The sequence below is a fragment of the Marmota flaviventris genome, chromosome 7, assembly GCF_047511675.1.
Source record: "Marmota flaviventris isolate mMarFla1 chromosome 7, mMarFla1.hap1, whole genome shotgun sequence".
Taxonomy (NCBI): domain Eukaryota; kingdom Metazoa; phylum Chordata; class Mammalia; order Rodentia; family Sciuridae; genus Marmota; species Marmota flaviventris.
The window spans coordinates 71,579,955-71,724,133 of record NC_092504.1 but is presented as its reverse complement, the minus strand read 5'-3'; the positions used below and the strand labels follow the sequence as shown (position 1 = coordinate 71,724,133).

Sequence of the window (144,179 nt, the reverse complement as noted above, 5' to 3'; positions counted from 1 at the left end):
ACCTCAGACATCGTGCTGACACTTTTTGATATGAGTTTGGTAGCAGTTGAAGACATTACCAGGGAGGAAGGTTTACCCAGTGTTAAGAATGAACCATATACTGTGGGGTAGATAGTTAGGATTGAAATGTTTTAATGAAAATTAAAGAGCCCAAATGGCCTCCTTACCTGAATCTATAGGTTCTATAGACCTATGAGAACCTCATATGTTCTTTAAAATAATCAATGCTGAGTTCACATCAGAATGTGAACCAAAAGTTGATAGTCTAGTTGATTTGGTCCTCATAAATTTTTTCCTTTTCAATAATGTATTGTATAATTTTATTCTCATACCACATATCTCTGCTACTTAAAGTACACTTCTGTGGTTATCAATATATATTGACATTAATATTAATATATATTCAAAGCTATTCATGCATCATGATCCCACAAAATCCATACTGATGAGTACTCATTCTCCCTATTCACTAGGAAGCTGAGAAGAATGAATACCTCATTTAAGTCATACATTTGGTTGATTCAGTGTCATCTTATTTAAAGTCAGTAGTGTAGCAGTTGTTTAAGAGAGGAAAGGGTGATAAATACAGAGAAAAATTGCTATCCAACCTTCTGTTCCCATCCTGGTGTCTATGAATAAGTTTGTTTTCAGAAGAAGAAAATCAACTCTGTACTTGGCTGGAAACCCTGCTGAACCAATATTCCTATATTTACTGATCGCTACCTTAATATCTTTTGTTTGTGACTGGAAAGGCCTTGATGCTATTTAGAGCACGGTCTTGCTGGAATTTAGTTCTTAGATCCAGCTAGCATTAGGTAATCCACTTCAATTTATCCAGAGGGTGAATTTGAAGTTTCTTTTTTTAAAAAAATTTATTTTTAGTTTTTTTTTTTTTTTTTTAAATCCACAACAACAGTGGAATGCATACAATCCTTATTACACATATAGAACACAATTTTCATATCTCTGTATATAAAGTATGTTCACCTCAATTTATGTCATTATATATTTACTTTTCTAGAAGGTAACGAGTCTGTGATCTTTGCCTGAAGCCACTGGAGGTGAGTTTTATAAAGTTGTACAAAGCACCACTGAGAGGTGCCGAGTTTATCTACCCTCTCACAGAAGGTCTAAATGGGGTGTCAGTAGGGTGGGGTCAGCTTGATGCAGAGAGGAGACAAAGGGTAAGGACTTCTCATCTGCCAGTGTTGCCCCCCTGACTCCCACAGACACCCCTCCCCCAAGACTTGTTACCTACTTCTCTTATTTAAATTCACAGGAGTTTCTCAGTAGAATCTCTCTTAAATTTACATGAGTTCTTCTCTAGTTTCAAAGGGGTATATTGTCAACCATTATTATGTATTGTACTCTTTTTATTCACCTGATTGGTCATTGGTTGGGAGAGGCAGGACTCTGGGATGGTTTGGAAGAAGTTCATAAAGAACATTTAGAAATCCTCTGTTTGGTTGTCCCTTTTTAGGACCCCTTAATTTGGAAATAAGACATCTAATTGGAGTGCAGGTATTTTAATTTGTATCCACCTCTCATTATAGGTTTTCCAGTTGTTCTTATCACAGTAATGTGGGCTGTTCTTTGGAAAGGAACCTACTCATTGCAGCACAGTTTAAAAAAAGATTGGTTTAAATGTGTTCATGTTTTGTTATCTCGTGTTTAAAAATTTCATTTACCTGGACTGTCAACTTACTATTGCTTTTCCCTCTACAGAAAAACAGAACTCTCCAAATGTCTTCCAACAATGACCTGATTTTAAACTCTGATGTCCTCCCTGGGACAAGCTCCAGGGACCAGAAAGGGCCTGTGCTAAGTTTTCACAACATCTGTTATCATGTAAAAGAGAAGAGAGGCTTTCTATTTAACCGAAAAACAACTGAGAAAAAGAAACTATCAGATATCAAGTATGTGCATAAACCTTTGGAAGGATCACTTTATTGACTTACAATGAACTTCAGGTTTTAGCTATTACCAATAAACTGCTATGAATGTTTGCATTCAAATCTCTAATTAGACATATTGAGCATTTTTTTTTTTTTTTGCTAAATTAGGACTGAAATGATTGGATCACTTGTTAAGTGTATGTTTAGCTTTGAATGGAACTGAACTAAAATCCATTCATTAAAGTGATTGTATCATGTACATCAGTCTTTGAGAAAATGAACAATTAATGTGCAATTTAGTTTCCCTTATGTATGCCACATAGCGGAAATAGGCCTGGAGGTGTCATTCATTTCTTTCTTTCCTTCCTTCCTTCCTTCCTTCCTTCCTTCCTTCCTTCCTTCCTTCCTTCTTTCTTTCTTTCTTTCTTTGTTTCTTTTTTTCATACCAGCATTGAACCTATGGCTCTTAACCACTATGCCACATCTCCTACTCAGCGCTTTATTATGATTTATTTACAGACAGTTCTCCCTGTCTTGCTTAGGGCCTTACTAATTTGCTGAGGCTAACCTTGAACTCATGATCCTCCTGTTACATCCTCCTGGACTGATGGGATTACAAGCATGTGCCACCACACTGGCTACTTTATTGCTTTTTGATTGTGGGTATATAATTGATCTTTCCAAACTCTAAAACAGAATGTTGTTCAATTTCACTACTCGAACATGTTTTCTGAAACAGACAAGTTTTAGTTTTGGGTACCTTTGCAGTATATGTTCTTTTTATGTTCTAGAAGTAAATAGGTTGAAATGATAATATATTGTTAAAGTACTTTTCTTTTCAAATAGACCTGGTTTAAATGAATGGTCTATTTGTTGTTGTTCACAGTTTATAACAATTTACTCATTACTCACTCTAATAAAAACAGGTAGAACATATTTAAATATAAGATCCCTACAATTTAATTGAAGTTACATAATTTTTAATATACCTAATAATTGTGATTTTATTTTTATACTTTTCATCCAGCAACAAAATCAGAATTCAAAGTTCGGTGTTGAAGTGGGATCTAGAGTGGAAGGGAGATGAGTGTTTCTTTAGAACCTATCACTAAGAGGTACCTCCAGGAGTTCACAGAGGCTGGGCATTAGGAGTGTCAGTGTTTTTCTGATATTTTGTGAGCCTCTTTTTCCTTTTGATGGTGTCACAATGTAATTTGGCTTTGCTCAGATACTATGACCTATGAGTTCTGTTTGAGTAATAAGGGAAATAATCATTCCTAGAAAAAGCAAGCACCTTCTCCTGGTTCTCCAAGGCTGGAGAGTGGTTATAAAAGAATCTTTTGACTCAGTGTGGCTGAAGGTCTATACAGAATTTGGTGTTTGTTGTATTTCCTTGATATTTTTCAAGCAACTCTCTACTTTTCCATTAATGCTAGCCAACTCCCATTATAAATCAAGAAAGTGACAAGATAGCATAGAAATGTTGAGGCACAGGCTGAAGAGAAATAGCAAGGAACTGAGGGCTGCTGGGCTGAGGTCAGAGCTTCTGTGTGGATTGGAATTCTGTCCATGCATCAAAACCTGCTGCCTTGCCTACTTCTTCTCTCTTCTGTTGGTTAAGAAATCCTGACTAGGAAAATAAGGAAAAGAATGGTGGATGGAAGGCTTTGATTTTTTGCTACATGATTAGAAAGATTTGACTTATGAAAAGCTGACAAGTCTTTTGTGAAATACACAATAATTAAGAAATTGTTGTCCTTACATATTTTGTGATGAAAGAGGTAGAAAGTACCATGCTTTGAATATGAGCAAGTTGAATATATATATAATGCATACATTGCATAGAGGTTCATTTACCTCACTTATCCTTTCCAGCTAATCAACTAGGGATTCAATACACTAAAGTGGAGATTCACTTATTCAAAAAAATATGGGTTTCTAGTAGGTGTCTGGTGTTGTGCAAGATGCTGGTGACAGAGATAAATCCTCTTTTAGTCTGGATGAATCAGAAAACTAAACCATTTTCCCTCATTCTTGTGGTGATTGACAGAAGTATTCAAAGACAGAACAAAAGCTCCTCACCCTGCATTGAGGGCCAGGTGCACAGAGATTGAATTTGTGATAAGTGTGTGTATTGGGGGAGAGGTTGACCATGCCCCAAGAATGACATTTAGATCCTTTGCCCATAAAGAGAACAAGACCAAAGGTTGTATCATTATCTACTAAAGTGCAATAGAACCAACAGGAATCCTTCAGGTGACTTTCATCTTTTGTACTCAGTTCTCGGGATTCAGTGTGCGGTGGGTAATAGGGAAAGGAAGGAGGGAGAAGTGGTTACAGTAAGACACAGGCTGGTCGTGCAGATTTTACAGTATGAAAAAAGAGGGCCTCTGCAGACACATGCTATAAAGTGGAAAATGAAGGGGGAATGGCTTGTGAGGGGTCAGAGAATGGTGGAGGGAGGGTGGGGAAACCAGGAAATAGTGGACCATAGTTGATGGACATAACTGTCTTGGTGGAATGAAAGTAGCTCTAGACTCTACTTAAACCAATGAGCAAGACTCTGTCAAATCACAGTGTTTGTGAAAACAGGGGGCTGATCCCTGGGCTAGAATGTGAACTCCAGGGTGCTAGGAATTTGTTTTTCCATTTGTTTATCTACTTGATTTGTTCTCATCTGTGTCCCATCTCCTAGAAGAGTATGTTGTACACACATAGTAGACACGTCATAATTGTATTGCCTGATGAATTGTGGAACAGTCACTGCTCCACATAGGAACGGTTGGATTTGCAATTCTACAGTACTGCTGTTTTCTGTAACACTGGGGTTTAGTGTCAGAGAAAGCCAAATAGCAGGATCTGTGAAATTCTTTGCCTTAACATTCACATTTGGTTCCTGGTTGAATCATTCAGAATGGCTTGATCATTCCTTGAGAAAGTATCTTAAAGCTTGGGGGAGTTTTTCAAGTAATGAAGACTTAGGGAATAAGGTTTTCCTGGTCATTTTAGAAGCACTTGCTAGGTAGATATTAATAAGGGAGATGTATTAAGGACTGTAGAGAAATGAGCTTTGAGAATTTACCCAGACATTGTGCATTTGGGGGATGGCTAATGATTGAACTCAAGACTTCATGAATGCTAAACACCCATACTAGCACTGACCTATACCGCCAGACCTACCCAGTCATTTGTGTGTCTTTACACTGGGGGAGGAAGGATATCAAATGAATTAAGAGTTTTCTGAGTCACAGCTGGCTCTTGCTTTACCACACTCTCATTACACTAGTCCAGTGATTTAGAATTTCTTCAGTCAATGAACAAAGTGAAAGGTACATTTCACCCCAGCCACTAGCAACCCTAGTTTCATTGGGATAGATCAGGTGTTACAGGCCAAGAAAGGTGAGATCATTCTGGATGTGAGTGCTGTGGGGCAGTTGTGTGGGGACTTTCATATTTTATAACAGCTGTACACTCATAGGGTATCAGTATGTGAGGACACATAGCTGTTGGCTTGGATCCTACACTTGGAATAGATACTGATTCCACTGTAGAACACATCTTGATGTGCCTAGCAATTCTAAAGAGAGACTGGCATAGACACCAGAGTTCTGAATGTATGAAGCCAGACTGCTGTGTGCACTCCTGTGCCCCTGCAGTAGCCCTGCCCTTAGTTCTCTTCCTCCATTTCATTCTTCTTAGTAGTTTCACCTCTTATATTTAGGACAGCATTGAGCCTATTTGACTTCTTGGGCCTTAGCACAGTCAATAGTGCCCTAATTACCCCTTCTGCGCTGATTTTTCACTGCCCTCAGGCATACACTTGATTTGATTGAATCATAGTGGCATCCATTTTCTGAGAGAAAATGGTTTCTTATATTCTGGAGTGCTTTATTCCACTCTTGAATTTCTACTGAAGACACATTAATTTTTGTTCTGATGAGATTCTAAAAATGAGAACACTGCTGCTTATAAAGTCTCCAAATCAGTGGTTCATTCATTGTGTCTGACTTGACTGAGAAGCAGGTGAGGGGATTTGAAGAGGCTGATCATCAAACATTATTCAGAAGTTGTTTTAAGAGGCGTAAGAGTAATACAGATAATTGACAAGAATTTACTATTCATTTTGTGATCTGTGAACACAAATGGAAATATGTCATTTCCCAAACAGCATTAATGGTTTCAAGATATTTTGGGAAATGTGAGGGATTTTTCTTAATTCCTGACTATTGGATGATATCCTATGTATGCTAGACTTCTATTAAGAATGACTTATTTTCTTTAAGTTTCGGTGCTTGTTATCTGTCTGGAATTTCATCAACTAAACATATTCAATGCAGCCTCTAAAACTATAGAACACTTTAAAAACTGAAATACTAAATCAGTATATTTTTGTGTTTACAGTGGGATCATGAAACCTGGCCTTAATGCTATCATGGGACCCTCAGGTGGAGGCAAAACTTTGTGAGTACAAGAGAATGTATAATTCAAAGTCCTTTTGGAGCTGTTTCAATGTTCTTTGAAAAATCACAGGCATTTGATGGACATTCCTGGTCTGGTCCTAAGTAGTGTATATCACTTGCTTTTAGACTAGCTTGTGGTTTTAATCATAGGACCAGAAAGTCTTATTAAATTTCAGTATGAGTAACACAACATGATAAGGTGATAAGTCATAGCAGCTGGCCGTGTTATCAGCAAATGAGGAAGGAAGATAAGGGAATACTATTAAAATGGAGAGAAGGAGCTGAAGTTCTCAATGAGCACATGCATCTGAGATAAAAAGATCCTACTTCCTGGGTTGGGATCATCAAGGTAAGGGTCATTGGGACTCTATACTGGATAAGCCAATCATCTCTTGCTTTAATGTGTTTGGGATTTTGTATAGTACATGATGTAAAGGAAGGTAAGAATTTCTGTATGTGTGTGTGTGTGTGTGTGTGTGTGTGAGAGAGAGAGAGAGAGAGAGAGAGAGAGAGAGAGAGAGAGAGGTAGAGAGAGAGTGTGTGTGTATGTGTGAGTACAGACCATATGTTAAACCATAGAATTTTTTGATTAGTTCATTTTTAACATGAACAAAATTTGGATTCTGTGTATGTGAGAGTTGTAGCCTTTGTAGGAAGGAAAAATCTCACAATATATGTGTCCTTTTATAGGTTGTTAGATATCTTAGCTGCAAGGAAAGATCCAAGTGGTTTATCTGGAGATGTCTGGGTACATGGAGTACCTGAGGATTCCAATTTCCCACATAATACAGGTTATGTGGTACAGGTAAGTATTAGTGATTTTGCCTTTTAGGTTTACCCTGTTCCTGGGCAAGAGCCTTGGCTTATAGTTTAGTGTGCTTCCAATTGAACATGCTCAGAACCAACTTTATTTACACCACATTTATAAAAATTGAGGGAGGGATCAAAAGGAGAGACAGAAAGAACCTGGAATATTAACTTTTAGGCAGTGGTATCAATTCTAGCTCTCCTATCATTTCCAAAAGGATCTATTGTTGTCTTTTTTGCCCTACATTCACCTCTCTTCTTCTCCTAAAGGATGACTTTAGCAATTCCTCATTGAAAGATTTGTAAGTGTCTAGAAGACATAATTTTGTGTGCTCCACCTGGGTATGCAAATAGGGAGTGAAAATGCTTCTCTTGGGCTCTGAAGCTGTGTGTGTAGAGTTACTGAAATCCTTAGAGTTGAATGTTCACAATAGCTAGAACTTTCCTTTGGGTTTGTTATTTTCATATATTAAATTACATACACTGAATTGATAGTCTTAGAAAAGACGAACTGTTTCTTAAGGAAATCGCATTTGCCTTCAGGATGATGTTGTGACGGACACCCTGTCAGTGAGAGAAAATATATGGTTCTCAGCGGCTCTTCGGCTTCCAACAACTATGTCAAAACAGGAAAAAAATGAGAGGATCAACAAGGTCATTAAAGAATTAGATCTGGAGGAAGTGGCAGATTCCAAGGTAATATAAGAAACCTGGTAGAATCATAACCAGGAAGGAGGGGCTCCCACGTGGGCAATGTGACCAATCAGAAGTTTCCCAAAGTTTGTGTTGTCAAAATTGGTGGTTTTCTGTAGTGATGAGAAAAGTGATTATTTACATACTAAGAAGAGGGAAATTATGTGAATTTGAGCTTTGTGCAGTCTGAGAGATAGAACCTAAATTTCATTCTACTCTATATGGATTTCCAGTCCATCCCAGCACTATTTGTTGGAGAAGCTGTCTTTTTTTCAACATGATTTTGGCATCTTTTTCTAGTATGAGGTAACTGTATTTATGGGACTTTGTCTCTGTGTCTTCTACTCCATTCCATTAGACTTCATATCTATAGTGGTGCCAGTACCATGCTGTTTTTCTTTCTATAGCTCTGTAGTATAATTTGAGGTTCAATATTGTGATGCCTCCTGCTTTTCTCACTAGCAGTGAATCTGTACAGTGCTTTAGGTAGAATGGCCATTTTGACAATATTAATTCTGTCTATCCAAGAACAAGAGATGTCTTTTCATCTTCTGAAGTCTACTTCAATTTTTTTTAGTGTTCATTGTAGGTGATGCTTCACTTCCTTTGTTAGATTTATTATAAGGGTTTTTTTGATGCTATTGTGAATAAGATAGTCTTTCTAATTTCTTGTAGTGATAGTTCATTTTTCATCTTAAATTTTGTTTAAGTTATTTTATCTCTTTCTTTTAGTTAGTTTGGCTAAGAGTTTATCTATTTTGTTTACCTTTCAAAAAACCCACTTTTTTTCATTGATCTTTGGATCTTTTTTTCATTCTCAATTTCATTGGTTTCTGTTCTGATGTTGATTATTTCCTATCTTTTATTGATTTTGGTGTTGGTTTGTTCTTGTTTCTTAAGGCCTTGAGATGTAATTTTAGATTACATACTTGTTGCACTAGCTCAATGTTACAAACTTTCCTCTTAGAGCTGTCTTCGTACTGTCCAAGAGATTTTGATATGTTCTATCGCTATTCTCATTTATTTTTTATTTTTTTTTTTATTTCTCCCCTTATTTCTTCTGCTATCCATTCACCTTCAGAAGAGTATTATTTAATCTGCTGGTGTTAGAGTGATTTCTGTTTTTTATCTTTTATTTAATTTAAATTTTCATTTACTTTTTAATTTTTTATTATTATTTTTTTAATTTATATATGACAGTGGAATACTTTACAATTCATATTATACATATAGAGCACAATTTTTCGTATCTCTGGTTGTATACAAAGTATATTCACACCAATTCATGTCTTTATACATGTACTTTGGATAATAATGTCCATCACATTCCACCATCATTTCTAACCCCAACCCCCTCCCTTTCCCTCACACCCCTCCCTTTCTTTCCTACCCCTCTGCCCTATCTAGAGTTTGTCTATTCCTCCCATGCTCCCCTGCCTACCCCAGAGTGAATAAGCCTCATTATATCAGAAAAAACATTCAGCTTTTAGTTTTTTGGGATTGGCTAACTTCACTTAGCAAAATTATCTCCTCCAACTCCATTCATTTACCTGAAAATGCCATGATGTTATTCTCTTTTATTGGTGAGTAATATTCCATTGTGTATAAATTCTACATTTTTTTTATCCATTCATCTAGAAGGGCATCTAGGTTGGTTCCACAGTTTAGCTATTGTGAATTATGCTGCTCTAAACATTGATGTGGCTGTGTCCCTATAGTATGCTGTTTTTAACTCCTTTGGGTATAGACCAAGGATAGAGATAGCTGGGTCAAATAAATAATTCCCAGTTATCCAAGGAATCTCTGTATTGCTTTTCATATTGGCTGCACCAATTTGCAGTCCCACCAGCAATATATGAGTGTACCTTTTTCTCTACATCCTCACCAACACTTATTATTAATTGTCTTCATAATAGCTGCCATTCTAACTGGAGTGAGATGAAATATTAGAGTAGTTTTAATTTGCATTTCTCAAATTGCTAACGATGATGAACATTTTTTTATATATATTTGTTAACTGGATTGATTGTATATCCTCTTCTGAGTAGTGTCTGTTCAGGTCCTTGGCCCATTTGTTGATGGGGTTATTTGTTTTTGTTTTTTGTTTTTTTTTTTTTTTTTTTTTTTTTTTTTTTTTTTTTGGTGCTTAGTTTTTTGAGTTCTTTATATACCCTAGAGATTAGTGCTCTATCTGATGTGTGAGGGATAAATATTTGCTCCCAGGATGTAGGCTCTCTGTTCACCTCATAGATTGTTTATTTTTCTGAGAAGAAACTTTTTAGTTTGATTCCATTTCATTTATTGATTCTTGGTTTTAATTCTTGCACTATAGGAGTCTTATTAAGGAAGTTGGTGCCTAATCCCACATGATGGAGATTAGGACCTACTTTTTCTTCTATTAGGAGCAGAGTCTCTGGTTTAATTCCTAGGTCCTTGATCCACTTTGAGTTAAGTTTTTTGCATGGTGAGAGATAGGGGTTTAATTTCATTTTGTTACAGATGGATTTCTAGTTTTCCCAGCACCATTTGTTGAAGAGGCTATCTTTTCTCCAATGCATGTTTTGAGTGCCTTTGTCTAATATAAGATAATTGTAATTTTGTGGGTTAGTCTCTGTGTCCTCTGTTCTGTACCATTGGTCTACCAGTCTGTTTTGGTGCCAATACCATGCTGTTTTTGTTATTATTGCTCTGTAGTATAGTTTAAGGTCTGGTATAGTGATGCCACTGGCTTCACTGTTCCTGCCAGGATTGCTTTAGCTATGCTGGGTCTCTTATTTTTCCAGATGAATTTCATTACTGCCTTTTCTATTTATATGAGGAGTGCCATTGAGATTTTAATTGGAATTGCATTAAATCTGTACGTGCTTTTAAAAATCTTATTGTTGATTTCCAATTTCATTCCTGTATGTTATGATAAAATTCAAGATATTATCTCTGTTTTCCTATATTTGCAGTTATTTGTTTTGTGACTGAAAATATGGTTTGTTTCAGAAAATGTTCCATGTGCTATTGAAAGGAAAGTGAATTTAGGCATTGATGAATGAAGTATTCTATAAATGTCTCTTAGGTCTATGAATTAATTTAACTTTTTATTCTGTAGAATCTTTACTTAGTTTTGGTTTGGTTGATCTATCCAGTGTTGAGGGAGAAAATTTAAAGTCACCCAGTATCAATGTATTGTGGTCCATTTTATTCTTAATATTGATAAGGGTTTGTTTCATGTACATAGATGATCTGTTGGTTTAGGCATTGATTTTTGCCATCATTATCTTGTTGCTATATGATTTCCTTTAGCAGTATGAAGTGCCTTTCTTTCTCTCTTCTGATTAATTTTGGCTTGAAATGTACTTTATCTAATATGACAGTAGTTACACTTGATTGTTCATGATTCCTACTTTAATGATATATCTTTTCCCCTCCTTTCACCTTGAGTCTAAGGATGTCTTTGCCTGTGAGGTGAGTCTTTTGCAGACAACATACAGTTGGATGTTGTTCTTTATTCTGGTCTTCCATCCTATGTCTTTCGATTGATGATTTTAGACTATTTACATTCAATGTTGTTATTTAGAGATGGTTTATATTTCTAAACAGTTGAATTATTTCTAATGTTTAAAGAAGACTTGATTCCTCTTTAATTGATTATTCTTCTTGAGCACCTCATTCCTATGGTGCTCTTCATTTTCATTCATCATTTCTTCTTCATGAAAACTTTCATTGTGTATGTCTTGTAAGTGCATGCTTATTAGTTATGAATTATTTTGGTTTTCTTTTTTATGAAATGTTTTTTTTTTTTCAATTTTCAATTTTGAAGCCTAATTATGCTGGGTGTAGAAATTCTTAGTTGACATCCATTTTCTTTCAGAAGTTTATACATTATACCAAGTACTTCTAGCTTTTAGGGTCTAGCTTGAGAAATCAATTGAAATCTGTTTTGGTTTAGTTTTTTCACATCTTCATACATGTATTTTGTATAATGATGACTGTCTCCTTCCACCACCCTTGTTATTCCCCTTCTCTCTCCCTTTCCGTCCTACCCCTATTCCCTGTCTAGAAGTAATCTTCCTCCCATGCTCTCCCTCCCTAACCCACTTTGAGTCATCATCCTTATATCAGAAAAAAAAAATTGACATTTTTTTGGGGGGATTGGCTAACTTCACTCATTATAATCTTCTCTAATGCCATCCATTTCTCTGCAAATGTCATGATCTTATTCTTTTTTTAGTGATGAGTAATAATCTATGATGTATAAATGCCACATTTTTTAATCCATTCATCCACTGAAGGAAACCTAGATTGGCTCCACAGTTTAGATATTGTGAATGGTGCTGCTATAAACATTGATGTGGCTGTGTCCCTCTAGTATGCTGTTTTTAGGTCCTTTGGGTATAGTCCAAAAATGGGAATAACTGGGTCAATTGGTGGTTCCATTCCCAGCTTTCTTAGGAATCTCCATACTGCTTTCCAAAATGGCTGCACTAATTTGCAATCCCACCAGTAGTGTATGAGTGTACCTTTAACCCTGCATCCTCACCAACACTTGTTGTTGTTTGTCTTCATAATGACTGCCATTCTTACTGGAGTGAGATGGTATCTTACAGTAGTTTTTGTTTTTGTTTTTGTTTTTATGGGTTGTTCAAAACATTACAAAGCTCTTGACATATCATATTTCATGCATTTGATTCAAGTGGGTTATGAATTTTTACCCCGTATACAGATTGCAGAATCACATCGGTTACACATCCACGTTTTTACATATTGTCATACTAGTGACTGTTGTATTCTGCTATCTTTCCTATCCTCTACTATCCCCTGTCCCCTCCCCTCCCCTCCCATCTTCTATCTCTACCCCATCTACTGTAATTCATTTCTCTCCCTTGATTTTTTTCCTTTTCCCCTCACATCCTCTTATATGTAATTTTGTATAACAATGAGGGTCACCTTCCATTTCCATGCAATTTCCCTTCTCTCTCTCTTTCCCTCCCACCTCTCGTCCCTGTTTAATGTTAATCTTCTTCTCATGCTCTTCCTCCCTGCTCTGTTTTTAGTTGCTCTCCTTATATCAAAGAAGACATTTGGCATTTGTTTTTTTAGGGATTGGCTAGCTTCACTTAGCATAATCTGCTCTAATGCCACCCATTTCCCTGCAAATTCCATGATTTTGTCATTTTTTAGTGCTGCATAATACTCCATTGTGTATAAATGCCACATTTTTTTTTAATCCATTCATCTATTGAAGGGCATCTAAGTTGGTTTCACAGTCTAGCTATTGTGAATTGTGCTGCTATGAACATCGATGTAGCAGTATCCCTATAGTACGCTCTTTTAAGGACTTCAGGGAATAGTCCGAGAAGGGCAATAGCTGGGTCAAATGGTGGTTCCATTCCCAGCTTTCCCAGGAATCTCCAGATTGCTTTCCAAATTGGCCGCACCAATTTGCAGTCCCACCAGCAATGTACAAGTGTACCCTTTTCCCCACATCCTCACCAGTATTTGTTGTTGTTTGACTTCATAATGGCTGCCAATTTTACTGGAGTGAGATGGTATCATAGGGTGGTTTTGATTTGCATTTCTCTGAGTGCTAGAGATGGTGAGCATTTTTTCATGTACTTGTTGATTATTGCATATCCTCCTCTGAGAAGTGTCTGTTCAGGTCCTTGGCCCATTTGTTGATTGGGTTATTTGTTTTCTTATTGCTTAATTTTTTTTTAGTTCTTTGTATACTCTGGATATTAGGGCTCTATCTGAAGTGTGATTTGCATTTCTCTGACTGCTAAAGATGATGAGCATTTTTTCGTATATTTGTTGATTGATTGTATATTGTCTTCTGAGAAGTGTCTGTTCAAGTACCTGGCTCATTTATTGATTGGATTATTTGTTTTGTTTTTTTTTTTTTTGTTTGTTTGTTTGTTTGTTTTGGTGCATATCTTTTTAGCTTTTTATATACCCTAGAGATTAGAGCTCTGTTTGATGTGTGAGGGGTAAAATTTGTTCCCAGGATGTAGGCTCCCTGTTCACCTCACAGATTATTTCTTTTGTTGAGAAAAAAACTTTTTAGTTTGAATCCATCCCATTTGTTGATTCTTGGTTTTAATTCTTGTGCTATAGGCATCGTATTAAGGAAGTTGGGGCCTAGCCCCTCGTGATGAAGATTAGGGCCTACTTTTTTTTCTATTACATGCAGAGTCTCTGGTTTAATTCCTAGATCCTTGATCCATTTTGAGTTAACTTTTGTGCATGGTGAGAGATAGGGATTCAATCTCATTTTGTTGCATATGGATTTCTAGTTTTCCAAGCACCATTTGTTAAAGATGCTATCCATTCTCCAGTTCGTACTTTTGGCACCTTTGTCCAATATAAGATAGTTGTAATTTTGTGGGTTAGACTCTGTGTCCTGTATTCTGTACCATTGGTCTACCAGCCTGTTTTGGTGCCACTACCATGCTGTTTTTGTTACTATTGTCTGCAGCATAATTTAAGGTCTGGTATAGCGATACCACCTATTTCACTCTTTCTGCTTAGAATTGCTTTACCTATTCTGGGTCTCTTATTTTCCAGATGAATTTCATGATTGTTATTCTATTTCTATGAGGAATGCCATCAGGATTTTGATCAGAATTGCATTGAACCTTTATAGTGCTTTTGCTAGTACGTTCATTTTAATAATATTAATTCTGCCTATCCATGAGCAAGGTAGATCTTTCTATCTTCTAACGTCTTCTTCTGTTTCTCTCTTTAGGGTTCTATAGTTTTATTGTATAGATCTTTCACCTTTTTTGTTAAGTTGATTCCCAAGTATTTTATTGAGATGTTTTATTGAGATATTTATTTTTTGAGATATTGTGAATGGGGTAGTTTTCCTCATTTCCTTTTCAGAGGATTTTTCATTGATATACAGAAATGCCTTTGATTTATGGGTGTTGATTTTATATCCTGCCACTTTGCTGAGTTCATTTACTAGTTCTAGAAGTTTTCTGATGGAATTTTTTGGGTCTTCTATGTATAGAATCATATCGTCAGCAAATAGTGCTTCTTTAAGTTCTTCTTTCCTACAGTTATTCCTTTAATTTCTTTTGTCTGTCTAATTGCTCTGGCCAGTGTTTCAAGAACTTTGTTGAATAGAAGTGGTGAGAGAGGGCATCCTTGTCTTGTTCCAGATCTTAGAGGGAATGCCTTCAGTTTTTCTCGGTTTAGAATGACGTTGGCCTGAGGCTTAGCATAGATAGCCTTTACAATGTTGAGATGAGTTCCTGTTATCCCTAGTTTTTCTAGAGTTTTGAACATAAAGTGGTGCTGTATTTTGTCAAATGCTTTTTCTGCATCTATCAAGATGATTATATGGTTCTTGTCTTTAAGTCTATTGATGTGATGAATTACATTTATTGATTTCCGTATGTTGAACCAACCTTGCATCCTGGGGATGAATCCCACTTGATCATGGTACATGATATTTTTGATATGTTTTTGTATCCGATTTGCCAGAATTTTATTGAGGATTTTTGCATGTGTATTCATTAGAGATGTTAGTCTGAAGTTTTCTTTCTTTGAAGTGTCTTTGTCTGGTTTTAGAATCAGGGTGATATTGACCTTGTAGAATGAATTTGGAAGTACTACCTCTTTTTCTATTTCCTGAAATAGATTGTAGAAAATTGGTATTAGTTCTTTTTTAAAGATCTTGTAAAACTTGGCTGTATATCTGTTCAGTTCTGGGCTTTTCTTGTTTTGTAATATTTTGATGGCTTTTTCTATTTCCTCACTTGATATTGGTCTGTTTAAGTTGTGTATATCCTCCTGACTCAATCTGGGGAGGTCATATGACTTTAGGAATTTATCGATGCCTTCACTATATTCTAATTTATTAAAGTATAAGGTTTAAAAATAATTTCTAATTATCTTCTGTATTTTTGTAGTGTCTGTTGTGATATTGCCTTTTTCATCACATTTGCTAGTAATTTGGGTTCTCTATCTTCTTCTCTTTGTTAGCATAGCTAAGGGTCTGTCAATCTTATTTATTTTTTCAAAGAACCAACTTTTAGTTTTGTCAATTTTTTTGATTGTTTCTTTTGTTTTGATTTCAGCTCTGATTTTAATTATTTCTTGCCTTCTACTGCTTTTGCTGCTGGTTTGTTCTTCTTTTGCTAGGGCTTTGAGATGTAGTGTGAGTTCATTTATTTGTTGGCTTTTACTCTTTTAAGGAATGAACTCCATGCAATAAATTTTCCTCTTAGTACTGCTTTCATAGTGTCCCATAGATTTTGATGTGTTGTGTCTGTGTTCTCATTTACCTCAAATAATTTTTTAATTTCCTCCTTGATGTCTTCTGTAACCCATTCTTCATTGAGTAGCATATTGTTCATTCTCCATGTGATGTAGGAATTTTTCTTCCTTATTTTATTGTTGACTTCCATTTTAATTCCATTATGATCAGATAAAATTCATGGTAGTATTTCTTATCGTTTTTATTTGCCAAGAGTTGCCCTGTGGCACAATATATGGTCTATTTTTGAGAAGGTTCCATGTGCTGCTGAGAAAAAAGTGTATCTGCTTGATGTTGGATGATATTTTCTATATATGTTAATTAAGTCTAAGTTATTAATTGTGTTATTGAGTTCTATATTTTCTTTATTCAACTTGTGTTTGGAAGATCTATCTAGTGGTGAGAGAGGTGTGTTAAAGTCACCCATGATTTTTGTGTTGCAGACTATTTGACTCTTGAACTTGGGAAGTGTTTGTTTGATGAACATAACTGCACCATTGTTTGGGGCATATATATTAATAATTGTTATGTCTTGTTGTTGTATGGTTTCCTTGAGCCATATGTAGTGTCCTCATTTATCCCTTTTGATTAACTTTGGCTTGAAGTCTACTTTATTTGATATGAGTATGAATTCCCCTGCTTGCTTACAAGGTCCATGTGAGTGGTATGATTTTTCCCAAACTTTCACCTTCAGTCTGTGTATGTCTTTTCCTATCAAATGAGTCTCCTATAGGCAGCATATTTTTGGATATTTTTTAACCCAGTCTAGTAGCCTATGTCTTTTGAATGGTGAGTTTAAGCCATTAACATTTAGGATTACTATGAGATATGGTTTGTATTTCCAGCCATATTTGTGGTTTTTTTTTGTTTGTTTGTTTGTTATTTAACTTGACTTGATTTTCCTCTTTAATTAGTTTTTTTTCCTTTAGTGTTCTACCCACCCACTGTTGGTTTTTATTGTTATTTTTCATTTCTTCTTCAAGAAATGTTTTGCCAAGGATGTTTTGAAGCACTGGTTTTCTATTTGCAAATTCTTTTTAATTTCGTTTATCATGGAAGGTTTTTATTTCATCTTCATATCTGAAGCCTAATTTTGCTGGATACAAGATTCTTGGGTAAAACCCTTTATCTTTCAGCCTTTGAAATATGTTGTTCCAGGATCTTCTAGCTTTCAGGATCTGTGTGAAAAGATAAGCCATTAACCTAGTTGGTTTCCCCCTCTATGTAATCTGCTTCCTTTCTCTTGTGGCTTTTAAAATTTTCTCCTTGTTCTGTATGTTGGGCATTTTAATTGTAATGTGTCTTGGTTTGAATCTTTTATAATTTTACACATTCAGTGTCCTGTAGCCTTCTAGGATTTGGATTTCTGTTTCTTTCTTCATTTCTGGAAAGTTTTCTAATATTATTTCATTGAATAGATTGCTCATTCCTTTGGTTTGGACCTCAATACCTTCCTATATCCCTATAACTCTTAAATTTGGTCTCTTTATTCTATCCATATATCTTGAATGTTCTGCTTGTTGCTTCTTATCAGTCTCGCTGTGATGTATACATTCTTTTTGAGATGACATACTTTGTCTTCATTGATGTTCTTTGTTCTAAGTGTTCTACTCTGTTGATGATACTCTCATTTGAGTTTTTAATTTTAATTTGGTTTATCATTTCTTTCATTTCTAGGACTTTTTTTTTTTTTTTTTGTATAACATCTATCTTCCTGTAGAGGTGATCTTTTGCTTCCTGGATTTGTTTATGTAATTCATTGTTGAAGTGATATTTCATTGTCTGCACTTGTTGTCTAATGTCTTTCCTGAGACTCCAGAACATCTGAACCATGAATATCCTGAAATCTTTATCTAACTTTCTTTCTGCTGTAGATGTTACCTCTTTTAATGTTGTATTGTCTTGCATTGTTTGTGGTCCTTTCTTTCCTTGTCTTTTCATGCTTCTCATGTTTCTTTCCAGCTCTGTGAGTCTGTTGTGTTATTGTTTTTCCCCTATAGATTTATATTGCACTTGTATAGTTCCAAAATCTCTCCTTTGTGTGGAAAGACAATGTTAACAGTTCCCAATATCAACAATCCATCATCTATGAACAAGTTTTCATTATCAATACATTTATAGTTAGTCTCTATGCCTAGAGATGTTGGATTCAATCATTATTTAAAATATAGTCATTAGTTTCATAAAAGCCATACCATTTCTGATGGTGTACAGAGAACTGAAGGTCAGGCGTAGGACATTATGTTAAAGGGGAAAGGTGTGAGGGTATGGAGTTAATCTATCTTAGCAACTTTGGAGGAAAACTCTAGTGAATAGACAGGAGATAGTTTAGGGGAGATAGGTTAGGTAAGAATGCATAAAATCAAACACCTATATGTATTTAGAAAATTACCTGAAGTAAAAATAGTAAAAGTTAGGACATTGAAAATGGGAGAGAGGGTGTAAGAAAATTAAAAAGAAAAGAAAGAAAGAGAAAAAAGAGAGGGAGAAAGAAAATAAGAAAAAAAGGGCGGATTATGCAATTCCTCTATAATATATCATTCTGGTGACTCAGTTCTGAAAGTCCTATTTCATGCAAACTACTTGGTTTCACATATGTTGGGGTTGTAGGAACCAGTGGGGGAAGGGTAGAGGAGAATGGATGAGAAGAGAGAAAAAAAAAAACTCTTAGAATTCTGTTTTCTTTTCTTCCAGTAGGTCGCATTGTCTATTCCAAGCTTGTGTCTCTGCCCTCAGGTAACCAGTGTGAGAGGGCTTAGGCATCTTCCTGGAGCCTCCCTGCTCTTAGTCTCTCTTGAGTTGAAGTTGTACAGTTGCAGTTCCATGTTGATAGCCATGCCCCCCAACTCTCTGTACAGTTGCAGTTCCATGTTGATAGCCATGCCCCCAAAAAATTTTGAGAAAGGTTTTGAGTTATTACATCTGGGGGTGGGGCAATTGGAAACCATGTACCTGACTAGCTACAGAACTATGCTGGTAGCCATGCCCACCAAGAGATGGCGAGAAAGGTTTTCCAAGATGGATTCCATCTGTTTCCTGCGTCGGGTGTTTGGTGAGGTGGGGGGTGCTGGGGTGACCTTGTGCTGGGGCCAGAACTCAGTCTGGTGACCCACATGGGAGCGGAGCATAGTCTGGTGATCTACAGTTCTGTAGAAGTGCTGCTTGTGGTCACATGTGTGTTCAGACTGTGGGCTTTGGGGCCAGAGTCTGGAGTCTGACCAGCAAGCAAAGCCTCTGCATTCCCTGTCACGCCCGCCGCTCCAGTGGAATCTGCAAAAGATTCCCTGTATGGTATCCTGTCACATGCTCTGAGATGTAGTTTTTCATTGAGGCAGGACCCTGTGGAGAAGCCTTTTGACTGTTTTCTCGGATTCGTGCGCAGAGCCACCAGAAGCAGTACCTCCTCTACTCCGCCATCTTTGCTCCTTGGTTTACTTTTAAATGTGTCCAATCCTTTTTCCCTTGAAGTTTTTACAATTCTATCCTTATTCTATAGGTTGCACATTTTTAAATAATGTTTCTAGGTATGGATGCATTGTGATTTTTGTATAATTTGATTCCTTTTGTCTCTTTTATTTGAATTTCTATCTCATTCTTAAGGTTTGAAAATTTTCCAATATTATTCATTGAAAAGATCATGAATCCCTTTATCCTTTATCTATCTCAATGAATCTTAAGTTTGGTGTTTTAATGATATCCCAGATTTCTTGAATATCATTTTTAGAATTTCTTTATCTTTACTGAAGTGATCTTTCACTTCCTGTATTTTACCCCCAATTTTGCTTTTTACATCTTTTAAGGTAATAGAACATTTTAACTATGAAATTCCTAAATTATTTTTCTACATGTCCTCCATGGTAGTGTCCATGGAGTCGGTTGTTGAAGCATTATTGGTTTGGGGTTGATTTGTTCACTTGCTTTTTCATACCATTTCTATGACTACCCATCTATTGGTATAGTTTTCACTTCTTTATTAATGGAGGGACTACTTGTGAGTTTCTTTCTCTTAAGACCCCTGTATTGATAGAATATCCAAATATTTATTTACTTTTTCAGTGTGTCACTTCTGCTTCTCCAAATATCAGCACCACTTTTTAAAATGCCAGTGAATCCTATTTACCATAATATTTTCAGAGCCAAGTTAAATACTATTCACCTTATAAGAAATAAAACTTTTTGCTATTTTTTTCCACAGTTCCCCATATATACATGTAAACCTGTAATAAAGTTCTGGAATAGCTCAAAAAATAGTTAATATTTATTAAATTTAGTACAATTACTGTAACTTTAAAAGAGGAATAAGGGCAGGGGAGAAAGATAGGCCAAAAAGAATTTGAGAAAATATAGGATGTAAAAATAAAGAGAGAGAAAAAAGATATAAAATATAATTCACACCCAGATACAAAGGCAAAATAGATGGATGATGAGTATGTAAGGTAGTATTCGATAATGCAAGAGAATGAATCAGGGATATGAAAAACAAGTATAAACCAGAGAAATGAAAACAAAGATAGGAAGATTGACACCAAATAATACTTTAAACCATTAGATAAAATACATTCAAATGGGTTGAAGGTACAGTGTTGGCTATTGGGGTCACTACTCTCATTCATTTTAACGAATTCTGTAAATTATCAAAATTGATGTTAGAGTTATTTATAGTAAACCATGCCAAGGTAAAGAAAAATGATGCTGAATCTTGGTTTGGATTTCAGAGGGGTTTGGACCTGTAGCAGATGAACATCATTCCTTGGCTGTGGATCTCTCCTGAGTTACAGTGGTGTAGAGCCACCTTTCACCAGTTATTTTTGTTTGCTGAGTGATTGAGTCAGGTTTACTTTGGGGCTGCTATTTTTTAACTGATTTTGTCTTTTTAGGAAAGTACTTTCTTTACTCTCTTATTTAGCTGAAAGTCGGCACTTCCATTAGTTTTTTGCTTAGATTTCCAGGGGAAATGTACAAAGTTGTTGGCTTCTTACAACCATGAAGTCTCATTGATTGAAATAATTTATTTTTTAGTTCTTTATGATCTGAACATAACAGAAATGTAAAAAAAAATAGTTTGATTACTCTAATGATATGAACAATTACCTAATAATTAAAGTATTAATGAACTGTATTACTAATAATATCATTCACTTCAATTGCTCATTTTCCCCCTTTTCTCCCATACTAACATAAGAAAATAAGCACATTTCCTTACCTTACCAATATCAGTATCAGTGAAAAAATGGACAAGGTCTCTGTATTATCAACTGTTTTATGACTATATTTATATTCATTCACATTTCCATAATTGTTCCCAAAGGCCTTATTTATTGGTTTATAATAATTATAAAGATTAATAGATTTCATTGTGGTATATTTAGACATTTATATAATACTTTGAATTAGGTACCCAAATGTCTTTTATAGTACAATTGTTAATGGAAACCAATCAAGGGCCATAAGGGGCATTCAATAATGATATGTTTAGAGACTCCAAATTCTAGATGTATTTTTTACTTCCTACCTCCCCCAGAGCTTCTTTATTCCCTTTCCACACATATATTGGTGAAAAGATTGGGAAAGTTGCCCTGTGAAATATACCCTCTTCTGGGATTTTCTGAAAAGATGAATGAGCAATTCTGAGGTATGTTGACTTGTAGAAATAATTATTGTGAAAAAATTATGAAATTGAAAATATGTGAATATGGAATGTGGGTAGTATATGTTTCTTGCTCCAACGTGATTCTCTTTTTTTTTTTTTTTTTCACTCCAATTGGGATCCTTTGTGGAGATGGTATGTCTGTAGGAAGTTGTCACAACACTCTAAAAGATCATTATAGGTAGTGTCATTTATATTTCCTCCTATTTTATTTGTTTGTTTGTTTGTTTATTTTTGGTACCAGTGATTGAACCCAAGGGTACTTAAACATTGAGCTATATCTCCAGTCCTTTTTTGATATTCTATTTAGAGACAGGGTCTCACTAAGTTGCTTAGGGCCTCACTAAGTTGCTTAGATCCTCACTAAATTGCTCAGGCTGGCATTGTATTCATGAATTCCTGCCTCAGCCTCTCAAAGTACTGTGATTGCAGGCATGCTCCACTGAGAACAGCTCTTCTCCTATCTTAGTAGTCATTTCCCCATTTTATAGGCTTTTCTTTTCTTTCTTTTTTAGTGTTTAACTTACTCTCTTAAAACTGACTATTTGGTGAGGAATTCACTGGACTATTAAAAGAATGAGCTTCATATCAGGTGCAATCACTCGAGAACTTTGCACTGGGGCTCAGCTTCCACATGTGGTTAGAGTGAAACATCCCCCTTCGCCTAGGTGTCATTTACTTGCTGTTCAGAATAATGAGGAAAATTAGGTAAAGTGTCTCTAGTAGAACTGCTGGTGGTTAATTCACCAAAATATAGTGATGATGAAAATTCGTGAAAATGATAATAATTTGTGTTTTAGGTAAAATCTAAAGGAGAAAGAAAAAGGACTAGTATAGGAATGGAGCTGATCCTTGATCCTCTCATCTTGTTCCTGGATAGGCCCACAACTGGCTTAGATGGGAGAACAGCTAATGATGTCATCAGACTCCTAAAAAGGTAAATGCTATGGCAACATTACATTTCATCTGTTTACTATCTGATCACTTCCAGTTACCGGTATTCCTGGTGCAGGAGATTCAGAAGCTAAAAAAATAGTGTTCCTTCTTTTTTAGCAAGTTACAGTCAATAAACAAGAAGTGTATCAAGAATGATGAAAAAACACATAGGGAAGTAAGGTCATGGTGAGGGCAGGGAGCTGTTTTAAACAGGAAGGTCAGAGAAGACCACAAGCATGTTACGCCTGAGTTGGGAGAGAGTGAGATGTGCTATAAATCAGAAGAGGGTTCTGGTTGGAAGAAGCAGCCAGTGGCCCTGAGATAGAGCATGTCTTATGTGTGTGGAATATCAGCAAGGCCAGAGGGACAGACCCAGAGACTAAGGGGAGTGGAGGTTGCCTGATGAACTGTCACAACAATGCTACAGATTGGGGGCTCAACAACAAAAATTTTTCTTATATCTCTGAAGACAGAAAGTTGAAACTACTGTGTCTTCTGGTCATTTCTTCATTAGTTTGTAAATGGCACCTTCTCCCTTGTGTGTCTGTGTCCTAATCTCCTCCTATCTGGACATAGTCAGATGAGGACCCCCTGATGATCTCATTTAAACTTAAAGACCTCCTTGATGGTGCTATGTCCAATGTGGTTACATTCTGAGGCACTGGGGAATAGGACTTCAACATCTGAGTTTGGGGAAGACACAGTTCAGCCAATGAAATGTGTTTAGGATGTGAGGTGAAGTTGGGCTGATGGCAGATTTCATGGATCTCATAGACTATCAAAGAAGTATGGCTTCTCCTGTCACTAGGGGACATAGTGATATTTTGAGAGTTTTAGAGCACAGCAATGGCTGTGGGGAAGACTGTGCAGTTAGGCAAGGATGAGAGAAGACCCAGTGAATGAGCTGCTGAGCTTCAACCAGAATGGTCATGGTGAGCAGAAGGTGGTTTCTGTTTTCAAGGGAACCAATAGGATCAGGTCAGGATTTGCACCTGGGATGGGAGGATTAAGACAATGACTGCTGAGATTTGGGGATTGAAGAAGTGGAAGAATGAAATTAAATAAATGGGATTTCCTTTATCAAGAAAGAAAAATGGCCAGGTGGGGTGCTGCACACCTATAATCCCAGCAGCTCTGGAGACTGAGGCAGGAGGATCACACATTAAAATCCAGCATCAGCAAAAGCAAGACTCCAAGCACTCAGTGACATCTTGTCTCTAAATAAAATACAAAATAGGGCTGGGGATGTGGCTCAGTGGTTGAGTGCACCTGTACTCAATCCCTGCCCCCTCCCCCCACAAAAAAAGAAAGAAAGAAAGGAAAGAAGGAAGGTGGGAAGGGATGTTTATAGGAAATTTGTCAATAGTTGAGATTTATACAACATCTTTAAAAATATAAACATATTTCAAACTGACAGAAAGTATCTAAGAACAATACAGATGAAATCCTACTCTTCTCACCTGGATTCCCCTCTGTTACTTTTCATTCCATATGCAGCCCCTCCTTTCTTCTCTGCTGTTTCCCACATAGGCTTTTCTGCCATCATGTGCTACTACAACCTCCAATCAGGGAGGACATGCCATCATCTGCACTCCACAGTTCACTCCACAGATATTGCTTTGCCAATATCCAATCAGGGCTACTCAGATTTCCCCAGTTCTCCCTAGTGTCTCTGTTTCCTGCCTTTTTGGGATCCTCTACAGAAATATATTTTTCCTCTTTTTTCAATCTGAAAAGTTAATGGCACACTGCAGGGTTTATCCCAGTGCGTGTTGTATGAGCCGACTCAGGCATGAAAGGATGCTGAGTTCTCAGTGAAACACACCTGGGCATGCAACCTACACAGCCTTTATCATCTAATTGTGGTGCACATATATGTATACATAGATGTTTCCTAAAAATACATGCATGAGCATAGATATATCTATATTTATTGCTATTTCTGTTATTGAATACATTGAAAAGACCAGGAACTCATAACAACATTTCTGATGCCAATCTGACACCTCTGTCTTACTTTTAGTCTTTGCTATTTTCACATTTGTGACTTCAGACATGGAGATATTCAACTCCCATTATCTCAAAATATGTACTTACTTCCTTATGCAGTAATTTATTTGTTTAAGGAAGCCAATCTCCTGGTAGCTATGGTCTCTCCCTTTGTCCACCACCTCTAGAAACTCCTCTGCCCCATTGTTTTAAGCTTCCAATCACACTACTTTCATGGCCTCCCTTCTGTCACAACCTTGCTTCCTCTGATGCCCATGACGCTTTGAGCAAGTGTCTATGCTACAAGAGAGGAAACAACAAGAACTGAAGATATGTGTGGGTTTAAACTTCTGAAGTTTAAGATGTCATTTACACATATAAGTGAAGATGCCAAGACACGGGTCTGGAGTTCAGGCCCCATTAGAGAATATATGTAGGATATTTTTATTCACAGATATTTTCTTTGTGGGTTGCTCTGCTTAGCACACAGTCCTCTTTCCTCATGCCCAGAGCTTTGGTCAGTCCTTCCCAAGCACTGCTGAGCATACTCATCACCTGGGACTTATTGAAATGCAGATCCTGTTTCTCTAGGTTCCTGGAAGGAATCAAAGTTCTCTACAGTAGTTTTAAAGAATTACTGACACTGATTCAGTTAGTCCTCAGGCCCCACTTTGAGTGTTAGAACTCTCAGGTATCCCATGTCCATCTTCCAATCCTTTCTCAGCTTCTTATTGTCAGTTGAATAATTTCCAGTTTCTTTTCGAAGGGTTCATTATGGTCCTGTTTGGTCCTCTCTATTAGTTATCTTCTTCACCCAAAACAACAGCAACACAAGCACACACATAGACACTGCTTGTTGTGTTACACAGAAAGGCTTCTTATAGTTTTGAATTTTAGACCTGTTCACTTCACGCTTTGTTCACCTTGTATCTCTTTTCTTAGCTCACTATTGTTGGGAATTTGGATATTCTACTTTTATCACCTCCAGAATGGGTTATCACTTTCCCTTTTTTGTTTATAAGGATCCATTAACTTCTCCGAATCCAATCATATTGAAATTATAGACCTTATCTCCTTTTTCTCTTTGAGGAAGATCATCTTTGGATATATTAGATATACTAGGTGCTTGATCATCTTTGGATATATTAGATATACTAGGTGCTTATCAAATTCTTAAATTGAAGTGATTCTCCTCATAAAATATTTACAAAACAGTTTGGAAAATGTTTTTTGTTTTTTGTTTTTTTTTGCCTTTGTTTCTTATACCCATAAGTAATAATTCCTATAACAAGTAGGTGAGAAATGTTTCTACCGTAAAATCAAACCAGACTCAGATTCCAGCCTTGCCATGTAGTAACTGTGAGCCATTGGTTAGTTACTTGACCTTTAAACTTTATATGTCAAAAGAAGAAAATACTAATATTATAATATCTTTGTGAAAACATTGTGGAAATTCAATTTATCACTAAAACATATAGCTAAGTGCTAAATAACATTCAAAGTGCTTAACAGTATTAATGTATTACTAAGGTAGGATGAAAACCAATTACTAAAGAGCCAGGATACTTAAATGATGAATGAAAATTTGTATATGACCATCCTTCTAATACTTCATTGATAACTAGTTTCAAAAGTGAGTATACTCAAAATAATCTAAGATACTTGTTAATAATATGGATTCTCTATTCCAACCACCAGAGATTGTATACCAATTTCCCTGAATTCACTGTCTTGGAAAACTCTCTAGAAAACTGCATTTTCACCAATTTCTAGTCAACTCTAGACTGCTAAAGCAATAAACTTTAAGATTCTTTAGTCTTTTTTTTTAAGTCTATTACTTTATTGAGGAATATTAGCAGAGTTAGTACAATCAGATTGGCACAGAGAGGTACTAAAGGAAAATGATGTTGAAATGGGATTTTTTTCCTTTTCAATAAAGGGTAGAAAGTAACCAGCAGAAAAATGAAAGGGATGAGGAATAGGGTAACATTTCAATTCTTATTCTCCCTCCTCCCCACTTTGTTCATGTTCTTTGCTCTGAACTCACTAAAATTACAATACAGGTTGTGAAACATTTGGAACAATTATTGTAAATTATTAGAAAAAGAAATTGTGGTCTAAGGCACTGGAAAATAAAGCATTAGGTACATTATGAATACTAATTGAATAAAAAAGCAGATTCCATTTGCAAACTCAACATGAACTAATCATACAATCTTGAACATTTCATCTTATCTCTACTGGTGTCTGGTTGCTCATACAGTGTTCTTTTTAAATTCAGTCATTTTTATTGAAGTTATCTCTAAGTTCTTGCATTTGATTGGAATGATATGCCTAGTATAACATCCAATACAAAGCCAACTCACACAAAACGTTTTTGAACATAACATGAATATGTCATCAACCTTTCCTAAGAGGTTAAAACATATGGCAAATAATAACAAAATGTGATATAGTAAGTCTACTTGTTATAATTATTTTACCTAAATTATGCAAATAATATTTTTGTTGGTTTTGATACAATAGAAGGAAGAGGTTAAAAATATATCAAGAGCATTGTAATGTTTTGAACAACCAATAAAAAATATGAAACAGTAGAGTTTATCTGAATAGAAAAAGTAGGCATTAGGATAGAACAGTAAACATTCTAAACCCTGTAGTGACACTAGATTTACAGTCTGCTGTATGTGAGCAATGCAAATATCCAGAAGCAGAAAATTGTCAAATGAGAGGAGATAGGCAAAGTCAAAACTCAATAATTACATGTGGGTCATATGGGTTTCATAATTTGCTGATTGTTTTAATCTCATTATTGTTAAACATTTTTTTTCTAAATTCTATCTCCTTTTATTACTTGTTTTTTTTAAATATTTTTTCTTGTGATTTTGTAACATTTTATTTAGTGCAAACTTTTCCTCAGTTGAAAGAAGCAATATAGTCTTCAGTGTATTCATTGTGATTTGAAAATATTTTTTTTTTAATTAAGAACAATTCTAATACTTCCTTGAACAGTGGTGATTGAAAATTAACAGGTATAATGGCATTAACAGATAAAGAAGGTATGCATATCTCAAACATAAGCATACAACTAAAATGCTATAATTAAATAAAAACCTAAGCTTAAAATATCCTAATCAATGCATTTGAAAACCTAAGAGTTATTTGAAAGACTTTTTACATTCATTAGTATTTCATTTATTTTTTTCTGGTATACTGTTTTTGCAACTTAAAAAAAAAACACACATTTCTATTGATGCAAAAAAAAAAATCTCTTTAGTAAAACAAAGAAACCTAAGTACATTTTTTTAAATTTTGAGTTGTATATCAAATTTCTAAATTGTATATTAAATTTTTAAAAATTCTTTATTGTTCTCTAGAAAACCTAGTTTAGATAATGTAATGGCTTTTCTCAAGTACTTTTTTCATGACAGAAAATTTAGATAGAAAAAGTTCACAAAGAGACTATTAGTGAATTTGTACTCTCTCTTTCCTGATTTAACCTAAATGTTCAGGATTTGACCAGTGATTTTTATTATATAAAATGTGTATGAGAGCTTTCTGTGTTCACTTAAGAGAAACATTTTTCTCCATTTTATAATATTTAGATTAAAGTTTCATGAAAAATGTTTTTTACACAAATATAGATAGTTAACTCTCATATATGTAAAAGAATTTCTGCCTGTGTATCAAATATCACTAGTTCTCTTTCATTGGTAACAAGGGGGGTGTATTTTGAGGATAATAATATGAGACAGTGCAAAAACTCAGTGTAAAAAAGAAAACATCTTTTTGTTTTGCTCTTATTTTCCACAAAACTTAATTTCTTTTTTTTAAATTTTTTTATTGTTGGTTGTTCAAAACATTACATAGTTCTTGATATATCATATTTCACACTTTGATTCAAGTGGGTTATGAACTCCCATTTTTACCCCGTATACAAATTGCAGAATCACATCAGTTACACATCCATTGATTTACATATTGCCATACTAGTGTCTGTTGTATTCTGCTGCCTTTCCTATCCTCTACTATCCCCCATCCCCTCCCCTCCCCTCCCCTCTCTTTAGTCTTTTAATAAAAGCATTGAATTTAAATATTCCCAACTCCATGTATGTAATGAGTTGAGATGAGAAATTTGTAAGAGAAAAGCATGTTGAACTGAGAGAAAACGCTCTACTGGCAGAAATAAGTATTTTACAAAATATTTCAAGGTTCAGATATTTTGGATGGGGGATACTGGGGATTGAACTCAGGGACACTTGACCACTGAGCCACTACCCCAGCCCTATTTTGTATTTTATTTAGAGACAGGGTCTCACTGAGTGCATATTGCCTGCTTTTTCTGTGGCTGGCTTTGAACTTTGATCCTCCTGCCTCAGCCACCTGAGCCACTGGGATTATAGTCGTGCATCACCATACCAGCAAGGTTCAGATAATTAATGATTTATTATTTTCTTTTTTTCACTTAGGATTTCTGAGCAGGGACGCATGATCATCTTCTCCATCCATCTGCCTCGCTATTCCATCTTCCAGCTGTTTGACAGCCTCACCATACTGGCCTCAGGAGAACTAATGTATCACGGTCCTGCCCAAAGGACTTTAGAGTACTTTGAGTCTGCAGGTGTGGTTAAACATTGTATGCCCTAGATCCTTTATTCATAGACTCCTGGCAGAGGAGAGGAGTCCCCAGGAGTGCTACAGGAATGCTCTTTGATCTTGCATAGACTTAACTGGGGTGTCTCCACTCTAAAACATATTTGGTCAGTTCAATGCCAGAATTCTTTTTCATTTTGCAGCATTTTTTGTTTTTCAGGTATCTCCCCTTTTCCTGTCTTATTTGAATATGCATGGTGTGTGTATGTGTGTGTGTGTGTGTGTGTGTGTGTGTGTGTGTTTGTTTCATGGGACTTTTTTCTCCTTTTCAGTTATGTTGACCTTTTCCTGAAAGTTCAGTAAGTAACATGTTGAACTCACACTCAGTATTCTGTCAGTTGAACTTTTTTGAAAAGTTCCAAACCATTGCCTTTTAAAACATGTAACAGATTGTGATATTACAGTGTTTCCCCTGACACATAATCTTGCTCTGCCTTCTTCAGGGCTCGTGGAAATGTTTCTTAGAAGCATTAAATTGAATATTTAAGTCTTGAATAGCTGGCCCTGAATCTGATATAATGGGCCAAAATTTCTGGTCTGTCTGGTTCTTTCTATTTCAGACTCTGATTTCTTTAATGGTTTACCTATCTGCTTCACTTCAGGGGTCTGTGGATATGATTATAGATGTTTATCCATGACCCCAAATAAAGTTGTAAATAATCATTCCTTCTTAATTTGTTTTTATTAAATATCTGTCACTTAAAAACACATCAAACACATGAGAGTTGGGAATCCAGGGAAGATGAACTAAAGAGTCAGAGCTCAGGCCAAATTTAGATGTTGAGGTGAGAGGTCAGGTGTGCTGTGCTGGTCATGTTCTCTCAATAATGCTTCTCTGGGAATTTGTTGTCTATTTGGAATTATGGCATCTTGAGAGATGATCATTTGGAACTCTGAATTTAGTAGGTTGCAAAGCAACATCTGCTAACATACCTACTGCTGTTCCAGTATTCTCTAGGTGAACTCAGTATTCTCTAGGTGAACTCAGTATTCTCTAGGTGCACAGTTCACCAGAAACTTAATATCCTTTCTAGGATCTACATTTAGATTTTTGAAGAAGTACTAGTAAACAGTATAGCATATTGATAGCTGCTTGGATTTTGAATTTTTATGAGAGGTAAGCACTAATGTAAGATGTTCTGAAGAGTCCAAGAATAGTTTAGGATACATTTTTTTTGTTTTATTTATTTATTTTTTTGCCTGAGACAGTTGTTGAAATATTATGTGATTAAATAAAGAAGAGGAAAGGATAAATTAGAGAGGGCAGAAGAGAGCAAGAAGATGAGGAAAAAGTTGTTCAATCTGCCTTACCAACCCCTCACCTCCAGCATCCTCTGCATGTGAGTCTTTACCTTCCAAGACTATCAGCTTGATTTCTGGGGTGTCTTATTTTGTAGGTTTTCCCTGTGAATTCTACACTAATCCTGCAGAAATATTCCTGGACTTCTTTCATGGTGTAATAAAGAGAGAGTCAGAAGAACATGAAGGTATGTGAACCTTTCACATTTTCACATTTTTGCCCGAGGTTTAGCAAAGAGATGATTCATTGAAACATGACCTTGTGAATTTACATATTGATGTGATGAACAAATAGACATTGTCAGTGAGTGCTGTGGGCATTTTTATTTGTGAATGTACATGCTAATTCATTTTTGTACTCAAGCTACAAAACATAGGAGTTGTACAAATAAAAGGTCAAGAGAAAACTTGTGAAATCAGGAGTAATTTGTTTATAATGAGTTAGTACTCTATGCAGTAATCTGTGACCTCTTATCCTCTTCCATTCCAAAGCTAACAAGACTGAAATACCTTCAAAGACAGATGATTCACAGATAAAAGAATTAGCTAATAATTTTGCCAAGTCCACTTTCTACAAAGACATAAAAACTGAACTGCATGAATTCAAAAGGGATAAGAATAAGAGGTGCTGGGTCAGGAAGGAGATTCCTTATGTCACCTCCTTTGGTCATCAGCTTATTAGCCTCACCAAGCGTTCATTCCAAAGCTTTGCAGGTAATCCCCAGCACTGGATAAATGAGGTAAGTGACAAATTCTTCCAGTTATGCAGTGAAATACCCATGTGAGAGCTATTTGTTTCTAATATGGACTTATGCAGGATTATTTTTTCTTCTACCCATTCTTCCATTTATTAGTCACGCCCCCTCCATTTGGAATTTAGAAACAGCCAATCATTCTAGTGTATTATCTTTGATATGAATGGTCCCCCAAAACTCATGGTTGAAGGCTGGTCTCCAAAGGAACTATATTCAGAGGTTGGGCTCTTTGGAAGTGGCTGTATCATTTGATATCATCAATGGACTAATCCTTTGATGGATTCATAATTTGATGACATTATTAGGAGGTGATGTAAACTGTACCAATCAGGATCTAGAGAGAGGAAGTAGGTCAAGTTGTCTGCCTTGGAAGGGTTATGTTGTCCCTGACACCTTCCTTGCTCTGTTTCCGGACTGCCATGAGATGAGCAGCTTTCAGCCTCCACACCCACATGCCTTGAAGTTCTGCCTCACCTTACTCTTAAACCACAGAATCTGAACTGACATGTCTAAAACTGTGAGTCAAAATAAAATTTCTCTCTTACTTGGTTTCATGTTGCTGTGACCAGTATCCTGACAAAAACAACTTAGAGAAAAAAAAAAAAAAAAAACATTTATTTGGGGGTCATGGCTTCAGAAGTTTCAATTCATAGAGAAGTGACTGCATTGTTCTGGGCCCATGGTGAGGCAGCACATCATGGAGGAAGGGCTCAGCATAAAATGCTGTCCAGTTCATGATGGGGTCAAGAAGCAGAGAGAGGGAGCAGGGCTGCAGGAAGAGCAATGCTTTCAGGGCACCCCCTGCTTTACTCCCAGTGACTCATCTCTTTCAGCCACAGCCCACCTGCCGGCAGTTACTGCCCAGTCAGTCCATTCAAACTAGGACAGACAAATTAGATTACACAATTCAATCATTCACCTGTGAATTTTCCTGTATTATCATAGGAGCTTTTGGGGGACATCTAATGTCCAACCATAACATGTTCTTTCTTGGTATTTTAAATTTTTATTTTTGTCACAGTGATAAAAGTTGAGAAACACAACAGGTAAAAAGCAATTGAGTTTTTACTCATGTAAAGCTCTTTAAGTGTCTTCTGTACTATATAACTCAAAAATGTTGAATATATATATATATATATATATATATATATATATATATATATATATATATACACACACACACACACACACACACACTATAATGGATAATGTTAGTCAAAATTTTATTTGTTAAAAATGTTTAGACAGATAATATCAACCACATATGGAATTTGCTGAGAGCTGTCCATTGTCATTTATTGACTCATTCCAAAGATAAATTGAAATATCATGTGTTCCATTTGGAGACTCTACTATACTAGTGAATGAAATGAGTAAAAATAAAAATCTCTGCTTGTGTAGACTTTTTTTCCATATGAGGGAAGGGAAATGATAGATGAATAAAGAAAATACAGACTATGTCATATGGTAAGATGAACTATGCAGAAGAAAAGAGAGAAATCATAGAAATGAAGAAGAGAGAAGGCTCAAAATAGGGAGAAGAGGATTGATTTGCCAATAAAATCAGGTGTTGAAGGAACCCAGTGTCATTTATATTCCTGAAGATAGTTTGTTCTGTCCACTGTCTGAGAGAGGAGACTGTAGGCAGAATGTAAGGATTGATGCTCCTCATTGAGAGATTTTAATATTGGCAAAGCAATAGATAACTCAAAGTATGTGTGGTTTATGCACAGGAAGTAACCAGATACAACAAGAATATTCATGGTGGGGTTAATTGCCTTAAATAAGATATGATGGTGTTCTTTTCTCCTTTTGATCTACTTTGTGGTAGGTGTTTTCAGTCCTCCAGGTTTTTATTTTATTTTGTTTTGTTTGTTTGTTTGTTGCAATACTGAGGATTGAACTCAGAACTTCACACATGCTAGGCCAGTGCTCTGCTATTGGGCTATATGTCTGGCCTATTTATTAGTTAATCTTAATCCCTATGTCACACAAAACACTGTTCCTTCAGTTAATTTGTCCAACATTTGGAGGGAAATCAATTTAGCTGGTTATTATTGTCCAACATTTGGAGGGAAATCAATTAGGGAAATCAATTTAGCTGGTTATTATTTTATTGATATTTTCATTGTCAATCATTGCATTTCTGTGTATTAAGATATGGCATGTTTTTGGCTTAATAAACTGACTTCTCAGCATAAGCACCACATTTTCATATTTAAGTATTGTTGCTCTCCAGGTGTACCTGAGGGCCTGCATCCCCATTTCAGTGATGATGTTCATTGTTTCAGACTTCTTTAGTCCATGTGATTTGGCATTTCTCTCAAGCAGTTTTGTGTCCCATTGTTCAAGGACAATATTTTATTCTTAGATCATCGATTTGACATCATTTGAAAAAATGTCAGGCCAATTAGATGCATTAACTTTGATAGCCCATTGTTCAACAGGAAGATGCAGTATAATAAGCTGATTCTTCAGAGTGATTTATTCATTAGGCTTTTCTTACATGTCTCTAAAACTGATTTTTAAGTGTCTTATCCAAGAAACATATGGTATTCTGGGCAAGATGTTTTTAGAACACAGGTGTTTTTACATCAGGATTATGAGTGTTTTGAGCCTTGGCTTCCTTAAGAGTCAAACAGCAGGCCCAGAGCCTCCAGGTAGCACATTCAGCCTACTTGTCTCATCATTGAACTCGGTTCTCTAAAAGCAATTCCAGCAATGTTCAGGGAAGCAGTAGTCTCTACAGTAAGGGAAAAACCTTGTAGAACCCTGAGCTCAGTGGAACAACTCTTGTTCAGAATTTTAAATGTTGAAACATTAGCTCAGGAGCAGGCAAACCCGTTTAGGTAAAACCTCAGAAGTTAATCATTTTTGACTCATGGCCACATATGTCATTTGTTTCACAAAGTCTACTCTGCCATTTCATGATTAAAGCAGCCACAGCTAACATATGAGCAAATGAACATTGCAGCATTCCAATAGACTTTATTTAAGGACACTGATTTTGAAATTCGTATTGAAATAAATATTATTCTTGAACTTTTACCTCCCAAGTTAAAAAAAAATGGAAAAAAACAAACTATTGGGTTTTGGCCCATAGTTTACTAATCCTTGATATAAGTGGGGTTTTGTTTTGTTTGGTACTGATGATTTAGCACTGGGAGGCTATACCACTGAGACATATTCCCACACCTTTTCACATTTTTTAAAGACAGGGTGATGCTATGTGTATTAGGGCCTTGGTAAATTTCTGAGGCTGGCTTTAAATTTGCCATCCTCCTGTCTTAGCCTCTCAGTTCACCAGGAGTACAGGCATGTGCCACCATGCCTGGCTCTGACATCGAGTCCTTAAGCTTGTATGATTTTTATTTTTGTAAGTTTTGTGAAATGGAGTTATTTAAATGTAGAAGATATACAATCAATCAACAAATATATGAAAAAAAATATTCATTATCACTAGCAACTAGAAAAATTCAAATCAAAACAATGCTTTCCTGGTGACATTCCTTAATTTATTGCCTGATTTTTTGTATTTTGTTGTAAACTAGTTATTTGTTGACATGATTCAGACTTGACATTTAACCAGATATGTTGGGAAGGTATAGGAATGAATGGATTATTTAAAAAAAAAAAAAGGTTTATTGTTCATTTAAGTCTACTTTGACAACATTCTCCTTAATCTCTCTGAGATTCATTGTCTATACTTGCATACTAAATATTTGACTATGCATTCAATTTTTTAATTAAATTATTTATTTATTCCAATTTGTTATATATGATACCAGAATGCAATTCATTTCATATTACACATATAGAACACAATTTTTAAAGTCTCTGGTTGTACCCAAATATTTTCACACCATTTGTGTCTTCATACATTTACTTAGGGTAATGATGTCTAACTCATTCCACCATCTTCCCTACCCATAAACCCCCTCCCTTCCTCCCCTGCCCCTTTCCCCTATCTAAAGTTCCTCCATTCCTCCCATGCTCTGAGCGCCATTGCCATTATGAGACAGCATCCTCATATCAAAGGATACATTCAACTTTTGGGTTTTGGGGATTGGCTTACTTCACTTAGTATTATATTCTCTGACTCCATCCATTTACCTGCAAATGCCATGATTTTATTCTCTTTTAGTGCTGAATAATGTTCCACTGTGTATATATACCAAAGTTTCCCTATCCATTCATCTACTGAAGGGCATCTGTGTTGGCTCCACAATTTAGCTATTATGAATTGTGGTGCTCTAAACATTGATGTGGCTATGTCCTTGTAGTATGCTGTTTCTAGGTCCTTTGGGTATAAACGGAAGAGTGGAACAGCTGGGTCAAATGGTGGTTCCATTCCAAGTTTTCCAAGGACTCTCTATACTGCTTTACATATTGGCTGCATAAATTTGCCGTCCCAATGTATGAGTGTGCCTTTTTCCCCGCATCCTCACCAAGACTTACTGTTGTTTGTATTCTTAATAGCTGCCATTCCGACTGGAGTGAGTGGAAATCTTAGAGTAGTTTTGATTTGCATTTGTCTAATTGCTAGTGATGATGAATATTTTTTCATATATTTGTTGATGATTGTATATCCTCTTTTGAGAAGTGTCTGTTCAGGTACGTGGCTCATTTATTGATTGGATTATTTATTTTTTTTGGTGTTAAGGTTTTTGAGTGCTTTATATATCCTAGAGTTAGTGTTCTATCTGATGGGCTTGTAGTAAAGATTTGCTCCAATTCTGTAGGCTCTCTATTCACCTCACTGATTGTTTCTTTTGCTGAGAAGAAGCTTTTTAGCTTGAATCCATCCCAATTATTGATTCGTGGTTTTAATTCTTGTGCTATAGGAGTCTTATTAAGAAAGATGGGGCCTAATACAACATAATGAAGATGTCACCTGGTTTTTCTTCCAATAGACACAAGGTCTCTGGTTTAATTCCTAGGTCTTTGATCCACTTTGAGTTGAGTTTTGTGCATGGTGAGAGATAGGGGTTTAATTTCATTGTGTTACATGTGGAGTTCCAGTTTTCCCAGCACCATTTGTTGAAGAGGCTATCTTTTCTCCAATATATTTTTTGGCACCTTTGTCTAATATGAGATAGCTATAATTATGTGGGTTTGTCTCTGTGTCCTCTATTCTGTACCATTGGTTTACCTGTCTGTTTTGGTGCCAATACCATGCTGTTTTTGTTACTATTGTTCTGTAGTATAGTTTAAGGTCTGGAATAATAATACCACTGGCTTCACTCTTCTTGCTAAATATTATGCATTCAATTTTTAATTTTTTTTAGAGAAAGCTACAAATATCCATCAATCCATACCTTGAGATGTGTTGTTTAAATACTTCTGGAAAAAGGGAGAATGACATAGTTGAAGAATTTCTCATCTTGATCTGTTTTGAACAGAGACCATTTGTACATATACAAAAAGCTCATAGTTAGGCTCGTCTACTCTGTTGTTAAATGTTCAGTTTACTCAATGGCTTTGTTTTTCTTCATGCAAGAAGATACAATACATGTGAACTTCTTAAAAGCATCGAATGATCATGGATTCATCATTTTGTCAATATATTTGAAAATTGGCTAAAAATCACTAAGGAATATCCAAATGATAATGTTCAGTCAGTGAAAGAAATGAAGTGTGGATGCAAGAGAAATGAAGGATGCAGAGTGTCTAATTTGAAGTCTGAATATCTTGACACTTATACAATGGGAAAACATAGACTCTTGCATAGATGCACATGCTGCATGTTGGTAGAGCCATTAGCATAGATTTTGGAAACTTGATTAGTTGTAATAATGAACAGATTCTGAGGGTCTTGGGGGATATAGCAGGGGAATGGATTCCTACCCCCACCCCAAATTTCTGTATTATTAGCAAAGGACATTTCATAGGTGAAACATTTCACTAATCTTCTTTCCAGAGTCTGGTCTTCACAAATTATTCTTTACAATTCACTGTTCTTTTCTTTGCATGTTGCCTGTATATTTGCCAAGTATCCATTACCAATTAGTTCATGGCTTGATACTGTTGTAATATTGAGATTTTTTTTAAGCTTTGATTATTGCAAGATTACTGGTAGGTATTTAGTTTTCTTTACATTCCTATCTCCTATATTATTATGTTTAGCTCACATATAATTATAATAATTCCTTACATAAAATATGTTCTAATGTAACCCTGATCTTTTGCTAACTGAAGCACCATTAAGAGAGTTTTTATTCTAAGAGGAAATGTAACATTGTTCCATTTTCTCTGGGAGATATATAGACTGAGTAGGTGACGATGGGTGGGAAAGGCAAAGAATTGGCAGCTCAGGTGTGTCAAGTTATCTGTAAGGCTCATTGGCTGGGAATGAAAGACAAGAAATATGAGCGGAGATGGTAATGGGAGGATTTGGGTAACCCCATCTGACCAAATACTTTGGTGACAGTGACAATGCACTTTTCCTGTGCAGGTGGGGATTCCCCACATGTTAGCTAGGTGCAGTCCACTTCTTCCTTATCATTCAAAATTCCATTCTTAGAATTTGGATGTGGCATTAAAATTTTATGTATTTCTGTACTTTGCAGTGATGGGGATCAAACCCCAGGTCTGGCACATGGTAGGCAAGCAGTCTATTGCTTAGCTACATCCACAGCCCTGAAATTTCCTTTATTTCTCACAATTAGAGTGAAGTCATCTTGTTTTAATTTGAATCTCTTGAAGTTTAAAGCTGTGCACATTCACTGGCATGAAAGTTGAAAATTCAGGTTAAGTCAGCATTCTTATTTTGTTCCCAAAACATCTCCCTCATATGCCTTCCTCACACAGCAACCCTGTATGGTATTTGTGGACAGAGATTGGTAGACACTGGGAAGATTCTTATCTCATCAGGTCATCTGCTCTCTTGTCCTCTCAGTACCCAAAACACAGAATCCTGACATTCTCAATTTAATTTAGAAAATGTTCTAATAATAACCACTGTCTGATAATTCCCCAGTTACTCTGGCCAATCCATTTAAAGTGTGTATTTCAGTGGAGATATTTGACTAGGTAATAAAAAGTTTTACCTGTAATTGAAATTTTTCTTTCTAATTTTCATTTTTCTCTTTGAAAAGATAATTGTCACATTGGTTTTGGGACTGGTTACAGGCACCATTATCCTTTTGCTGAGAGATGATTGTACGGAAATCCGAAATAGGTAAGTAAATTTGAATCTCAATTTTGTGAAAATGCTCTTACTTTGATGAAACTAATGAAAATCCATTCAGAATTTGAATTTATGACAATACAGGGTAAACATTGCTGTTTTATTATGGAGTAGGATCAGATAGTGTATTGAAATGGGAATGGAAGAGTTAATTTTCGGTTTCACATATGTATGTATGTGTGTAAATTACACATCATGGATATATCCTAACCATTTTGAAGTGCACAGTTTAGTGCCAAAACGTCCATTTATGTTGTCACCTGACAACACCATCCAACTGCAGACCATTTCTTTATCTTCTCAGGTGCAATCTTCAACCCACCTTAGAGTAACTACCCATACTCATCATTGCCACCTCTGCAACCATTTGCAACTTTCTGTCTCTGAATATGGCCATTCTAGGAAACTTATCAATGTGAAGTCATACAATACTTGTCTTTTCATGACTGCCTTATTTTCCTCAGCATAAACTTGTTAAGTTTCTTCAAGTTGTAGCATGGGATATATTCTTTTTTTAAAAGCCAAATAATATATGTGTAGAAAGTACATTTTATTTATCCACTCATCCATTGCTGAAAATCAGGGTTGCTAACACCTTTGAGCTATTGTAGTCATGTTGCTATGGGGGGCACACACTTGTCTGAATCTTTCTTTCAACAGTCATTTGGGGCAGATACCCAGCAGTGGAATTGCTGGGTTATGTGGTAATTTTTTGAATACCTGCCAAAGCCTCTCCTACTGCATTTTACATTCTTAACAGCAACACATAAAGTTACAATATCTTCTCATTCTCACAAAAGCTTACTTTGTTTTCAAATAACAGAGATCCACATGATCTTTGGAGAGATGTTTGTTTTTAGTATTTTGACAATTTTTAAGTTGCATTCTTTGGTTTTGGGGTGTTTTGTTGTTGATGATGATTGGAATTCTTTATAGTTATGGGTTATTCATTCATTTTCAGATATATGATTTACAAATATTTTATTCCATTTTGTGGGGTTTTTTTTGCACTCAGTTCATAATGCCTTTTATGCTGAGATGTTTTTGATTTTGAAATATACTTTTGCTCTGTTTTCTTTGGTGGTTTGTGAGTTTCCTCAATTTTGGTGTTTGCATGACTTGGGAGTATAAGATGTATGGATGGGAATCAGTTGTTCCTAACTCTGTATGGAAAGCACTTACATTAGTGTCATGCTCCTTTCTAGGTTCAGTCATAATGTGCCCTTAAAACTCTTATTCCTAGGTGTCATTTTAAACAGCTGGCTCATGTTCTAAACATAGATTCTCAACATTCCAGAATTCATGGTTCTCATCACAATTCATGTATACAGAAGCACTTCTCACTAGGCACTGAGCTTCATGCTTGACAGCTATAGCTAATGTTAACTCCCAAGGGCCAGAGAAGTGGGTGGTCTCATCCCCATTTTACTGTTGAGAACTGTGGAGCTTGGTCTTTGTCCCAGATGCTGATCCTGATCCAAATAATGAGATGGTGTTTGTTTGTTGTTTGTTTTGTTTTTATTTTTGTACTGGGAATTGAACCCAAGAATTGAAGGACATGACAACCATCCTGGGGGAGAAACAGTGTTAATCTTGATCCCCACAGGTAGGGAAGGAGGAAAGGAAAAGACTAAGGAAAAGAAAAGGAAGACATGTCAGTTTTTAAAAAAGCCTCCTGTGTTTGAGCAGCAAGATGCATACCAAAAGCCTGAAGTGAACTCTGGATACAGGCAAATTGTTTTTGAACGAAAAATAACCATAAAAATTCTTTATTTAAAGTTATTTATTAAAGTGAATTTTCCTTTTTGTTGAAGTAGATGGTGTTTTCTTACAAAAAGATGACTATTACAGCTGTTTTCCAGAGTTAAGTCACTTTTTTACCTTCTTCAGGAAGAGATCTCTGATTTTTTTTTTTTTACAACTGTTAGTGTCTGTGTCCTATGTACATGCTATTTCTTAACAAAGCTCAGCAGAATCACAGGGTTTTGAGGCCATGAAAGATGTATACTGTGCAGCAAGAAGACTGTTGAGGAATCTGTCATCAACTGCAGTTTGAAAGAAGTGAAAAGCTGACCACCACAGCTTTTGGTCAAAAACTTCAGAGAAATACATGAGTGTAGTCATTTCTTCAGATGTTTTCTGGAGAAATTGGACACTAATGTTATTTTAATTTGCATTTTTGACTATCATTACCTACTTTTTTTAGAATATTTGGACTATGTGAGAGTAGCCTCTGTGTATGTGGTTCATCTACCTCTGCTTTGGATGATCAGGTGATTAGTGATGATTGTTTGGGTAAGAAAATGAAGTCTCAGCTTCTTCTCTGGAACCAGGGCATTAGAACTTTCTTTGGACAGGAATATCCATCCTTCATTTGACATTGCTGTGAAGGCCAGTGGTTTAGGACTGTTCTTGGAATCAAGTGGTGTCTTAGCAATTCCTCTTACCTATGTAACTGAGGAACTGGGTTTGAATCCTGTGTAGAGCGTGAGCCACTTTGACTTTATAGTCTTAATGTGTTGTTTTGACAGCTAAACAAATTAGGAAAATGATGGTATTTTTTTTTTTTTAAATTGGATCTATTAATCCCACTTCAGGGTGTTCACACAAAATATTTGAAGTCAATTAGTTGAAGAGGGATCTGTGCTCCCGTGTTCATTGTAGCCCTGTGCACAACAGTCAATTTGGACATCAATCTAAGTGTCTGTCAGCTAACAAACAGAAAAGGAAAATGGGTGAATGCCCCAGGGAATGCTGTTCAGCCACAGGAAAAGGAATTTTACCATTTGTGACACCATAGACGAAATTGAGAACATTATGCTAAGTAAAGGATCCAGACTGAGAAAGACAAAAGCCACATGTTCTTGCTAATATGTAAATTCTGACACTTTTAGTCTTTTAAAGACAGAGTAGAATGGTGTATGCCAGAATGGTGTATGTGAAGGTCAAAGGTACAAATCTCAGGAAGGCAGGAAGAATAGGATCTTCTTTCTATTGAGATACATTGAACAGGGTGGTGAATGCAGTACATAATAGTGTAGAATTCAAAATTGCTGAGCATAAACTCCAAATGTTCTCACCATAAAAATGATAAAAATTAAAGTATATGAACTTTAAAAGCAATGGATCTACATAATAGACTCATTTTATTATTCTTTGACATTTTACTCTCTAGGGATTTTTTTTCTCAGTCCTTTTCATTTTTTGAGACAGAGTCTCATTAAGTTGATTTGGGCCTCCCTAAATAGCTGAGGTTGGCCTTGAACTTGTGATCCTCCTGATGCAGCCTCCTGAGTGCCTGAGAATACAGGTATAAGCTACCATATCTAACTAGCATTGAATTCTTGAAGGATAACTTCACTTTGTGCCCCACAAATGTTTGAGTATAGTTTGTCAATTTATAAAAAAAATAAATCTGATGTGTATTTATACATGGCACCTGAATTGCCCCCTTAAAAAGCATTGAGTGCATTAAACATTTTTCATAATAAAAACCTGTTTATTATGAAGTAAATCATCTTCTGTCTTAGAAGGGATTTTACTGTTTCCTTTTTCAGAATTATGAATATTACTGTATTGTTAAATGTGAGAAAAAAATTTAATTGAATTTTTCTTCTATTCCATTGTTTCCCCATGGACCTTTAGCTTGATATTAGGTTTACTAGGTACTAAAACTTATTTGGCTGTTTGTCTCTTCCATTCTTTTTAATTATTGATGAACTTTCATATTTAGAACAGCCTGCCCTCTTAGTTCTTTATTTCTTAGGTGTGATAAATATCTGTCTAGAGAAGCCAGGCTGCACCATAATTTTCTGTTGATGAGAGGCTGTTGTGGAAAAGGATGGACTTAAGTGGGTGATTTGAGGTGATGTAGAGTGTTTATTTAAATTGAAAGTACACATTCACACCCACATCTGAATGAAGTAAAGTGTACTTACTGCTTGTAGGGAGGATAGCTGGTTTTATAACATGGATATATGCTGGGAAAGCATGATGATGTATAGGTTTCAAATAAACCTTCTCATGTGCATGAATAAAAAGTTTTCTATAAACTCTTTAAGGTAGTTGGAATTGTTCACTTGTGTTTACATTTGAAAAACTTTCTCTTGTTTTTAAGTAATTTAAATGATGTGCATATATCCTTTCTTTACATGTTTATAGTAATATCAATTTATGTGTCTGATTAGACAGGGAAGCCCATGTTTTAAGGATGTTGGCAAACTCCCATGAAATCCTTATTTCACTTGAAATATAAACTAGCCGAACACTTTTCTTGCTAATCCTCAATTATTTTACTGATATACATATTAATAGTCTTCACACTGGTGATCAAATTGATTTTTATTATGAATAAATATCAGTTTGATTTTTTTTTTTTTTATCACTTTGGAAACCCCATAGGAAGGTGGTTGTTCCAAATCAAGGATGGTGTCCAGGCTTTCTGGTGGTCTTGTGTAGTTCTGGCATTTTCTTTCCACATGCCTTTACTCTTTTGTTACTTTACTTCAAAACTAAATTGAATTGAATACCTTAACCCTTTGGAGCTCTATTTAACTTAAAGTTTCTCTTCATACATTAGGAATGATACTCGGGATTTTTGTGAGTTAAATTCAAGGTGAAAGTATTTTATAACCTAAGTGTTAGCACAGGCTGTCATAGCAATGCACCAGACTCGGGGACTTACAGGACAAAACTTTTTTGTTTCAGTTGTAGAGTCTGGGAGTTTGGGTTCAGAGCTCCCTTCCAGCAGTAGGCTCCTGGGAGGGTCCCGCTCTGCCTATAGATGGCGCCGTCACCCTGCATCTCTCATGGCATAGAGTTTCTGGGGTTTCTTGCTCTTACCAGGGCACTGGTCCCATCATGGGGGCTCCACTCTCATGACCTTGCCTAAACCTCATTACTTAAGTTACCAATCTCAAAAAAACAAGCGCCAAATGTTTTCTCTGACATAAGGTAACTGACTCATAGTGGGGTAGGGATGGGAGAATGGGAGGAATAGATGAACTCTAGATAGGGCAGAGGGATGGGAGGAGAAGGGAGGGGACATAGGGTTAGAAATGATGGTGAATGTGATGGACATCATTATCCAAAGTACATGTATGAAGATACGGATTGGTGTGAACATATTTTATATACAACCAGAGGTATGAAAAATTGTGGTCTATATGTGTAATATGAATTGTAATGCATTCTACTGTCATTTCTTTCAAAATAAATAAATAAATAAATAAATAAATAAAATTTAAATATGTACCTCCCAGTACTATTGCATTGGAGGTTATTTCTTTATCATATGAATTTTAGTGAATACAAGTCAGTGCACAGCAGTCCACACAGAAATTTCAATATGTACTATAGTGTGGAGTAACCAGGGCATCACTGAGGACACTCAGGGAGAGCCCTGATGGGATGATGCTTTCCTATCTGTTTAAATGGAAAAGTTCCACTTTTTAAAAAAATGTCTTTGATTTTACATTAATTTTGGAAGGAGTTCTGAGGGACGAAACCAACCTAAGAGCTCTGATTTGACTGAGCTGCTTTTATTCCCATTTTCTCTTGACAGAGCACTGATGCTCTTCTTCCTGATGGTCTACCTGTGTCGCAGAAGAACATTGGCGGTGGATCTCTTCATGATCCAGAAGAAGCGGTTTGTGTGAGTTGGACTCTGTTCAGGGAAGGGGCATTGCAGCCTGGTGGGCAAACTGGTCATATCCAGAATTGGGCCAAGGATTTCATAATGGGGATAACTGGCAAATTTATTTTCTTCTCATTTCTTTCCCATATCTTATGTTTAAAATTGTCATATTTAAATTGTGTCTATTTATCTTGTACAACACAAGCTTTTGAAGTATATATAGTTTACCAATATTATTTGAGAAAAGCAGTCTTCAATGGAGTGGAAAACCAAGAGCATATGAGGTCTGATACTAAGGGAAAAAATATCAAGGTTTGGGTGTGGTCAGCAAGTCCCAATTTTGCAGAGAAAGTGAAGAATAAAAGAGTTGAGAATTGTCTTTGGTTTTGAGAAAGTAATAGGTCATAAAGCCCCTCTTAAGGAAAATTCAGGAGCTTTGGTAGATATTTAAGTGTTAAGTATCAAATTGGAGATGGGATATGAAGTTTACAAAGTATGTAGCCAAGCGCAGCCCTGAGTGGATCAAAGAATGGAGAGAGCCAGAGGGCAGCCTTACAGGAAACAGCAGGATGGTTTTGTTCATTGTAGTTTTCAAAGATGGAGGAGATTTGCCCATGCCTACATGCCCAGGAGTGGGATCACCACAGAGGGAAGGAATTCATTTCTAGTGGTGAAAGAGTTTGGAATTTGGAAAGAGGCATTAGGAATAGCAAAGATTAAGGTTTGGTATCTGACAAGGGTATCTTGTTGAAAGGCATGATCGTTTTCTTGCTTCAACATAAGAATAGATTTTTAAAAAGGTTTTGGGATCTTCATCTATGTTGGATAGAGATGATTTTTTGTTCTCTTACTGTTTGCTTAATATTATACTGATATTGGCACAATTAATATTCACAAGTACACAGGGAGCTACACCAGCTGTACTCATCCCTTCTTTTCTTTAAGGATCAAAGCTATGGATGGAGACTCTCTTTGTCATGAGTATAACACGTTCACCTTCATATTCACTGGTGGGAAGAAGAAAAGCTTCTTTTTTGGAGGGAAGGGGTACTGGGGATTGAATTGAAAGGCTTTTGATCACTGAGCCACCTCCCCATGCCTATTTTGTGTTTTATTTAGAGACAGAGTCTCACTGAGTTGCTTAGCACCTCTCTTTTGCTGAGGGTGGCTTTAAACTTGCAATCCTCCTGTCTCAGCCTTGAGGGCCTCTGGGATTACAGGCATGCACCAAGTGCCAAGCCAAGCCAGAAAAGCCTCTTTTACCAAGCCTCTTTTACCACTGAGATTAGCCCTTTCCAGTGAGCTAGCCTCAGAGGAAAAGCAGAGGCTCTGAGGAGAGTGAGGAAATGCAGACTGTGTTCCTGGAGGGGTGATGTGGGGTCATTGGGGATGAAAGCAGGAAGGGTGCTGTCATGAGAGAGGTCCACAGCATGGGGCTGATGTCCCAGAAAGTCTGCACCTGTGATGGGGAAGGACATGGGGGGATGAGCACAGAGCTTGTGGGCAGCTGCAGGATTAGACCTGGTGGCAGCAGGAGTCTGAACAGCATCTTATCTGGGCTGTGCCTTTTTAAACTAACCTGGCCTGTGTGGTGTATGTTTTTATTCTATAGACATGAGTCCATCAGTGGGTATTACAGAGTATCATCTTATTTCTTTGGAAGTCTTTTGCTTGATTTACTACTCGAGATGATATTGACAAGTTTTATATTTATTTATACACTATACTTCATGGCCGGTAAGTAACAAGACAAAGAGAATGTGTCTTTACTTTTGGATATGTGGAGAAGTTAATTTCTGTTTGCAAACATGTATTTTGTTCCCCAAATGGCAAAGCAATTTATAAGGGAGAAAGCATGTGTCTATTGGGTATTCTACAAATAGCTGGTTAATGTGGACACTCTTTTCTAGACTTTTCCCAATTGAACTATTAAAACTTCTTATAAAATGGTAATTTACTTATCCCCACTTATAAAACTATACATATTCTGTGTGTTTTATACAAATATGGTCCAGATTTATAAAATTATTTGAAACTGTGTTAGAGGAACCAGGATATTTATTGCCTTTTTCTACGTTTTTTTTCTCTCTCTGTCTGTATATATTTCAATATAGAGATAAAATATCAATAGGAAGATGTTAGATACCTCTAATATTTGTAGAGACATATATAGAGAGATAAGAAATCATTATACACTTATATTCTCTTCCTGTTTACTTTTCTAATTAGATAAAGATGATGACTTTGGGGTTTATTGATTTAATAAAATTACTTGTTTGATGAAGTAGACAATATCATTTGTGAATTATACTCTGGGTTTACCCCAGACTCTTTGAGTTATCGTTTCCATAATTTTCACTGATACACACACACACAAACACACACATAAACACGTACATTCACACAAACCAAAAGTTTCTTTAACAACCCACTATAGAGTTTGAATCATTGATAGAGCTTAAATTTTCCATTTTAGAAATATATGTATGTGATAAGAATTATTCATGGAATCTGGAGCCCTGAACTCCTATCAGTGTTTTTGCAGCTGTTCCCAAATCTTCAGATCATATGACACAAAGCATTAGCTCATGATAATTATAAACTACTATAAGAAACTTAACAGCCCTATTCGCAATCACAGAGCCATGTGGCAATTTGTCTATGAGGACTTAGTGATACCCACTCCTAGTTATATGGAGGGAAATAATGAAATTGGTGACCCAGGGTGTTAGGACAGAGGATGATTATTTTTGTTCTCTTACTGTTTGCTTAATATTATCCTGATATTTGCACAATAAATATTTACAAGTACACAGGGAGCTACACCAGCTGGACTCATGCCTTCTTTTCTTTAAGGATCGAAGCCACGGGCGGAGACTTTCTTTGTCATGACCTTTACCCTCCTTATCTTTGGTTTTTCATCCATTTCCATGACCCTGGCTCTAGCAGCAGGTTATAGCAAAGTCTCTATACAAGGAAATGTTGTGGACACCTATTTTACATTTATGCTGGTGAGTGTGAACTGTACTTCTCTGGGACAGAATTTTTCCCCTTGTTTGTCCCTTCACCTTCTGTCATGTAAAACCAGCTTTGAGGATTGTGTGGGTGGGTCTCTGATGCTTCAAGGAGGTTATATATTGAAATACAGTTTACATTAGAGAATGTGCAACTTTTCTTCTTCCTCTTATCCAGTCTTTTTTTGCCAGTTTCTAATGTAGTTACTTAACTTTGGCCCCATGTACTTACTAATGAGCTTTTAAAAGGGACTTCTTGGTGACATAAAAAACCTTCATAGGTTGGGACTTCAAAACCCAGAAAAATTGGCCGATTCCCTCACAAAAAAACATAGCTCTCTGCCTGCCTTTCATGCTGGTGTTAGAGAACTGCCAGCTGTGTAAGCAGCAGAGGTGGTTTGGTTGGATTCACTACTCCCCAAGGTGAAAGTCAAGCTCCCAGGGAAGTGTATTAGGGGGGTCTAGCCAGATGCCTCTTGCATTTTGAAAACGTTTTAAAATTTATTGGAAAATTCTAAAGTCCGTAGTATTAGGTCACCAGTTGTGTGGGTTACTGAGAATCTCTTACATTAATATATTTCTGTTTTATGCTTTTTAAAAAAGTTGCTTAATCTATCATGCTCCTAAATCTTGACCTCACTTAGATGACTCAACAGATAAACTGAACAAATTATCACATTCCCTCCACTACTATGTCAGTGATGCAGACATGCTCAACCTACAGAAGGAAAAGATGTCTTTCAATGACATTTATGGAGCACATATTCTTATTAAGAATTGTTTATTATTGAGTTATAGTTATCCATAATATTGGGGTTCATTTGGGTTTAACCATTCCAGCATAGCTTAGCACATACTATTGCCAAAGTTGAGTTCTTCTGTTTCTGAATTTGGAGATGAATATGAATATCATTAAAAAAGTGATGTCTTGTTTTTATATCATGTACTGTAACAAAAATGTACTTCAATAAAATAAGATGTTTTGTTTTATTTGATACTTGATTGATTTTTTTATTTAAAGGTTTCCATGTAGAATTTTAAAAGCTAGTCATGAAATTGCATTTCACTCAGGATTGCCATGTTATGTATCAGGCACTTGTTAAGTCAATTCTGATATACGCAGGTACACCAACACTATCATTGCTATGCATATCCCAACATACCCTGTACAAGTTAGGACAAGTATTATGTGGATTCCTTAGCAGTCCCTCTAGTTCATCTCCAGCATTCCTTCCTGAGTCAGCATTACAATGCTGCTTTTTCATAGCTTTAAATGAAGAGATTCACTATGTATTCTGCTGTACTACACTGCATTCTGCTGTTTATCAGTTCTAGGCTTTGGGTAACCTGAAACCTGCAATTCTGAATCCCAAATTATTATTAACATCATGGATACAACATGCAAACTTTGTAAATAACAACACTTATTGATGTGTGGAAGTAGAGAGGGATATGTGTTGCTCAGGAATGTTCTGTATATGTTTGTAGATTTCTAAGATTTTTAGAGGGAACACATGGTAGAGATATAATTAGAATAGTGAGTACAGTCAGCCCTTCAAATACATACTTTATGGATTATAAGATGCAATTGACTACAAACAAAACTTACAAAACAAGTACTGTGTCTGCACGATTTTTCTTTTTTATTCATTATTCTCTAAACCTTTTAGTGTGTATAAGTTATATATCTATGGTATGAAATACATACATAGCATTTCTATGCTACTAGGTATTATAAGAAATATGGAGCTAATTTAAAATCAAAGGAGATATATATATATATATATATATATATATATATATATATATATATATATACATACATATACATACATTTAAATATGAAGGATTTACTTGGGATTACACACAAATACTATGCTATTGTGAAATAAAGGGCCTTGAGTATCTGCAGATTTGGGTATCTGTATGCATGTGTCCTGGAGTTGATCTCCCTTGCATACCAAGAGAAAAGTATACTTCTTAATCTTCCATTGTGTACTGGTACAGAGGAAGTTAAGGACAAAGTATTGACAATAAGGATCTCTCAAATAAATGGAATATATAATATAGATGATAGTATATTTTTATTAACTTAAAACCATGAACATCCTTTGCCAGGCAGAGGTTTACACATGTAAAGGAAGGTTAATGTTTAGAATAAGTGCAAAGGATTTCAAGAGTTCTTCCCAGCAGTAATGTGGAGAAGTTTCTAGAGATCTCAAAAGGCATCTTCTGAACAATTTTCCTGAAATCTCTGGGCTCTTCTAATTCATTTTTTTTTCTGTGTAGATTCTTTCAGGTGTGTCTTTGTATTTTGGAACCAGAAGATCTCAGTTCCCCTGGCTTCAGTACTTCAGCATTCCATATTATGGCTTTATGGTAAGCTGTCCTTATCTACACCTGTGAGTGTTTCTCCAAGATGGGAACAGTAAAAATAAAACCCACCCTTCCCTGCTATGACCTGTGGACACCTCCCACCCAGGAATGTCCTTTCAGGAGCAGTGAATGAGGATTTCCTAATAGCCTTCATTAGCACAAGTTCAGGGCAACATCTGTGGTTTCTTTCTATCATCCTGTTGTTTGAGGGTGAGGAAGGGTGGGGAGAATAAATCTCATAGTAAAGCAGAAATAATGATGTGATACATTGTTTGAATTCAATAAGGAAATGAGAAGATGGGAGACTAGAATTGTAGATCATGTTGAAAGGGGTATTATAAGAGGAACAAAAGTTATATAACACTCAGCCCTATTGGCTCTAGCAAGCTAACCAACTCCAAAGAAAACAGTGTCTTAATACAGTGTAACCAAGATTCTACCACCTATCATCATTCATTGTAAGTGTTTTTTTATTGAAAAGAAGAAGTGTCATTAAAATAAGTCTTCAGTTTTCAATGATCAACAATGTATCATTTTACTTATAAAGCTGTAGAGGTCACAGAGAGAGAAGATGGAAGGGGCTATGGGGGTCATCTAACAAGAGGTCTTTCTTCTTGGTTAATTGAAAACATCATCCCAACTCTGGACCTCTTGATTCATAACTTTAATCACTTTGCCATGACAGACTGTGAATATGAAGCTTGGTTTGTCTTTTAAATATCATGTTTAGCTCAATAAGCCAATCCCCCCAAACCAAAAGATGAATGTTCTGTCTGATATATGGATGCTAACCCACAAGGGAGAGTGGGGAGGGGAAGAATAGTAGTCCATTGGATTAGACAAAGGGAAGCTAAGAGAAGAGAGGGAGATGGGATAGGAAGGACAATAGAATTAATTGGACATAACTTCCCTAGCCTTGTATTTGAGTACATGACCAGTGTAACTCTGCATCATGTACAACCACAAGAATAGGATGCTAATTAGAATAAGTTATACTCCATGTATTTATAATATATCAAAATACATTCTACTGTCATATATAACTAAAAAGAAGAAATGAAAAAGACTAGTAAAGATTAAGCTTGAGGATTTCATTGTGATAATTCTTTGGAAAGTTTTTGAAATTTAAAATCATCATGTCTTATTCTTTGTGTCACATAGGCTTTGCAGCATAATGAGTTTTTGGGAGGAAACTTCTGTCCAGAACTCAATACAACAACCAGCAATAAGTGTCCTGACTATGTAATGTGAGTTTGTGTCCAGTGTCATCAGGTGTTTACATAATACTATAATGAGATACAGCAAGTTCCCTGGGCTTATAGCTGGCATGAAAACTTTCAAGGTCAACAAACACTCTGAGCCTATATTTTCTCCCTCATAAATTGAGTCATTGTGCACTAATCAATATGAACATGCTATATTCTGCTACAGTGAAAATTGTACTTATTGTGGAGAAATGTTTGGGCCCTTTCAAATGATCATGTTGACTTTTTAATTTACAGTTGAGTTTTGAGTAATTTTGAGTTCTCAATTTTCAGACCATTTAAGTTGAAAATGGGTTGTTCTGACAGTTTAGCAAAGGTTTTAATCTCTCAGTGTATGGGTTCTGTGCTACATGTCAGCTGAGCTCATGTTAGTAAGAAGTTTCAGGGCTGCCATAGTATACATAAAGTGAACATTGTCCCCCAATATTTTGGCCCTTCCTTTTGCTCAGGCCATTGGAAGACACATAAAATCCAAGACCATGTAGTGCATGTGTGAGTGTGTGCACGTGCGTGTGTGTGTATTTGTGTGTGTGTATGTGTTCTGAAATGGAATATTCTCTCACAGTGGCTATGTTTTTCAATGAAAGAAACACATATTTCAGCCAATTGAGAAGTAAATATTATTTCTGCATCATGTCCTTAAAACAGAAATGCAGGGGTTTAAAAAATTAAAAGACCTTGTTTTATATTTTAATATTTTACTTTTCTATTTTTGCTGCTAATAGGCCAGGTGCCTATTAATGAGAGAAAAGAGAATGCTGATGTCCTGAATCCCTTTTGAATGTTCAAATAACATAGAATAATTTGTAATAATCAGACAAGTTCCTATTTTGAATTACTGACAGGTGAAACCTCTATGAATAGAGTTTTCTCTACTGGGCCCCCTTCACCTTGGTTTGATCTGGGTGTGGTGTCTTTGTAACACAGAGTCACCATCAGGCTGCTGGGCAGGACGCAGTGGTTGGAAACAGGGGAACAGATAAGCAGGAGCCACCACAGCCTAACTGTTCACAAAGGGCTATCCTCACAAGAGGAAGGAGGAATCTTTCCTCTAGGCAGAAAGAGGGCATGGCTATTTTAGGAACTGCTAAATGCCAACATGCACAAAAATGGCAGCAGGCAACAACTGTAGCTGCATCATGTGTTTTAGTATCAGGTACTTTTCTATGTGGCAGGAATGCTCCATCCTGGCCTGCTCCAGCTGGTTCTTAAGGTCTAAGTCTTTTTTCTGTACCTGCAGGTAACATCCTGTAGCTGAGTATCTGTGATGCTTATCACAGTGTTAGACTGACAACTGACAGACTTGACTCTGCCTACAAGCCCTTGCTCCCTTTTGGTTTTAGAATTTTTACCCATTTTTTTTTTTTTCAGGATGGCTATCTCATGGGTGAGCACATTGTCCCCATCAGGAGTCAGTGAAAGATCCGTTGATAATTTTTTATGCTTTTTTTTGGCACCATGGATTGAACCCAGAGGCAACTAACCACTGAGCAACAGGACCAGCCCATTTTATACTTTATTTAGAGACAGGGAATCACTTAGTTGCTTGGGGCCTTACTAAGTTGCTGAGGCTGGCTTTGAACTCCCAATCCTCCTTACTCAGCTCCGGAGCTGCTGAGATTACAGATTTGTGCCATTGCACCTGGCCTATTTCTGGTTTTTGAAGAGGGTAGCATTATATACTTGGAAACAAATGAATCTGGTTTCTACTTACACTAGAAATTTGGTTTTTAATATGATTGTAAACTTGGCTAAGTTAATTAAGCCTTCTTCCCCTCCTCTTAAATGAGTATGATATCTATATCCCTTTGGAACATTTTAGGGATAAGTAAGAAATTATATGCAAGTTCCTTAGCATAGCATCAAGTAACAATGACTGATAGCTATAGTATGTAAAGGGATAATTTTGAAGATATTGTTAATCCATAGGTTTCTTTAAGGAAAAGCAAATAAATTGACCAAAATTTCACAGATGCCAGGAATAAAGTTATATTTTCTGTTTCATTTCAGATGTTCTGGTGAAGAATTCTTGTTAATGCAGGACATGGATATCTCACCTTGGGGCTTGTGGATGAATCATGTAGCTCTGTCCATTCTGATGATTTTCTTTCTCATAATTGCCTACCTAAGAATGTTATACCTTAAAAGAAATTCTTAAATTTTACTTCCATTTACTATGAATTAATTTCACATTTAAAAAGTACCTGGATTGGCTGTCAGTAGTTAATGATTTTTTTATTGTCTTCTATTCAGTTCCATCACACTGCTGATCAGCAACAATCATCTTCAATAGAAAAGATCACAAAACAACAACAAACTGAATTATATATCCAAAAATGAAAGCCAAAATCTGATGGTATTTCTTTGTGCATATTACTTTATCTCCCTCAGACAATAAGTGTTGGGAAGAAATCCAGGCTAATTTATTGACCTGAAAAAAAGGAGAATTTAGGGCTGGGGATGTGCTCAAGTGGTAGTGCGCTCGCCTGGCATGCGTGCTGCCCGGGTTTGATCCTCAGCACCACATACAAACAAAGATGTTGTGTCTGGCAAAAAATAAAAAATAAATATTAAAAAATTCTCTCTCTCTCTCTCTCTCTCTCTCTCTCTCTCTCTCTCTCTCTTTAAAAATAAATCAATAAATAAAGGTATTGTGTCCATCTACAACTAAAGAAAAAGGAGAATTTATATCTAGAAACTCATGACAAGTTTCTCTTATCTCTGGCATTAGCTTCCTCATGTACAAAATGAGTAGGCAGGCTAGTAGCCCTCTGGTTTTGATATTCTATGGCTCTACCATTAAATATGATCCCATTAAATAAATAACTTGTGTAAATGTTGTATTAGAAGTATAAAACTAAATTACTTTGGAAACATAATACTATTTCTAGGGTGAAACAGATCCATGATGATAAAAAATCATGTCTTAAATAAGATAATTTAGATTGGTGGAACTTACAGATATTTGCTAATGGAATTGTAAGAGTTCAGGAGTCTTAGCTGGAGTCTTGGGCTGCAGGTGGAGTTGAGGGCCAGGGTCGGGGATTATGGCTCTTGTGCCATTTCTGGGACATTCTGCCTCTGAAATTTCACTTTGCCTCCTTGCATATCTCAGTGGTAACTAATCTGGCTACATCAGAATCTCTGAGGGCTTTGCTAAGACAAAAATGTCAGGTCCTGCCTTTCCCACTGAAGGAGCACCTGGAGAGCCGCCTCCATGAAGAACTTGTCAGGGCTGAATTTGGCCATTTCTAATGCTCTCTCAGCTCTGAAAATGTTATGCTTGTGGTTTAATAACTTGGATATCTTTGCCTACACAAGATCCCATTCAATGCTTGTACATTTAATTTATTTCTGAATACTCATTTCATTCTTTACCTGTAATAGAGAACTATTTACCAGTACTATGACTGTGTTTAAAACTTCTCTTTTATTGAAGGGCAATGTAATAACAACAAAAAAATACAATTCAATGAGTTACCATAAAATGATGACACATGTGCAGCCACCAGTCCAGGCCAAGAAGTAGAATGTGACCTGACAGGAGAGTCCTGCATGCACCTTCCTAATCACTGATTCCTCCTCTTCTCTCTATGGGTTGCTTTTGAAATGATTTGTGTATATTCCTCTCTGTTGCTATTATCAGAACATCACTGATGTTTGTATTTTTTGTGGAAAGCTACATGCTTAATTCCCTCTTCCATTTTAAAAAAGCTTTTAAATATTTAAATAGCTTATATTTACAGAAAAGCTGCAAAGAGAGTGTGGAAATCTCCCATGTGCTCTTGGCCAAAATTCATTTAATTTTAACTTTTTATATTTCAAGCTCCAGTCAAAGGTAAGAAATTAACATTGGGACATCTTTGTGCTCAAATTGCACAATTGTTACAAATTACCCCCCGCTTTTTTTTTTTTTTTTTTACTAATGTTCATTTATTGTTCTGGGATCAAATTTTGGGTATCACATTGTGTCTAGATCCATCTTGCAGAAGGAAATACAGGAATGAAAAGATCTAGGGACTCACCAATGTAGATGCCTGTTACTTTGGTTCTCTAGGAATATAATTGACCCACCATTGAGTGCTTTTCCATGTTGCTGCAATGAAGTCAAGGGAGCTGACTTTAGATGTTTATCTTTACACTTTAAAGAATATTGCTTTATATGACATTTGATTAATGCATCAAATAATATCTGTTTTACCAAGTTTTTATGGAAATTTCAATGTCAAATGATTTTTTCTACTTTTGGTAAAATTTTTCTGTATCTGTGCTTACAGTTACCTACATATATACATCATCACACAGAGAGAAATGTATATGCATATTTATACACAACATATATCTGCCAGGTTAAAAAATAGCTCAAATTAACAATATCTTCTTTGGGATTTATTAGACATTTAATTGTACCATATTTTATTTATTCTTTGCATTATAATTTCCTTTTTATATACTTTTTATTAAGTAACAAACACAAAATAAAAATTACCATCTTATCAAACTTCTAAATTGAGGAACATTTAAAAAGTGTGATATTATTTTTCTTAGGTTAAAAAATAAAATGTTAGTTAATAGAAATTTCTGTAAGAACACATATGTATACTTGTGTAATTTGTTCTTATTTCCTTGCATGTCAGAAGTAATCTATAAAGGAGGGGAACTGACCTATTATGCAGGAATAAATGAAACATCAGTTGATATTTATTCTCCAGTTACTCTTCTTTGGATGCCAATCAAGACTTCAAGAAGACTGCTGCTATGAAATGTTCCTCAGTGTGTTGGGGAGGGAGGGAAGAAGGGAAGAAAATGTGGGTAATGTGGAAAGGTGTTAAAGAGATAATAAATATAACACTTTCTCTGTTTTTGAAGTAATCTTCATGCACCTAAGATTTGAAATTTATTAAAATTCCTTGCACTTATATCCTTTTGACAAGTAGTAATACTGATTTTTGAGATGTCTTTTCTGATTCCAGTAGGCTTTAGAAAAGAGCTGTCAAGGGGGCAGAGATGGAGGCTGTCAATGGATCCCACAAGAGCCTGGGCTGGCACCAAGGTTGATTGACTGAGGTCAATTAATATTTTAGAATGGTCCTGCCCTTCCAGGAGACCATACCAGTCAGCAAATTGGTGGCAAAATGATGACATGCAATAACTGAGTCATTATCCCTGATGTCTTTGGGGACCACTGCATTAAGATATAGGTCCTCATGGAGTTATATTTTTGTATTGGTTATGGCTGTTTTTGCCCTTCGACAGCAAAGTAATTGAAAGAAAGACCGTGATCATTTGTAAAACCAAAAATATTTACTATCTCACCCTTTTTGTAAGCTTACAGAAACCGACATTAAATCCATAGGTTCTGTTTCCAAAAAGTGGGAAACAGGTCCATAAGCCAAGCAATTACCAGCCTCTTTCAACATCATTTCCATGAACTCATTTGCAGAATTTATGCTTTAGGTTTAGGCACCTTTAGGATCTGCTGTATTACACATCTTTAATCCTGAAGAGTAGGTAGACGGGGGCACATGGCAATACAGGAAAGGTTCCACAAAATCTGAAAGTAGCTGCCCCTTTGTCACTTTGGGATTTCCACAGTGGTGTCACAGCAGCAAAGAAAGGTGTTATAATAGTGGTCATCCCTGTGACAGTGAAGGGCAGGATTACTAGCCCTCTACATAATGGGTAGAGAATTCAGAGAAGTAACTCAATGTTTCTCTGTAATAAAGTCTCTGAGGCCTCAGTAGTGAAGGTGTGGACATCTGTTCCAAGAAAACAGCTTAGAGTACAGCTGAAGTAATGGCCAACAATTAGAAAGTTCTAGAAAGGATGTGGAAGAGAGAAACAAAAAATTGTGATCATGAGCACAAACAGCAATGGGACCAGCAAGTTCCACTGAATGTCTGAACCTCCTGTACTGTGTTTTCTAGAAATTACAACTGGCCTCTCCCTCAAGCTTTCCATATGGTGGATTTACAGTGGCCATAATTGGATCTGTGTGGTATGAGGGCTGGGCTGATTTGGGTGCTATTGGTGCTGTCACATCTTCTATGTACATCTCCACTTTTGGTTGCAGCTTTGGTGGGCAGTTCCATGTGGGTGAACCCAATCAGTGAATGAATCCCCTGAGAGGGATTAACTGAGTGGTAACTGAATGTAGGAAGGGAGTAGCTGGAGGAGGTGGTCATGGCGGGCGTGCCTTTCGGGTATGTGTGTGTGTGTGTGTGTGTAGTATCTGGCAAGTGGAGTTTGTCTCTGCCTTCTGATCATCATGTGACCCATCTCCCTCTGCCACATTTCTTCTGCAATGCTCTTCTGCCTCACCTGGATCCCTGAAGAATGAGCCGGCTGCCCATGGACTGAGACCTCTGAAATCATGAGCCACCAAATAAACTTTTAGTTGCAGCTTCAAAAAAGCTGACTAAAACAGAAATAATTTAGTTTTCTTAAGATGACTCTTAAGGAAAGCATGAAATGTTAGTGTTAGATGAAAAACCCCAGTTGCCTAAGTTAAGTTGACTTAATTTAATACTTTTCAGTGGACTAAGTGAATTCACAAATGTTAACACGATATGAAAAGACAAAACCTTTAAAACTATCTTAAGTAACTCAGATTAAAAGTGTCAATTTGTACCAAATCAAAAGACTCAAAAAGCTTTTAAAGAAATAATTGTTAAAACAATTTATAATCATCATTTGATTGAGTTCTACAGTTAACATATTCATATTCCTTGTAGGTAGTCTCTACATATCTATAAAGTGTTAAATATGAATGAGTTAAAAGATAATATCTTTATCTTGGTATGCAATAATTCACTCAAACACTTCCTGTGTCATCCTGGATCTAGCTTACTTTTTAGTTCCTACTTTTGTAAGAAAGAGTGAAATGAAAAGTCATACCACCAAGTAACTATGAAGTGTTGACATCTGTGTTAAAAAATTATGTGAGTGAGCATGTTCTAATTTTGAGGCAAAGCACTGTCTTAGATAACTTTATTAATCTGCATTGGTCTAATATATATATATATATATATATATATATATATATATATATATATATATATATATATATATATATAACAAAGTAAAGTAATAATTTACTTTATATATATATATATATATAAAATTTACTTTGATATTATATAATATCAAAGTAAATTATTACTTTGTTAAGGCTTAAAATTCCAAATTAATGTAATATAAAATAAATTTTCCAAATCAACACTATTTTCTATGTCCTCATCTTTATTTGAAATAATGAAGAATAAAGTTTAAAAAAAAAGAGAAGAGAGTTATTTATGAAAATTTAATCTCACTATAAACAAAAGCATACATATTAAAAGAATGTAGAACATAAAAAACACAATGGTAGTGAAACACAGTTCTCCCCAAACTTGATTAGCTTCCTCAATCTCTACAAAATTGATATCAAACAAAATGATACAGAATTGAGTGATGCTATAAGAACAAAACAGAATACCCACAATACAGAAACAGAGAATTGTCTAGAAACTCACGTAACATTTCTTCAAGATGATTTCACATTTTGGGATCACTATGGACAGATGCCATATAATGGAAAATTGTCAACTGCTTTGAAAAAGTCTTGCAGCTTAGATCAGCAATGGAAGTAGTCTGTGATAATAGTATGCTTTCATGCTATATGTTATTTCCATCTGGTTAATATTAAATATAATTATTATTTGATAACATACATAGCAATTGGCTCTAAGAATCCAATACATAATCTGGGTAAAACATAGCAATTCTATATCTCTACAATGGTAACCCTGGGCTTGAATACAATATTTCTTAAAAGAAAAAAAAAAGGAAAATATTTTTTAAAGGATGGCCAGAATTGTATCTGTTCAAAAGTCCAATATTCTCACACTCACTCAAAAAAAAGTGAAGGAAATGTAGCTAGATGTTATAAGTGCTGGGTTTTAAAAAAAAAATTTCCATATTGACTTCTACCAAACAGCAATGATTTAGGTCTCCCTATGCACCAAGTCCTATCAACTTAATCATCATGTTATTTCTCTCATATTCCCAATACTAAGCCTTTTGTAAATGGAACAGAAATCTGATACTGGCTCTTTTTGTAGTTTTGTTTTGTCACATATATTTGGAAACTTTGGGGAGAAGACTGAAAATTTCTGTGCATTTCTCAATTTCTTCTAGAATATTAGAAATACTTATTACTTTATTTATGTCTTAAAGTTCAAAATGTAAGGCAACATATTCAACAAGAACAAAAATATACACCAATGGCCTTACAGAGCCTTTCCTATGCAATGGGCACTACCTCGTGCTTGGTCTTGGAATCACGTTGGTTTTCTGTGACTGTTCCCCTATATCTCACTACTTGACAGCATCAACATTTCAGAACGGATCCTTTGTATTACTGAGTAGATGTTGGGGAAAGGTGACTCTTATCTTGAATATTATTAACACTGTCATGTGCACAGAGCAACAGTGAAGATTTCTTTGTCCTTGGGATGACTGCTTTATTTTATCTGATTATATTTTCTTCTTAATTTTATGTGTACTTTCATATATTCTTGGAAAGTACTGAGATCATCAACCAGATCACCAAAGAAGAGGTACGCCAACTGAGCCTATGCTAAGAAAGTGATAAAGAACATAATGGCAAAGCCAAAGAGGTCTTTGGCAAACCAAGAAACAGTCTGGGCAGTAGGCTCATGGTCCCATTAGGATTGATAAACTTGAAGAGCGGTAAAAGAGGGAAGATATCCACAGATAAATGAATAAACACAATGTGGCACATAAATGCAATGGAATATGATTCTGCCACAGAAAGAAATGGGATTTGGGTACCTCGTACCATGCAGATCTTGAAAATATTATGCCATGGGAAATTGTGTGTCATAAAAGGTCAAAACTGTACCACTGCACTCATATGAAGCACTTAGAGTGGTTAAATTCATAAATAGAAAGCGGAAAGTGTGTTACCAGGGCCTGAGGTGAGGGGGAGATGGGAAGTCAGTGCTGATGGGCAGAGTTCCACCTTAGGATGATGACAAAGCTCTGGTAGTGCACACTGGTGATGGTGGTCCAACACTGTGCATATACTTTATGCCACACGTTAAAATGTGACAATGGCAATTTTGTGTTTTATAAGTTAACCACAGGAAGACTAGGAGAGAGGAGAGAAAGGACTGATTTTGTTGTTGTTTTCTGAACCCAGAATTTCTATTCTCTTTTTCCTGAAGGGTTTGCTGAGTCCCTACCCCATGATAGGCACTGTTCTTGTTGCTGGGAGGAAGCAGGAGGCAGAACACAGCTGCAGGCTCAAGTGGTAACAATTTTCCAGAATGATTAAAATATCATGAAAATGGCCTTCCTTTTAGTTACATCCACTAGTGATAGTCTCAAAAGACAAAATAAAAGAGAAAAAAGCTATGCCAAACACCACAACAAATTTTCAGGAAATGCTATTTGTGTATTAGTAACTGTCATTCATGTTTGCATCAATGGTATGGATGTAACAATGGTTATGTCACTGTTTTGAATCTGTACCATGACTCAAATGCTGGCCTTCTATCCCCAGATTTAGGCTGGGCTGAGAGCCAAGAGGGATTTGCTGTGCCTTATGGCAAAGCCACTTGGAACACTGCTCTAGACAAGGCTCAAGAACTCTGCCCAGGTTGAACAGTTCACAGCCCTGGGGGCAGGACATCTGCACAGCTCGGGGGAGAGGCCTTATGGAAGAGCACCTGGGGGACATCAGAAGTGCAGTCAGGATCCCTGCCACAAAGAACTTGAGTGTCGCAGTCTGGCTGGGCACAATTCAGGAGCCACTTGTCAAAAGAAACGAACTTTATTTTTAGAACACACACACCAAACCACACAGCTCCTCAGGAAAAACCTTCAGAGCCCAACTGCCACCACTGGCTTCCCACAAGCCTCTCAACCTCCCCCACTCCTCCTGCTCTTAACCTGATTGGCTGGGTCGCAGGGGCAGAGCCAAAAAAAGTCCCCCAATGAGCAGCTCCTGGTCTGAAAGGGCAGGGAAACAGCCCGATGAGCATCGCCGCAAAGGAGCCAATCAGTTGGCAGCTAGAAGTTTGCTGGGGCCGCTGTGAGCCAATCATCAGCTGGCAGCTGGAAGTTTGCTGGCAGGGAAGTTTGCTGGGGCCCCTTTGGCTGTGGCTCTCAACACTTGAGGGTCAAGTTTTGGGAATTGAAAGAATTAACACAACAACCCAAATTAAGCACAACTACCTGAGGCCTATGATGGAAAAAAAAAAAAAAAAAAAAACAAGTATTTTTCTTAAGGTCTCTTATAAAAGTTTTTTTTTTTTTTTTTCACAGTAAAAGAAAAATGTAAAGGCTGATGCAATTCAACATTACTCTTGATGTCACTTAGATGCTATTCATTCAATATCCTGGTTATTTTTTACTATTTCATGATAAAGGTTTGAAATGTTAATTATGGTTTCTCCTGAACAGAAATATTGCTGAGTAAGCAGAATGAAAAACAAAAGGTGAAGTCTATGCCTTATGATGAACCTCAGGCTTTCTAGGCATAAACACCAATTCAGGAAAACACATAGTGCTTGGTAAGAACCTTCTGGAACAGTTGTTCAAGAGAAACTTCAGTGATGAAGGAATTGTTCTAGTATTTCAATTTCCCATTATAGTAGCCACTAGCAACATTAGACACCAAGCACTTAAAATGTGCTTAATGGGACTGAGGAACTGAATATTTAATTGCATATAAACTTAATTCACTGAAAATGAAATGTAAATAGCCACCTGTAGCCAGTGGCCACTGTCTACACAGCACAATAAGAACCTGAGCTGGTAACAGATTAGGAGCTTCCTCGGAAGTATTAAAATTACCAGCATCTCCAGAAATGATGATCATTGTACATTAAATGCCCCAATCTATCACCCACCTGGAAATGCACATTATACCTTGGGAACAGAGGGAAACATGTGAGTGAGGAACACTTGAGAAGAAGTTTCTGTGCCAGCATAGGTTCTGACTAATTTTTTTTTTCTCTGGCCTCTTTCTGGAAGAGAGGATCCTCTAACATTTTCAAGTGCAGCATCTCTCCCTCACCTGCAACAAGAACTTCTCTGACTCTGGCTTCCTCTTCTTCCCTGAGTACCCAATATCATGGGATACTCAAATCTTCCCCTGAGTTAGAGTGTGTGTTTTCCCAGCCTAGCTACATAATGAAAAGGCCTCTTTTGCATGTGGTAAATGAAACCTATATTGTCAGATGGTAGAAGAGTTCTGGCACCAGAAATAGAATTACCCATGCCCAGCAGAATGGTCACATGAGACCCACTAGTTTGACTAGATGTAAATGAAAATCTCTCTAAGAATTGGAAAAAAAAGTTTTATATTTTACTCTTGTAGTATATAAATAAAAAAGAGTCTTAAAATGACTAGTTTATTTTACTAAACCAAGAAATTCTTCTAGATTTTAAAGACTACTGCTTAAGACAAATATCTGATTGACACAATCCTGGAGACTTCAGAGCACACACTGGAGAAATAAAACAGGAAAATAGAGGACAGAATCTCAAAGTGATGTCAAGGTGCAACGTATAGAATGTAATTACTTTGCTTAGGTTTCAGGTGAACTTAAAAAATTTGAGCCAGATAAACTCAATGCCTTGTCCGTGTTCACAAGTTTGATGGTGTGATGAAGTGTGGGATGCATTTGGGGGAGCAAAATACAATTCTTACTCTACTTGCTCTGAAAACCTTCTAAAGGAGAAGTGGATTGGGAGTCACCCTTCCCTGTTCTTCACAAAAGCACTCTGACTTCTTACCTTTGCAGTGTAAAGAGTTAATAAAAAAGAAAACAAAATGCAGCAACTTTTCCAAAAAAAAAAAAAATTCATACTGCTGCAACTACTAAGCTAAAGAATCTGTTCATGACTCCTGTGAGATTAGCTATCTTCCCATGTGTGTGCATAGTGGGTTCAAGGCAACTCACTGGAGTAAGAGAAGAAAACATGTAAGGAGGTGGTGAGAAAGTGTTAGAATTCTATTTATAATTATCTATATTCTGCTCTTCTAAATGTGTATGTTTTACAGATATGCCCACTATTCCAATATATATGCAAATTTATACACACATTGGGATATGCAATCAAACTTTTCACTAATACACATGCAAGTTTAAAATGTAGAATTGTACTGCCTAGTCTTTGGTCAATATTGAAATCATTTGATAAAAAGAAAATAATTATGCTATTCCCTTGGAAAATATAATACTTGCACTTTTATCAGATTCTCAATAACTTAAATAAAACTAAATCCACATAGATAAAAAAGCAGGGTATATCCTTAAGAGTCACAAAAATGACTGTGCTTTGGGATAATTGATAATCTATGTGCATTGCACTCTGCCATTACAATTATTTGGGGAAATTATTTCCAGAGCTGTTGCTAAATTTCAGTTTTATACTGAGACCTCTGGAAGGAAGTAATTGAAATGGAACATAATTAATTAAGAAGTATAGAGGAATAGAAAACCAACTGGGCAAGTTCTAGAGCTACAATGCAGTCAATGGCAGGCACAGCATGAAAGAGGGCCTGATCTTGATTGCAGTCTCTGCCTTAGATTTCTTGTACCTTATACAGAGAATGTTGATGGAGATATCTGAAATTTTGTTTTTGTGGACTATTTGAAGGAAATTTTAAACTGCATGAAGTTTATCCTGACACTCCACAGATTTTCAGATTTTTTTTTTCTTTTCAAATCTGACAAGTGTAGAGCCTTGGGCGCTTTGCTCCCATCTGCTTCCTCTTTCGCTTCGCTCCGGGCGGAGAAGCTGAATGTGTAATCAGCAGTGGATTGTAAGTACCCAAGGCAAAGAAAGCTCAGTGTGCCCCGCCTTTTTTTTTTTTTTTTTTTTTTGAATATTTTTTATACAGGGAGAGTTTGTGGATTGGCTTTGTTGGCGGGGCTGTGGTTTCTGTGCCGAAAATCCACTCCGCGGGAGCCGCCATTTGCTTTCTGCTTGCTGTCTTGATGGCTCTGTATACACTGTCCGGCAGCCGCACCTAGAGGTTGGAGCTCGGCTGCGTGCCGAGCCCTGTCCTCCGAAGGCTGGACTGCAGCCTCGAGCGTCTCGGTGGCCTGTTCGCCGCTGCACCTTCGGGCAGAGCCTGCTCTGGGGTCGTTCTGCACCCCCCTGCCAGGGGACCCGTGCTCCGGAGGAGGGGGACGGAGAGCCGCGGCGGCAGCCACTTGGGCCCCTGGGACCGGGCACAGGGCTGAAGAGCTGCGGAAGCCAGGGCGGCTCTGCTACGGTCGCAGACAAGCGTGACCCAGAGACAGCGACAGCGGCAGGGTTTCATTTCTAGAAATCTGGACTGGAAACAGAAGCAGCAGTTTGTATAATCCCAAGAACTTGCTTATATCAGGAAGCTGTAAGGGCAACATGAATAGCATTGAGGAGATGTAACATGGTGGCAGGCGCAGAGAGATCAAGTCTCTGACATCTTCAACTGCGCGGGCATAGGGAGCCGTAAACTGTCTAAATGCTGTTTGCTCAGGATCACTAGGCAATGCTGAGCTGACGTGGATCTGGGGTGTACAGGCTGGGCCCCTCAGAACACACACACAGAGCCCGAATCGGAAGCAATTAAGCTCCGGTTCGCCTGCTTCGTGTGACTCAGCACTAATGATCCCGCTGAAATAATTGGCCGGCCCTTAGGAACTTACAGAGGTAAAAGCCAACCGAGCCTTCATAGGCAGTGGCCACAGGACTGAAACGGGGATTGGGAGAGACAGTCAGGACCCACCCGTTGCATTGGTCACCCGGCAAAGGGAACAAAGGGTCACAATTTGCATGGGATATCACCATGGCAGAGAAACGGCGTCACGGGCGGAGGAGATAACTGCATTGAAACCAGCGCGACAGGTGTGTAATCCCCTAGTCATCTCTCTCCACACAGCAGGGAAAACTTAAGGGCCACTCCCAGCTCTCCTGTGAACGCAATAACCAGACTGAGGGAATCAGGAGTGGCGCGGGACTCGCGGCGCGGAACTCCCGGCTACCGCTCCCACCAGTGCTGACAACTGAGGGCTCTTGCACCAGCTACCGGGGGCGTGGCTACAGGAGGGCAAGCAAATTCGCTGGGGGATCTCAGCCCCAAGCTCTACAAACGTAGGGTCTGAGGGAGGCAAACAGGGAGAGTGAGCCCAGGTGTTCATGAAAACAGGGCTCCCAGGAGCAGCAGACCTGGCGTGTAGCCAGTATTGTGGTGAGCGCCACAGGTGAGCACGGCCTGGCTTGAGGAAACACAAGACAAGGCCCTAGACACTCAGGATTGGAGACCCGCCCAGTCTAGGAGAAAGAGCTGCTGCACAGTGAATGGTTCCCACCTATTGAGAGGAGAAGCTTGGCCCAGTGGGCACAGCTCCACCTACTGGAAGAGAAGTTAATAGAACTCTAGGACTGCATTGATTATTATTATTATCATTTTTTTTTCTTTTTCTTTTTTGTTTTTTTTTTCTTTCTTTTTTTCTCTTCTTTTTCTTTCATTTTCAATTTTTATTTGTGGTTGTTCTTTAACTTTTTTAAATGTTTCTATTTTTTTTAATTTTTTTTATTTTATTATTTTTTTTTTAATTTTAATTTTCATTTTTTATTATCACTATTATTTTTCTTAAAATTTTTTTTTCATCTTTCCTTTCTTTCTTTATTATCTAATCTTTGTTATTCTTGTTTCTTTTGTCTTTTCATTTCTTTTCAATTTTCTTATTCCCCCTTCCTTGAATTCTACCTGCCTACTCTCATTCTCTTTAGTGACTTCTTCCCTTCCCTTCTAATATCTTTCCTCTCAAGCATCAAATAAATCTATAAGAGTAAACAGTAACTCAGCAGTCAAACAGAACAAGAAGAAACATGAGCAGCATAAAAAAGCAAGGAAGAAAAGTAGTACAAACAATGAAGGACAGCCTAAATATTCAGGAGGACCTAGAGTCAGCAGAAAAATGGTCATATAAAGAACTCAAGGAATACCTTAGACAGATGGAATGGAACCTTAAAGAAGATACGAGACAGCAAATCCAAACAGTGAAAGAACACTTTGAAAATGAATTACATAGGCAGATAAAAGAAGAAGTTAAGCATCTTTATCAGGAGATTGAGATTATAAAAAAAAACCAAACAGTAATTCTAGAAATGAAGGAAACGATAAACCAAATTAAAAACTCAATTGAGAGTATCACTAACAGAGTGGAGCAAGTAGAAGCCAGAACATCAGATAATGAAGACAAAATATATCATCTTGAAAAGAGCCTAGCCAACTCAGAAAGGCTGGTTAAAAACCACGAGAAAAACATCCAAGAGATATGGGATAACATAAAGAAACCAAACCTACGAGTCATCGGGATAGAAGAAGGTACAGAGATTCAAACCAAGGGAATGAGTAACCTGCTGAAAGAAATAATTACAGAAAACTTTCCAGAAATAAAAAAGGAAACGGATATACAAATTGTAGATGCATACAGGACACCGAGCACACAAAATCACAGTAGACCAACGCCAAGACACATTGTTATGAAGATATCCAATATACAGAACAAAGAGAAAATACTAAAAGCTACAAGAGAAAGGAGGCAGATTACATTCAGGGGTAAACCAATAAGGTTAACAACGGATTTTTCATCACAGACGCTGAAAGCGAGAAGATCCTGGAACAACGTATTTCAAACACTGAAAGACAACGGATGCCAACCAAGAATTCTGTATCCAGCAAAATTAAGCTTCAGGTACGATAACGAAATAAAAATCTTTCATGATAAACAAAAGCTAAAAGAATTTGCAGCCAGAAAACCAGCATTGCAAAGCATCTTGAGCAAAATACTACATGAGGAAGAAATGAAAAACAATAACCAAAACCATCAGTGGGAAGTGCCTCTATAAAGACAGAGGGCGGGGGGAAAGCTAACCATGGAGAAACAAACTAAATTAAAAAAAAAAAAAAAAAGAAGAAGATAAATAATCAAACATGGCTGGAAGTACAAACCATATATCAATAGTAACTCTAAACATTAATGGCTTAAACTCTCCAATAAAGTGACATAGGCTGGTAACATGGATTAAAAAAACAAATCCAACAATATGCTGCCTCCAGGAGACACATCTGATTGGAAAAGACATACACAGGTTGAAGGTGAAAGGCTGGGGAAAAATATACCACGCACACGGTCCTCGTAAGCAAGCAGGGGTGGCCATCCTCATATCGAATAAAATTGACTTCAAGACTAAATTAATCAAAAGGGATAAGGAAGGACATTATATACTGTTAAAAGGAACCATTCACCAACAAGACATAACAATTATCAATATTTATGCACCAAATAATGGTGCTGCGACGTTCATAAAACAAATTCTCCTCAAGTTCAAGAATCAAATAGACCACAACACAATAATTATGGGTGACTTCAACACACCTCTCTCACAATTGGACAGATCCTCCAAACAAAAGCTGAATAAAGAAACTATAGAACTCAATATCACAATCAACAACCTAGACTTAACTGACATATATAGAATATATCAACCATCATCAAGTGGATATACTTTTTACTCAGCAGCACATGGATCCTCCTCAAAAATAGACCATATATTATGCCATAGGGCAACCCTCAGTAAATATACAGGGGTGGAGATAATACCATGCATTTTATCTGATCATAATGGAATGAAACTGGAAATCAATGATAAAAGAAGGAAGGAAAAATCCTACATCACATGGAAAATGAACAATATGTTACTGAATGATCAATGGGTTACAGAAGACATAAAGGAAGAAATCAGAAAATTCTTAGAGATAAATGAAAATACAGACACAACATATCGGAATCTATGGGACACAATGAAAGCAGTTTTAAGAGGGAAATTCATCGCTTGGAGGTCATTCCTCAAAAAAAGGAAAAACCAACAAATAAATGAGCTCACACTTCACCTCAAAGCCCTAGAAAAGGAAGAGCAAAACAACAGCAAATGTAGCAGAAGGCAAGAAATAATCAAAATCAGAGCGGAAATCAACGAAATTGAAACAAAAGAAACTATTGAAAAAATTAACAAAACTAAAAGTTGGTTCTTTGAAAAAATAAATAAGATCGACAGACCTTTAGCCATGCTAATGAAGAGAAGAAGAGAGAGAACTCAAATCACTAACATACGGGATGGAAAAGGCAATATCACAACAGACACTACAGAAATACAGAAGACAATTAGAAATTATTTTGAAAACCTATATTCCAATAAAATAGAAGATAGTGAAGACATCGATAAATTCCTTAAGTCATACGATTTACCCAGACTGAGTCAGGAGGATACTCACAACTTAAACAGACCAATAACAATAGATGAAATAGAAGAAGCAATCAACAGACTTCCAACCAAGAAAAGCCCGGGACCGGATGGGTATACAGCAGAGTTTTACAAAACCTTTAAGGAAGAATTAATGCCAATACTTTTCAAGTTATTTCAGGAAATAGAAAAAGAAGGAGCTCTGCCAAATTCATTCTATGAGGCCAACATCACCCTGATTCCGAAACCAGACAAAGACACCTAAAAGAAAGAAAACTACAGACCAATATCTCTGATGAACCTAGATGCAAAAATTCTCAATAAAATTCTGGCGAATCGGTTACAAAGGCACATCAAAAAAATTGTGCACCATGATCAAGTAGGATTCATCCCTGGGATGCAAGGATGGTTCAATATACGGAAATCAATAAATGTTATTCACCACATCAATAGACTTAAAAATAAGAACCATATGATCATCTCAATAGATGCAGAAAAAGCATTCGACAAAGTACAGCATCCCTTTATGTTCAAAACATTAGAAAAACTAGGGATAACAGGAACTTACCTCGACATTGTAAAAGCTATCTATGCTAAGCCTCAGGCTAGCATCATTCTGAATGGAGAAAAATTGAAGGCATTCCCCCTAAAATCTGGAACAAGACAGGGATGCCCTCTATCACCACTTCTATTCAATATAGTTCTCGAAACACTGGCCAGAGCAATTAGACAGACGAAAGAAATTAAAGGCATAAAAATAGGAAAGGAAGAACTTAAATTATCACTATTTGCAGATGACATGATTCTATACCTAGAAGACCCAAAAGGGTCTACAAAAAAGCTACTAGAACTAATAAATGAATTCAGCAAAGTGGCAGGATATAAAATCAACACGCATAAATCAAAGGCATTTCTGTATATCAGCGACAAAACTTCTGAAACGGAAATGAGGAAAAACACTCCATTCACAATATCCTCAAAAAAAATAAAATACTTGGGAATCAACCTAACAAAAGAGGTGAAAGATTTATATAATGAAAACTACAAAACCCTAAAAAGAGAAGTAGAAGAAGATCTTAGAAGATGGAAAAATATACCCTGTTCATGGATAGGCAGAACTAACATCATCAAAATGGCGATATTACCAAAAGTTCTCTATAGGTTTAATGCAATGCCAATCAAAATCCCAACGGCATTTCTTGTAGAAATGGATAAAGCAATCATGAAATTCATATGGAAGAATAAAAGACCCAGAATAGCAAAAGCAATTCTAAGTAGGAAGTGCGAATCAGGCGGTATAGCGATACCAGACTTAAAACTATATTACAGAGCAATAGTAACAAAAACAGCATGGTACTGGTACCAAAACAGGAGGGTGGACCAATGGTACAGAATAGAGGACACAGAGACTAATCAACAAAGCTACAACTATCTTATATTTGATAAAGGAGCTAAAAGCATGCAATGGAGGGAGGATAGCATCTTCAACAAATGGTGCTGGGAAAACTGGAAATCCATATGCAACAAAATGAAACTGAATCCCCTCCTCTCGCCATGCACAAAAGTTAACTCAAAGTGGATCAAGGAGCTAGATATCAAATCAGAGACTCTGTGTCTGATAGAAGAAAAAGTTGGCTCCAATCTACATATTGTAGGGTCGGGATCCAAATTCCTTAATAGGACACCCATAGCACAAAAGTTGATAACAATAATCAACAAATGGGACTTACTTAAACTGAAAAGTTTTCTCTCAGCAAGAGAAACAATAAAAGAGGTAAATAGGGAGCCTACATCATGGGAACAAATTTTTACTCCTCACACTTCAGATAGAGCCCTAATATCCAGAGTATACAAATAACTCAAAAAATTAGACAATAAGAAAACAAATAACCCAATCAACAAATGGGCCAAAGACCTGAACAGACCCTTCTCAGAGGAGGACATACAATCAAACAACAAGTACATGAAAAAATGCTCACCATCTCTAGCAGTCAGAGAAATGCAAATCAAAACCACCCTAAGATACCATCTCACTCCAGTAAGATTGGCTGCCACTATGAAGTCAAACAACAACAAGTGCTGGAGAGGATGTGGGGAAAAGGGTACTCTTGTACATTGCTGGTGGGACTGCAAACTGGTGCAGCCAATCTGGAAATCAGTATGGAGATTCCTGGGAAAGCTGGGAATGGAACCACCATTTGACCCAGCTATTGCCCTTCTTGGACTTTTCCCCGAAGACCTTAAAAGAGCGTACTACAGGGATACTGCTACATCGATGTTCATAGCAGCACAATTCACAATTGCTAGACTGTGGAACCAACCCAGATGCCCTTCAATAGATGAATGGATAAAAAAAATGTGGCATTTATACACCATGGAGTATTACGCAGCACTAAAAAATGACAAAATCATAGAATTTGCAGGGAAATGGATGGCACTAGAGCAGATTATGCTTAGTGAAGCTAGCCAATCCCTAAAAAACAAATACCAAATGTCTTCTTTGATATAATGAGAGCAACTAAGAACAGAGCAGGGAGGAAGAGCAGGAAGAAAAGATTAACATTAAACAGATAGATGAGGTGGGATGGAAAGGGAGAGAAAAGGGAAATTGCATGGTAATGGAGGGAGACCCTCATTGTTATACAAAAGTACATATAAGAGGTTGTGAGGGGAATGGGAAAATAAACAAGGAGAGATATGAATTACAGTGGATGGGGTAGAGAGAGAAGATGGGAGGGGAGGGAGGGGGGATGGTAGAGGATAGGAAAGGTAGCAGAATACAACAGTTACTAATAGGGTATTATGTAAAAATGTGGATGTGTAACCGATGTGATTCTGCAATCTGTATTTGGGGTAAAATTGGGAGTTCATAACCAACTTGAATCTAATGTATGAAATATGATATGTCAAGAGCTTTATAATGTTTTTAACAACCAATTAAAAAAAATTAAAAAAAAAAGAAAAAAAAAATCTGACAAGTGTGCAGAGATACACAATTTTTTTTTCAGAAGGTGGAGAAAAATGTCACTAGCAAAATCCCCAAATAAATAATTTCTCTCATATTTCATATGGCAGGCTAAAGCCAAATATGAATCAGCAAGTTTTTCTGTGATGATTGAGGTTAATTGAGAGATCACTGTAAATGCCTGTTGATTATGAGAGGTTTCACCTCAGGAATTGGCAAATATGTGGTATCCCATAAACATAATTTAAAGAAAATGTCAGATTCTCTTCTGGGGATATTGGGAAACAAAATGCTAAGGAAATAAAAGATTATAATTAACATTTTAGAATAAGGTAGGAAATTTGGTGTTCTTCAAACTACTACAAATATCACCATATCCAGACAATTTCAGAAACCCTGAAAAGTTATATTCTGGGAATGTAGATGTCCAATATCTCTTCCAACTACAGTAAAAGAGAAAGAGGCAAAAAAAATAATCATTTCTAGGAAGGAGCCAAAATTGGTGATATATCAGATGAACTTGACCAATATAATTGCCAAGAGTGAACCACACCAATGTTGCCAGTAATTCAACCAATAACCTGAACTGTGATAGGAGGAACTAAAACAACAAAAATACATAGATATGTCCAAAAGAGTCTCTATCTTTTTTTCCCTGCCTTTATAAGGTAAAAATCTACACCTGCAGCTTATTCCAAGTTAGCTGCAAGTCATTTTATGAGAGCCAATACCTTCAGACTTTTGGAATCTTGCACTAAGCGAAAAACCAGACTTCTCAAGGCCTCTTTCCTAAAGGATTTCATCCTTTTCAGACCTCCATTCAGCTTTCTGGTACTTATACTGCCCAAAATACTGTTCAATTTTCTTAAATGAAGAATTCACAAAAAATCTCTAAGGTTTCTTTTGGATGTAAAGACATTTTACGAGGTAGAAAGAAGATAAAGGAGACACAAACCATGCCCTGAAAATAAATATCATCTAGTGGAGAAGAGGGATGGATATATTTATATATCCATAAACCAAGTGTCTCTTTCATTCAATCAGTAGACAACTCCTGATCAAATCTGAAGTTTGCCACTGGGGTGCTCCAGCACAGAGCCTGATGGTTCACAGGTTCTCAGTAAATGTGTATTGGCTGAAACAGTAACATGTATATTTCACACTCATACTAATGCCACTAACCTTTAGTGCTTTCCTGAAACTGAGGTGAGGATTTTTCTTGCCAAATTCCAATTTCATAGGTGTCAAGTTAGGTGAATTACTTAATGGTAGCATCTTCCTATCAATCTAGAAATAGAATGTCTAGCTCCATAATTTCAGATATTTATAAGCCCTTGGTCAGTTATTAGGCAACACTATCTCCTCTAGTACTGGAGGGGAGGCTACACCTGAAGTCTAAGTTGTAGCACCTGTGGGTGGCAGTCCCACGCAGGAGCTAAGCTGCCACCACCCCCAGCCTTGAGTAAAGGGGGTATTGGGCTGGCATCACAAGGCCACGCATTGTGCAAAGCAAATGGCCTTACGTTCACTCTGCAAGGAAATGCTTCAGCTCTGGGATGCCCAATGGGATTGAGCACCCCCCTCCCTTTTGAAACATTATCCCCTACCATATATGGGTGGAATATTCTATCCAAGATCTTTTCCCTGATAAATAGAGGGCTTCCAGGTGCTCTCACTCTCTTGCCTTCCAATGTGGAAGAGGACCCTTGAGGTCAGTAGAGCCCCCCCCAAGAACCCCAGACTTTGTGAAAAAAAAATATGTCTGTGTCCTTGCAGTCTTTTTGTCGCCAGCCCAAACCATGCAGAATGATGCCGATTCCATCTCCCACATGGGCCATGGGCCATAAGCACCCACACAAGCTCCAGAGATGACCAGGGAAGGAGGATTCCTATTGTCATTCCTATGACAAGTGAGGATTCCTATTCTTGTCAAATCTCCTGTTCTTTCTATCATACTTGACATGATGGGAGTAGCATTAGGGAGCATGCTGCCTGCTCAGCTCTGATAGAGGCACTGACAGTATAAAACACTCTGTAGAGACTTTTCATGGATCTAGAGCCTATGGAGGGGAAAAAGCTGACATGAAAGAATAAGAAGGAAGTGAAGGCTCAAAATACCAACTAACTAAGTGATTAAGTTGATTACTTTCAACTAACATAAAATAAAACTGTAATCTGAATGGATTAATAGAGAACACTCTGGAGGTATTTTACCATTGACTTTGTTATTCTCAGAAAGAAATACTGGCCAGGCACCATGGCACACACCTATAATCCCAGAAGCTCAGGAGGATCATGAGTACAAAGCCATTCTCAGCAAAATCGAGGAGGAAACTACTCAATGAGACCCTGCCTCTAACCATAATACAAAACAGAGCTAGGGATGTGGCTCAGTGGTTGAGTGTCCTTTGGATCAATCCCTGATTACCAACACCACCCCCAAGTATTGATGATTTATTTTAAAATTTTCATTCCTAAATATGATATTGTTAATTTAACAATTAAATTTAAGTATTACAGTCATCAATTAAATATATATTTTATTTATTTTTCCTATTGTGCTTAAGAACCAGTACTGAATTTTGATCCTGAAGGTCTGAGGATCTGTTTAGCTTTCATTGCTTCAGTAAAGGAGTAGGAATGGATTGCTTTGATTATGACCCGCCATCTTCTGGACATACTGGGAAACAATGTCTTCTAGCCCTGAAGAATGATTATTTTAACACAGTTCATCAAACACGAACCTGGTCCTTTTCCTGGGGCAGCCCAAGTGTCCTTGAGTGACAGTTCTACATTTGGTCATAAATCAGCAACACAATGAGTCTATGTTGGTAGCAGTTAAATGACCCTTGGATTTGAAGTCAGATGATAGCAACAAGGTTTTATACTTTTCTCCAGCCTGAATATCTGCCTCTAGGATTCATGATTGGGGATGCTGATATATTGGCTAGCTAATAACTCTCCTGTGCTTAAATTCTTTTTTGTAGGAAATGAATACAGTAGAAGCTAGGACTTGGAAAATCTCAAATAAAGAAATGTAAAGACATTTGCACCTTAATATGCAATTGAAACTTCATATTTCCATCACTTCTCTGGTCAGTCTTTGATGGTATATGCCACTTGGATGGCACCCACTCTCCCAAATGAAAGTAATTGTGAAGACCTCAGCTCAGAAGAAACAGACAACCTGAAATGAGTGCTGGAAACACGTATATATCCATGTGAGCATAGTCATTCTGCTATTTGGCTAAAGTCCTAACCCTTCGTTTCCAATTTTCCATAAATGAAACCAGAGCAAAACATTAAAACACAAGTAACCAAATAGTAGGTAAACTATCAAAAGCTGCCTTTAAACATGGTTAATCATTTCAAAATAGTTGGTGGTTATTCTTCTGTTCTTAATATTCTTGAGAAAATACAATACAAATATTAAATACAAATAAAGATATTTAGAATCACATCTATTACATAAATTAGTCACTAGAAAGCTTAAACAAAATAATATCTAATCTAAAAAGAGAAAAAATATTGAAAATAACAGGAGAGTGTTCAAAAGAGAAGAAAAATAAGAGAAATTTAACAAAAGCATAAAATGTAAATGAAAAAAACTCTTATTGATGAACAAATTCCAATAAATAGTAGAAAATGAAAATGACATCTGTACAAAATTTTTAAAACCCTCAAAATAATGTTAAAAAAACAAATCTTTGCAAAGATGTATGAGGGACAAAAATATTTTTTAAATGTGTTAGGTGATACTATACTCATTTGATAAATGAGAGTATAAAATGAACATGGGGCCTGATGAACATTATTTAATGTTGATATATGTATGAAATCAATGATTTAAGTATCATAAATCATATGGATTCAATAGTAGAGCTTCAACACAGAAAATAATGCCTACTAGTAATATGAGGAAAATTAGAAAAATCATATTGCCCTGGAAATTTAAACCTACCTCTCTCAATCTTTGATGGAGAAAGTAGACAAAAAATGCCTAGAAATAAGGGTTTGAATTGAATATGTGACAGGCCATATGTACATCAAACTTCATGCAGGTTGAGCCTCCCTAACCCCTCCAGATCTGAAATCTGAAATTGTTTGAAAATCTGAAAGTAATAGGTCAATTTGACACCACAAGTGGAAAATTCAACACCATGAAACATTGTTTCATGCCCCAAATTGCTAAAAATATTGTATAAACTTATATTTAGGTGATTTTTACAATTTGCAGATATCTTGGATCCATCCCAAAGAAATGTATATATGTATACTTTCAGGTGTTGAGATTATATAATGTATAATATGATATAATATTATATGTTATATGTTATATATATTGTATATTATATGTTATATATATTATAATAATTATATATTATAAATAATATAATATAATATTATATATATAAAGGTGCAGGGTGATTTAAGGCATGAGAAAGGTGACTGGAGGAGAAGTAACAAGTAGTTTACACGTGTTCAACTCAATGCCATGGCTCTTCTCAGGATGCTTGTTTAGAAATAATTGGTGTTATCATATATGAGATATTATATTTTATATATTATATATCAGATATTATTATATATTATGTATAATATATAATATTTGTTGTAATATATTATATATTATAAATGTATTATAATATATATTATATTTATTGTATATAAATATATATTATATATTGTGATATAATATATATTATATGTTATATATATAATCTCAACACATGAAAAAATTCCCAAACCCAAACACTCCTGGTTCCTAATATTTTGCATAAGTGTATTTAACCCTCTCTACCCAATTTTTACCCAGCAGAAGTATTGCCCCAAGTGAGTCAGAATCTAGATTTTATTGCTCATAATGCTCCACAATTACTCAGAGTCAAATGGGCATGGAAATAGGTTTCATTCAAAGCCAGCTTTGAAGAAAGATAAAAGAATGCTTTTTGTTTTGAATTTCCATCTTCAGAAAGCTCAAGGGCCAAGAAAGCTTTTATAAGAGAAGGAGTGATAAAGAGGACAAAAGGTAGGGAAAATATATATGAAGGTTTAGCTAATCTGTGTTAGAGATCATGTCAGTGGTGCCTGGCCAAGGTGGGGTTAGTTTCTCTTGTCAACATGAGGAAGTTCAGAAGTTCTAACAATTTGGGGCTTTAATCCCTCTTAATTTCAGATGCATTTCCCTAATTTTAGAGGGAGTCATTTCAAATTCTCCTGTTTAGTCAGCCTTCAGAGTTGAGGAAATTAGTGTTCCAATGTCATCTGACTAGCTGTCCAACATTGTATCAGTGTGCAGAATTAGAACATAAGGAGTCAGATGCTTATTCCTAAAGGGGTAAATTCTGAATTATTAAATATTTCCACCTAGGGAAAGAGCTTCAGTGTTAGTTTGTGTAATTGCTCCTTCCATGCCTTCTCAGTTGTTTGATTTGGTGGGTTGGATGGGTTTCTCCATGCAATCTCAACTCTGTCTCTGAACTATGTCCTTTGAAGACACTGTGAATTATTTGCCAAGCTTACTTATCCCATGGTGTGGGAGCCTTGTCCCATTCTTTGATCTCAGTGGGCTCAATTCAGAGGAGATCTCTCTTCCTGCTACCAGTGAAAGTAGGAGGGTGAGTTTTTTCAGCTGTTTCCATTCCATTACTTCCTCATCACTTCTTGACCATCATAGAGGACTTTGCCCAGTTCTTCAGAGGCCCCCAGTAATAGTGAGCAGAACCAAGGGAGTGAATGCTGTCACATAGTCTCTCCTCCACTTTTGGCATGTAATCCCTATTCCTGTGAAACAGAGTTGAAAGTCTAAATAAATATTCCAGCTTCACTTGCTTTTCTTTATTAGTTAATTGACTTAAAAATCAATAATTTTGGAAGTCATAGAGCTGAGCAATATTATCATTAGCCTCCTACTAGCTTTGCGGTAGTTAAAATCAAGGACATGTGGGGCATGGTGAAATCATTTGCCGGGGTTGTTTCCCAGGGATTCAAAGCCCATGTTTATTGGAGCCAATGACTTCACTTGGGCTTGCACCAGTATTGCATGGGTAACATTTTGACATCCTCAGGCCAGAAATTCCATGCTCATATCTGCTAACACCAATAATTTCTGAACAAGCATCCTGAGAAGAGCCATGGCATTGAGTTGAACATGTGTAAACTACTGGTTACTTCACCTCTAGTCACCTTTCTCATGCCTTAAATCACCTGCACCTTTATCCCAGAAAACACCATAAACCTTAGACTCAGCACAAAGAAAGAAGAGACCCTCCTGAGACTATTTACAAATACACTCTTTTTTACAAAACTTGTCATTGTAATGACTGGCATACAGTGAGGTGTGCAAAATGGAACTTGTTTGGAAACAATTTGATGAAATGGCCAAAAATAACATCCAGAAGAACATTTGCCATGGCTTTTCAGCCCCTTGCCACTCTAAAAACCTTTGGACAAGTCAAAACAAGTATCTAAGCACCTTGTCCCATGGACCATCCCTGGGACTTTTCCTGACTCAGCACTGTGGACCTTCAGTGCATAGTTTCAATTTTGCACTCTGGATTGAAGACTTCCTACCCCGTGAGTCACTTTCCTATAAGCAATCAGATTCCTATTTCTTTTCCCCTCTCATTTGGCTTTTCTAGTTGGGGAGCTGGATTTGGATAGACAAGATTTAACATCTGAATGGAAGTTCTGGTTTGAACTTCCTTGGGGGCAATGTGATTCCAGACCAGAGAGGGATTAAGGATCCTCTGTCTACAGAAGTTCTCTTTGGTTTCTCTCTGGGTTGGTCTGGTTGTGGTTGGAGATGTACCATATCAGATTGCAGAAACCTGGTCAGACCTGGTTTGGCCTTCATTGCAAGTGTCCTGAGACCTGATTATAACAATATAAGTAATAAAAGAATATAATTTTGACCTGTTTTGTCACTATTTGGAAACAATGGGAAATATTAGTTACATCTCCACATTCAACCCATTAGTTGACATTCTCCAACAACTGGGTCACTTGCAGCTATAAATCCATGAGAAGAAAAAATGATTTTTTTGGTAATCCTGTCTGATCTTCATATTCCTTGAATTAAGGAAAGCATTAGCCTGCTGGAGACAGCACTGGGAAGAATTTAACTTAAACCTGCCAGGTATACTGTCGCCTTAATTCTGAAGAATAGCTTTAGCAGAGGTTCCTGGGGCCACTCTGCTCTTTTGCAGGGGATTCCCATGAATTTTTTTAAACACTATTAACTCCCAGTAACATCTTGTTGCATTTTCTGGTAAATTCATTTTGGGTCTGCAAGCCTAATTTAATGTTTTATCAGCATGCCTAATTTACAAACTTCTTGGGAGTGCATTTTAATTAATCTTAAACTGCAATTATAGGGTGAACATATAAAAGTTTTAAGCTTTTCATTTTTTCTTCTAATGACTTTCTTCTTATATTAAGGATAACTGTTATTATGTGGAATGCAAAATCTAAGAGTTAACTCATGAATTCATTTGAAAATGAGAAGAAGGAAAATGAAGGAGAAAGATGAAATAAATAATCAAGAGAGGAAGGGGGAAGAGGAGGAGGGGGAAGAGGAGGAGCAAAGGTCACAGTCTTTTTAAGAAATCAGGCTGCTATGAGATCTGCTTTGCCTAAAAAAAATTTGGTCCACAAACTTCCTAAGACTACAAAAGAATATCTTAAAGTGTAGTCATATAAAGTGGTGACCTTGGCTTCTACCATTTTGTCATAAATATAATTTAGATTGAAATTCCCTTTAACAAACTATTCAATTCACATTGCTTTATCACACTTGTGTATCATGTGCATCAAGTACACGGGTTTTCTTTGACTAAGAAATAACTTGAAAGTGTTGTCTGATGTCTCAGCAATTATTAATTAGCAGTTATAACTGTCAAATATAGACTAGGTGAATAGAAATGAGATTAAATACTTATAAATGTACTCCTCATGATGTTTAAAGTCTTAAATTCTGTTATGCTGAAACTTGATACAACATCTGAGTCATTTCTAAATAAGAAATTTAGGGGATAGAAGAAGACTGTAGCCTATTTTTCAAAACAGCTGGATATAATCACTAAGTATGCCCATATGCCTGAGTATGGTAACACTCACTGTGATTTGCTGCAAGAAGCAGAGAAGTTAAACTCCAGCCAGGTTATCACTATATAAAGTCCACTTGCAGGAACAAAAGAAGGGAGTTGACTTACCTGGGGAGGTGAGGCAACATTCAAACTATATTACTGAGCAATTCTAATATCGCTATGAATTCAGGATAGACTTACACCCAGCCTCTGTGTATCCCACTGATGCTAAAGTACCCATTCATAACTGTATCCATATTATTGAGCAAGTTTATTCCTACCATCTTGACCTAATGGAGCTGCCTTTGGAGAATCCAAAACTTGAGATGTCCACATAGATAAACAGTTTTTTGAACCAAGGTGTGTTAGCTTTCTATAACCATAACCAAAATACCTGATAAGTACACTTAGAGGAGTAAAAGTTTATTTTGTTAAAACATGTTGTTATCGTTGAAAGTTTCAGATGTTTAGTTCGTAGAAGGACATGGTGGAGGAAGTTGGTCAGCTCTTGGAAGCCAGGAAGGAGAGAGAGAGAGGGAGAGAAAGAGAGAAAGGAAGGAGAGGAGAAGTGAGGCCAGGGACAATATACAAACCCCAAGGACACATACACAATGAACTAAGTTTTCCAGCCATGTCTCACCAACCTACTCTTATCACGTAGTAAGTAATCTATTCAAATTATTATTTCTTCAAAAGAATTAGTCTACTAAGTTATTGCTCTCATAACCTAATGATTACACCTTTGAACATTCCTGCATTAACACATGAGCTTTTCCAGAGACACTAAAGAGCCAAACCTCAAAACAAGGACAGCACAGAGCTGATTATAGGGCATTAACCCAGAAAAAAACATTGAAAGCAGAAGTCCTCCCACCTAGTTTTTCCACATGCAAGGAAGGGTTTGTGGCTCTCAGAAAGGCCCCTCCATTTAGAAGGAGTAATTAGCACATAAAAAACAAAAACAAACAAACAAACAAATATAAAAAATACCACACCACCACCACCACAAAACCCCACAAAACTGTTTTAATAATGGAGAAAGACAATGTTAACAGTTCCCAAAATCAATAGTACATCATCTAAGCACACGCAAACTCCTATCTGTATTTGTAAGATTACCCTACTTATAAATAGTAAAATTTAGGGGTTTGCAAGTGGGATAGAGGGAGTAAGAAGGAGAAAAAAAAAGGAAAGAAAGAGATAAGAGAGAGTGGGAAAAAGAAAACAAGAGAAAAAAGAAAAGAAATAAAAGGGGAGGAGGGAGGTGGGGCATATGCAATTCCTCTATATTATATTATTCTGGTGATTTGCTGAGGGCCATTGCTAAGTAAGAACGATGCATGGCATGACCCAGGTCATTTGCAGTGTCATGGCATGTAAGGTGACCTTGCTCAAGGACCAGGGCGGATCTGGGTTTAGGGCGGATGGGGTTTAGGGCGTTCCCGGTTTAGGACAATCCGGGTTTAGGGCAGTTCCAGGTTTAAGGTGTACCCTGCTGGGAATAGGGCGTATCCTGTTGCCTCAGGCACGCCAGCTCCGTTGAGTTCCCGTTGAGTTCTCGTGAGATTCAGAGAGTTTTTGGGATTTCGCCCAGAACGTGAATTGGGCCCAGAACGTGAATTGCCCCAGAACGTGTGTAGAGTGCCGGTGTGAGTTCGGGAATAAAGTATTGCTGTTTGAATCTACAAGGCTGTGAGTGGCTCGTGATTTTGTGCCCAGCCAGACTGCAGCAGTGATTCAGTTGTTAAAGACCTTTTTCATGCACAATTCTTGGTTTCACATATGTTGAGGTTGTGAGGACCAAAGGGGGAAGGGTAGAGGAGACTGGATGAATGGATGAAAAGAGAGAGAAGAGAAAGAAAGAAAAGAATAAAAAATGTCTCAGAACTCTGTTTTCTTTTCTTCCAGTTGGTGGCATTGTCTATTCCTAGCTTGAGTCTCTGGGTTCAGGGTTGTGGTGGTAGTCAGTGTGAGAAGACTTGAGCTTCCACCTGTGGCCTCTCTATACTTATTCTCTGAGATGCAAACCAGGCGCCTGATCCGCCACAGAACCAAGCTGGTAGCCACGCCCACCAGTTGGTGGATTTTAAGGGTTGGTAGGATTTTCCAAGATGAGTTCCATCAGTTTTTCTTGTAAGGTGTTTGATAAGGTGGGGGGTGTTGGGGAGACCTTATGTTTGTCCAGAGCTCAGTTCGGTGACTGCACGGGCAGGCGGCTGGGCCCCTCCTCCAGTTGGGGTGGTCTGGCTACCACACGGGCAGGCGGCTGGGTCCTGTCTCTGGGTCGCGTGGTCTGCCTTCCGTGAAAAATATGGAACGCTTCACGAATTTGCATGTTATCCTTGAGCAGGGGCCATGCTAATCTTCTCTGTATCTTTCCAATGTTAGTATATGTGCTGCCGAAGCGAGCACTATTTCATTATTTTCATTCAAGTATTTTTTACATAACAGTTTTTGGTATATTTTGAATTTATTTATTTACTACTTTATGTGTGTGCAGGAAGCAAATCTAGGCTGTGATCTCTCTATCACTGAACTTCATCCCAGCACTCTGAATTCTTTTATTTATATAAATTCCAAAATACCTTATACAACCTAATATCCTGTTTCTGTTATTTATGTTTTGTCTCAAAATCACATTTTCTTTCTCCTTTTTCGTATGTTTATACTTTCTTTGAGTGGCTTTCAGAGAATGCTGATACCACAATATTCATTAAGATCCAACTATGAACAGTATCCTAATTTTGGTTTAAAATGAAACCTGAATAAATGTATTTCTATATGAGTCTTCCCAGTGACAGAATGAATCCTAAAAAAAAAAAAATTTCATGAAAATGTTTGTGTTCATCATGGGCATATACTTGAAGTTCTTTAAGTCTCCAATATAGTACCTTTGATATTCTAAAAATTATGTACTGTCAATTTTCTTACCTTCCCTTCATGCCTGATTTTCCTGAATAGGACACAATATTAACAATAACTCCTGAGGTCAACAGCGTGACACCATGATTTTTCTTTGTAAACTGCAAATAGAAGATTTTGTCCACATGCAGGTGCTACTTTCTGAGGCCAGAGGCAAGGGTGAATGCTGGGATGGCAGTACTTGCTCACAGAACCTGATAACCAGAGCTTCTCCTTGTTGGCAGCAGGTCCACCCTGGCCCCTGGAGCCCTACCTCCACTAGTTTGTTCTGCATGCTAGTGTGGCCAGCTCACAAGGCCATGGCGAACTTGCGGTTTTTCTGTTCCTGCTTGTCCGTCTGAGACATATGTATCCCACGGGAATGCCTTGACCTTTTCTGGTCTGATGGACTTATTGTTAAGGGAGGTTTCGGTACCTGGCAATAATAGATGTTGAAACTAAATTTCTCCCCCCTCCCTCCTGCTTTTGGGTAGTTTTCCACTTCTGCTGCTTGGGGTATAAAAAAAGGTGTGTTAGCAATAAAGATTATTATTGACTCCTGGATGAAGAACCTTGGTGTCCTGTGTGTCTTTTAACCTCACCGTCCCTCGCCGGACTCGGCTCCCTTGGCCGGACGCGGCAATTGGAGGTTCCCACCGAGATCCGGAAAGCAGGGGTAAGCGGACGGGGCTCACCTTCTAAGAAAGAAGGGGGAGGATTGGTTTAAAGATAATTTAAAGAGACAGGGTACGTACCATGGGTAACTCAACAGCGAAGGTTCGTCTGGCCAACGAACTAAAAGAGCTGTTAAATACACAAGGAACAGGAATAAAAACTAAGACTGCAACCGAATTCGTTGAAATTATTGCCCAGGCTTGTCCTTGGTTTCTGACAGGAGGATTTCTTAATAACAGTGACTGGGACCTGGTGAGGCATGACCTTCAGAAATTATTGAGGGACCGGGGCTCGGACAGTGTCCCAGTTGCCACCTTTTCCTTATGGAGGTTGGTAAAGGATGCTTTATTAACAGATAAAGTAAAGATCAAGGATCAGCTTGCTGAATGTGAACAGGCCCTTAATCAGGTGCAGGAAGAGCAAATGGCAGAATCCTTAAAGGATGAGGGTCCTCTTGAGGACTCGGGCTCAGGGGGTAGGAAACGCCTCCAGATTTCTAAGCCCAAAAAGGATCCTGAGGACCTCAGTTCTCTCTCTGAGGAAGAGGAGGGATTAGAAAGGGAGATAGAGGAATTAGAACATCGCCTTAAAAGGGCAAATGTGAGGGTGCCTAGGGCCCCCTCAGTTGCCGCACCTCCTCCCTATAATCCTGATTGGAATGAGGATGCCCCTACTAGACAGGCGGGGGTCCACTGGGGTTCTAGAGCGGCTCAGGTTTTTCCAATGATTGAAAACGCCGATGCTGATGGACAGCCGGCCAGAGCCCATGTCCCCCTAGCCTTCAAGGACATAAAACAGCTTAAGGAGGCGGTCATTAATTATGGACCTCATGCCCCTTTCACATTGACCCTCTTCGAGTCTTTCTCAGCCAGTCAACTGATACCCAATGATTGGCAGCAACTTTGCAGGGCTGTGTTGTCTGGAGAGGATTTCTTATTGTGGAAAAGTGAATATCATGAAAGGTGCCGCGAGCTGGCTCAGATTAACCTGAATGCGGGCCATCAACGGCGAAATGCTGAAATGTTAACAGGAACTGGGCAGTATGCCACCATAGGCCAACAAATTAATTACGACCCAGGTGTTTATGCTCAAATAGCCTCAGCTGCAGTCCATGCCTGGAAAGCCCTGCCCATTTCTAAGACTGAAACAAAAATTTCCAAGATCTCTCAAGGGCCCTCTGAACCTTATTCGGACTTTATAGCCCACCTAATGCAGGCTGCTGGAAAAATATTCCCTAATCTGGAACAGGCTATGCCACTTATTAGACAACTGGCATATGAAAACGCTAACACTTACTGCCAAAATGCTATTAAGTCCTCCCGGGCCAAAAGTATAGATGACATGATTCGAGCATGCAAAGATATAGATGGGCCTCATATTACTGGTCAGGTTTTGGCTGCTGCCCTTAAGACTGGAATGCAAAAAGCTGATAACAGGGGAACCCACTCTAAGGGGTGTTTTAAATGTGGAAAAGAGGGACATATAAGGAGAAACTGCCTGGAAAGGAGTGAGGGTGCTGGCAGAGGGATGCCTGGAATTTGTCCTAGATGTCATAAAGGAAATCATTGGAGCAGTGAGTGCAGGTCAAAATTTGACATCCAGGGTAACCCAATACTGTCGGGAAACAGGAGCAGGGGCCCGCCCCGGGCCCCGGAAGCCAAAGTGTATGGGGCAGTGCAGGAATGAAACAGTGCCTCGGGGAGTGGGCGTCTCCGCCGCCTCCCACTGACCAACCCCTTTCTATCTGGGAACTCCCCAGGGGAACACCAGGAAGCGCAGGACTGGACCTCAGTTCCACCTCCCGAGCGGTATTAACTCCCCAAATGGGACCTCAGGCGCTGCCTACTGGGGTTTTTGGGCCCCTGCCAGAGGGGACGGTGGGACTAGTGTTGGGATGAGGTAGCACAACTCAGTGGGGCTTGAAGATTCTTACGGGGGTTGTTGATGCTGATTATCAGGGAGAGATAAAAATAGTAGTAGAAGCTACCCAAGGAATTGTTATTCTTCCCCCCGGGGAGCGTATAGCTCAATTGCTGCTGCTACCCTTAGCTTCCATTCCTGGGCACACCCTCCGTGGGTCCCGGGGTGACGGCAGCTTTGGCTTCACTGGAACTCCCCAGGCCTTTTGGGTAGCTCATTTGGATTCGCGTCCCAACCTGACCATTGAGATACAGGACAAGGCTTTCAAGGGAATACTAGATACGGGGGCGGATGTCTCTGTCATTTCTAAAAAACAATGGCCACCTGCCTGGCCCCTCCAGAATCCCTCGGCCATATTACAGGGGATAGGACAGACCCGACCAAAAAGAAGTGCTTCCTTTTTAAAATAGAGAGATGGCGAAGGACATAGTGGCCATTTCCAGCCCTATGTAGTGCCTGGACTCCCCACGAACCTTTGGGGGAGGGACTTGCTTCATCAAATGGGGGCTATTCTCACTACCCAGACTTTGAAAGGAAATAATGACTTTGTTAATGATGCAATGCTAGACATGGGATGGATCCCTGGAAGGGGACTAGGAAAGAGACATGAGGGCAGAATATCACCCGTGGATCCAGCAGAACAGGTTACCTGGCAGGGAAGAGACCGGAGAGGACTGGGAAATTTATCCTAGGGGCCACTGAAGTGCGGCCACCTCCACTGTCCATTACTTGGTTATCAGAGGACCCTGTGTGGGTAGAACAGTGGCCCCTAACTAAGGACAAATTACAGGCCGCTTCCCTATTAGTTCAAGACCAGCTTAAGTTAGGACACGTGGTGCCCTCTACCTCCCCTTGGAATACCCCTATTTTTGTTATACAAAAGGGGTCTGGGAAGTGGAGACTCCTTCAGGACCTACGATCTATTAATAAAACTATGCAACCCATGGGACCCTTACAACCAGGGCTACCCTTTCCTACTGCGATCCCAAAGGATTGGCATCTTATTGTCATAGATTTAAAAGATTGTTTCTTCTCTATCCCCTTAGACCCACCAGACCGAAAGCGTTTTGCTTTTTCCTTGCCTTCCACAAACTTTAGGGAACCTTACCAACGGTATGAATGGACCATCCTACCTCAAGGGATGACTAATAGTCCTACAATGTGCCAATATTTTGTAGCTGAGGTTTTGCGACCCTTTCGACAGCAGTTCCCACAGCTCTACCTCATTCATTATATGGATGACATCTTACTGGCAGGGCCCAAGAAAGAAAGGCTTCTTCAATCTTATGAAGTCCTCCAATCCCTTCTAAAATGGGCAGGGCTGGTCATAGCACCCGAAAAGGTGCAGTTTCAACACCCTTACAATTATTTGGGATACATCATTAATAACATAGGAATCTTTCCACAGAGACCCCAGTTCCAGATAAATCAGCTCAAAACTTTACATCAGTGGCAGACATTCCTCGGAGAAATACAGTGGCTGCGCCCTTCCTTTCATATTCCAACTGGAGAGCTCAAACCCCTGTATGACCTCTTGCGAGGAGATCCTTCTCCTACGTCGTGTAGAGTACCTACACCAGAAGCCTTACGAGCACTGAGGCTAATAGAAGAGGCTCTGCAGGACATGCAGATTACGCAGATAGATTATTCTCTGCCCTTGTCGTTTATAGTTCTACCTTCTAAAATTACTCCCACAGGAGTGTTCTGGCAAACGGGTCCCATTTATTGGGTCCACTTGCCGGCTTCTAACCCCCGGGTATTGACTCCCTTTTATGAGCTAGTTATTAACTTAATTTGGAAGGCTAAATATTTGGGTGATGCATTGTTTGGAAAAACCTTTGACATACTTATTCAACCTTACACTCAAGATATGATACACAAGTTACAACAAGAACATGACCTTTGGTGTCTTTTCCTGTGCAGCTTTAAGGGTCAGATTGATAATCACTTCCCTAAACACAGACTTTTGGAGAGCTTTAAAAGGTGTCCCATCATCTTCCCAAAGATTATGAAAAGGGAACCTATTCCAAAGGCCCAAACTGTATATACAGATGGGGCCAAAAATGGATTTGCCGTCGTTTTTGATGGATCTCAAATTCTCCGACAACCTGTGTCAGGTCAGTCTGCCCAAAAGGCGGAAGTTGAAGCTTTAATCATAGCTCTCAAAGTCTATAGTTCTATTCCTCTTAATGTATATACTGACAGCCTGTATGTAGCCAATCTGGCTCTAGTCATAGAAACAGCATCATATATTGGAAAGCAATCCACCATCACAGAACAACTACAGGTAGTTCAGCTTCTCATTTGGGCTAGACGAGATCCTTTATACATTGGCCACATCCGAAGCCATTCAGGGCTCCCTGGACCTTTGTCAGAGGGCAACGCAAAAGCAGACGCTGCTACTCATGCTGTCGGCCTTTCCTGTGTGACGACCGAATATGACAAGGCCTTACAATTCCATAACAAATTTCATTTAAATGCACAGTCTTTACGCTTCCACACAGGATGTTCACGAGACCAAGCTTTACAGATTGTCTCATTATGTCCAACCTGTGCACCATTTATTCATTCTCCTTCCCTTGGGGTTAATCCAAGAGGACTACAACCTAATGATGTCTGGCAAACTGATGTTACACACTTCCCTAGGTTTGGTAAGCTCTCCTTTATACATGTTTCCACTGACACATATTCTGGATTCATTTTTGCCACCTTACATACTGGAGAGAAGGCTAAGGACGTAATCAGTCATCTTCTAAAAGCCTTTTCCTCCATGGGCACCCCACAATGCCTCAAAACCGATAATGGTCCCGCATATGTAAGCCAGGCGGTTCAACGGTTTTGCACCCAATGGGAAATTAATCATAAGACTGGAATCCCTTATAATCCACAGGGACAAGCTATCGTGGAACGAGCCCATCAACATTTAAAAACTTATTTACAAAAAACAAAAGAGGGGGAGATATACCGGAATTGTCAGGGACCACAAGCACTTCTAAGCATAACCTTATTTACTTTAAATTTTTTACTCACTGACACTGGAGGGTGCACGGCTGCACAACGCCACTTTTCCCCTCCCACTGTACAAGATGCTCAAATAAGGTGGAAAGATTTATCCACCGGAAAGTGGCAACCCCCAGCTCCACTCTTAGCTAGAGTGAGGGGAGCTGTATGTGTTTTTCCCCCAGGAACTGAGAAGCCCATTTGGATCCCGGAGCGCTGCACCAGACGGGTGAATGAAAATTCAAGACAAAATGAAGTTCCCAAGATGGTTGATCCTGCCGCTGTTGTTCTCACCCCTTCAAGTGAGTGCCGAGACACACCTCATGAGCTGGACCCCACTTGTGGCATTCCTTCTGGACAGGTTGGTTGAAGGAGGGCTTGACCCCCCACCTGGGAATATTCATGAATATCTTTTTGGAGCCCCTTGTGAGTGTAAGGGAGGGCCCCGGCACTCGGCCCCCTCTGGTTATATCCAGAGCATTGTGGGACTAAAGTAGCCTATATGGCGGCTGAACTCAATCAAAACATCAGAGGATTTGAGCAACCAAAATGGGTATGGCTATACATTCTTACCGCCGCCTATCTCAACAGCTTATAGATGATGTGCAAACCCTGTCGGGAACCATTAAAGACTTACAAGACCAGATAGACTCTCTAGCAGAAGTAGTTCTTCAGAACAGGCGGGGTTTAGACTTGCTTACTGCCAATCAAGGGGGAATTTGTTTAGCCCTTGGGGAGAGGTGCTGTTTTTATGCTAACAAATCTGGCATAGTTCGCACAAAAATTAAACAACTCCAAGAAGACCTAGAAAAAAGGAGGAGGGAATTATTTGAGAACCCTCTCTGGACTGGACTTAATGGATTTTTGCCTTATCTTCTTCCCTTATTGGGACCATTGTTAGGCCCCCTTCTAGTAGTGGCAGTAGGACCCTGCATTGTAAATAAGATAGTACAATTCAATAAGGATCAAATTAATATCTTAGCCTCTAAGCCGATACAGGTTCACTATCAACGCTTGAAGATGGATGATCGCCTCTCTGAGATATACTTCAGACCGATCCGAAGATGAGTGTCCTCCTTAAAAGAAGAACTCCTGCCATATCTTTTCTCTATGCATACCTCTCCCTCTTGCCTTCCTGTACTAGGATCTTTGCTGTCTAATCTCTCGGTCCAATCACATCTGCCATTCGGTTGTGATGGTCGTGGGTCCCGTAGGTGGAGACGGTTAAGCGTTCACCGCAATAATGTCTTGATAGGTCATAACACCTTGAGCTGATCTTGTAGTACCCAGTGACCGGCAACTTTCACGCTTGCTGTGCGACCTAAGACAGGGAATCGGGGCCTTCCCAGAGACGGGTAAGCATCACAAGGGCTGTGAACGACCTAAGACAGGGGCTACTTGATTCCCACTGGCATGCAAAAAACAAAAGAGGGGGACTTGTTGGCAGCAGGTCCACCCTGGCCCCTGGAGCCCTACCTCCACTAGTTTGTTCTGCATGCCAGTGTGGCCAGCTCACAAGGCCATGGCGAACTTGTGGTTTTTCTGTTCCTGCTTGTCCGTCTGAGACATATGTATCCCACGGGAATGCCTTGACCTTTTCTGGTCTGATGGACTTATTGTTAAGGGAGGTTTCGGTACCTGACAATAATAGATGTTGAAACTAAATTTCTCCCCCCTCCCTCCTGCTTTTGGGTAGTTTTCCACTTCTGCTGCTTGGGGTATAAAAAAAGGTGTGTTAGCAATAAAGATTATTATTGACTCCTGGATGAAGAACCTTGGTGTCCTGTGTGTCTTTTAACCTCGCCGTCCCTCGCCGGACTCGGCTCCCTTGGCCGGACGCGGCACTCCTGAACCCACGCTATCACTTTCTAGGGTTTCCTGTCTCAAACTAATGCAGAGAAATAGTTATTTCAGCAGTGTAAAAACATTGAAACCATCCACAGGAATACTTTCATTCAAACCCTCCATCCCTTTAGATTCAGTTCCTGATGTATTGGGCCCTGGGACACAACCATCTAATTTGTCCCAAACTCATTGACCAGAAAGCACCTATTGTCCTTGGGATGGGTGAAGTGTGAGAGGAAAAGCCTAGGTGTCAGAACTCCTAGTGCTCAGGGACAGTGAGAGCAACAGTGCCAAACCCATCCAGTCACACGAGGTGTCCATCAGCCTCGGAAGTACCCACCAGAGCGAATTGCTTCTGTTCCTTTGAAAAAGCACCAGAAGTAGGGATTTTGGTTTGTCCCTGTGTGGCCAGGGACAATCTTCTCCATGAACTGGACTCCGCAGCGGGGCAGTGGTCCCTGAGGTTTGGTGCCTTGAAAACAGAGGCTTGCCACAGTCTATCAGTTGGTGCCACACCTTTTGCCTTCTGCCCCCGCCCTGGCCCAGGGAATGCAACTTCAGGGAGAGGTGGCCATGGGCATGCTAGCCCCACAGCCTGAGTCTCCTGTACCAAAGTCCAGTCCAAGCTCTCTCCTAGAGGTCCAGTTTGCTGCCCACAGCCCTGAGAAGGGCTACTAGCACCTTCCCACTAGGTGAGTGTTTCTCCTCTGGGTAGAGGGAGTGGTGGGGTCATCTCCATCTGGGAAGGGATTAGTGGAGGCTGTGGGCACTGTCCTCAACCCCACAGACAGCTTCATCAGAGTGCAGGAGGGAGGGGAAGCACTCAGTCCTCCACTGGGGAAGGAGGGAAAGGAAGGCAGAGGAACTGAGCCAGGGGACTAGGGGGGAAATGCTTGAGGATTTCTATAGCAGTACAGATGCTTGGGAGCCTTGTGGACTAGAAGCTGATGTTTCATGGCCTGTATGGAAGTTCAAGCTGACTCCCTTTAACCTCCATATCTGTGCTTTATATCCATGAGTTTTATGCTATGCCTCTGAGCAGAAATTTGTGCCCTTGGTCATTTGAACTACTATTAAGTAAACAAGTTTGTGTGCCAGGAAAGGTAGGTAGGTTTTTTTTTTTTTGGAAAAGAGCACACTGGGGCTGGGGATGTGTCTGAAGCAGTAGCGCGCTCGCCTGGCATGCCCAGGGCACTGGGTTCGATCCTCATCTCCACATAAAAATAAAATAAAGATGTTGTGTCCACCAAAAACTAAAAAATAAATATTAAAAAAAATTCTCTCTCTCTTTAAAAATAAATAAAGGCATTGTGTTGTGTCCATTTACAACTCTCTCTCTCTAAAAAAAAAAAAAGAGCACATTGCTTAAATGACATGACTGAGTTTGTACCCTTGGCAGTTTGATTTGAGAGTAGGAAATAAAAACAGTCCATACAGAATTTTTTTCACAAAACGATGTGGCAGTGCAACTGATTCTGGGTCTGGTAGGGAGTCCAGCCTGCACAAGTCAGTTAAGATAAAACTCTTGCCTGTTCTCAAATGTGTGAAGATAAGGAGAGTTAATATTGAAGAAGGAAAACTTTCCTGAGCATGGGAATTACTGCTGGTGGAGGAAATATTTATTAGCATTAATGCTTTAAAGGGATTGGCGAAGCAATTATTTTTCTTATTCCCAGGTTAGTTTTCTCATCAATTTGGGTAGTTTGCTACAGAGTTCTTGAGGTCTCTTTCAGAATTTTTAAGGAAATATTTCAGTTTTGATGATTAAATTTACAAATGAACCAACTATTTACAACACTTACTGAAAACATTCAAATGATGCAAAAAATTCAGCCCAAAAACTAAATTGTAGATAAGTTTTAAAATGTTTGTGTATACAAAGCAATATGTTTATATATATATATATATATATATATATATATATATATATATATATATATATATATGTAAATTGTTTACTCATTCCTTTTTCAGAAAAATATACAGATTCATAGCAACAAGTGTGTTTACTGGGCTTATTTGTTCCAGGGCCCTGGACATTATTCAGGAGTTCACTTGGGGAACACATTACTTTACATAACATGTATTAAAATACAAACACATGTGCGCAAACCTATTTCTGAACTTAATGTCATTAGGCACCCATGAAGCATTTGAAGTGAGCATGTGAAAGATAAAGTAAACTACCACCTAGAGTAGAACATTGCCTGAGGGAGCACATTGCAATAGATACAGGTGAACTGAAAGGCCCTCTGTACATAAAAATGTGTATCCTGAAGGCCATTAGAGAGAGAGAATGATCAGTCATTCCCTCTGAAGCTGGTTCATGAGAGAAGCTTTTCCTGGTGTTTACTTTTTATTATTTTAAAACTTTTTTTCTCCATTTTTGTTGCATTTTATGTGTACATAATGACAGGATGTTGTTTCATTTTCATGCTTCTATATCCATTCTACTGTATATTCATTCTTCTATATTTGGATAACCTGCTATCCAAGCACCATTTTTTAAAAAGACTGTACATGCTTCCATGCATGTTTTTTGCATCTTTGTCTAAAAGGATTATTTGAGTATTTCTGAATGGTTTTGTTTATGAGTCTTCTATTCTGTACCATTGATCTGTGGTCTGTGTTCATGGCAGTTATTTTTGAGCAATATGTTGTGTGTGTGTGTCAGTCACCTAGGCATGCAGAAGAGACAGAGGAATGGCAATGGAGAGCATCCTCAGTGCGATCCATATGTATGCAGTAGTGTATTTCTAAGGGCACTTCCTAAGGAGGATTTTTGTAGTTGTAACTGTCCTTACTCTAAGTGTTACAGGACTCACTTGAATGATAAGACCCTGTGGTCCCACATGCTACTGTTGATGGCTGGATCGTATTTGGGAATAAACCTGGATTTTATAAAGGGATAGGTGGACATCATGTTCTTTAAATAGTTTATAAATGGGTTTGTCATTAGTTTAAAAAATATATGTATATATTTTTCAATTGACCCACACTAATTAAACATAGGTAAGTGTTTGGTGTGACATTTTCTTACACATCTACAATGTGCAACTATAAGATGAGGGTAATTGGTTTATCTCTGTCTTCAAACAGTATGCTGACAGTTTTTGATATGAGTTTGGTAGCAGTTGAAGACAGGATCAAGGAGGGAGGAAGATTTATATTATGTTAAAAATGAACCATATACTCTAGGGTAGGAAGCTAGGATTGAAAGGTTTCAATGAAAATGAAAGAGCCCAAATGGTCTCCCTACCTGTGTCTATAGGCTCTCTAGACCTATGAGATCCTCATCTGTTCTTTAAATAATCAATGCTGAGTTCACTTCAGAATGTGAACCAAAAATCGATGGCTAGATGATTATGTTCCCATAATTTTTTCTTTTTCAATAATGTCTTTTATAATTTTATTCTTATACTGTATATCTCTCCTACTCAGTGTACACTTTTGTGGTTACTAATATATATTGCTATTAATATTAATATATATTCAAAGTCAGTCATGCATCATAATCCTACAAAACCCATACAGATGAGTACTCCTTCTCTCCACTCACTAGGAGGCTGAGAAGAGTAGATCCCTGAGTTTGAGTTACCTAGTAAATTTATTTATAGAGAGAAAATATTCAGGGGATAATATTTAAAGTTAGTAGTGTAGCAGTCATTTAAGCCAAGAATGGGTATGATAAATACAGAGAAAAATCGCTATGTTACCTTCTGCTCCCATCTATGGTTAAGTTTGCTGTAACAAGAAGGGAATGAAATTTCTACTTCATCAGGGAACCTGTTGAACCAGTTTTCCTAAACTTTATGGATCACTACCTCAATTTCTTGGATTTGTGACTGGAGAAGACCTTGCTGCTATTTAGAGCAGGGTCTGGCTGGAATTTAGTTCTTAGGCTCAGTTAACATTAGGTAATACAGTTCAATCCATGTAGAAGGTAAAATAGATGTTTCTAGAAGGTAAAAAGTCTTGTAATCTCCCACTAAACACACTGGATGGAAATTTTTCAAAGAAAGAGGAAGCACTGAATGAGAGGAGCCAAAGAAGGTCTAAAGATTGTGCCAGTAGGATGGGGTCAGCTTGATGCAGAAAGAAGACAAAAGGTGAGGACTTCCCAGGGCATCTGCCAGTGATGTCTTCCTAACTGCCTCAGATACCCCTCCCCTAAGTCTTGTTACCTACTCCTCTTATTTGAATACAAAGGAGTTTCCTTTAAAATTTACATGAGATTTTCTCTAGTTTCCAAGGGCCATAACATCAATCTTTATTATGTATTGTATTCTTTTTTAAAATTTCTTTTTTGTGTTGGTGATGGGAATTGAACTCAGGGCCTCATGCATGAGAGGCAAGCACTCTACCACTGAGCCACATTCCTTCCCCTTTTTTTAAGTCCCCAAATTGATCATGGGCTGGGATAGTTTGGAACAAGTTAAGTTCATAAAGAACCCTTACAAATCCTCTGTTTGGTTGGGTCCTTGCTTGTAAATGAGGTTCTCCTCCTCTTGAAGTTCTGTGCTTTTCCCATCCGCACCTGCATTTTCTACTGGGCCAGGAGAGAGTTCTTCAGGTGGTGTGTTCTTGGTATGTTGTGTCTGATAAACCTGGTGCTCTTTCTGTTCTTGGAGTTCTTGGGTGGTATTGTACTGTGGCAGCACACACAGAGAGAAAGAAGACTTCTAAGATCTTATGACAGAGGAGGGCTCATAACAGTGTCCCCTGGCTCTTCGATTGTTACAGTAGCCTCTCATATGATCTCCTTGCTCCATCCCTACCTTTTATAAAAGTCAGAGTGGTAAAAATAGTTAAATCATGCCATTCCTTTACCCAGAACTTCCTGGTACCTCTCATTCTCATTTCTAGTCCAAGTCAAATTACTTATGGGCTCTGCTTCAGCTGTCCATCCTCTGACCTCAGCTCCTCTCTTCTTGCCCTCCATCACACACCAGGCCCTCTGGCCTCTTTGCTGGTTTTGTACAGTAGTGCTCAGCTCAGCATTGCTCCTCCAGATGGCCTCCCTCAGTGACAGCTCAACAGTCTCATTGGAGTGCACTTTCCTGACCACCTGTTCTACCTGAGTCCCCTTTGTAGCTGGTTATAGTGATTTGCATCATCACATCTAACTGGAGTTTTTAATTTACTTTTTTAAGGTCTGTTTATTTGGTGATAAACTATGTTTTCCTGAACATATTAATAAATGGTTTTAATGTCAGTGTTTGATAACTCCAGTGTGTTTCACCTGTGGGTCTTCCTTTATATTCTGATTTAGAACTTTAGCTCCTATATTCTGGCATGCCTGGGAATTTTAGATTAAAATTTTGTGCAATGATCTTTTTTGGTGTTTGTTACCAGGGATTAAATCCAGGATTCTTATCTATTGAGCCACATCCACGCCCTATTTATTTATTTATTTTGAGACAGCATCTCACTATATTGCCTAGGGCCTCACTAATTTGCTGAGGCTGTCTTAAACTTGTGATCTTCTGCCTCAGCCTCCTGAATCCCATAATTACAAGTGTGTGCCAGCACACTTGGCTGATATCTTCTTTGAAAGTGGATTTAACTTTCTTCTAGCAATGTCTGAGCAGATGACCCCGATTAAGCAGAGAATGGTCTATTTTGGGTTTTCCCTTATTCCCAGGCAATAATGCTTCTGGGATCGCTAAAGCTTGGGTTCTTAGGGCACCTCATCACCTCTGCAGGCCCAGCTGTCCAATTTTTGTCTCCCTGGCTTAAAGACTGCTGAGATATTTGCTCAGATGTATTAAGGGCTCTGGAAGATGCCTCTAGCAGCCTTTTCCTGCCTGATCCCAATGTTGCCCTTTGTGTATAAAGTTTGCATTTCCAAATACCTGGAGAGGAAAAGGCATGAGGTGCTGGGATTGCTCAGTTCTCTTCCTACTTACTGGGATTTTGGTTTCTCCACTCCTGTGGCTTTGCTGCTCTCATCAGAGACTTTTCACATGCTCCTTCTCATGTTCTGTCTGCTTCGATGGTTGTTCTCAGGAGGATGGAGCAGCTGTCCTCCATAGGCAAAGAGAAAGGTCTTCATGGATGATTTTGGATTTCATAAATGAAAACTTTAATTATTGCAGTTAGTACTTCAAACCTATTTAACAACCTCAGTTCAGCACCATGTCTTATTCTGAATTGATTTAAGGAGCCTTTTGTAACTCTCCAATGAAACATTTTTCACTTCACATTAACTTAATATTCAATTTTTCTTTAAGGACTTGAGCTGTTTAACTATTTGTTTGATTTACTTAATCATTTTCATATGTATCCCCATTAAATAAATAATAATGTCAGTACAAAACAATGTTGGAGTTTACAGTTTTAGATAATTGAAGGTGCGCAACAACCAGAGATGTACAAGTTGAAACTATAAATTCAGAAAAATCTTTCCAGATCCTGACTGCTATACTAAGCTCCTTTTGTAGTCAAAATATTATAAACTTCAATATTAAAAAAAATACAGGAGCTGCATGATGATCATGTAGGCTATCCCTGAACTGAAGTTGTATCATAGTGTGAATTTCAAGTCAGACAAGATATAACTATCATCTGCCTTTTGCTTCCTTTATGGGTTTTGCATAATTTTCATAATTTTTACTTTTTAGGACCTCTGAATTTGGGAATGTGATATTTAACTGGAATGCCAGTATTCTAATTTGTATCTGCCTCTGATTATAGGTTCTAATGTTGTTCTTATCACAATCATGTGGGCTGTTCTTTGGGAAAGAACCTACTCACTGCAGCACAGTTTAGAAGATAGTTGGTTTAAATGTGTTCTTATCTGGTGTTTAAAATCTTGATTACCTGAACTATCAACTTACTATTGGTTTTCCCTCTACAGAAAAACATAACTCTGCAAATGTCTGCCAATAAGGACTCATTTTCAATCAACTTACTCCCAATAAACTCTGATGGCTTCCTTGGGACCACCTCCAGTGACCAGAAAGGGCCTGTGTTATGTTTCTACAACATCTGTTATCATGTAAAAGAGAAGAGAGGCTTCCTGTTTAAACAGAAAATAACTAAGAAAAAGATACTATCAGATATCAAGTATGTGCATGACCTTTTTTTAAAATTAAATTATTTATTTATTCTAATTTGTTATACATGATGGCAGAATGTAATTCATTTCATATTGTACATATAGAGCACAATTTTTCAAGTCACTGATTGTACACAATCTATTTTCACACCATTCGTGTCTTCATATATGTACTTAGGGTAATGATGTCTAGCTCATTTCACCATCTTTCCTATCCCCTTCCCCCCTCCCTTACCCTTCCTCCACTTTATCCTATTTAAAGTTCCTCCATTCCTCCCATGCTCTCCACCATTGCCATTATGAGTCAGCATCCTCATATCAAAGAAAACATTTGGCCTTTGATTTTTAGGAATTGTCTTGCGTCATTTAGCAATATATTCTCGAACTCCATCCACTTACCTGCAAATGCCATGATTTTATTCTCTTTTAATGCTGAGTAATATTACATTGTATATATATACCAAAGTTTCCCTATCCACTCATCTACTGAAGGGCATCTGGGTTGATTCCACAATGTAGCTATTGTGAATTGTGCTGCTATAAACATTGGTATGGCTGTGTCCCTGTAAGATGCTGTTTTTAAGTCCTTTGGGTATAAACTGAGGAGTGGGATAGCTAGGTCAAATATTGGTTCCATTCCAAGTTTTCCAAGGAATCTCCATACTGCTTTCCAGAGTGGTTGCACCAATTTGCAGTCCCACCAGCAATGTGTGAGTGCGCCTTTTTCCACACATCCCAGTCAACACTTATTGTTTGTATTCTTGATAGCTGCCATTCTGACTAGAGCGAGATGAAATCTTAAGACTAGTTTTGATTTGCATTTCTCTAATTGCTAGAGATGTTGAACATTTTTTCATATGTGTGTTGCTTGATTGTATATCCTTTCTGAGAAGTGTGTGTTCAGGTCCTTGGCCCATTTATTGATTGGGTTATTTGTTTTTTTTTACTGTTAAGGTTTTGAGTGCTTTATATATCCTAGAGATCAGTGCTCTATCCAATGTGCTTGTGGTAAAGATTTGCTCCCAACATGTAGGCTCTCTATGCACCTCACTGATTGTTTCTTTTGCAGAGAAGAACCTTGTTAGTTTGAATACATCCCATTTATTGATTTTTTATTTTGTTTCTTGTACTATATGAGTCTTACTAAGGACATTGGGGCCTAATCTGACATGACGGAGATTTGGGCCTACTTTTTCTTCCATTAGGTGCAGGATCTCTGGTTTAATTACTAGGTCCTTGATCCACTTTGAGTTAGTTGAGTTTTGTGCATGGTAAGAGATAGAAGTTTAATTTCATTTTGTTACATGTGCATTTCCAGTTTTCCCAATCTTTTTGAGGCAATCTTTTCTCCAGTGTATGTTTTTGGCACCTTTCTCTAATATAAGATAACTGTATTTATGTGGATTAGATTCTATGTCCTCTATTCTGTAACATTGGCCTACAGGTCTATTTTGGTGCCAGTACCATGCTGTTTTTGTTTCTATTGCTCTGTAGTATAGTTTAAGGTCTGGAACATAAATGCCTCCAGCCTCACTCTTCTTGTGCATGACCTTTTAAAGGACCACTTTATTGACCTACAATGAACTTCCAGGTTTTCTGTATTAGCAATAAACTCTATGAATATTTGTGTTCACATCTTTAGACATATTAACAAATGCTTTCATTTCTTTTGTCTAAAATAGGAGTGAGATGATCTCTTAAGTGTATGTTTAACTTTGAAAGGAACTGAACTAACAATCCCTTTGTAAAAGTGATTGTACCATGTGTATCAATCTTTGAGAAACTGACAAATTAATGTGCCATTTAGTTTTTCATGTGTCAACCACATGTTTTGGTTGAAATAGGCCTGGTGGTATAATTTATTGCTTTTTTTTTTTTTTTTTTTTTTTTTTTGTACTGGGAATTGAACCCATGGCACTTACCCACGGAGCCACATGTCCAGACCAGCTCTTTTTCACATATTATTTAAGATAGGATCTCCTTGTGTTGTTAGGGCCTTGCTAATTTGCTGAGTCTAATCTAGAACTTAGGATCCTTGTTCCTCATCTTCCTGAGCTGATGGGATTACAAGCTTGTGCCATCACACCAGGATAGTTTATTGTTTTTTGATTGTGGGTACATAATGTAACTCTGATCTTTCCAAACAGTGAAAGAGAATGTGTTTCTGTTTCACTACTCAAATGAGCTTTCTGAAACAGATTGGTTTTAGGTACTTGTGCACTTTATGTCCTTTATAGTCTACAACAAGGAGGTTGAAATGAGAGCATATTGTGAAAGTACTTTTCTTTTTAAATAGACCTGTTTTAAATGAATGGTCTATGATTTTTCACATTCTAGAACAATTTACTTATTACTATAATGAAGACAGATGGAACATATACAATCTCATCCCTACAACCTAAGATCCCTACAATCTCACTGATGTTATGTAGTTTTATAGAGTACCTAATAATTGTAATTTTATTTTTATTCTTTTTATCCAGAAACATAATCAGAATTCAATGTGTAGTGTTGAAGTGAGATCTAGAGCAGAAAGGAGATGAGTGTTATTATAGAACCTATTACTATGAGGTACCTCTATGAGTTCACAGATGCTGGCCTTAGGAGTGTCAGCGTTTTTCTGATATTTGTGAGCCTCTGCTTCCCTTCTATGGAGTCATGATGTAATTTGGCTTTGCTCAGATACCATTGCCTATGAATTCTGTTTCTGTAATAAGGGAAATAATCATCCCTAGTCAAAGTAAGCACCTTCAAATGGCTTTTCAAGGCTGAAGAGTGGCTATAAAATAATTTTTTGACTCAGTGTGGCTGCAGATCTATATGTAAGTTGATGTTTGTTCTATTTTCTTGATATTTTATATGATTTTACACTTTTTCAGTTAATGCCAGCCAACTCCCTTTAGAAATCAAAGAATTGACAAAATAGCATAGAAATTTTTGAGTCATTGTAGGTAAATAAATAGCAAGATTTTAAGGGCTGACTGGGCTGAGGCAAGGGCTGCTGTGCAGCACTGGAACTCTTTCCATGCAGAAATACCTGCTCTCTTGCCTACTTTTTGTCTTTCTCTTGTGTTGGTTAAGTAATCCTGACTAGAATAAGGAGAGAAATAGTGGATGTAAGGCTTTGATCTTTTGCTATATGACTAGATAGATTGATTACTGAAAAGCTGACAAGCATTTTGTGAAACACAGTAATTATGAAATAATTTTCCCTACAATTTTTTTGATGAACGAGGTAGAAGGTACCTTGCTTTGAATATGTGCAAGTTAAATAACTACAAAGGACACACTGTATGAGTGTTCATTTACCTCACTTATCCCTTCCAGCTAGTTAATTATGTACTCAATAAACTAAGGTGGATATTCTCTTATTCAACCAAATAGGGATAATCGTAGGTGTCTGGTGTTGTTGAAGATGCTAGTTACAGAAATGCCCTCTATTCATAGAAACCTTTTAGTCTGATGGAAGAATTATAAAACCATAGCAGTTTCCCCTGCATTTTTTTTTTTTTTTTTTTTGCTGTGATTGATTGAAGTATTCAAAGACAATACAGAACCTCCTCATCCTCCATCCTGATAGTTCTAATTGGGCTGTTTATATTCAAAATTTCAGTTTTGCTTTTCTTGAAGAAACTTTCTCACAATTGTTCCTTTTGCTGTTTAAACCTATATAATGAATTTGCTGAGCCTGCTCACGGTCACTATTTATCTATCAATGTACAGTGATCTACCAGGCCCCAGTTTTTTCTCTATTTGTGTGTCTGTTTGTCTTTTATCCATACCCTCACCATACAGTATGGAAACTTGAATTAATAGTAGTGCAGGGTGCAGCAGAAGGGCAGGAGGGAGAAGTGGTTACAAAGACACAATCTTCTTGGCAAGGTTTTACAGTTTTAGGAGAGAGGCATATGCTGTAAAGCAGAAAATAAGAGGGGAATGGCTTGTGAGGGCTGAGAGAAAGGTGGAGGTGAAGATGGGGAGAACAGGAAAGGTGAAGGACATAACTGAATTTTTGACATGAGTGTAGCTCCAGACTCTATTGAAACAAATTAGCATAGTTCTGTCTACTCACAGTGTTTGGGAAATAGAAAAAAATTGACCACCTGTAGGTGCTCATTCCCTTGACTAGAGTATGAACTCCAGGGGGCTGGGACTTTGTTTTTCCATTTGTTTATCTACTGGATTTGTTCTCAGCTCTATCCCATGTCCTAAAATAGTATCTTGTACATACATAGTAGACACGACATAATTGTGTTGCCTGAATGGATGTGGAACTAGTCAGTGCCCTACATAGTAACTGTGGCATTTGGGTTTCTATGCTTCTGATGTTTTCTGTAACACTGGGATTTACTGTCAAAGAAAGACAAACAAAGGGACTTTTGAAATGCTTTGCCTTACTATATTCACATTTGTTTTTCTGGTTGAATCGTTCAGGATGGCTTGCTCTTTTTTTTGACTACATATCTTAAAAACATGGGAAATTTTCTAGGCAATGAAAACTTAGGAAATAAAAAGGCTTTTCCTGATCATTTCTGAAGCAGTTTCTAGGTAGATATTAATAAGGGAGATACATTAAGAACTGTAGACAAATGCACTTTGAGAGTTTGCCCAAGCATTGTGAATTTGGGTTACTGCTAATGATTGAACCCAAGACTTCATGCATGCTAACTACCCCCACTTGCACTGACCTACACCCCCAGATATACCCAGTCATTTGTTTGTCTTTACACTGGGGGAGGAAGGATAGCAAATGAATTAAGAATTTTCTGAATCCCAGTTTACCACACTCTCAATAGTCCAGTGATTCAGAGTTTCCACAGTTAATAAACAAAGTGAACGGTACATATCACCTCAGCCTCTGGCAGCGCTGGTTTCATTTGTTAAAGATCAGGTGCTACAGGCCAAGAAAGAAGAGATCATTCTAGATGTGAGTGCTGTGGGGTCAGTTGCACTGAGACTTTCATGTTTCATGACACCTATGCAATCATAGGATCAACCTCCCTGGGTATCAGTATGTGAGGGCACATAGCTGTTGGCTTTGATCCTGTGCTTGGAATAGATACTGATTCCACTGTAGAACACATCTTGATGTGCCTAGCAAGTCAAAAGAGGGACTGGCATACACACCAGAGTTCTGAATGCCTGAAGCCAGACTGCTGTGTGCACTCCGGTGCCCCTGCAGTAGCCCTGCCCTTAGTTCTCTTCCTCCACCTAATTCTTTCTAGTAGATTCACCTCTTATATTTAGGATAATAATCAGCCTAAAATTGACTTCTTAGGTCTTAGCACAGTCAACACTGCCATAATCACCCTCTTCTACTCTGATTGTTTACTACCCTCAGGAATTCTCTTAATTTGATTAAAGCATACTTATATCCATTTTCTGACTGCGCATCTCACAAGGATGTCCATACTACAGGGATGTCACCCAATACACACAGAACATTTTCCAGTCAATTAATCAGATACTCAACAAAGCAGTGAATCATCTACCCTGGTTTTTTTAATTGGTAAGATATTTTTCTTGAATGTGAAGAACACGCGATTTTTTTTTTTTATACTCTGGAGTACTTTGCTCCACTCTTTGATTTCTACTGAAGATATATTAATTTTCGTTATGACTAGATTTTAAAAGTGAGAACACTACTGCTGATCAATCTCCAAATCAGTGTTCATTAATGGTGTCTAACTTGACTGGGAAGCAGGTGAGGGGATTTGAAGAGGCTGATCATTAAACATGATTTAGAAACTGTTTTAAAAGGAGTAAGAGTAATGCAGATCATTCATTAAAAAATTGCTACTTATTTTGTGGTCTGAACATGAAATATGTCATTTCCCCCAAAGAGATTAGGGGTTTCAAGATATTTGAGGGATCTCAGACATTTTTTATAGGTCCTGACTAGACTTCTATTAATCAATGATATTTTACATTAATATTTGGTGCTTGTTATCTATCTGCAATTTCATCAACCTTTCCTAAATGCATTCAGTGTAGACCCTAAACCTGTGGAACTCTTTATAAAGTAAAATACTAAATCAGTATATTTTTGTGTTTACAGTGGGATCATGAACCCTGGCCTTAATGCCATCGTGGGACCCTCAGTTTCAGGCAATACTTTGTGAGTACAAAAGAAGGTGTAAGTAAGCCTTTTTGGCTGCATTTTAGTATGCTTTTTAAAAATCACATGCGTTGGTTGTGCATGGTGGTGCACTCCTGTAATCCCAGCAGCTTGGATGGATGAGGCAGGAGGATCATGTGTTCAAACCATCCTCAGCAAAAGCGAGGTGCTAACCAACTCAGTGAGTTGCTGTCTCTAAATTAAATACAAAAGATGACTGCAAATGTGACCCAGTGGTCAAGTATTACTGAATTCAATCCCTGGTACCTGGCCCCCACCCCACAAAAAAAAATCACATGAATTTGTTGTGCATTTCCTGTCTGATGCTAAGTACTATGGATAAAATCAATTTAGACTAGCATATGGTTTTAATCCAAGGACCAGGAAGTCTTATTAAATTCAGCTTTAACAACATGGCATTATGAAGTGATCACAATATAGCAGTCCATCATATTATGAACTAATGTGGAAAGAAGATAAGGGAATAATGTTAAAAGTGAACAGAAGAAGCTGAAGTTCTCAGGGAGATCATGCATCAGAGATAAAGGAGACTGTTGCCTGGGTTGGGACCATGAAGGTGAGGGTCACTGGGAGTCTATCCTGGATAAGCCAATAATATTTTGCTTTAATGATTTTGGAATGTCTTATAGCACATGAAGAAAAGGATGCTAATAAGAATTTCTGTGTGTGCATGCACATACACAAACACACACACATGTTAAACCATAGAATTTTTTGACTTGTTCAATTTTTAACTTGAACAGAATCTGGATTCTGAATAGGTGAGAGATGTGGCCTTTGTAGGAAGGAAAAAATCTCTGAACATGTGTGTCCTTTTGTAGGTTGTTAGATATATTGGCTGCAAGGAAGGATCCAAGTGGTATATCTGGAGATGTTTGGGTACATGAAGTACCTGAGGATTCCAATTTCCCACATAATACAGGGTATGTGGTACAGGTAAGTATTAGTGATTTTGCCTTTTAGGTTTCCCCTGTTTCTGTATGTGCAAGAGACTGGGCTTATAGTTTTGCATGCTTCCAATTGAAGATGCTCAGTACCAACTTTCTTTATACCACCTTTACATAATCTCCTTTAAGACTGAGGTAGGAGTCAAAAGGAGAGGCAGAAAGAACCTGGAATATAGACTTTTAGGCAGTGGTATCAATTCTAGTTTTTATATCATTTCCAAAACCATCTACTATTGTCTTTTTGGCTCTTCATTCACCTCTCTTCTTTTCCTAAAGGATGACTTTAGCAACTCCTCATAGAAAGCATTTTGTAAATGTCTAGAAGTCATCATAATTATGTGTGCTCCACCTGAGTATGCAAATAGCTTCCCTTGGGCTCTAAAGTTGTCTGTATAGAATTTCTGAAATCCTTAGAGTTGAAACTTTACAATAACTAGAACTTTCCTTTGGGTTTATTTTATTTATTTATTTTGTTTAGTTGTTGATGAATCTTTATTTTATTTATTTATACGTGGTACTGAGAGTCGAACCCCATGTCTCACACATGCTAGGCGAGCACTCTACACTGATCCACAACCAGAGCCCTGGTTTTATTATTTTCATATTTTAAGTTACATACACAGAAGTGATGGTCTTAGAAAAACTCAGTGTTTCTCAATGAAATCACATTTGCCTTCAGGATGATGTTGTGATGGACACACTATCTTTAAGAGAGAACTTATGGTTCTCAGCAGCTCTTCGGCTTCCAACAACTATGACAAAACAGGAAAAGAAGGAGAGGATCAACAACATCATTAAAGAGTTAAATCTGGAGGAAGTGGCAGATTCCAAGGTAATGTGTAAAATCTGATAGAGTCATAACCAGGAAAGAGGAGCTCAGAAGTTTCCTAATGTGTATGGTGTCAAAACTGGCTGCTTTCTGTAGTGATGAGAAAGGTAACTAGTTACATAGTATGAAGAGGGAAATATGTGGGGAACAATCTTAACTATGGTCTAGTCCTGAAGAAGGAGTAGGTCTATGTGGAGAGAACCCCTCACACAGCTTTTTCCATGGTCCTCCCACACCCATTGTTCAAGACACAGGTTGTTTGATGTCTTTGCACTGACTTTTCTTGTTCTTCTTCTTCCTCTTTTAGCTGCTCTTCTCCAACTCTTCCTCCAGGAAATATTGTTACATGTTTTTTGAGGTATACTTCTGGATTTCATAAATGAAAAGAATCCAAGTATTCTTTTTTAAATTTTATTTTTAGTTATATGTAACACTGGATTCATTTTGACATAATTATAAAAGCAGAGAATATAATTTGTTCTGGTTCATTCCCAGGTACTTCCCTTTTCTTCCCCTCACTCCCTCCTCTGTTCCTATTCCTCTACTCTACTGATCTGTCTATTTACTTACAGTATTTTTAACATTATTTCTTGTGGGTGTGTGTGTATATATATATTCATATATGTACATAAAAAAAATGTTTGGTCAGATTCATTCCATTGCCTTTCCTTATCTAATTTTCCCTTCCTTTACTTCATTCCACTTTGTCGACTCCACTGAATTTTTCTATATTTTTATCCCCTCATCCTTTATTCTGAATTAGCTTCCACATGTCAGAGAAAATTATCAACCCTTGTCTTTTGGGGGGGTTGGCTTGTTTCACCTAGCACGATATTCTCCAGCTCCATCCATTTACTGGCAAATGACACAAAGTTGTTCTCTTTATAACTGAGAAATACTCTATTATATATATACTATTTTTTCTTTACCCATTAATTGTTAAAGGGTATTAGTGATTTCCAGGTATTAGCAATTTTGCCTTTTAGGTTTCCCCTGTTTCTGTCTGGGCAAGAGCCTGGGCTTATAGTTTCATTCCATAACTTGGCTATTGTGAATCATACTGCTATAAACATTGCTGTGCATCACAGTAATATGCGGATTTTAATTTTTATATATATATATAACAAAGAATGAGATAGCTGATATATGGTGGTTCTATTCTTAGTTTGTTTGAGAAATCTCCATAATCCAGAGTGGTTGAACTAATTTGGAGTTCCACCAACAATGTATGAGCGCACCTTTTCCCCCATATCATTGCCAACATTTATTGTCATGTTTATTCTTGTTAATCACCTTTCTGACTAGAATGAGGTGAAATCTCCGTGTAGTTTTAATATGCATTTCCCTAATTGCTACAAATATTGAACATTTTTTTCTTGTATTATTTTTTTTGTTTGATTGTTTTTTATTTTATTTTTTTTTATTTTTATTGTTGATTGTTCAAAACATTACATAGTTCTTGATATATCATATTTCACATTTTGATTCAAGTGGGTTATGAACTCCCATTTTTACCCCGTATACAGATTGCAGAATCACATCAGTTACACATCCATTGATTTACACATTGTCATACTAGTGTCTGTTGTATTCTGCTGCCTTTCCTATCCTCTACTATCCCCCCTCCCCTCCCCTCCCCTCCCCTCTTCTCTCTCTACCCCCTCTACTGTCATTCATTTCTCCCCCTTGTATTTTTTTTCCCTTTCCCCTCACTTCCTCTTGTATGTAATTTTGTATACCCTGAGGGTCTCCTTCCATTTCCATGCAATTTCCCTTCTCTCTCCCTTTCCCTCCCACCACTCATCCCTGTTTAATGTTAATCTTCTTCTCATGCTCTTCGTCCCTACTCTGTTCTTAGTTACTCTCCTTATATCAAAGAAGACATTTGGCATTTGTTTTAGGGATTGGCTAGCTTCACTTAGCATAATCTGCTCTAATGCCATCCATTTCCCTGCAAATTCTATGATTTTGTCATTTTTTAATGCAGAGTAATACTCCATTGTGTATAAATGCCACATTTTTTTTTATCCATTCGTCTATTGAAGGGCATCTAGGTTGGTTCCACAGTCTTGCTATTGTGAATTGTGCTGCTATGAACATCGATGTAGCAGTGTCCCTGTAGCATGCTCTTTTTAGGTTTCTTGTATTATTTCTTTTGAGAAGTGTCTATTTAATTCTTTTGCCCATTTAATGGTTGGTTCATTTGTTTATTTGGTGTTTTTTGGGGGGTTATTTGTATTTTCTGGAAATTAATGCCCTGAGAAGTAGGTAAGAAATGTTTTCTCCCTTTCTGAGGCTCTCTCTTCAAATTCTTAGTTCTTGGCTGTGCAGAAACTTTTAAATCTGATGCCATCCCACTTATTGATGTTGAGTTTATTTCTTGTGCTCTAGGAGTCTTAATAAGAAAGAGGTTTTCTGTGCCAATATGTTGGAGTGTTGGGCCATCATTTTGTTCTAGCAAGTGAAGGGTTTCTAATCTAACACCTAGGTCTTTGATCCACTTTGAATTGAGATCTGTGCCGGGCAAGAGGTAGGATCTAAATTTAATTCTACTCCTTATGGATTTCCAGTCTTCTTGGTGCCATTTGTTGAAGACGTTGTCTTTTTTCCAATATATGTTTATGGCATCTTTTTCTAGTATGGGATAACTGTATGTCTGTGGCTTTGCCTGTGTCTCTCCTATTCCGTTGGTCTTCATATCTGTTTTTGTTGGAAGCCATGTATAAATTATGATAAATTTTGTGTTTGTTTGAGCCAGCATAAGGCAGGGAAGCTGCTTTTCTGGGAACTCCTGGGTGAAATTCCTTGGTTGGAGAAAGCCCAGATCATGCTGGTACCCTGCCTTAGCTCACAGCCATAGGATCAAACACAGCCCTCAGGAGGTGAGCATAACCACCTAAGTACCAAACAACCTGTTTTCCCCCCACACTTATCCTGTTTTTCCTGATGAAATTATTTACTATGACCTTTGGTCTTTACCACTGTACATAAAGTAAGCACAGATTTTTCTCTTTATTAGGGTAAGACCCCATCAGGTGTGTTCCACCCATCACAGCCACACTTTGAAAATATATATAATTCTTACCTCTTGTTTTTATTTCTTTAATATTACTTTCCCAGCTTTTTTTTCCAGCTGGTCCACACCTCTCATAGTTACCCACTCCCTCCCCATGCAGGTTGTGAGTGAGATGTTTTGGTGCACGTAACATGCTGTTTTTGTTACTATAGCTCTGAAGTATTATTTAAGGTCCAATATTGTGATACCCCCTGCTTTGCTTTTCTCTCTCAGGATTTCTTGGGCTATTCTGGGTCTCTTATTTTTCCAAATGAATTTTGTAACTGCCTTTTATAATTCTTTAAAGAGTGTCAGTGAAATTTTGATGAGAATTGCAGTGAATCTGAACAGTGCTTTTGGTAGAATGGCCATTTTGACAATATTAGTTTTGCTTATCCAAGAACATGGAAGGTCTTTCCATTTTCTTTTCTTTTTTTTTTTTTTTTTGACAAATCATACCTTTGAATCAAATGGGGTATAATTTCTCATTTTTCTGAGATCTTCAATTTCTTTCTTTAATGTTCGGTTGTTTTCATTGTGGAGGTTCTTTTGTCTCTTTTTTCAGATTGATTTTTGAAGCTATTGTGAATGGGTTGTTTTCTTAATTGCTTTTTTAGCCAATTTATCATTGGATTATAGGAATATGGTTAATTCATGGATGCTGATTTGTATCCTGCTATTTTGCTGAATTCATATATGAACTCTTGAAGTCTTCTGCTAGAGTTATTTGGGTCTTCTAAATATAGGATTATGACATCATTAAAGAGAGATAATTTGAGCTCTTCTTTCATATTTGCATGTCTTCAATTTCCTTCTCTTGCCTAATTGCTCTGGTTTGAATTTCAAGGTCTATGTTGAATAGGAGTGGGAAAAGAGGGCATGTTTTGTTCCTATTTATAGAGGAAATGCTTTCAGATTCTCTTCATTTAATATAATGTTGGCCTTAGGTTGTTCACATATAACTACAGATAGAAAAATTTATCTCAACATTATAAAAGCTATGTGTCAATATCTTTAAGATTTTATAGTTCATTGGAGTACAAATTTTCAAAATAGTGTCTGATGATTCTATGGATTCAGTAGCATATAGGTTGATATTTCCTTTTTCATCTCAAATCTTATTTGCATTTTTCCTCTTTTAATTTAGTTAGTTTGGCTAAACATTTATCCTTTCCAAAACCAACTCTGTTTCATTGATCTTTTGAAAATTTTTGAATTCTCTATTTTATTAGTTTCTGCTCTCACTTTAATTATGTCCTATCGTCTAATGATTTGGGCATTGGTTTGTTGGTTCTCGTTTTCCTAGGGGCTTGAGATGTAATTTTAGATTATTTATTTGTTACCTTTCTATTCTGTTAATGTATTAGCTCAATGCTATGAACATTCCTTTTAGAGCTGACTTCATAGCGTCACAGAGAATTTGATATATTTTATCACTATTCTCATTTACTTCTCAAATTTTTAATTTTTCCCCTGAGTTATTATTCTATCCATTCATCTTCAAAAGTGTATTATTTTATCTGCTGGTGTTAGAGTGGTTTCTGCTTTTTACCTTATTGTTGATTTCCAATTCATTCTGTTGTGTTATAGTAGAATTCAAAATATTATCTCTATTTTATTGTATTTGCAAAGATTTGGTTTGTGACTGAAAAGGTGGTCTGTTTCAGAAAATTTCTCATGTGCTCTAGTGAGGAAAGTGAATTCAGTCATTGATGGATAAAATATTCTGTTAATATCTTGTAGGTTCATGTATTAATAGTATTTTTTAGTTCTCTACAGAACTAGAATCTTTACTTAGATTATGTTTAGTTGATCTATCCAGTGTTGAAAGAGGAAATTTAAAGTCACTCAGTGTCATTGTATTGTGGTCAATTTGATTCTTAATATTGCTAAGGGTTTGTTTCATGTATGTAGATGCTCTGTTGTTTGAGGCATTGATATTTTCAATCATTATCTTGTTGTTGTATGATTCCCTTTAGTAGTATGAAGTAACTTTCTTTGTCTTTTCTGATTAATTTTGTCTTAACATCTACTTTATCTGATATTGGAATAGTTATGGTTGATTGTTCATGGTTATACTTTAATGATATAGCTTTTCCCATTCTTTTACCTTATGTCTATGGATATATTTGCCTCTGAGGTGAGTCTCTTGAAGACAACTATTGTTGGGTCTTGTTCTTTAATCTAGTCTGCCAATCTGTCATTTTATTGAAGATTTTAGACTATTTACATTCAATGTTGTTATTGAGAGATGGTTTATAATTCCAAACATTTGATCTATTTCTAATGTTTAAAGCAGACTTGTTTTCCTTTAATTGACTTTTATTTCAGGGACTTCATTCCTATGTTTCTTTTCATTTTCTCTCTTCATTTCTTCTTTATGGAAAATTTCATTGAATATGTCTTATAATGCAGGCTTACTAGTTATGAATTCTTTTGTTTCTGTTTTTCATGAAATATTTTTATTTCATCTTTAATTCTGAAGCTTAATTATGCTGAGTATAGAAATTCTTGGTTGACACCATTTTCTTTCAGAACCTTGTTTATAGTACTCCAAAATCTCCTGGATTTTAGATTCTGACTTGAGAAATCAGTTGAAATCTGTTTTGGTTTAGTTCTAAATGTGACCAGCCCTTTTTTATTGTAGCTTTTACAATTCTATCCTTACTCTATATGCTAGGCATTTCATTATAATGTTTCTTGGTGTGAATATATTGTGATTTTGTATACATGGATTCCTATATGTTTCTTTGATTTGAATTTCTCATTCCTAAGGGTTGGAAAATTTTCTAATATCATTTCATTGAAAAAATTGTGCATGCCTTTAGCTTATATTTCAGAGCCTTCATCTATCCCAATAAACACTAAATTTGGTGTTTTAGTGATATCTCATATTTTTTTTGAATTTTCTGTTCATTCTTAACATCTTAACATTGAATTTTCTATTCATTCTTAACATCTTTTCTTTATGCAATCTTTATTCTAGATTATATGTTTTGTTTTCAAGACCTAAAGATTTATCTTCAAAGTGATATAATCCATTCGTGTTGCTTTCCATTGAGCTTTTAGTTTGGTTTCTGAGTCTTTCACTTCTAGGATTCCTATTTGGTTCCCTTTTAGAATTTCTTTATTTTTATTGAAGTAATCTTTCACTTTCTGTATTTTTCTCTGATTTCACTTTTATACCTTTTTAGGTTATAGAATATTTTATCTTTTAACTTTCCAATTTTTTTTCTGACATATTTTCTATGGTAGTGTCTATGGAGTCAGTTGTTGAAATATTAGGGATTTTGGGATGGTTTTTTTTCTTGATTTTTTTTTCATAGCATTTCTATGCCTGCACATCTCTTTGTATAGTTCTCACTTCTTTTTTAAGAGAATGACTACTTATGAGTGTTTTTTTTTTTTTTTTTCTTAAGAGCCCTGGGATGATTTCCTATTCAGATGCTAATTTTTTGTCAATGTGTGACCTCTGCTGATCCTAATATCAGCACCAGTTTCAAGGATGCCACTGAACCCTATTTACTATAACCACTCCAGAGCCAAGGCTTGTATTATTCAACCTTATAAGAAAGAAAAGCTTGTTGCTATTTTTCTCCACAGTTTCCCAAATACATATGTAAACCTTTAAAAGTGTTCTGGAATAGCTCCAATAATAGTTATTAAATTTAGTACAATTACTGTAACCATAAATGAGGGATTGGTGGGGAATTGGGGAATATAGGCCCTAAAGGATTGGAAAAGAGAAAACTTAAGAGAAAGAGAGAGAAAAGATAATTTGCACTAAGGTACAAAGGTAAAATTGATGGATAGTGGGTATGTGAGGTAGTAGCAGATAATGCAAGAGAATGAATCAGGGGTAAGAGGAACAAGTATAAACTAGAGATATGAAAACAAAGATAAGATTTATTCTTATAATACTTTAAACCATTAGATGAAATACATTCAAATGGATTGAAGGTACAATGTTGGCTATTGGGGTTAAAACACTCATTCATGCTAAAGAGTTATGTAAATGATCATAGTTGATGTTAGAGTTAAACCATGCCAAGGTGAAGGAAAATCTTGTTAAATTTTGGTTCGGATATCAATGGGGCTTGGACAGGTAGAAGATAAACATCATTTTTTTTTCCTGTGGATCTCTCCTGAGTTACGATGGCACAGGAGCCACTTTTTACCCCCTTTGGTTGTTGTTGTTGTTGAGTGATTGAGGCTGCTTTTTAAACCGATTTTATCTTTCTAGGAAGACACTTTCTTTTACTCTTACTTAGTTCCAAGCAGGCACTTTAATGTGTTGCTTTCTGGGATTTCCAGGGGAAGTGTACAAAGGTAATTGTTGGCTTCTTAGAATCATATAATCTTATTGATTTAAGTAATTTATTTTTTAGCTCTTTATGATATTTTAACATAACAAAAATGTAGACAAATAGTCTGATTACTCAAATGATATGATGGATAACCTAACAATGAATTACTGCCTCTATAGAGTAGTACTATTCCCTTCAATGGTCATTTGTATCCCTTTTCTCCCACAATAACCTAAGGAAATGAGCACATATCTTACCTTACTGATACCATTATTGAACAAATGGAACAAGGTCTCTATATTATGAGCTGTTACATGTTTATATTTATTAATATGTCCCTAATTGTTCCCAAAAGCCTTTTTCTCTGCTTATAATAATTATACAAAATAATATATTTCATTGTGCCATACTTATACATTTATATAATACTTTGATCAGGTACCCAAATGTCTTAAAGATCAGTTCTTAATAGAAACCATTCAAGGGTTGTGTGTTTTCTACTTCCTACCTCCCCTAAATCTTCTTTATCCCCTCCCCAAACATTTACTGCATGCAAATATTGTGCCACTCGCCTTGTGAAATATCCCCTGTTCTGGATTTTTCTGAAAAGATGAGTGAGTCATTCTGAGGTAAGTTATATATAGAAAAAATCATTTTGGGGAAAAATATGAAATTTAAAAGATGCTAATCTGGTATGTTGGAAATTATATGCTCCTGGCTCCAAGGTCACTATCTTCTTTTCAGTCCAGTTGGGATATTTTGTAGATGTGGTGTGTCTGTATGGGATGTTCAGAACACACTAAAAGATCATTGTAAGTAGTTTCTTTTTCTTTTTCTTTTACTTTTTTGTTGTTGTTGTTGTTGTTGTTGTTTTATTGGTTTTTTGTTGTTGTTGTTGTTTTGGTTTTTTTTTTTTTTTTTTTGGTACCAAGGATGCTTAAACACTGAGCCACATTTCAGCCCTTTTTTATATTTTATTTAGAGATTGGTTCTCGCTAAGTAGCTGAGGGCCTCATTAAGTTGCTAAGGCTGGCTTTGTACTTGAGAACATCATTCTGAGCCTCCCTAGCCACTGGGATTACAGGCATACTACACTGTGCCAGGCTCTCCTTTATTAAATATATTTCCCTACATCATAGTTTCCTTTTTGGTTTGTTTTTTTTTTTTTTTTTTTAGTGTTTTAACTTACTCTCTTAAAATATTTGACTGTCAAGGAATGCTCAGGACTATTAAAAGAATGAGATTCAAATCAGGTGGCTACTCTGCACTGAGGCTTAGCTTACACATGGGGTTAGAGAAAAACTTTTTCCCCCAGATGTCATTTATTTCCTGTCCAGAATAATGAGGAAAATGAAGTAAAGTGTCTCTAACAGGAATGGTACTGGTTAATTCACCAAATAGCAGTGACCATTGAAATTCTTGAACATGATAATAATTTGTGTTTTAGGTGGAATCTAAAGGAGAAAGAAAAAAGACTAGTATAGGAATGGAGCTGATCCTTGATCCTCTCATCTTGTTCCTGGATGAACCCACAACTGGCTTAAATGGGAGAACAGCTAATGATGTCTTTACACTTCTAAAAAGGTAAAAACTATGGCAACATTTTATTTCATTCATTTACTCTTTGATCACTTCTATTTTACTGGTATTTCTGGTGCAGGAGATTCAGAAGTTTTTTTTTTTTTTTTTTTTTTTTTTTTTAAATGTTTCTTCTTTGTTAGCAGGATACAGTCAATAAACAAGAAGTGGTTCAAGAAAGATGAAGCAAGAATATAGGAAAGGAAGGCTATGGTGAAGGCAGGGAGCTTTTTAATTAGAAGGACCAGAAAAGGCCACAATCATGTGACACATATGCTGGGAGAGAATGAGTGAGATGTGCTATAAATCAGAAGAGAGTTCGGGTTAGAAAAGGCAGCCAAGTGTCTCTGAAGCACAGCATGTCTGATATGTGGGGAAGACCAGCAAGGCCAGAGGGACAGACCCAGAGACTATGAGGAGTGATGTTCGGTGAACTGTCACAATACCACAGACTGGAGGCTTAAACACAAAAATTAATTTTCTCATGACTCTGAAGGCAGAAATTTGAAAAATTGTATGCTGTGGGTTGTTTCTTCATTGGCCTCTCATTGGCTGCAGATGGTCACCTTCTCCCTTTGTATGTCTGTGTCTTAATCAACTCCTAACTGGACATAGTCAGATGAGAACCCTCAGTGACCTCATTTAAATTTAAAGACCTCTTTGAAAACACTATGTTCAATGTGGCCACATTCAGAGGCCCTGGGGGATAGGGCTTCGATATCTGAGTTTGGGGAGGACCCAGTTTAGCCCTTCACAGGTGGATTAGGATGTTAAGTGGAGTTGGGCTGGTGGCAGAGGTCATGTAAGAAGTATGGCTTTTCCTGTCACTAGAGGAAATGGGGAGGTTTTTGAGAGTTTTGGAGCACAGCAATGGCTGTGGGAAAGACGGCAGTTAGGCAAGGATGAGGGAAGATCCAGTGAAGGAGCTGATGTAGGATGATGAAGCATCACCAAGGATGGTCCTGGTGAGCAGAGGGTGGATTCTAGATCTGTTTTCAAGGGAACCAACAGGATCAGCTCAGGATTTCCACCTGTCATGGGAGGATTGAGACAATGACTGGTGACATTTGAGGCTTCAAAAAGTGGAAGAATGAAATTAGACAAATGCATTTCTTTTTATAAAGAAAGAAAAATGCGAATGGATGTTTATAGGAAATTTTTCAATAGTTGAGATTTAGACATCATCTTTAAAAATATAGTAACATATTTCAAACTGAAAGGAAATATCCAAGAATAATACAAATGAAATTCTACTTTTCTCACCTGGATTTCCCTCTGTTACATTTCACTGTATCTGTAGCCCCTCCTTTCCTCTCTGCTACTTCCCATGTAGTTTCTTCTGCCATCATGCCCTTTCACCCCAAATACTTCCTACCCAAATCTCCAATCCAGGAGAACACACCATCATCTTAAATTCCTGGTCAATAAGCCTTTCTTTGTCAGGATCCAATCATGGCTACTCAAATCCTTTGCTAGGATACAATCAGAGCTACTGTGTCTGTTTCCTGTCTGTCAGTATCTCTCCAGAAATACACTTTTCCTGTCTTCTTACAATCTGGAGCAATTCATGGTGTGACCCCCTGCAGGGTCCATCCCAGTGAGTGTTGCATGATGCTCAAGAATGAAAGGATGCTGAGTACTCAGTGCAACACACCTGAGAATGCAACCTGCACAGGTAATGTCAGCCTTTATCATCTAATTGTGGTACACATATATGTATTCATAGATATTTACTAAAAAATATATGCATGAACAGAGATCTATAACTATTGCTGTCTTGTTATTGTATATACATTGAAAATCCCATGAATTCATAATAATATTTCTGACTCCAAACTAACACCTCTGTCTTACTTTTAGTCTTTGCTATTTTCATGTTTGTGACTTCAGACAGGGAGAGTTTGGGCTCCCATTATCTCAAAATATTTACTTACTTGCTTACTGATGTAATTTATTTGTTTATTGGAACCAGTATCCAAGTAGTTCTAGTCTCTCCCTTTATCTACCACCTCTAGAAACTCCTCTGCCTCGTTGTTTTAAGGTGTCAATCACACTATCTTCAAGGCTTCCCCTCTCTGTCACAACCTTGCTTCCTCTGATGCTCATAACCCTATGAGCAAGTCTCTATGATAGAAGAGAGGAAACAGCAAGAAAGGAAGATATTTATGAGTTAGACATCATAAGTTTAAAGTACTCTTTGCACATATAAGTGATGATGCCCAGTCATGGGTCTGGAGTTCAGGCCCCATTACAGAACCCATGTATGATATTTAGATTCATAGATATTTTCTTTGTGGTTTGCTCTGCTTAGCACACAGGCATCTTTCCTCATGCAGAGAGCTCTGATCAGTCCTTCCCAAACACTGATTTGCAAGTTCATCACCTGGGGTCTGGTTGAAATGCAGATCCTATTTCTATAGGTCTCAAGAAGGGTTCAAAATTCTTCACAGGAGATTTGAAGAATTACTGATACTAACGCTGTTAGTCCTCAGAGCACACTTTGAGTGTCAGAGCTCTCAGGAACCACGTGTCCATCTTCCAGTCCTTTCCCAGCTCCTATTGCCTATTGACTGAATTTCCAACTTTTTTCTGGAGTGCTCACCATAGGCCTGTTTTACCATCTCTCTTAGTTATCTTCTTCACCCAAAACAACACCTACACAAGCAAACACATAAACACTGCCTGTCGTGTTACATGGAACTGCTTCTTACAGTTTTGAGAGTAGACTTGTTCACTTTGTTCACCTTGTTCTTTCACTGCATCTCTTTTCTTAGGTCACCATCATTGGGAATTTGGATATTCTACATATATCACCTTCAGACGGGTTATCACTCTCCTTTTTTTTTTTTTTTACAAGGAGCCATTAACTACTTCAAATCCACATCAGATTGAAATTATAGATCTTTTCCTGTTTCTCCATGAGGCAGAACCCCCTTGGATACAATAGATTTATGAGGTGCTTATTAAATTATTAAATTGAAGTGATTCTTTTCTCAAAATACTTTAAAAATTGAGAAAGTGATGTTGGCCTTTGTTTCTTCTAACCTTGAGTAATAACTCCTATAAAGGGCAGTTTAGAACTGTTTCTACCATAAAATCTGACCAGAGCTCAGACCCCAACAGGGCCCCTTAGTAACTGTGAGGGCTTAGCCAGTTACTTAACATTTAGACCTTATCTGTATAAAGAAGGAAATACTAATATCATAACAGCCTTACTATAAAAATAAAGATTTATCTCTAAAACATTTAACTAAGTGCTAAATGGCATTCTAAGGGCTAAATAATATTAATGTATTACCAAGGTAGGATGAAAACCAGTTACTAAAGATTCAGCATAATTAAATGATCAATGAAAATTGGTTATATGACCATCTTTTTAATACTTAATCATTAACTAGTTCTTTTTTTCATGTATTCACTAAAAATTTTATTAAAAGTGTTAAATTACCAAGACATTGGTCAACATAAGACAGGATAATGACTTGTAAGAATTAAAATTTGAACAATCTACACATAATGAAGATGGAATATAACAATATACAATTTTTTCTGTTTATTTGTAGACTTTTCCATACTGTACTATTTGTAGTCTCACAGGTCATTAACTAGTTCTTGAAAGTGGGTGTACTCAAGAGATTATCTGAGATACTTGGTAATAATATGGATTCCCTATTCCAACCATCAGAGATTGTGTACCAACTTCCCTGAATTCACTGTCTGGGTAGACTGTATGAAAATGCATTTTCTCTCAATCTCTATAGACAATTCTAGACTGCTGATGCACCAAACTTTAAGAATATTTAGTCTTTTAATAAAAGCATTGAATTTTATTTTCCTCAATTGCCAAGTATGTAATGAGTTGAGATGACAAGTTTGTATGAGAAAATCAAGTTGAACTGAGAGAAAAAGCTCTACTGGCAGGAATAAGTATTCTATCAAGAAGTGCAAGGTCCAGATGTTTAATGATTCATTATTTCCCTTTTTCACTTAGGATTTCTCAGCAGGGGAGAACAATTATCTTCACCATCCATCAGCCTTGTTATTCCATCTTCAAGCTCTTTGACAGTCTTACCATATTGGCCTCAGGAGAACTAATTTATCACGGTCCTGCCCAGAAGGCTTTGGAGTACTTCCAATCAGCAGGTATGATTAACCTTTTCACGCACTAGATCCTTCATTCACAGACTTCTGGAAGAGCAGAGGAGTCCACAGGAGTGCTGCAGGAATGCTCCTTGACCTTGCATAGAATTAACTGAGGTGCAAGGTTTCGCTCTGAAACATCTTTGGTCAGTTTAGTGCCTGAATTTTTCTTCATTATGCAGCACTTGCTTATTGTTCACATCTCTCTCCTTGTCCTCCTCTCCTATTCGACTATGCATGGTGTGTGTGCTTCTGGGTGTGTGTGTGTGTGTGTGTGTGTGTGTATTTCTCACGGGCCTTTATCTGTTCTCCTTCCCAGTTATTATAACCTTTCCCTGAAAGGTCAATAATTAGCATGTTGGACTCACAGCTAGTTATTCTGTCAGTTAAAGATTTTGAAAAGTCCCAAAACATTGCTTTTCTTCAATTTGTTCTAATTAGTTGTATTTGACAGCAGAATGCATTTCAACTCATTGTACTTGAATGGAGCAAAACTTTTCATTTCTTGGGCTTTACATGATGTAGATTCTCACTCTTCATTCAATCATACATGTACCTAGGGTAATAATAGCTGACTCATTCTACCATCCTTCCTACCCTCCCATACACCCCCTCCCCTTATTCCCCCTGCCCAATCCAAAGTTCTTCCATTCTTCCTTAGCCCCCACCCCTTTATGGATCCGCACCTAGATAGCAGAAAAAAATATTTGGAGTTTGTTTTTTTGGGGAATGACTTATTTCACTTAGCATAATATTCTCCAACTCCATCCATTTACTGGCAAATACAATAATTTCATTCTTGAAGGCTGAATAATACTCCATTGTGTATATGTATCACATTTTATATATCCATTAATCTGCCGAAGGGCAACTATATTGGTTCCATAGCTTAGCTATTGTGAATTGAGCTGCTACAAACATTGATGTGGCTGTGTCACTGTAGTGGGCTGATTTTAAGTCCTTTGAGTGTAAACCAAAGAGTGTGCTAGCTGGGTCAAATGTGGTTCCATTCCAAGTTTTCTAAGGAATCTCCATACTGCTTTCCAGCATGTTGCATCAATTTGAAGTCCAAACAGCAATATATGAGTGTACCTTTGCCCCCATATCCTTGCCAACACTTATTGCTTGTATTCTTGATAATTGCCATTCTGACTGGAATCAGATAAAATCTTAGAGTAACTTTGATTTGCATTTCTCTAATTGCTAGAGATGTTGAACATTTTTTCATATATTTGTTGACTGTATTTCTTCTGTGAAGTATCTGTTCTGTTCCTTAGTCCATGTATTGATTGGGTTATTTGCCAAAATATTGCCTTTTTGACCATGTAACACATTGTGGTTTTCCAGTACTTCCCCTGACACATGGTCTTGCTCTGCCTTTGTGAGGGTTCATGGAGATACTACTGCATTTTCTAGTAACATTAGATTGAAGATTTATGTCTTGAGTGGTGTAAGTGACTATTACACAATAGAATGGATGGTCATGAATCAGACTTAATGGGCCAAAATTTCTGAGATGACTTGTTCTTTTTATTTCAGATTGAATACTATGATTTCTTTAACAGCTTATCTATCTGCTTAATTTTAGAGCTTTTTGCATATGATTATAGGTGTTTCTCCATGACCACAAATATAGTTGTAAATAATCATTTTTTCTTAATTTATTTTTATTAAATCTCTGTCACTAAAAAAAAAAAAAATCAAACAAATGAGATTCTGGGAAGTCCAGGGACAATGAACTGAAAGATATCATTATCCAAAGTACATGTATGAAGTCATGAATTGGTATCAACATACTTTATATACAACCAGAGATATGAAACCTTGTGCTGTATATGTGTAAAAAGAATTGTAATGCATTCCATTCAATAAAAAAGTAAAAAAAAGAGTCACAGCTCAAATTCCATTAAAATACACAAAACATTCTTCATAGAAGTAGAAAAAAAATCACAAAATTTATTTGGGAAAATAAGAAAACCAGAATAGCCAAAGCAATTCTTATCAAGAGAAGTGAAGAGGAAGCATCACAATACTAGACTTTAAGTTACACTTCAGACACATAGTAACAAAAATAGCATGATATTGGCACCAAACAGACATGTAGACCAATGGTATAGCCTAGAAGACACAGAGACAAACCCATGTAAATACAGTTATCTCATACCAGACAAAGGCACCAAAAATATACACTGGAGAAAAGATAGCCTCCTATACAAATGGTGCTGGAAAAACTGGAAACCCATAGGTTGCAAAAAGAAATTAAACCCCTATCTCTCACCCTGCACAAAACTCAACTCAAAGTGGATCAAGGACTTAGGCACTAAACAGAGACACTGTACAAAATAAAAGAAAAAGCAGGCCCAAATCTCCACCATGTCAGCATAGGAAATGACTTCATTAACAATACTTCTAAAGCACAGTAAGTAAATTCAAGAGCCAATAAATGGAATGAAATTAAACTAAAAAGCTACTTCACACAAAGGAAACAATCAATAATGCGAAGAGAGATCCTAAAGAATGGGAGAAAATCTTCACCAGCTGCAATTCAGATACAGCATTAAGCTCCAGGATATATGAAGAACTTAAAAATCTTAAACACCCAAAGCAAAAATAACCTAATCAATAAATGGGCATAGGAACTGAACAGACACTTTACAGAAGAAGAAATACTATCAATCAACAAATATATGAAAAAATGTTCAACATCTCTAGCAATTAGAGAAATGCAAATCAAAGCTACTCTAAGATTTTATCTCACATCCATCAAAATGGAAATTTCAAGAACACCAGTAACAATAAATGTTGGTGAAGATGTACTGTAAAAGGCACACTCATATATTGTTGGTAGGACTGCAAATTGGTGATTTATGCTGGAAAGCAGTATGGATATTTCTTAGAAAACTTGAAATGAAACCACCATTTGACCCAGTTATCCTACTCTTTGTTTTATACCCAAAGGACTTAAAATCAACATGTTACAGTGACACAGCCACATCAATGTCTGTAGCAGCTCTATTCACAATAGCTAAACTATGGAACCAACCTAGATACCCTTCAACAGCTTGATGGATAAAGAAAATGTGGTTTATATACACAGTGGGGTATTACTTATCCTTAGAGAAAAATGAAATTATGGCATTTGCCAGTAAATGGATGGAATTGGAGAATATCATGCTAAACAAAATAAGCCAAACTCAAAGAACCGAAGGCCAAATATTGTCTCTGATATGAAGATACTAATTCACAATAAGGGAGTGGGCACTTGGGAAGATTAGAGGTACTTTGGATTAAGGATTAGAATGAATTGGACATTAGCCCTATTTACAGTGGGCATTTGGGAAGAAGAGAGGTACTTTGGATTAAGGATTAGAATGAATTGGACATTAGCCCTATTTACATATCTGATTACATGCCTGGTGCAACTCTACATCGTGTACAACCAGAATAAGGAGAAGATATACTCCATTTATGTATGATGTGCCAATATGCATTGTATTGTCATGTAAAACTAACTAGAAGGAATTAAATTAAGTCAGAGGTCAGAGTAAGTTTAGATGATTGTGCCACAGGAAGTTGAGGTAAGATGTCACATGTACTGTGCTGGTCACATTCTCCTCATAACGCTGCTCTGAAAATTTGTTGTCTATTTGGAATTATGGCAGCTTGAGAGGTGACCATTGGGATCTCTGAATTTAGTAGGTTGCAAAGCAATGTGCTGACCTGCCTACTGACATTCCAGCATTCTCTAGGTGAATTCAGAGAGCAATATCATTTTTGGAGCTATATTTAGATTTTTGAAGAAGTACTGATAAGCACCAGAGCATACTGATAGCTTCCTGGGGTTTGAAGATTTATGAGAATTAAGGAATAATGTAAAATGTTCTGAAGAGTCCAAAAATGGTTTGGAATAAGTTGGGGTTTTGCCTGGGAGACAGATAGTTGTTGAAATGTTGTGTGATTGAATAAAAAAGAGGAAAGGATAAGTTAGTGAGGGCAGAAAAGAGCAAAAAGATGAGGAAAGAGTTGTTCAGTCTGTTTTCCCTACCCTCACATCCAGCATCCTCACATCCTGCATCCTCTGAGGTGAGTCTTCTATACTTTCCAAGACTATCAGCTTGAGTTATTTGGGTGTCTTATTTTGTAGGTTTTCCCTGCAAATTCTACAATAATCCTGCAGAATTGTTCCTGGATATCACTGATGGTGTAATAAAGAGAGATTCAGAAGACTATGAAGGTATGTAAAATTTTCACATTTACATAATTCTGCCTAATTAATTTGGCTGAGATTTAGCAATGTGGTGACTTATTAAAACATGGCTTGGTGAATTTGCATGTCATTGCAATGAACAAATAGATATTGTTGAAAGTGAGTGCTATGTGTATTTTTATTTAACTTATGAATGAGCATGTGAATTACTTTTTCTACTCAACCTTTAGAATGTGGGAGTTATATAAATAAGAGATCACAGAAAAACTTGTGAAATCAGTAGTAATCTGTTAAGAGTGAGTTAGTAATCTGTACAGTAATCTGTGGCCTGTTATCCACTTTTATTCCAAAGTTTACAAGACTGAAATGTGTTCAAGGACAGATGATTCAGAGATAAAAGAATTAGCTATTCATTTTTCCAAGTCCACTTTCTACCATGACACAAAAACTGAACTGGAAGAACGCTCAAGGGATGAGAATAAAAGATGCTTGGTCAGGAAGGAGATTCCCTATGTCACTTCCTTCGTCCATCAGCTCATTGGTCTCATCAGGCGTTCATTCCAAAATTTTACGGGTAATCCCCAGTACTAGGCAACTTTGGTAAGTAACATATTATCGCAATTATGCTGTGAAATACCCATGTTGGAGCAATTTGTTTCTAATACAGACTATGCAGGATTCTTTTGTCTTCTACCCATACTTTCATTTATTTGTCATTCCCACTCAGAATTTGAAAACAGCCAATCAATCTAGTGTATTGTCTTGAATATGAATTGTCCCCCAAAGGCTCATGGTTGAAGGCTGGTCTCTAAAGGAGCAATGTTGAGAGGTGGGGCTCTTTGGAAGTGGCTGTATCATTTGGCATCATCAAAAGATTAATCCATTGGTGAATTTACAATTTGATGACATTATTGGGAGGTGATGTAACTGCACCACTCAGGGCCTAGTGGGAGGAAGTAGGTCACTGTTGCATGCCTTGGAAGGATGTATCTTGTCCCTGACCCCTTCCTTGCTCTCTCTGTTTCCTGGCTACCATGAGGTAAGCAGATTTCCTCTTCCTTTTCCATATGTCATGATGTTCTGCTTCATCTTATTCCCAAAATTAATTTAGCCAGCAGAATACAAACTGACATCTCTAAAACTGTGAGCCAAAATAAAACTTATCTCTTGTTTTAGTTGGTTTTCATGTTGTTGTGACTAGTTTACCTGACAAGAACAACTTAGAGGAAGAAATGTTTATTTATTTGGGATTCATGGCTTCAGAAATTTCCTTTCATAGAGAAGTGACTGCATTGTTCTGGGCCCACAGTGAGGCAGTGCATCATGGAGGATGGGTCCAGCACAAAAAGCTGCCCAGCTCATGGTGGGGTTCAGAAGCAGAAAGAGAGGCAGAAGGGACCACAGGAAGAACAGTGCTTTCAGGGCATCCCCTGCTTTGCCCCCAGTGACTCATCTCCTCCAGCCACATCCCACCTGCCTACATCTAAAACCCAGTTAGTCCATTCCAGCTAGGAATGACTAATTAGGTTACAGTTCTCACAATTCAATCATTTCACCTCTGAATGTTTTTGCATTATCATAGGAGCTTTTGTGGCTACCTCATATCCAAATCATAACATCATCTTTCTTAGTTCTCTTAATTATTTTGTCACAGTGATAAAAACAATGAAGTTCCTACTCATATAAAGCTTTTAAGTGGGTGATATATACAAACTCTAATGGATAATATTAGTCAAAATTTTATTTCTAAAAAAATATTCTGACAAACAATTTTCAACCAATTGTGGCATTTTCTAGGAGCTGTACATTATCATTTATTGATTCATTCCAAAGATACATTCCAATATCATGTGTTTAATTTGAATACTCTACTACAGTAGTGAACAATGGGTTAAAAATTTAAATTTCTGCTTGTATGAATCTTATTTCCTTATGAAGGAATCAAATGATAGCCTAATAAAGGAAATACAGAGCATGTGAGATGGTAGAATGAACTATGCATAAGGTTTAGGGAGTGAAAAGGTGGAAATGAAGGAGAGAGAGCTGGAGGTGGGGAGAAGAGAATTGATTTGCCATTGAAATCAGGTGTTGAAGCAACCTAGTGTCATTTTTTCTTCCTGAAGGTAGTTTGTTCTGTCCACTGTCTGAGAGACTGTGGGCAGAATGCTCTTCCTTATAATTGACCCTCCTCATTAATTGATTCTAATCTTAGCAAACCAATACATAACCCAAGAATGTGCACTTTATGCACAGAAAGTAACCATACTTGAAGTTATATTCACATTGGGTTTAAGTCCCTTAAATAAGATGCAATGATGTTCTATTCTCCTTTTGATCAACTCTGTGGTAATTTTCATCATTCCTCAAGGTTTGCATTTTGTTTTGTATTGTTTGCAATACTGGGGATTGAACCCAGAACTTCACACACACTAGGTCAATGCTCTGCCATTGGGCTACATCTTTAGCCCATTTTTTTAGTTAGTGTTAACCCCTATGCCACACTAAACACTGGTTCTCTTAGTTCATTTGTCCAATATTTTTAGAGAATTCAATTTAGCTGGTTATTTTGGTTTATTATTTTTATGATCAATCATTGTATTTCTGTGGAGTATTAAGATATGACATATTGCAGGCTTTAGTGAACTGACTTCTCAGCATGAGTAGCCCAGTTTTCTTATTTAAGTGTTGCTCTTCACATGTACATGAGAGTCTGCATCCCCATTTCAGGGATGATGTTCATTGCTTAGAACTTCTTTAGTCCTTGTGTTTTAGCATTTCTTTCAAACACTTTTGTTTCCTGTTGTTCAAGAGCAATATTTTGTTCTTAGATAATAGACTTGAGGTAATTTGGAACAACGTCAGGTCAATTATATGCATTAACTTTGGTAGCCCACTGTTCAACAGGGAGACACTATAATAATTTGATTCTTCTGAGTGATTTGTTCATTAGGCTTTTCTTACTTGTCTCTAAAATTGATTTTTAAGTGTCTTATCCAAGAAACATATGGTAATTCTGGGCAAGACATTATTAGAACATGGGTGTTTTTACACCAAGTGTGCATGTGTGGGCCCTAGGCTTCCTTAAGAGTCAAACAGCAGGCCCAGAGCCTCCAAGTAGCACATTCAGCCTACTTGTCTCATCATTGAACTTGGTTCTCCAAAAGCAATTCTAGCAATGTTCAGGGAAGCAGTAGTCTCTACAGTAAGGGAAGAACCTTGTAGATCCCTGAGCTCAGTGGGACAACTCTTGTTCAGGATTTTAAATGTTGAAATGTTAGCTCAGGAGCAGGCAAACCCTTTTAGGTAAAGGCTCAGAAGATAAATATTTTAGGCTTTCAGAGCCACACATGGTGTTTTTCTCACAAGGTCAACTCTGCACTTCATTATAAAAGCAGCCACAGCTAATATGTGAGCAAATGAACATGTCAACATTCCACTAAAACTTTATTCATGGACACTGAATTTTGAATTTCATATTGAAAGAAATGTTATTCTTTATATTTTACCTGACCCCAGCAATTGAAAAAATTGGCAAAATATTCTTAGCTTGTAGGCTTATCCAAATAAGTGGCTGTTTTTGGTCTGTAAGCCATAGTTTACTGATACTTGGTTAAAGTTTTTTAATTAATTAATTAATTAATTTTTTTATTAGTTGTTCAAAACTATTTTATTTTATTTTATTTTAGGTACTGAGAATTTAACCCAGGAGGCTTTACCACTGAGACACATCCATAGAACTTTTTATATTTTATATTAAGACTGGGTCTTGCTAAGTTGGAAACACCTTGCTAAATTGATGAGGCTGGCTTTAAACTGTGATCCTCCTACCTCAGCCTCCCAGTTGCTAGGATTACAGGCATGTGCCACTGTTTCTGACTCTGACATAAGATTCTTAATCTTGTATGATTTTTATTTCTCTAAGTTTTTGTAAATGGAGCTATTAAAAGTTTTAATGACTTCCTGATAATCCTTTATTTATTGACTTATTGTATTTTAGTTATTTATTGCCATGATTCCAACTTGACATTTAATGAGATGATATGTTGGGAAGATATTGCAATGAATGGATTACTTGAAAATGTGGGTTTTTTGTTCTTTATATCTACTTGACAACATTACCACTAATCTCTCTAAGCTTCATTGTTTCCACTTGCATATTAAATATTTGACTATGCATTAAATTATTAACAAACATCCCTCAGAACACATTATGAGAAATGTTATTTAAGTATATCTGAACCAGGGCAGAATAATGTAGTTGGATAATTTCTTTCTTTTATCTATTTTGAACAGAGACCAGAAGACAGATGCACAAATCTCATAGATCCATTTACTCTGTTTTGAAATATTCACTTTGCTCAATGTCTTTTTTTTCCCCCATGCAAGAATAAACAACACATGTGAACCTTGTAGAGACATCAGCATTGATCTTGGAAGCTTGACTAGTTGAAAGAAAGAGCAGAATCTGAGGGTTTTGGAAATATGACAGTGGAATGAATTCCCAAAACTACCCCAAATATTTATCTTATTTAGCAAAAGAATTTTAAGGATATCTCATATGTGAAAGATTTCAATAATTTTCTTTCCTGAGTCTTTTCCTTACAATTATTCTTTACAGATCATGGTTCTTTTCTTTGCATCTTGGCTGCCATTTTCCCAACTGTCCATTACAAATTAGTTCATGGCTTGATATTGTTGTAATATTGAGATTTTAAAAAAACTTTTACATTTCCAAGATAACTGGAAAGGTGTTTTGTTTTCTTTACTTTCCCACCTTCTGTATTATTATAGTTAACCCATGTATAATTATAAGAATAATTCCTCACATGTATTCTAATATAACCTTTGACCTTATGCCCACTGAAGCATCCTTAAGAGATTTTTATTCTAAGAGCAAATGTAATATTGGTCCATTTTCTCTGGTAGACATTCTCACAGACTGAATAGGTGAAGATGGGTGATAAAAGCAAAGAATTGGCAGGTCAGGTGTGCCACGTTAACTGTAGGTCTCAATGGTTGGTATTGAAAGACAACAATGTCAGAGGAGATGTCACTGAAGCACTTGGATGCCCCCAGGTGGCCAATGTGCTTGACTGTGACAATGCTCTTTTTCCTGTGCAGGTGGGAATTCCAAACAGTTTGAATAGGTGTATATCACGACTTACTTATCATTCAAAATTCCATTGATAAAATTTTTGAGTGGTATTAAAATTTTACTTATGTCTTCATTTTGAAGTGATTGAGAGCTAGGCAAGCATTCTGTAGCTTAGCTACATACCCAGCCCCAAAATTTCATTTATTTCTAACAATTGGAGTGAAGTCATCCAGTTTTAATTTGAACTCCTTGAAATATAAAATTGTGCACATTCACTGGCATGAAACATGAGAATTCAGTTCAAGTCAAAAGTCTTATATTGTTCCCAAAACATCTTCTTCAAATGACTTTCTCATGCTATTAACCTATGTGACATTTGTGGACAGTGCCTGGTGGACACTGGGAAGAATCTTAGCTTGTCTGGTCATCTGCTCCCTTGTCCTGTCAGTACCCAAAAAACAGAATCCTTACATTTTCAATTTTAACTTAGAAAGTCTCTATTAACAATCACTGTTTGATAATTCCTCAGTGACTATGGTCAATCCATTTAACATGTATATTTCAGTGGAGAGATTTGATTAGGTAATAAAAAGCTTTACCTGTAATTGAAATTCTTTCCTTTCATTTTTCACTTTTCTTTTTGAATAGATAATTTCTACATTTGTTGTGGGACTGGTTACAGGTGTCATGTTCATTTTGCTGAGGGATATTTGTTCTGAAATCTATAATAGGTAAGTAAGTTTGGATCTCCATTTTGTGAAAATGCCATCATTTTGTTTAAGCTCATGAACATCCATTAAGATTTCAAGTTTATGACATTACAGGGTAAATATTTCTGTTTTATTATGGGATAAGATTAGTTAGTGTACTGAAAACTGAATGGAAGAGTTAATTTTCAGTTTCAAAAATTTATATATGTGTGTGGTGGTAAATTACACACATTACATGCACATTCTAACCACTTTAGAGTGCACAGTTAGTGGCATCAAATACATGCATGTTGTCACTTGTCAACACCATCCAACTCTGACCATTTGTTTATCTTCTCAGGTGGAATCTTCAACCCACCTTAGAGTAACTACCCACACCCATCATTGTCACCTCTGCGACCATCTGTAACTTTCTTGTTCTGAATGTGGCCATTCTAGAAATCTCACCAATGTGAAGTCATATAATACTTGTCTTTTCATGACTTCCTTATTTCCTGAGCATAAAGTCCTCAAGTTTCATCTAAATTGTAGAACATGTTTTAATTTCTTTCTCTTTTAAGACCAAATTGTATATAAGTATAAACTATATTTTATTTATCCATTCATCTACTGCTGAAAATCTGGGTTGCTTACACCTTTTGGCTATTGGAATGATGTTGCTATGGGTATACACGCACCTGCTTGAATCCTTCTTTCAACCATATCTTGGAGCAGATACCTAGCAGTAGAATTTCTGGATCATGTTGTAAGTTTTTAATTTTTTCAAGACCTGCCAAAGTCTCTTCTACTGCATGTATCATTCTTACCAACAGCACACAGAGTTCCAATTTTTTTACATTCTCACCAATACTTACTATTTTTTCTTTTTAAAAAACAGATCCACAGACTCTTGGGAGAAATGTTTGGTTTATGTTCTTTGCCAATTTTGAAATTGTTTCGTTTGGTTTTGGGTGTTTTGTTATTGATGATGATTGAAGTACTTTATATTTAGGAGTTTTTCATCCCTTTTCAGATATATGATTTAGATATATTTTATCCCATTCTGTAGGTTTCTTTTCACTGAGTTCATAATGCCTTTATGCAAAGATGTTTTTAATTTTGAAATAATTCAGTTGATATGTTTTCTTTGGTGGTAATGAGACAGTTTCCTCAATTTTTGTATTTGTGTGACTTGAGAGTATAGGATATGTGGATGGGAATGAGTTGTTCCTGACCCTCCTATGCAAAGCACTCTAGTCAATGTTATGATCCTTTCTAGTTTAGGTCATAATGTGCCCTTAACTCATCCCCTGATGACATTTTCAACAGCTGCCTCATGTTCTAAACAATTCTCAACATCTCAGACCTCAGGATTCTCATCATAATTCACTTATGGAGAACCATTCCTCACTAGGCACTGGGCTCCATGCTTCATGATTATGGCTATGTTACCTCCCAAGGCCCAAAGGCCAGAGGAGTGAATGATCTCATCCCCATTTTACTGTTGAGAACAGTGGAGCTTGGTTTTTGCCTGAGGAGCTGATGATAATTCAAATAATGAAGAGATGGTGTTTTGTTGTTGGGTTATTTTTTTTTTGGGGGGGGGAGGTGGTCCTGGGGATATAACCCAGGGACTCCTAACCCCTGAGTCACATTCCTAGCCACTTCCCATTTTTTATTTCTTTAAAATTTTTAAACAGAGGATCACTAGGTTGCTTAGACCCTTTTTAAGTTGCTGAGGCTGGTCTCAAACTTGTGATCCTCCTTCCTCAGCCTTTAGAGTCACTGGGATTTTGGCATGGGCCACTATACCTGGTGAGAAGGATTTGGAAAAAATATCAATTTATTATTTTTTTTATTATATGAGAAAATAGTAGACTAATATTTCCAGAGCTATTGTCTTCTGTACAGGGAGAACAAAGGGCTATTAAGGGAAAATTCTGGGACAAACTCATTGTGTGCCTCTTAAAAATATGCATAATGTACACATGGTGCTTGAGGTAGCTTTTTGTCAGAACTGTTGGTACCAGTTCCCAGGTCTGAACATCTTAATGACACTGATTTTCTTATTCTTCTTGTTGATTAATCATGCCTGAGACAGGAAGAATGTTATTCTTGATTCCCCACAGATAAGGAAGGAAAGAAGGAAAAGAAAAAAAAATGTCATTTTTTAAATAAGCCCTCTGCTTTTAAGTAGCAAGATGCATAATGAAAATCTAAAATGAATCCCAGATATAGGCCAATTGTATTTTTTTAATTTTTTTTCTAATTTGTTATATGACAGCAAAATGCAGTACAATTCATATTACATATATAGGCAAATTCTTCATATCTCTGCTTCTATACAAAATATATTCACTCCATTTGTGTCTTCATACATGTATTTTGGATAATGATGTCCATCTCATTCCACCATCATTTCTACCCCCATGTCTCCTCCCTTCCCCTCCCGCCCCTTTACCTTATCTAGAGTTTGTGTATTCCTCCCATGCTCCCCCTCCCTACCCCACTATGAATCAGCTTCCTTATATCAGAAAAAACATTCAACAATTGGTTTGGGGGGGGGGGGGTTAACTAACTTCACATAGCATTGTATTCTCCAACTCCATCTCTTTACCTGCAAATGCCATGATTTTATTCTCTTTTATTGCTGAGTAATATTCCATTGTGTATATATACCACAGTTTCTTTATCCATTCATCTACTGAAGGGCATCTAGGTTGGTTCCACAATTTGGCTATTGTGAATTGTGCTACTATAAACATTGATGTGGCTATGTCCCTGTAGTATGCTGTTTTTAAGTCCTCTGGGTATAGACTGAGGAGTTGGATAGCTGGGTAAAAATGTGGTTTAATTCCCAGTTTTCCAAGGAATCATCATACTACTTTCCATATTGGTGGCACCATTTTGCAGTCCCACCATCAATGTATGTTTCTCTTTCCCCACATCCACGCCAACACTTATTGTTTGCTTTTGAATGAAAGAATAACCATAAAATTCAATTCTGTACTCAGGTATAGTGAATTTTCCATTTATTGAAGTAGATGGTGTTTACCTATGAAAAGACAATTATTACATCTGTTTTCCAGAGTTAAGTCACTTTTTTACCTTCTAAAGGCAGAAACCTCTGGATTTTTTTTTTTTACAACTCTGTTAGTATTTATGCCCTGCATAGATGGCATTTCTTCACCAAGCCAAGCATAATCACAAGGTCTTGAAGCCATGAACCATGAATACTGTGCAGCAGGAAGCCAGTGGGAAAAGTAGTGAGAAATCTATCATCAACTGCAGTGTTAAAAAAGTGAAAAGCTGACCATCACATGTTTTGGTAGAAAAATCCATAGACATACAGGAGTATAGTTGTTTTTTCAAATGTTTTCTGGAGAAATTGGACACTAACCTTTTTGAATTTGCATTTTTGAAAGTCGTTTGCTACATTTTTAGAAGATTTTGGACTATGTGAAAGTGGCCTCTGTGTGTGGTTCATCTAACTCTCCTTTAATGATCAGATGATTAGTGATTGATTGTTTCGATTAGAAAATGATGTCTCCACTTTCTCTCTGGAACCAAGTGGTTAGAGCTTCCTTTGAACATGATTATCAGTCCTTCATTTAAAATTGCTGTGAAGGCCAGTGGTTTAGTGCTCTTCTTTGGAATCAAGTGGTGTCATAGCACGTCTTCTAACTGTGTAACTAAGGAATTGGGTTTGAATCCAGTGTAGACTGTGAGCTCCTTTGAATTCATAGCCTTAATGGGTTGTGATGACAGCTAAACAAATTAAGACAAAGATGTATTTTTAAAAAATATTTAAATCTAGTAATCCCACTTCAGTGTATTTACACAAAATGTTTTAATTCAGTTAGTTGAAGAGGAATCTGCACCCCCGTGTTCAGTGCAGCCCTGTGCACAACAGTCAATTCAGAAATCAATTCAAGTGTCCATCAGATGAGGAATGAATAAGGAAAATGGGTGTATGCCCAAGGGAATGCTGTTCAGCCTCAGGAAAAAATTTTACCATTTTTGACAACATGGATGAAATTGGAGAGAACATTATGCTTAAGTAAAATAATCCAAAGAGATAAAAAAAAACACATGTTATCACTTATATGTAAATTCTGACACTATTGGACTCTTAAAACAGTAGAATGGGGGGTTCCGGAGACTAAAATATGCAGGAAATGATGTGATGAAGGTCAAAAGTACAACTCTCAGTAAGGCAAGAAGGATAGGTTTTGCTTTCCTTTGAGATATATTCAGCAGGGTGGTGAATGCAGCAAATAATAATGTACAATTCAAAATTAGTGAGCATGTATTTCAAACATCTTCATCATAAAAATGATGAAAGTTAGAAGTTCAACCCCTGGTAACCAAAAAAAAAAAGTTTCCTTGTTTTTAAATCGTTTGAATGATGCACACATCGTCTCTTTACATGTTTACACCATTATCTTCCCTGTCAGTTTAGTTGTCTGCTTAGGCAGGGAACCCCATCCCTGTTTCAAGGATGTTGTCAAGCTCCCATGAAATCCTTATTTCTGTTGAAGCTTAAATTAACCGGACACTTTGCTTGCTAACCCTCAATTATTTTACAGAGATGTACATATTAATACTCTTCATACAGGTGATTGAATTCATTTTCATTATGAATAAGCATCAGTTTGATGTCATTTTATCACTTTGGAAACTCCATAGGCTACCCACCTCAAGGATGGTGTCCAGGCTTTCTGATGTCAGGTGTGGGTGCCCTCCACTCTCTGGCATTTTCCTCCACATGCCCTATTCTCTTGTTACTTCACTTTAAAACAAAATTGGGGAATTGAATACCTTAACCCTTTGGAGCTTTATTTCACTTAATGTTTCTCTTCATATATTAGGAATTATACTCAGCATTTTTGTGAGTTAAACTGAAGATGAAAGTATTTTTCTGATCTAAGTGTTAGCTCAGGCTGTAATAGCAAAGCATCATAGACTCAGTGACTTACATGAGAAACCTTCATTTTGTTTCAATTGTACATTCTGGAAGTCTGGGGTCAGAGCCCCCTTCCAGCTGGTCAGAATTCTTTGTGGGTCCCTCCCTGCCTGTAGAGGGCTCCTTCCTTCCCCATCTCTCATAGCACAGAGTGTCTGGGGTTCCTTCCTCTTACAAGGGCACCAATCACATCACAGGGGCTCCACCCTCATAACTTCATCTAAACCTTATACTCCCCTAAGGACATACTTCCTAGTACCATGGCATTTGGGGTTATTTCTTTAACATAAATAAAAACAAAAATTAGTGAATACAAGCCAGTGCACAGCAAACCACACAGACATTTCAATATGTGCTATAATGTGGAGGAACTAGGGCCCCACCGAGAACACACAGGGAGAGACCCGATGAGGTGATGCTTTCCTGTCTGTTTAAACCAGAAGCGTTCTACTCTGGAATGAGTTCTGTGGGAAGAAACCAACCTAACAGTGTGACTTGACTGAGCTGCTTTTATTCCCATTCTCTCCTGACAGAGCACTGATGCTCTTCTACCTAATGGCCTACCAGTGTGGCTTCAGCAAATGGACGGTGCAGCACTTTGTGCTCCAGAAGAAGCGTTTTGTGTGAGTTGGCCTCTATTCAGAGAAAGAGCACTGTTGGCTGGTGGCCAAACTGTTTCCATCCTATACTGGGCCAGGGATTTGATAATGGGGATTACTGGAAAATTTCTTTCCGTTTCATTACTATTCCATTCCTTATTATTTAAATTGAAATTTAAATTGAATATATTTATCATGAACAGCACAAACTTTTGAAGTAAATATAAGGATTACCAATATTAACTGAGAATAGCAGTCTTAAATGGAGTAGAAAATCAAGAGCATGTAAGGGCTGCTACCCAGGGAAAAGAAATGTCCAGGATAAGGTGTGGTCGACTAATCCCAATTCTTCAGAGAAAGTGAGGAGTAAAGAGAGTAAGACGTGTCTTTTGTTTTTAAAAAGTAATATGTCATAAGGACCCTCTCGAGAAAAATTCAGGGGATTTGGTAGGCATTTAAGTGTTGCATTAGCAGCAAATTGGAAAGGATATATGAAGTTAACAAAGTATATGGCCAAGCGCAGCCCTGAGTGGGTCACAGAGTGGAGAGAGCCAGAGGGCAGCCTTACAGGAAAGAGCAGGATGGTTTTATTCCTTGTACTGTTTAAAGACTTGCCCATGCCCACATTCCCAGGACAGGAATCACCAGAAAGGAAAGGAATGAAGACATGGATGAAACAGTTTGGAATTTGGAAAGAGAAGTGTTTGGAATAGCAAAGGTTAAGATTTGGTATCTAATAAGGATGTATTGTTGGAAAGCATGATCACTAAAGAAGGAAATCATTTTCATATTTTAACATGAGAATGGAATTGAAAAGAGTTTGGGGGATCTTCAGCTACATTGGAGGCTTGGAGGGTAACAACATCACCTTCACATTGCAAAGTGAGGAAAAGATAGTCCCTTGTACCACTGAGATTAATCCTTTCTTCTGGCAGAGCCAGTCTCAGAGGGAAAGCAGAGTCTCTGAGGAGAGTGAGGAGATGCAGACTGCATTGCTGGAAGGGTTATATGGGGCCAGAGTGGGCAGCAGCAGGAGAGGTGCTGATGCCCCATGGGAGCTGCACCTGAGGGGGGAAGGGCCTGGGAAATCAGCCCAGGGCCTGTGAGCAGCTGCAGGGTTAGACCTGGTGGCAGCAAGAGTCTGCACAGCAGCATCTCCTCTGGGCTCTGCCTTTGTAAACTAACCTGGTGTGTTGGTATATATTTATATTCTATAGACATGAATCCACCAGTGGGTATTACAGAGTGTCATCTTATTTCTTTGGAAGTCTTTTGTCTGATTTACTACTGGAGATGTTGTTGACAAGTTTTGTATGTATTTGTACACTATACTTCATAGTTGGTAAGTAACAAGACAAAGAGGACGTGTCTTTACTCTTGGATACGAGGAGAAGTTGACTTCTGTTTGCAAACATGTTTTGGGATCCCAAAACTGTAAAAACAAGCTATAAGGGAGAAAGTACACATCTACTGTATCTTCTCTAAAATAGCGAGTTAGAATGTACATGCTTTTCTAGACTTTCTAAATGAACTTTTTAAAACTACTTATAAAACTATAATTTACCTGTTGCCACCTATAAAACAATACAGATGCTGTGTGTCTTACACAAACATAGACTGACTTTTTCAAAGTATTTGAAACTGTGTTAGAGGAGCTGGAATATTTATTGTCTTTTTCTACTGTTTTTCTCTCTCGACATGTATCTCAATATAGATATGAAATATAAATAGGCAGTAACATCTATAGTATCTGTAGAGACACATAGAGAGGCACAAAAGAAATCTTCATACACATATATTCTCTCCCTGCTCACTTTTCAAATGAGAGGAAGATGGTAACTTGGGGGTTTATTGATTTAATGAAATTATTTGTTTGATGAAGTAGACAATATCATTTGTGCATTATGCTCTGGCTTCACCCCAGACTTACTGAATTATCATTTATATATGTTTTACAGATAAATACCCACCCCCTCCACACACACACACACATTCACACACACCAGAAATTTCTTTGACAACACATTATAGAATTTGAACCAATAATGGAGTTTACAACCTTCTGTTTTACAAATAATACTTATGGCATAAGAATTAGACACGAGATCTAGAGCCCTAGATTCCTCATCAGTGTTCTTGTAGTCGTTCCCAAATCCTCAGATCATGTGACATAGAACATTAACTCATGATAATTATAAAGTAGTTTAAGAAACTTAAGAGTCCTATTCTGAACCATAGAACCATGTGGCAATTTGTCTATAAGGACTTAAATCTGAAAATACATCCTCTCAATTATGTGACAGAAACAATAAAATTGTTTGAAATAGTGGGTGACATTTTTGTCCTGTTAGTACTGTTTTCTCAATGTTATACTGATATTGGCACAATAAATATTCCCTAATACACAGGGGGCTACACTGAACTAATCCCTTCTTTTTTTAAGTATCCAAGCCAGGAGTAGAGACTTTCTTCATCATGTTCTTAACCCTCTTGGCGGTAGCTTTTTCATCCATTTCCATGACCCTGGCCATAGTAGCAGGACACACTGATGGAAATACTGCAAACCGTATCATGGACTCCTATTTTACATTTCTGATGGTGAGTGTGTACTGTGCTTCTCTGGGATGTATTTTCACCCTTGTTTCTTCTTCACCTTCCTGTCATGTAAATCCATATTTGGGGATTTGGTAGGTGGGACTCTTATGCTTTCAGGAGGCCACAGACTGAAATATAGTTTACATTAGAGAAGATAACACTTTCCTAAGGAGTGTTATCTAATCTCTTTTGGTAGTTTCTAGTTACTTAATTTAGGCACCATGTTCTTACTAATGATCTTTTAATAGAGACTTTTTGGTGACATATTATGAAATATTGATAAATTGGAACTTCAAAAAACAGAAAAATTAGCTGATTCCCTCACAAACACACAGCTCTCTGCCTGCCTTTCATGCTGGTGTTAGAGAACTTCTGGCTGTGTAAGCAGCAGAGGTTTGGTTGGATTTACTACCCCCCAAAGTGAAAATGAAGCTCCATGAGAAGTGTAACAACAGTCTAGTTCCGATGCTTCTTGCATTTTGAAAATATTTTAAAATTATTGGAAATTCTAAAATCTATAGTTTTAGGTCCCCATTGTCCTGGATCCTGAGGATCTCTTACATTAATATATTTTTCTTTCATCTTTTTTTATAAAAATATAGGTTACTAAGTCTTTATAATTTATGCTTTCAAAATTAGCACAAACATAAATGAATCAACAGATAAATAGAATAAATGTCCACATTCCATCCACTACAACATCAGCTATAGAGACATGCTCAAACTACAGTAGGAAGAGATGTCTTCCAATGACACTTACAAAGCACATACTCTTTATTAAACACTGCTTATTATTGAGTTATAATTATTCATAATATTAGGGTTCATTTTGGCAGAACCATTCAAGCATGGCTTAGCACATACTCTTGCCAAAGTTTAGTTCTCTGTTTCCGAATTTGGCAACCACCAATGAATAATTAATGAGAAGTGATAAGTGTTGTTTATATTTCATCTACTGTAAAGGAAATGTACTTCAATCTAAAAAAAAAAAAAAAAAAAAAAAAAAAAAAGATGTTTTGTTTGATTTATTGATACTTTGATTTTTTATTTAAAAGTCTCCATGTAGAATTTTAAAAGCCAGTCATAAAATTGCATTTTATTCAGAGAGTCCATATTGTCCATCAGGCACTTGTTAGGTCAAGTCTGATGTTTGCAGGCACACCAGCACTATCATTGGTGTGCATACCCCCACACACCTCACACCGGTTCGGACAAGAGTGAGGTGGAACTCAGCCTTTCCTCTCATTCATCTCCAATATTCCTTCCTGAGTCAGCATTGTTATATTGCTTTTTACTTGCATTAAATGAAGAGATTTACCACATTTTTCTGGTGCACTAAACTGCATTATTTAGTTTATCAATTCTAGCCTTTGGGAAACCTGAAGCCTGCAATTCTGAAGCCCAATTTAATATTAACATCATGAATACAAAATGCAAACACTGTAAATAACAACACTTATTAACATATGGGAGTAGAGAGGGGTATGTGATGCTCAGGAATGTTCTTGTATATGTTTCTAGATTTTCAGGATTATTAGGGGCAACACAATGTAGGAATATAATTAGAATAGTGAGCACAATAAGATCCATAGTACATGCATTCTGCATTCTAAGATGCAATCAACCACAAACAGAAAACTTACAAAACAAGAATTGTGTGTGTACTAAATATGTACATTTTTTTCTATTTTTTACTCATTATTCCCTAAGCTACTTAGTATATATGGCTATATGTATATGGTAAAATCTACACACATAGCATTTCTATGCTATTACATATTATGATAAATGTGGAGGTGATTTAAAATATGAAGGATACATATATTTAAAGTATAAACAATTTACTTGGGATTACGTGCAAGCATTATGCTATTTAAAAATAAAGGGACTTGAGCATTTATAGATTTGGATATCTGTATGCATGGGTCCTGAACCTGGGCTCTTTAGATACTTCTTAATCTTTCATTATATACAGTTGCAGAGGAAGTTGAGGACAAAGAATTGACATAGTATAATTATAAAGTAGTTTTAAAAACTTAAGAATCCTATTTTTTAGTTTATTTTATAGTATAGTTTATAGTATATTTATAGTATATTTTCCTTAACTTAAAACTATAAACAGCCTTAGTCATGCAGAGGTTTGAACATGCAAAGGAAGGTTAATGTGTAGAATAAGTGCAAAAATTTCAAGAGTTGTTCCTAGCAGAAATGTTTAGAAGATTGTAGAGTTCTTGGAAAGCATCTTCTTACAATTCTTCTTGAAATCCTTGGACTGTTCTAATTCATACTTTTTCTCTGTGTAGATTCTTTTGGGTCTGTCATTGTATTTTGGAACCAGGATAACTCAATTCTCATGGGTTCACTTCTTCAGCATTCCTTATTATGGCTTTATGGTAAGCTGTCCTTTTCTGCCCTTGTGAGTGTGTCTCCAAGATGGGAACAGAGAAAATAAAACCTACCCATTTTACCTTCCCTGGTTTGACTTAGGACCATCTCCCACCCAAGAATTTTTTTTCAAGAGAAATGGATGGGGAATCTCTAATTGCCTTCATTACCACAAGGTCAGGGAGTCATCTGGGGTTTTCCTTCTGTCATCCTGTTGTTTGAGGGTGAGAAAGGGTGGGGAGGATAAATCTCATAGTAAAGCAGAAAAATTGACTGATGCAAAACATTGTTTCTATTCAATAAGGAAATGAGAAGATGGGAGACTAGAATACATAGATCATGTTGAAAGGGAAATTATAAAAGAAACAAAGGCTATGTAACACTCAACCCTGTTTAGCAAGCTAATCAACTAAAAAAAAAAAAAGTGCCTTAATACAGTGTAACCAAGAGTCTACTACCTATCATTATAAGTGGTTTTCATGAAAAGAACAGGAAATTTCATTATAATAAGTCTTCAGTGTTTAATGAACAACAATGTATCATTAGAATTATAAGGTTGTAGGATGACACAGAGAGAGCAGGAGGTAGGGGATATGAGGTTATCTAGCAAGAGTTCTTCCTTCTTGGCTAATTGGAAACAACATCCCAACTCTGGACCTCTTGATTAACAACTTCAGTCACTTTGTTGTGACAGACTGCAAATATGAAACTTGGTTTGTCTTTAAATATCATAGTAAGTTTAATAAACTAACCCCAGAAAAGCAAAGGCCAAATGTTCTGTTCAATATGCAGATACTAAGCCACTATTAGGGACAATAGGGGTGAAGAATAGAAGTCGATTGGAATAGACAAATGGAAATGAAGAGAAGAGACAGAAGACGGTAATAGAAAGGACAGTAGAATTAATTGGACATAACTTTCATAGCTTTGTATTTGAATATATGACCAGGGTAACTCTGATCATGTACAACCATAAGAATAGGCTCCTAATTAGAATAAGCTGTACTCTGTGTATGTATAATATGCCAAAATGCACTCTACTCTCTACTCTCATGTATATCTAAAAAGAACAAATAAAAAAATACTATAAAGACTACACTTGAGGATTCAATTGTGACAATTCTTCAAAAAGTTTTTGAAATTTAAAACCATCATGCCTTGCTTTTTGTGTTATATAGGCTTTGCAGCACAATGAGTTTTTGGGAAGAAACTTCTGTCCAACACTCAATATAACAAACGGCAATCACTGTCCTGGCTATGTAATGTAAGTTTGTGTCCAATGTCATAAGGATTTTCCTTTTTCTGCAGTGAGGTTCAGCAAGTCCCTTGGGCTGTGACTATAAACTTGGCTGAGCTCATTAAGCCTACTTCCCCTCCCCTTAAATGAATATGATAGATATACATTTTAAGGATTAAGTAAGATATTATATGCAAGTTGCTTAGCATAGTATCAAGTTACATGTCTGCATTCAATGACTGATAGCTATTGTATGTGAAGAGATAATTTTGAAGATATTGTTAGTCCATAGTTTTCTTTAAGGAAAAGCAAATAAATTGACCAAAACTTCACAGATGCTAGGAATAAAGTTATATTTTCTGCTTAATTTCAGATGTTCTGGTGAAGAATTCTTGTTAATGCAGGACATGGATCTCTCACCTTGGGGCTTGTGGAGGAATCATCTGGCTTTGGATATTCTAATATTTATCTTTCTCATAATTGCCTACCTAAGAATGTTATACCTTAAAAGAAATTCTTAAATTTCACTTTCATTTACTGCAAATTACTTTCACATTTAAAAAGCACACTAATTTACTTTAAGTATTTTTTTTTTTTGTCTTTTGTTCAGTTCCATCACACTGTTGATCAGGAACAATTATTTTCAACAGAAAATCAAAAAACCACAACAAACTGAATTATGCATCAAAGAACAAAACCCAAAATCTAATGATATTTCATATTGTATCAATTTATCTCACCAGAATGTAAGCATTAGGAAGAATTCAGGCTAATTTATTGACCTGAAAAGAGAGAACTTGTCTCTAAAAACTCATAACAACTTTCCATTATCTCTGGCATCAGGTTCCCCATGCACAAAATGAGTAGGCAGGTTAGTAGCCCTCCAGTTTTAATAATCTGTAAAAACTACCATTAAATATGATCTACCACTAAATAAATAAAATGTGTAAATGTTGTATGAGAAGTATGAAACCTGAATTACTCTGGAAAATCAGTGCTTTTTCTGGAATGAAAAAAAATCCATGATGATAAAAAATCACGTCTTGGATAAGGTAATTGAAGGTGTTGAACTTACAGATATTCTCTAGTGGAATTGTAAAGGTTTAGGGATCTTAACTGGAACCCTTGGGCTGCAGGTCTAATTGAGGGCCAGGGTCTGGGAATGAGGCTCTTGTGCCATTTCTGGGACATTCTGGCTCTGAAAATTCACTTTACCACCTTGCATGTCTCAGTGGTATATAATCTGGCTGCATCAGAATCTCCTAAGAGCTTTGCTAAGACACAGATGTCAGGTCCTGCCCCTCCCACTACAGGAGCACCTGCAGAGGTGCCTCCATGAAGAATTGTCAGGGCTGATTGTGACCTTTTCCAATGTTCTTTCAGCTCTGAAAATGTTACGCTTATGGTTTAATAACTTGGATATCTGTGCCTACACAAGACCCTCCCAATATTTGTACACTTATTTATTTCTGTATTCTCCCTTAACTCTTTACCTGTAGTAGAAAACTATTTACCAGTACTGTAAGTTTGTCTTTAAAACTTCTCTTTTATTGAAGGGCAATGTAACAAAAAGTACAGTTCATTGAGTTAGCATCAAAATAAAGCACATGTGGCAGCCACTAGTTCAGGCCAAGAATTAGAATGTGACCAGCACAAAAGACCCCACATGCACCTTCCCAGTCCCTGCATCCTCTTCCTATGTTCCCCTCTCTTGTTAGCAGAACATCACTGCTGCTCAGGTTTGTGAGTTACTAGTTTGTTTGATTCTTTTTTGTGCACAGGTACATTCTTAAGTCTCTCTTCCACTTTTAATAAGCTTTTAATATTTAAATAATTTTATATTTACAGAAAAGCTGCAAAGATAGTGTGGAAATTTCCACCTGTGTCCTTTTCCCAGATTCCCATAATGTTAACATTTTATATTCCAAGCTTCACCAAAGGTCAGAAATGAACCTTGAAACATCCTTGTTGGTCAAACTGCATAATTGTTTCAGATTCCACCATTTTTTATTAATATTCTTTTATTGTTCTGGGATCCAATTCAGGACATCACAATGTGTCTAGCTCCCATTTTCAGAAGAAAATACAGGAATGAAGGGATCTAAGAAATCGCCAGATGTAGACCCCTGCAACTGTGGTGTTTTGGAACATCATTTAGCCATCACTGGGTACCTTGCCACATTGCTGCAATGTCAATATAGGGACATGGCTGTTGATGTTTATCTTTACTTTAAATAATATTATTTCTTTTTATAACACTTGACTAATGCATCTTATAACATCTGTTTTACCAGGTTATTATGTAGATATCAAAGTCAATTATTTTTTTTTTTTATTTTTGGTGGAATTTTTCTGTATCTGTATGTTACAGTTCTCTACATCCACATTTCAATACACAGAGAGGAATATATATCCATATTTATACACAATATACACCTGCCAGATTAAAAACAACCCAAATTATCAATATCTTCTTTTAAAATTAATAATAAAGTAGATCATATTTTATTTATTCTTTGCACTATAATTGCCTTTTAACGTACTTTTTATTGTGGCAACAAACACACAATATAATTATAATTTTGTTGCCTTCTAAGTGAAGGAACTTTAACAAAATGTGAATTATTTTTCATAAGCTGAAAGATAAAATATTAGTTTATAGAAATTTACTTAAGAACATGTATGTATACATATGTAATTTATTTTTATTTCCTTGGATGTCAGAACTAATATAGAATAGAAGGAACCAATCTATTTTGTGGGAATAAATGAAATGTCAGTTGATATTTATTCTCCAGTTATTTCCCTTGGGATATCGCTTAAGACTGCAAGAAGACTGCTGCTATGAAAGGTTCCTCAATATGTTGGGAGGAAGGGAAGAAAAAGTGGGTAATTTGGAGAGATGTTAAAGAGGAAGTACATGTACCACTTTCTCTGTCTTTGAAGCCATTCTCATGCACCTTAGATCTCAAATTTATTAGAATCTATTGCATTTTTATACATTTGAAACTAGTAATGCTGATTTTTTAAATGTCTTTTGCTGACTCCAGTGTATGTTCAGTGGGCTTTAGAAGAGAATTGTCAAGGGGGCAGGAATGGAGGCTGGAGGTTGTCAATGGATCCTACAATGCCTGGGATTGGTGCCAAGGTAGATCTACTGAGGGCCACTCCTATTGCTTGAGCTGGCAGCAGCAGGTGCTGATGTTGAGCTTTCAGTATGGTAATGCCCTTCCAGGAGACTGGGTCAGCTAGCAACTTGGTGGCAAAATGAGGACATGCAATAATTGAATGATTATTTCTAATGCCTTTGGGGACCACTGCACTGGGATATAGGTCCTCATGGAGTGATGTTTTTATATTGGCTGTGGCTGTTTTTGCCCTTTGAGAGCAAAGTCATTGAAACAAAGACCACTGTCACCTGCAAAGTCCAAAGTATTTACTGATACTTTATATAAGTTTGCAAAAACCTCCATTAAACCTATAGGAACTGTTCCCAAACGTTGGAATACTTAGGTCCATGAACCAAGCAATACCAGCCTCTCTCAGCATCATTTTCATGAACTCATTTGCAGAATTTATGCTTTAGGTTTCTGCACCTTTAGGACCTGATGTATTAGAGGTCCTGAATCCTGAAGAGTAGGTAGACAGGGGCACATGGAAGTAGAGGAAATTTTCTATGAAATCTAACAGTGTCTGCCACTTAGTCACTTTGGGATTTCCACAGTGGTGTCACAGCAGCAGAGAAAGGAGTTATAATATTGGTCATCCCTGTAATCCTGAAGGCTGGGGTTACTGCCATATAATAGGCAGAGAATTCACAAAAGTAACTCAGTTCTCTCTGCAATCAAGTCTCTGAGGCTTCCAGAGTGAAGGTGTGGATAAGTTTACCAGAAAGCAGCTTAGAGTACAGCTGAAGCAATGGCCAAGAATGAGGAAGTTCTAGAAAGGATGGCGGAAGACACATGTAGAAAAATGTGATCATGATCAACAATGGGAACAAGCTAGTTCCACTGAACCTCTACACTTCTCCATGTTGTGTTTTCTAGAAACTACAAGTGGCCTCTCCCTCAAGCTGTCCAGAGTGGATTTAAAGTGAACATAAGTGGATCTGCATCGTATGAGGGGTGGGCTGAAGTAGGTGCTGTTGTGCTGTCACATCTCTTTGAACCTCCACTTTTGGTTGCTGCTGTAGTGGGCAGTTCCATGTGAGCTGAGCTCATTCCAACAGCATCCCTTCTCCACCCTGCACCACACCTCTCTCCACGTTTCTGCTCTTAGTCCTGTTTCTATGTGGTAAGGTCCCCAAATTGCAAGCAAATGTGTTGGGGAATTTCAAGGGTAACGTCCCATGAGAACTCATAACCAGCAGGAATAAGGCCAAGCAGAAATGTCTCAGCACAATGTTTTTCAGACAGGAAATTATGGAATGCTTTCATTCATGTGGTCAGAGGAGGAATCTAGATGGTTGCCTGCAAAGGCAACTTAGGCAGCCTCTTCTCCTTTCCTATCTCATTTTCTAATACAGGTTTCTAACATGGGCTTCGGAGTAAATTACCTGTAACAAGTCCTTGTTTTGGCCCTTTTTTTTCACATAAATGCAAACCCAAACATGTTTTGAGCTGGGCTCTTCTAATTTCTTTTCCTCTACCTTTCATTATGGTTTACAGGATTGCAAAATAGAGTGCCTTTTCCGAAGACGAAGGATTCCCCATGTTACTGATTATTGTCCCCTTACTTTCTGGCTGCAATCTCCAACCCACTACTCTGAAATTCTA

General features: G+C 37.2%; 2 protein-coding genes and 1 non-coding gene across 4 annotated transcripts in view; 2 read left to right on the top strand and 1 right to left on the bottom strand.

Moving 5' to 3' along the window:
* The window catches only part of LOC139706417 (broad substrate specificity ATP-binding cassette transporter ABCG2-like), a 59,835-nt gene extending 6,387 nt beyond the window's left edge, over nucleotides 1–53,448 (top strand). The window contains exons 2-17 of the mRNA XM_071614426.1: nucleotides 1,022–1,061; nucleotides 1,726–1,916; nucleotides 6,297–6,356; nucleotides 7,046–7,160; nucleotides 7,706–7,858; nucleotides 22,557–22,693; nucleotides 29,151–29,302; nucleotides 30,732–30,821; nucleotides 31,126–31,373; nucleotides 38,486–38,568; nucleotides 44,141–44,230; nucleotides 45,825–45,949; nucleotides 47,069–47,223; nucleotides 49,516–49,605; nucleotides 50,764–50,849; nucleotides 52,878–53,448. Coding sequence (XP_071470527.1) covers nucleotides 1,744–1,916; nucleotides 6,297–6,356; nucleotides 7,046–7,160; nucleotides 7,706–7,858; nucleotides 22,557–22,693; nucleotides 29,151–29,302; nucleotides 30,732–30,821; nucleotides 31,126–31,373; nucleotides 38,486–38,568; nucleotides 44,141–44,230; nucleotides 45,825–45,949; nucleotides 47,069–47,223; nucleotides 49,516–49,605; nucleotides 50,764–50,849; nucleotides 52,878–53,025 — 1,905 coding nt within the window. The 5' untranslated portion in view covers nucleotides 1,022–1,061; nucleotides 1,726–1,743 and the 3' untranslated portion in view covers nucleotides 53,026–53,448. The remainder of the gene's footprint in view (nucleotides 1–1,021; nucleotides 1,062–1,725; nucleotides 1,917–6,296; nucleotides 6,357–7,045; nucleotides 7,161–7,705; nucleotides 7,859–22,556; nucleotides 22,694–29,150; nucleotides 29,303–30,731; nucleotides 30,822–31,125; nucleotides 31,374–38,485; nucleotides 38,569–44,140; nucleotides 44,231–45,824; nucleotides 45,950–47,068; nucleotides 47,224–49,515; nucleotides 49,606–50,763; nucleotides 50,850–52,877) is intronic.
* Nucleotides 53,449–81,540: 28,092 nt separating this feature from the next.
* LOC139706552 (U6 spliceosomal RNA) lies at nucleotides 81,541–81,647 on the bottom strand. Its single transcript, XR_011708174.1, has one exon. It is a non-coding gene; the product is annotated as a U6 spliceosomal RNA (small nuclear RNA).
* An 8,467-nt stretch (nucleotides 81,648–90,114) lies between these two features.
* Nucleotides 90,115–140,362, top strand: LOC114081281 (broad substrate specificity ATP-binding cassette transporter ABCG2-like). 2 transcript variants are annotated; one of them, XM_071614427.1, is made up of 16 exons: nucleotides 90,115–90,268; nucleotides 96,436–96,644; nucleotides 102,695–102,754; nucleotides 103,597–103,711; nucleotides 104,402–104,554; nucleotides 113,361–113,497; nucleotides 117,483–117,634; nucleotides 121,776–121,865; nucleotides 122,191–122,412; nucleotides 127,582–127,664; nucleotides 133,122–133,211; nucleotides 134,405–134,529; nucleotides 135,631–135,785; nucleotides 138,086–138,175; nucleotides 139,346–139,431; nucleotides 139,778–140,362. In XM_071614427.1, the coding sequence occupies exons 2-10, from the start codon at nucleotides 96,454–96,456 to the stop codon at nucleotides 127,650–127,652; spliced, it is 1,191 nt and encodes a 396-aa protein (XP_071470528.1). In that variant the 5' UTR covers nucleotides 90,115–90,268; nucleotides 96,436–96,453; the 3' UTR covers nucleotides 127,653–127,664; nucleotides 133,122–133,211; nucleotides 134,405–134,529; nucleotides 135,631–135,785; nucleotides 138,086–138,175; nucleotides 139,346–139,431; nucleotides 139,778–140,362. The 2 variants fall into 2 exon arrangements, with proteins under 2 accessions (XP_071470528.1, XP_071470529.1); XM_071614428.1 differs by lacking the exons at nucleotides 133,122–133,211; nucleotides 134,405–134,529; nucleotides 135,631–135,785; ... (1 more) ...; nucleotides 139,346–139,431; nucleotides 139,778–140,362 and having other exon boundaries at nucleotides 122,191–122,438.
* The last annotated feature ends 3,817 nt before the right edge of the window (nucleotides 140,363–144,179 follow it).

What these genes read in the sequence shown, in the direction of transcription:
- LOC114081281 (XM_071614427.1), top strand. Translation starts at nt 96,454, where the DNA reads ATGTCTGCCAATAAGGACTCATTTTCAATCAACTTACTCCCAATAAAC. An exon ending in AAGATACTATCAGATATCAA is followed by an intron (nt 96,645 to 102,694) that starts GTATGTGCATGA and finishes TTGTGTTTACAG; the next exon opens with TGGGATCATGAACCCTGGCC. An exon ending in AGGAAGTGGCAGATTCCAAG is followed by an intron (nt 104,555 to 113,360) that starts GTAATGTGTAAA and finishes TTTGTGTTTTAG; the next exon opens with GTGGAATCTAAAGGAGAAAG.